General features: G+C 39.2%; 1 protein-coding gene across 3 annotated transcripts; it reads left to right on the top strand.

Moving 5' to 3' along the window:
- Nucleotides 1-32991: 32991 nt before the first annotated feature.
- On the top strand, nucleotides 32992-134771 carry Homer1 (homer scaffold protein 1). Of its 3 annotated transcripts, XR_007973707.1 has the most exons (11): nucleotides 32994-34193; nucleotides 73588-73744; nucleotides 78615-78746; nucleotides 81293-81385; nucleotides 88179-88318; nucleotides 117691-117726; nucleotides 118136-118292; nucleotides 122262-122372; nucleotides 123147-123227; nucleotides 131694-134360; nucleotides 134410-134771. XR_007973707.1 is itself a non-coding variant. In XM_052159727.1 (10 exons), exons 1-10 carry the CDS (start codon nucleotides 34189-34191, stop codon nucleotides 131880-131882), a joined length of 1101 nt encoding a protein of 366 aa, XP_052015687.1. In that variant the 5' UTR covers nucleotides 32994-34188; the 3' UTR covers nucleotides 131883-134771. The 3 variants fall into 3 exon arrangements, 2 of the variants coding, with proteins under 2 accessions (XP_052015688.1, XP_052015687.1); XM_052159727.1 differs by having other exon boundaries at nucleotides 131694-134771; XM_052159728.1 differs by lacking the exon at nucleotides 117691-117726 and having other exon boundaries at nucleotides 32992-34193; nucleotides 131694-134771.
- Nucleotides 134772-144179: the final 9408 nt, after the last annotated feature.

Raw genomic sequence — 144179 nt, 5'->3', positions numbered from 1 at the left:
GACACATTTGGAACCTCTAGTTCTCTTGTCATCTAGCAATGCGGTTACATTGCTAGATGACAAGATGACAAGATGACATCCTGTCTGCCCAGTACTACTTGGTACAGGTCAAAGTGTACTTGGCTGTCAAACCAAAGTGTCTGTTCTGTAACTTGTGCACTAGCTAGATCCTTCCCACTTAATCTGCTTTTCTAATATTTTCGCTTTCCCCTCATGTCCTCCTCACTCACACGTCTGACTGTTAACCAGTTTTGAAGAAACTCATCGCCCTCATCGCACAAAGCCTTCCTGGATATGACATTTCTACTGTATGCGTATCTGCAGAGAGAAAACCACACTCTAGTCACATTCCAATGTCTTTCCTTTTCAAAGTTGAATCATCAAATGAGTATGCTTGAGAATCAAGCTCTTACTGCTCTAACTGTATTGGGTTGAAGTAATCTCAGTAGGCATACGTATAGAATATATATGTCTTGCCCATGCTCTCATTCCTGAAGCTTTGCCTCTGAACCACATGAGAAAGGTAGAGATGTGTGAGGTTGGGTCTTACTTACCACACGCTCTGAGTCTGTAGGACACCACTGCCGGTAAAAGCCGTCAGCACTTGATTGGCTTCTTTTAACTCTAGCAGTGCATGGGAATGGTAGATCGTTCCTGACTTACCGATACCTTCTTGTTTGTTGGTGGACAGATTCCCTTTTAACACACAAGAATGACTTCTTGGCCGTTTGTACATCAGGTACTGCTAGACACAATGCACAGGGTCAGAGTATCACTGGTGGGAACTTCATCAGTAATTTCTAGTTCAGAATGATCTACCTAGCAAAAGCTAATAAGCAAAAACCTTCCTGATTCAAGAAGCGCTTTGTAAAATGACAAGAAGCTGCCACACCTTGGGAGCAAACATCTCCTGTGACAGCTTTATCTCACAGCCCACAGTCTCTTCTTCGTCTCCTCACCTTGTAGGTCTGAGCAACTGCTGGAGCCCTGGACTTCCATTCCCAGCTGCTGCTGACCATTGCTGGGACTGTAAGTCATCAACAAATTCCCTTACTACCCATAAGTTCTGTGACTCTAGAGAATCCTAATACAGAAGTTGGTACCGGGAGTGATTCTAGAGGAGCAAAAGTATAAGGATGAATCTTTTAAAAATCTGGAGTTGGTTTGATAATTCATCAGCAACCTTCAACTACTGAAACCTCTCCAGATTCTCTTTCTCCTGGGAGCTCGGAGAATACTGAAGACCTGTGGCTGAAACTATATTTCAAACTTAAAGAAGCCAATGTCTTTGATTATCTTGATGAATTAGGTGATTCGGTGTACAAAACTTTCTACAAGTTGGGGATTTTGCTGACTGGTTGCTCCTGGCATCTTGAGGGGGAAAAACGATGAAGGAAAAGAAGGAGTTGTCTGATAAAATCGAACGGCTCCAGATGCAAGTAAACAATCTAAAAGTTGCTAAGTGTGTCCTTGAGAATCTTCTGTCCAGCAGCCATAGAGCTCAAGTTGCAGAAAATCAAACTGAAGCCCTCAATTTAAGGTTGGCTGAATTACAGTGAAAATTTAAGTCTCAGCCTCAGAGGGTGTCAGCAGTTAAAGTAAGGGCAAAGTAATTGGCAAAGAATGAGATCCTAGAACTTGGGATGGGGATGTGTGGGAGGACCCTGTTGAAGCTGAGAATTTTGAATCTTCAGATTCTCAAGGTTTACCCCAACTGAGGAAGTAGTACCCTCAGTCCCATCCCTCAGAATTATGCCTTTTTCACTCGAGGAAGTTAATCCCTCAGTGTCTGATAAACCAGCAGTGACTTTCTCTGAAGAAAATGCTAGACAAGACAATACTGATGTTTCTCAGGGCCCACCAATAGTTTCTTCTAGACCTATAACCAGACTCAAGGCAAAGCAGGCCCCTAGAGGTAGGAAGTGTAGTCCATGAGGAAAATGCACTATACTACTAAGGAGCTTAATGAGTTTGCTAATTCATTCAAGCAGAAGTCCGGGGAATATGTGTGGGAATGGATTTTAGGGTGTGGGATAATGGTGGAAGGAACATAAAACCAGATCAGGCTGAGTTTATTGACATGGGCCCTCTGAGTGGTGATTCTAGATTTAATATGGAAGCTCACACAGTTAAAAAAGGTGTCAGAAGTTTGTTTGAATGGTTGGCTGGAGTGTTTATCAAAAGGTGGCTGAACAGGAGTTGGAGATGCCTGATATCCCTTGACTTAAGGTTGACAAAGGGATTTTAAGGCTCAGGGAAATTGCAATGCTAGAGTAGATACCTTGTGTAAAACCTAATCCCCCACAATGGGAAGGCCCAAAAGATAAGCCCTTCACCAATCCTATAAGATGTAAACTAGTGAGAGGTGCACCAGCACATTTGAAGAGTTTTGTTCTTGCCCTTTTCTTTGTGCCAGACCTTGGGGTTGGAGATGCTGCTGTTCAATTAGATGAATTAAATTCAATGGGTTTAATTGGGCCCTGAGGTATCAAGGGCCAGGTGGCAGCACTGAATCTCCGAAGATAAGGTGATAATAGTAATCATGGTGTTTCCAGGAATGAAATAGACACGAAGTCTACTGTATATATGTTTGATCTGTATAAGCTGAAAAATTCTCAAACAAATGAAAGAAAGGCTACATTGGATCGTTCTCGGCCAGTGAATCAGTTTCCAGACTTGAGCCAGTTTGCAAACCCAGACACCCTTGAATGAAGGGGTGGCCGGGTTCCCCTGAGGAAGGATCTTGATAAGACACCTAAAAGTTTTGCTGTTAGCTTTTCTCCAAGTCTTCCCTAGAGGGACCTAAGGCTTTTTACAAGGGTAACTGTACACTAGGGGAAGGAAATAATCAGACTTTCCAGGGTCTGTTGGATACTGGTTCTGAATTGACACTGACTCCAGGAGATTGCAAGAAACATTTCAGCCATCCAGTTAAAGTAGGGGTTTATGAAGGACAGGTGATTAATGGAGTTTGACTGATGTCCGACTCACAGTAGGTCCAGTAGGTCCCCGAACACACCCTGTGGCCATTTCTCCAGCTCCAGACTGTATAATTGGGACAGATACACTCAGAAATTGGCAGAATTCTCAAATTGATTCCCTGACCTGTGGAGTGAGGGCTATTATGGTTGGAAAGGCTAAATGGAAGCCTTTAGAGTTGCCTCTGCCAAAGAAAATAGTGAATCAAAAACAGTATCGTATTCCTGAAGGAACTGCAGAAATTACTGCCACTATCAAGGACTTGAAAGATGCAGGGGTGGTGGTTCCCACCACATCTCCCTTTAACTCTCCTATCTGTGCTGACCATAAACTCAAGGGCAAGAACATGAGAGTGACTGGCACTTCTCATGTCTCTTAGAATGATTCTGAGTAAAGCGCAAGATGCTAAACACATTTCCACTGGTTGGTGTCACAATCATCTTTCGGATGGGGTTTCTGAGCTCCAATTCAATAGAAACAGCAAATCAATGGAATGTACAGGAAGAAATAAAATCTATTCTATGTCATTTGAAAGAGACTTTAATGAAATGACCACATAAATATGCCTAGACAAGGTTAAGAACCCAGAAAAAGTATAAGTTATCCAAGGACAAGCTGTAAAAGGAGAACCCCAATTTCACCTGGGATTGAAGAAAAAGAAAGGAAATATTACCAAAAGGGTACAGTGGTACATAACTGTAATAGGGGTACAGAGGCACACACCTGTAGTTAAGAGGGGTACAGCAGTACACACCTATAATTGATAGGGGTACAGCAGCACATACCTGTAACCAATAGGGGTACAGCAGCACATACCTGTAACTAACAGGGGTACAGCAGTACATACCTGTAACTAATAGGGGTACAGCAGTACATACCTGTAACTAATAGGGGTACAGCAGTACATACCTGTAACTAATAGGGGTACAGCAGTACATACCTGTAACTAATAGGGGTACAGCAGTACATACCTGTAACTAATAGGGGTACAGCAATACATACCTGTAACTGATAGAGGTATAGCAGTACATACTTGTAACTAATAGGGGTACAGCAGTACATACCTGTAACTAATAGGAGTATAACAGCACATACCTGTAACTAATAGGAGTACAACAGCACATACCTGTAACTAATAGGGGTTCAGTGGTATCTACCTATAATTATAGGGGTTCAGTGGTTCACACCTGTAATTCTAGCCCTCTGGAGGCAGTGGTGGGAGGAAAGACACAGATTCATGGCCAGACTTCCATGTGACTTCCAGGCCAGAAAATGTATTAAAATAGAGAACAACAAAAACTGCAAAGCCGGGGGCAGGGGTGGGGGTTACAGAAGGAACTGGAGAACAAAAGTGAGTCAGACGAGCCTTGTCAGGACTTGTCTAATTCAGCATGAGATGTAGCTGCAGCGTGACATGGCTACTGAAAGAAATGGGGTGCCAAAGCCGTAGCTCAGAGGAGATTCCCATCTGCGCCTTCAGATCGCCTGCGTGCGCCTGCCCAGAAACAGCCTGGAGACTGAGCCAACACACTCACATTCTGGCTGTGGGTTAGTGGGAGCAGGGAAGAAAAGATGGAGGAGAATAGCGGTAGGGAGGACAGGGAGGACAGGGAGGACAGGGAGGACGGGGCAGGGCTGGAGAGGTAGCTTCCATATGAATGGAGACAAGAAAAAGACCGACTCATTATGGGGCGCAGATGCCAGGAGACAAATCACAGCCAAATTTAGAGCTTGACAAGGTGCTGATTTTCTTCACTAACTCTCTGAATATAGAGCATGAATGTTCTGTTTTGGTCAGTGATCTTGTTTTTCAGCATTAAGCCTGAAAATGAATATGTATACCCATCACTCAAGACAATGAATAAAATCTGTTCTTGGGCATAGTTTTCATCGCGCCCGGATGTAGGGGCTGCACACTTACTGAGCATCTGCATTTTAGGGATTTTTGGTTTTTGCTTTTTATTTTGGGCTGTAATATTTATTTATTAATTTTGTGGGGAACAATTGTTACTAACAACGTCAAACCATTTCCTCATAGTTAAATGTTATTTTAAATATAAATAGCATATGTTATTTTAACATTTTTCACTATAGCTTCATACCATTGGTGACCATGTAAAGGGCAGTGAATATTTATATAAATAGAAAGAATCACAGAACTAAAGGACATGAAGGCCCTGTAATCTACTGTGTTTTCAAACAAATAAACGGGCCCTCACAGGCCGTTTCTCTTTCTCACAGAGCTAGCTATGGCAGAAATAGATCAGAATAGTCAGCATTCAATCAGTTTCCCAGACTTCTAGAAATGCCTGATTTAGTTATTAAGTTAAACAGGGGGTGATTATACTGTAGGTGAGAACGCAGAAATGTTCAGCTACTTTCTATGACAGCTTGGTAGTTTCTCGAAATGCTAAGCATATATCTTTCACTTCACGCGTAGTATTATGCAAGGGACAACTACATGCATATCCCAACAAAGACGCAAACATGAACGCTCACAGCAGCATTGTTAATAATCATTCCAAACTGAAAGTCGCTAACTGCTGGCCAACACATGAACAGTTAGAGAAGGGGCAGCAAATCATATAACAGAAACCCCTGATGACAGATCTGCTGTGGTGCACATGGATCCTAACAGCTGTGCTGAGTGGGATAAGCTATAAGAAGGACATTTGCTCAAAACTCTAGAGGATACAAGTTACTCCAAAGAGACAGAAGGTGGATGGTGTTTACCTAGAGCTGAGGTAGCTGAGAGGAATAGGAGGGAGGAGGGATTCTCAGGGGCAGCTTTGAAATGAGTGAAATTTAATACGCAGTTATGATATACCACTTATCCTGTTGGGAAAATACATGTAAAATGCTTAGCATAATGCTGCCTATGTAGTAGCTGCCCAATAACTACAAGGTATTGTGAGTCTGCTTTTAGAATTGCTTGGTAAGTCAGTCACAGGATATGTCTAATGAGAAGTCAAGAGGCACAATGCAGGGAACATCAAACTGAGAAGAGCAACTTTATAAAGCAGAAAGTTAGATGGGGGGTGGGGTTGTGGCACACACCTTCAGTCCCAGCACTTGGGAGGCAGAGGCAGGTGGATCTTTGAGTTCAGGGCCAGCTTGGTCTTTATAGTGAATTCAGGATAGCAAGGGCTACACAGAGAAACCCTGGAGAGAGAGAGAGAGAGAGAGAGAGAGAGAGAGAGAGAGAGAGAGAGAGAGAGAGAGAGAGAGAGAGAGAAACACACACACACACACACAGAGAGAGAGAGAGAGAGAGAGAGAGAGAGAGAGAGAGAGAGAAAGCACAAAAGAGGCTAAGTAGAAAGCTACTTCGCAGTGATGGGAGATAGCATGATAAAAGAACTGCTTTTCTCTCATTTTTAGTAAAGAAACATAATTTTTACTTTGAAATTACATACTTCATAAAAATTAAGAGATTTTCGGAAGTTTTATAGATAAATTTCCATTGGATTCACAGATGTTGATATTATTATACCCAATAAAAAATTGAAAATGTCTGAAAATCACAAAGCACTTTATAGCAAAGGGGATGCATTTCCCATGACTAAATAGTAAGAGGTGCTTACAACCTATGTAATACGCCAGAAAGAGAGGAGTCACATAACTTGACTTCTCTAAGTTTAAATATATATCTCAAAGAAACACCAGCAGATGCTAGTGAACTTGTACAACCTGTTAGGGCAACCTCGCCAGAAGCCTGAAACATTATCTATCTGAATTCTAAGAAAACTGCAGGAAGGGCTATGGAGACTCACAGACAGCATTGCAGTGCACAGGACAGACTTACTGAACATTGAAGGACAGGGTCAATGAAAAATATGCAAACAACCTACTGGGGGAAAGGCACCTTAACATGTAAGAGAAGTTTATACAGAAATATCATGAGCACTTAGGAAAGTAACCAAGGAACTCCACCAGACCAGTAGCACGAGTTTCTTCTGGTCTGTCTGGGCTGGTGCCCTAAGTAGACCTTGGGCACAAACTCTGCAGTCAGTCAGATAACACCCAGAGGAAGCTCCACTCCCAGGTGCTTTTACATGCCCAGGATCCCAGAGCTTGGTCACACCAGGACCTCAGTGTCCCAGAGGCAGCTTGACTCCCAGCATCCCAGGATACACACAGGATCTCAGGATTACAGGATCCCAGAATCACAGGATCACAGAGACAGCTTGACTCTGAGGAGTTCTGACACAACTAGGATCACAGGAAGGACAGGCTCCAGTCAGATAGAGTGAGGGCAGGTAGCATTAGAGATAACCAGATGGCGGGAAGCAAGCAAAAGAACATAAGCAACAGAAACCAAGGTAACTTGGCATCATCAGAACCCAATTCTTCCACCATAACAAGTCCTGGATACACCATCACACCGGAAAAGCAAGATTCTGATCTAAAAATCACATCTCGTGATGATGATGATGATGGAGGAATTCAAGAAGGACATGTATTTCTTTCTCCCTTAAAGAAATACAGGAGAACACAGGTAAACAGGTAGAAGCCTTTAAAGAGGAAACACAAAAATCCCTTAAAGAATGACAGGAAAACACAACCAAACAGGTGAAGGAAATGAACAAAACCATTCAGGATCTAAAAATGGAAATTGAAACAATAAAGAAATCACAAAGGGTGACAACCCTGGAGCTAGAAAACCTGGGAAAGAGATCAGGAATCACAGATGCAAGCATCAACAGCAGAATACAAGAGATAGAAGAGAGAATCTAGGGTGCAGAAGATACCACAGTAAACACTGACACAATAGTCAAAGAAAATGCAAAAAGCAAAAATCTCCTAACCCAAAACATCCAGGAAATCCAGGACACAATGAGAAGACCAAGCCTAAGGATAATAGGTATAGAAGAGAATGAAGATTCCCAACTTAAAGGGCCAGTAAATATCTTCAACAAAATTATAGAAGAAAACTTCCCTAACCCATGAACATACAAGAAGTCCAGAGAACTCCAAATAGGTTGGACTAGAAAAGAAAGTCCTCTTGTTATGTAATAACCAAAACACCAAGTACACTAAACAAAGAAAGAATATTACAAGCAATAAGGGAAAAAGTCAAGTAACATATAAAGGCAGTCATATCAGAATTACAACAGACTTATCACTAGAAACTATGAAAACTAGAAGATTCTGGGCAGATGTCATATAGACCCTAAGAGAACATAAATGCCAACCCAGCACAACTCTCAATTACCATAGATAGAGAAAACAAGATATTCCATGAAAAACCCAAATTTATACAATATCTTTTCACAAATCCAGCCCTACAAAGGATAATAGATTGAAAATGCCAACTGAAGGAGGGAAACTACACCCTAGAAAAAGCAAGAAAGTAATCTTTCAACAAACCCACACAAACATAATTCTACCTCTAACAACAAAAATAACAGGAAGTAACAATCACTTGTCCTTAATGTCCCTTAACATGAAAATTAATATTACCAACATATCCTAATCAATTGAAATTTAAAAATATGAGGAAATTTGTTGGCTGTCACCCAGTGGTCTCTCTGATCTAATAATTGGAGAGATATGTCCAATATTGCACAATCCATATACACTTTGTACTTGTTTGTATGTGACAGTGCCTTGTTGTGTACCACATAATGGTCTTGAAATCATGCTTCTCCTATCTCAGCCTCTCTATTAGCAGGATTGTTTATTTGATGTTCTTACACTATACTATGGTCTTCAGAACAGCTCATATATTTAAAAATTATTTATACAGCCAAACAAAACTTAGACAATTAATTTGGGAGGTGGATCGTAAGAGAACAACAAAGAATGAGACTGAATGTTTTGCTTGATATTTATAATTATTGTATTAATTTTGAAGAAGATGACCTTATAAGTTACTCTTTTTCTGTAATGAATCCTTTTTCAAAATCATCACAGCCAATGAACCAGAAGCTTATCCTCACCTAATGTCTGTGCCACCCTCCAAGCAGAACCATTGTTCACTGAAACAGTTGACGAATCACTTCATGGATAGTCCATCTTAATACACACACCATTTCTTCAATGAATGTAACCTGTTCCTGAAATCTGTATCCAAATAATTGTGCCTAAAATCCATTCCTTGGTGCAGCAGAACTGTCAACTCTTAGCTTAGCTACTATGGAGGTAAAATCATTTGGGGATGTGAGGGACATTGAAATACAACCTTATCACAATGAACTCCAATGTCTAAAAATTGTTCTTATATTGGGTTTGTACCACAGTAAGAGCCAAAATTTTTAGCTCTACTAAAAACAAAACAACCAAAAAGACTTTATCTTTTTATGTTAATTTAATAACATGTCCATCATTTTTATGATTGGTATAAAAATATATATTGTCTTGAATATAATAAAAAAGAAAAAGAAAAAAGAAAACTAGGAAAAATTATTTACACTATCATCAATTTTCAGTATAAATTTTATAATGATGTTATCTTTTTTAAAAAATATTTTATTTTCTTTTATTTTTTCTTTTCTTTTCTTTTCTTTTTTATTTTTTATTTTTTTATTTTATTTATTTTATTTTATTTATTTTATATTTTATTTTATTTTATTTTATATTTTATTTTTGGTTTTTCAAAACAGGGTTTCTCTGTATAGCCCTGGCTTTCCTGGAACTCACTCTGGCCTCAAACTCAGAAATCCACCTGCCTCTGCCTCCCAAGTGCTGGGGTTAAAGGCAAGGACCACCACTGCCCAGCATAATGTTATCTTAAGAAAAAGAAAAGAAAAATAACAGCTATGTGTTAAAGGAAAAACCAGTAGATGGATATAAGTTCTTCCTAACTCTAACACTTAGAAAGTAGCAACAGGAGAATCAAGATCATCTTAGTAAATTCAAAATCTGACTGGGCCACAAGGAAACCTTGTATCAAAAACAAACAAAACAAAACAAAACAAATCCTCACATGTAAAGGTATTTCCTACTGTTAAATATGACATTTTAAAGACTGTGTCATCATTGGAGTGACAATATTTAAAAACTATGGCTAGAAAATGGGAAATAAGAAGGAAGGAAGGTGTGGTGGTTTGAATATGCTTGGCCCAGGGAGTGGCACTATTAGGAGCTGTGGCCTTGTTGGAGTAGGTGTGGCCTTGTTAGAGGAGGTGTGTCATTGTGGGTGTGGGCTTTAAGGCCTTCATCCTAGCTCCCTGGAAGCCAGTCTTCTGTTCAACTTCAGGACAAGGTGTAGGACTCTGAGCTCTTTCTACACCATGCCTGCCTGGACTCTGTCATGCCTTCATAATAATGGACTGAACCCCTCAACCTGTAAGCCAGCCCCAATTAAATGTTGTCCTTATAAGAGTTGCCTTGGTCATGGAGTCTGGTCACAGCAGTAGAGCCCTGAGACAGAAGGGTATAAAGTATACAGATCCAAAAGCTTGAAGAACTGTAAAAAATAGGGTTCAGAGGTTCCCCTATGCTGGGAGATGTGAATTTAAAATGTGTGAATGCTATCTAGGAGGTAGAACACCCAGTACAGTGCTTAATACTGCCTGTCAACATCTGGGTATACCTGGCGGGGCTGACCTAGCTTGGGTCAGCCCCTGGGCATGCTTGTGAAGGATTTTCTGGTCTAGGTCGAGGGAGGAGGGAAGACCTGCCTTAGCTGTGGGTGCTGCCATTGCCCTGGCTGGGCTCCTGGACTGAATGAAGAGGCTAAATGAGCGGAACACCAGCACTTAGCTTCGTTCCTCCCTCTCTGCGGGTGCAGGGCGGCTCTCTACCATGACTTCCCTGCCAGGGGACTCTGAGCAAAACAAATCCTTCCCTAACTTGATTCTTGTCAGGTATTGTGCCTTAGCAACAAGAAGAGAAACTAATTCGCCAAGTTTATAGATTGAGTTCTTCCAAGTAGAAGATGCCAACGGTAGTAATGAGGGGGTGGGCTGGGAGAAATTATTTGGGTAAATAGCTCAGGGGTGTTGACTGACCCTTTCTCCAGTGAGGGGACCTCAGAGAGAGGCTGCTGGCTAAGGGGACATCTCAGAGGGGTGGAGGCTCCATGGGGCTGGAGCCCCAATGTTTGTTCATTTTAAACTAGGTATGCAGACGGCTGAGGATAGAAGTGGCCCACTTTCCCTCTGGATCTGCACTGGAGGATGCTCTGCTATTCTAAAGAAGTCTTCTGTAGGTGTTGGGTAGGCAGAACTATGAATATAGTCTTTCTCCTTGAGGGTAGCTGTTTTGTGAGGTTTGGTTTAAAAATCTTAGGGACCTAAGAAACTTTGTTTTGATGTGTGTTTTGAGAAAGGGTCTCACTGTGTAGCTCACATCAACCTCAAATTTGATATATAGCCCAGGCTAACTTCAAACTCACCATGCACCAGCCTTAGCTTTTTGAGTGCTGGGATTACAGACTACCTCCTGATATGTTCTTAAGTAGTCTCTTAACTCCTGGGCAATCTTTGAAGTGAATTTTAAGATCTACAAAGGCCTTTGAAGGATGACACAGTTTGTGTAGGGAGAAGTGAACTTCTAGCAAGCTAGGCATTTACTTCAGCCTCTATGTGCTAAATAAATACAAGGCCAATGAAATTGTGCACTTTAGTCTACAGATGTGAGAGGTGTAAAATGTACTGGCTCGGAGAATTCAGAGATCACTGAGCAAGAAGCACAAAAGACTTTCCGTTTGGGTGTTAAAGAATCGCTACTTTCCGTTTGGGTTTTATGGAGTCTCTGCTTGGCCCTGCTTCTGCGCTGCGGTCACAGATCTGGGATGGTATGCCTCTGCATAAAAAGCTTACAGGGTCTGGAGGCTTCCAAGGAGAAGAATGCCTTTTGTAAGCATTTTAAGTCAGTCTCCCTGATTCTTACATGGTCTATTTCTTGTCTCTCTAACAGCCCCTCTTGGTTTTTAGGTAGTGGAGCTGTCCAGGTTACCTCATATGCTAGACAAGCACTAGACCTCTGGGCAACCCACCTGACCTGACAGCTGTTCTAAAGCAGCTGATTATGAGGAAAAACTAAAGAGAGTGAATGAAGGCAGTTTCCACATCAGTGAAAACAAAACAGAACATACTAGAAGATAACAGCACAAACACCCAGGGTTTGCACATCACTTAATTATTACAATGAGCCCCTCAGGTAGACTCTATAAGACTGAGGGTCACAGATATCAAATGATTTACTCAGTGTTGTCTGGCTCCACTGGATATAAATTCAAAAACTGTCAGTCTCTGTCCTTCATGTTCTTAACATCCCTGTTTGATGTAATAATTCTTAAAGTTCATGCTGGTATTCAATTGTGATTTTATTAACATAACAAAAGGTGATTTCATTAAAACAGCTTTTCATCTTCATCATTAATCTTCATCCTTACTTCAGAAATACTATCATCTTATTCTTCATGCAGCATTTCTTGTTAATATAACATCCACTATTAAAGATTACAAAAACTATTTTCAACACGGACACATTGCTGAAATGAAGTCATGAGTGCTTTTGTGCTGGTTCTGGTGATTTCAAATTAATTTGCCTGTGGTGCTCACTCTATTGCATTTTTGAATAGGTTATAAATCTTGTTAAAGGCAATAAAAATATAAATTCAGAATGTTTCAAAATCAATCTCTTATGCTGCTGAGCCTCAAATCCTTCCTGTTTCTATTCTCTTCTTGCCCAGTACAGAAAGGATTTTGATAAAAAGTACTTTTATCTTTAAAGAAAATAAATTTACTAATTAGAAAGTGATACATGATCACATGAAAGAAATTAAAATATATTTAAAAATATTAAAGAACCCAAAATTTCATTATCCCCAAGATAAAATATGATTAATATTTTAATTTTCTTACTTCTTCATTTTTATAAAATAAAAATGTTAACTACTTTATTTTAATTGTGGTATAGGAGTTTCAAGAAATGTTAAATTATACATACATATTCGTCTAGGATACTCATGTTAAAATTTCCAATGTTTTTTTTAAAGATTTATTTATTTATTATATGTAAGTACACTGTGGCTGTCTTCAGACACACCAGAAGAGGGCATCAGATCTCATTACAGATGGTTGTGAGCCACCATGTGGTTGCTGGGATCTGAACTCAGAACCTTTAGGAAAAACAGTTAGTGTTCTTGACGGCTGAGCCATCTCATCAGCCCCAGTGTTTTTAATACAGTTCTCCACATAGTAATTATGAAAGGAAAACTTCATTAATTTGCCTAATTAAGAGTTGAAAAAGGGAAGAGAGCTTATGAGACTGATGGGGAGGAGGGAACTTGGAAAGGAGAAAGCATTTGGAATGTAAACAAAGAATATAGAAAATTTTTAAAAAATTTAAAAATTTAAAAAAAGTTGAAACAATACACTGAAAGTTGTATATAGACGTTTGAATGTTTGTATATTTAACTTAATTTTTATTTACAATGTAGTCACAATACAATGATCAAATTATGTATGAAAAATTTTAAGAATATGTGACAATCTTTGAGTGCTTCCACATGCCAGGCACTGTTCTAAAAATTTTGCTGGTACTAACTCACTAACTCCTTCCAATAACTATATAAGGCAGGGACTATTATTTATCATGCCTTTTACAAATAATAAAATAGATCTCAAGAGGCTAATTTACTTGAAGACTTGGATTATTAAGCAAAGAATAATGGTGAACTAAGCAGGTTTCTTTTGTTCATTGGGTTATTTTAATGGGTGTGGTGGTTTGAATAAGAATGGCCCCAATAGGCTCATATATTTGAATGCTAAGTCATCAGGAAGTGGCACTGTTTGAGAGATTAGATGTATTAAGGAGTTTGGCCTTGTTGGAGAAAGTGTGTCACAGGGGTAGGTTTGAGGTTTCAAAAGCCCACACAAGGCCTCTCCCTCTTCTCTCTCCCTCTCTCTCCCACTCCCTTTCCCCCCGTCCCCCTCCCCCTCCCGCTCTATCTGTACCTGCACATCATGATGTAGTACTCAGTTACTGCTCCAGGATCATGTATGCAACCATGCACCTTGCTAATGATGATAATGGACTAAACCTCTGAAAAAGCAAGCAAGCCCCAGTTAAATGCTTTCTTTTATAAGAGTTGCCTTGGTCATGGTGTCTCTTCACATTAGAACAGTGGAACATGAAACCATGGAGACATGTGAAGAAATACTTTAAGAGCCTTTCTCACTTTCCTCCTGGTATTTTCAGAAAGTGTATAGGATATTTCTTGTCCCCTGATTCTGAGGAGTATCTAGGAAGGTTTTCCCTTCATTCTGCAGAGCAATTATTTGAACAATCCAGAATTAGGTCAAATTTCACACACTAAGGCAGAGTCCTCTACAAGATTTTCCTCATGTTAAGTACTGGCTCCAAGACCAGAAATTCCTAGACAAAACTCATTTCTGACTAACTGGCTGCTAATTTAAGGATTCCCATCATTACCTCATACTTTATAATTCATTGGAATGATTGATAGAATTCAGGAAAACCTATACTTCAGATTATAGCCTTTTTATTACATTCATTCATTCATTTAATGTCCCAATATCAGCCTGCATCCTCTCAGTACCCCCTTACACAGATTCTCCCCAATTCCACTCTCTCCTTACCCTTTGCAAACCCTCTTGGTGTTACCACACACACTAATCTTGCCCCACTCCACTCCTGCACATTAAGTCACTGCAGGACTAGGCATATCCTCTCCTAGGCCAGACAGGGCAGACCATTTTGGGAAACAGGACCCACAGGCAGACAGGCAGGCAACAGACTGAGGGACAGCCTTTGCTCTAGTTGTTAAGGACCCACATGAAGACCAAGCTGCTTATCTACATATGTGCAGGGAGCCTTGGTCCAGCTCATGCTCACTTTCTGGTTGGTGATTCAGGCACTGGGAATCCCCAGGGGTCCAGGTTAGTTGACTCTGTTGGTCTTTCTGTGGAGTCCCTGTCCTCTTCATGGCCCTCAATCCTTCTCTCAATTCTTCTATAAGACTCTCTAAGCTCCATTTAATGTTTGGCTGTAAGTCTCCACATCTCTTTCCATTGGCTGCTGGGTGGGGCCTCCTAGAGGACAGTTACATGAGGTTCCTGTCTGCAAATATAACATAGCATCATTAATACTGTCAGGGATTGATCTTGCCCATCAGATGGATCTCAATTTGGGGCAGACATTGGTGGGCTATACCCCTGTCTCTGCTCTATCTTTGTCCCTGTACTTATTGCAGACAGGACACATTTTGAATCAGAGGTTTTGTGGGTAGGTTACTGTCCTTGTCCCTCCACTGGGAGTCCTGCCCAACTAGAGGAAGAGGCCACGTCAGGATCCATATCCTCCACTGCTTGGAGTCTTTGCTAGAGTTGCCCCCATGGACCCTTTGGGGCCTTCTCCCCTTCCAGTCTCTGGCATGTCCTAGAGATTGTTCTTTTGGGTCTGGGTTACTTTACTCAGAATGAAATTTCTCATTCTATGCACTTGTTTGCAAATTCATGATGTCCTTGATTTTAATAGCTGAGTAGTATCCCATAGTGTAAATGAACCACATTTTCTTTATCCATTCTTCAGTTGAGGGACATCTGGGTTGTTTGCAGTTTCTGGTTATTATGAATAAGCCTGCTATGAACATAGGTGAGCAAGTCCTTGTGGTATGGTGGGCATCTTTGGGTATATGCCCAGGAGTGGTATAGCTGGGTCTTGAAGGAGAACTGTTCCCAGTTTTCTGAGAAACCTCCAGATTGATTTGCAGAATGAAGATATAAGTTTGCACTCCTACCAGCAGTGGAGGAGTATTTCCCTTGCTCCATAACCTTGCCACCATGTGCTGTCCTTTGAGTTTTTGATTTTGGTCATTCTGATGGGTGTAAAGTGGCATCTCAGGGTCATTTTGATTCTAATTTCCTGATAACTAAGGACATTGAACATTTCTTTAAGTGCTTCTCGGTCATTCGAGATTGCTCTGTTGAGAATTTTCTGTTAAGTTCTGTATCCAATTTTTAAATTAGGTTGTTTGGTTTCTTGGTGTCTAATTTCCTGAGTTCTTTATATGTTTTGGATATTAGCCCCCTGTCAGATGTGGGGTTAGGGAAGATCTTTTCCAATTGTAAGCTGCCCTTTTGTCCTATTAAGATGTCATTTGACTTATGGAAGCTTTCAGTTTCATGAGGTCCCATTTATTACTTGTTGACCTTAGTGCCTGAGACATTGGTGTTCTGTTTAGGAAACTGTATCCTATACTGACAAGTTTGAGGCTATGCCCCACTTTCTGTTCTAAAAGGTTCAGTCTATCTGGTTTTATGTTGAGGTTTTGGGTCCATTTGGACTTGAGTTTCATGCAGGGTGATAAGTATGGCACTATTTGCATTTTTCTGCATACAGACATCCAGTTAGACCAGCACCATTTGTTTAAGATGCTTTCTTTTTTTCTATTGTATGTTTTTGGCTTCTTTATCTGAAATCAAGTATCCATAGGTATGTGGGTTTATTTCTGTATCTTCTATTTGATTCCATAGATCAGCCTGTCTGCTTCTGTACCAATACCATGTAGTTTTTAATTACTATTGCTTTGTAGTGCAGCTTGAAGTCAGGAACGGTGATACCTCTAGTTCTTATGTTGTTCAGGGTTGTTTTGGCTATCCTGGGTTTTTTTGTTTTTCCATATGAAGCTGAGAATTGTTCTTTAAAGATCTGTAAAGAATTGTGTTGGCATTTTGATGGGGATTGCATTGAATCTGTAGATTGCTTTTGATAAGATGGCCATTTTCTTCACTAAGTTAATTCTACTGATCCCTGAGCATGGGAGATCTTTCCATCTTCTCATAGTTTTCTTAGTTTCTTTCTTCAGAGACTTGAAGTTCTTGCCATACAGGTCTTTCACTTGCTTGGTTAGAATCACACCAAGATATTTTATATTATTTGTGGCCATTTTGAAGAGTATTGTCTTCCTAACTTCTTTCTCAGGCCATTTATCACTTGTATAGAGGATCACTATGATTTCTCTAACTTTGTATCTAGCCACTTTGCTGAAGGTGTTTATCATCTGTAGGAGTTCTCTGGTATAATTTTTGGGGTCATTTATGTATACTATTCTATCATCTGTAAACAGAAATACTTTGACTTCTTCTTGTCCAATTTGTATTCCCTTGATCTCCTCTGGCTGTCTTACTGATTTTGCTAGAACTTCAAGTACTATATTGAGATAGAGTGGACAGTCCTGTCTTGTCCCCAGTTTTAGTGGAATTCCTCTCCATTAAGTTTGATGTTGGCTCTTTGGCTTGCTATATATTGCTGTGATTATGTTTAGGTATGTGCATTGTATACCTGATCTTTCTAATACTTTTGACATGAAGGGGTGTTGGGTTTTGTCAAGGGATCTTTCAGCATCTAATGAGATGGTTATATGTTTTTTCCCTTTCAGTTTGTTTACATGGTGGATTATATTGATGGATTTTCATATATTGAACCAACCCTACATCCTTGGTATGAAGCCTACTGGATCATGGTAGATGATGTCTTTGATGTATTCTTAGATTTGTTTTGCTAGTATTTTATTGAGTATTTGCTAGTATTTTATTTATTTTTGCATCAATATTCATAAGGGACATTTCTCTGATATTCTTTCTTAGTTGAGTCTTTGTAGGGTTTAGATCAGGATGACTGTGGATTCATAGAATGAGTTTGGCAACATTCTGTCTCTTTCTACTTTGTGGAATAGTTTGAGGAGTATTTGCATTAGCTTTTCTTTAAGAGTCTGGTAGAATTCTGCTCTAAATCCATGTTGTCTGTTTTTTTGGTTTTTTTTTTTTTTGGTTAGGTGATTTTTAATGACTGTTTCTCTTTTCTTAGGGATTGTAAAACTATTCAGATAGTTTACCTAATCTTGATTTAGCTTTGGTATTCAGTATCTGTCTAGAAAATCAGCCATTTTATTTAAATTTTCCAATTTTGTGGAGTAAAAGCTTTTGAAGACAAGATGATATTTTCAATTTCCTGTGCCTATTGTTATGTCCCCTTTTTCATTTCTGATTTTGTTAACTTGGATACTTTCTTTCTGTCTTTTAGTTAATTTTGTTAAGGGTATGTCTATCTTGTTGATTTTCTCAAAGAACCAGCCCTTGGTTTTGTTGATTCTTTGTTCGGTTCGCTTTTTTTCTAATTGACTGATTTCAGCCCCTGGCTTATTTTCTGCCATCTATACATTCTGTGCGTGTTTGCTTTTTTTCTAGAGCATCCAGTTATACTTTTAATTTATTGGCATGAGAACTATTTATTAGTGCAGTTAGTACTATCAACTTTCCTCTTAGCACTACTTTCATAATGTTTTTTAAGTTTGGGTATGTTGGGCCCTCATTTTCATTGAATTCTAGAAAGTCTTTAGCTTCTTTATTTCTTCCCTGACCCACTGATCACTGTGTAGAGAGCTGTTCAGTTTCCATGAGGATGTAGGCTTTCTGTTTTTACTGTTGTTGAAATCCAGCTTTATTCCACAGTGATCTGGTAAGGTGCAGGGGTTATTTCAGCCTTGTAACTTATTAAATAGTCAGTGTTAGAGAAGGTTCCATGAGGTGCTGAGAAGGTATTTTCTTTTGTGTTTGGGTGAAATGTTTTATATGTATGTTAGGTCCATTTATATCATAGCCTCTGTTAGTTTTCTTTTGTCTCTTAGTTTCTGTCTCAATGACCTGTCCATTGATGAGAGTGGGTGTTGAAGTCTCCCACTATTAATGTATGAGGTTTGATGTGTAATTTAAGCTTTAGTAATGCTTCTTTTATGTATATGGGTGCTCTTACATTTGGGGCACAGATGTTCAGAATTGAGATGTCCTTTTGGTGGGTTTTTCCTTTGGTGAGTATGAAGTGTCCTTCCCTGTGTTTTTTGATTACATTTGGTTGAAAGTCATTTTATTAGATATTAGAATGGCTACTCCACTACTCCAGCTTGTTTCTTAGGTCAGTTTGGAAAACCCTTTTCCAGCTTTTTCTTCGGAAATAATGGCTATCTTTGACACTGAGATGTTTTTCTTGTATACCGAAGAATGATTGATTATGTTTACATATCCATTCTGTTAGCTTGTGTCTTGGACTGGGGAATTGAATCCATTGATGTTGAGAGATATAATACCAATGATTGTTATTTCCTGTTATTTTGATATTGTTGTTGTTGTTGGTAGTGTGTGTATGTTTCTCTTCTATTGGTTTTAATGGTATGAAATTATTTATTTCTTGTGGTTCCTTGAGTGTAATTAGCCTTATTGGGTTGGAAGTTTCCTTCTAGTATCTTGTGTTGGACTGGGTTAGTAGAAAGGTATTGTTTGAATTTGGTTTTGTCATACAATATCTTGGGTTCTCCATCTATGGTGATTGAAAGTTTTGCTGGGTATGGTAGTCTGGGCTGGCATCTCTGGTCTCATAGGGTCTGCAAAACATCTGCTCAGGCCCTTCTAGCGTTTAGACTCTCAGTTGAGAAATTGGGTGTAAATCTGATAGGTCTGCCTTTATATGTTACTTGGCCTTTTTCCCTTGTGGCTTTTAATATTCTTTGTTCTGTAGATTTTGTTTTGATTATTATGTGCTGAGAGGATTTTTCTTTTATGGTCCAATCTATTTGGTGTTCTGTAAGCTTCTACATTTATAGGTATCTCTTTCTTTAGGCTAGGGAAATTTTCTTCTATGATTTTGTTGAAGGTATTTTCTGGGCCTTTGAGCTGGGAATCTTCTCCTTATTCTATTCCTATTATTCTTAGATTTCGTGTTTTCATAGTCTCCTAGATTTCCTGGATGTTTTGTGTCATGAACTTTTAGGATTTAACATTTTTTAAACTACGTATCGATTTCTTCTATTGTATCTTCTTTGCTTGAAGTTCTCTCTTCCATCTCCTGTATTCTGTTGGTGATGCTTACGCCTGCAGTTCTTTATTGCTTCCACTTTCCTTTTCAGGTCTTGGACAGTTTTATTCAAATCCTTTGCTTGTTTGTATTTTCTTGCATTTATTTATTTTTATTTGCCTACTCTTTTAATGCATCTACCTGTATGAATGTATTTTCCTGAATTTCTTTAAGGGGTTTATTCATTTCCTTTTTAAAGGCCTCTATCATCTTTATAAGATTGGGTTTAAGACCATCTTCTTGTGTTTCATTTTCATTGGGATATCCAGGGTTTGCTGTAGCAGCATAGCTGGGCTCTGGTGACTGCCTTGGGTCTTGTTGATTGTGTTCTTATGCTGCCCTTTAGGCATTTGGCTTTTCTTGGTGTTGGCTGGATGATCCTGATGGCAGCAAGACTTCTCAGGAAGGTGAGGGGAGCTGTGGACCAGTCAATGAAGATCAGGGTATCTGACTGTGCTAGCTGTGCCTCGGGTGGGCTCTACTGGCAAGGGATTTGTGGGGCAATTCTCTAAGATGGTAGTTCTTCGGGTCTCTGCAGGTCTCCATGGGGAAGCAGGACAGTCTTAGGTTTCTGTAAAGCTTCTCAGGACCAAAGAGTAAGGCCAGACATGGGCAATGGAGTTTAGGGGCCCACAGGCAACTCACCTCTCTAAACTGTCTCCTTGGACAACCTGACTGGGATGGGATTGGTGGAACAGGGTTCCAAACTGGTTAGTCTTGGAGCCCCCAAGGCTTCCACAGGGAAGCAGGATGGCTCTTGGGGGTCCCACGAGTCTCTTCTGGACTGAAGAGCGATCCCAGAGCTAGACAGTGGATTTCAGGGGACTGTGCACAATTCAACTCTGCAGACTGTCTGTATCTTAGGAGGATCCTCAGGTTACAGTTTTATTATAAAAGATACAAATCAGTGGCCAGTGAGATGCTCATCTGGTAAAAAGCACCATGTAAAGGTGGAAGACAAAATTACCTCTGACCCCCATACATGTACTGAGGCACACATGTGCCCTACCTCAACACTTGTGCAATAACAGTGAAGCTGTAAATCTGGGTAAGAGGAGCGAGCAATAACCACACCACAGCCTGAAAGTTGAGCTGTTCTGAAACCTCTAATGAGCAGTATAGTTCATTACTTTTGAATTCAACCTCACTCAAAATTCCAAGACACAAGCAGAAGGTAGCCAACTTCTTTCCCAGCATATATACAGATAGCTGCTAGCTCAATTCCAAGCAAAGTCCTTGTTCCCCTTAGAAATCTGAGGAGCACAACCTTTACTGTCCACATTTCTATCAACATTCTGGTCTTCATATCAGAATTGCCCATTTGGTTCTTATAGCACAGAGACTTATAGCATAGAGACTGCAGCTTCAAACCCTTTCCCATTCTTCCTACAAACTAGTTCTGGAGGCATATTAACCATGTGGTAGAGTTTACCATAGCAATGACCCTACTTATCCATATCAAATTCCTATTTGATACTTTTCTCACTGGTGGGATCAAATATCTGGAAAGAAGCAACCTAAAGTAAGGACTTACTCTGCTCACAGTTTGAAGAGATATATGTTAGGGAAGGGATGACAACTTTGTGGTAAAGGGAGCTTAAGACAGCTGTTTCTTCACAAATGGGTAGATTAGGGGGTCAAGGAGAGGACAGCACATAGAGTTAGGCTATACAGTTGCTTCAAGACACATTTCCTCCAGCCAGGCTTCACTTTCTAAAGGGTCAACAAACATCCCAAACCAGCAAGAAAATAAGTGTTCAAATAGATGAACCTATGGGGGATAATTCACACCCAAATCATAGTGATCATCAAAACAATGAAAGCACTTCTACATCTTGGGAATTGTAGAGATTCTGTTTCCCTTCCAGGAGACAGGAACAAAGGAGAGCTAAGTTCTCTATTCAGTGATATTTTCTCCCACTGTTAGCTACAATTGCAGTCTATTAAGCTTCTCAGTTGCACATGGAATTGGCTCCTTAGCAACAGGGCATCCTACCACTCACATTACACCATCATTGAGTCCCTTTTGTTTCTGCATGGTCCAATCGGACAAGGGATATGACACCTTTTGCTGTACTTTCTTTTGTTAACTCTATAAATAATAAATTGGCTAAAGTCTTAGAAAGGCTTATTGTTTCTCAATCAGCCAAATGCATTAGCCTTCCTTGGATTGTCATGTTCAGAAATAAGAAAAATTTCAAAGGGACAAGTTAGGGAAATTAAATTATCCAATTTGTGTTAGACATTTGACATTTAGGGGCATGGAGATGGAAGCTGGCCGGGTGGCACATGCTTATAATCCCAGCTCTTAGGAGGATGAAACAGAAAAATCACAAGTTTGAGGCCAACTTGAGCTCAGTAGTAAGTTTTAGGCTAACCTAAGTTATTCTGTCTCAATAAAAATAAATAAATAAACAAATCCCAGGAGGCAATAAAAAAAAAGCATACAAATGTAGCTCTTCAGCAGGCTAAGTAGGAAACATAAACCCAGAAGGAAGAGGCAGAGGCAAGCTGTATATTGGCTATGGCAATGACCCTACCAGAGAGGATGAAAATAGCATACAAAAAGCTAATGGTAAAGGACTGTTGTGATGTTGGCTCAACTTGTTATAAAAATCTCTTAATAAAAATTATTATTGGGAAGGGGCGGGCACTGTGGCATGTGCCTTTAATCCCTGCACTTGGGAGGCAGAGGCAGGTGGATCTCTGCAAGTTTCAAGCCAGCCTGATCTACAAAATGAGTCCAGGACAGTCAGGGCTATGTTATACAGAGAAACCCTGTCTCAAAATAAAACAACAGCAAAAAATTTTAGGGTGTTCTATTCCTCTCTGATGAAAGTATCTTTCCCACATCATCCCAACTAGTCCTACAACTAGTTGCTGCTTCAGTAAATCTAGAAAGGAGGAGACAGCCTATTATTCTGAGGGCAACCGATTCTACCGATAGAGATCTCATCACTTTTGCATCCTTTCTCACCCTGAGTGGAAACATGCCTTCTAATGACCTTTGCTATTGCTGTCACCATTCCATGGAGTACGTGTTCACACGGCAACTCGCTGTGAGTTGTGACAGATCTTTAGTGACATCAGCCAACTGAATGCAAGCTTTCTTCAGTGCTCAAGTGGCCTTGGCTTGGTGCTCACTGCAACTTTGCTACCTCATCAGCATCTCACACACACACACACAAAAGACATAATTTACAGCTCCAATTTCATAAGTGAAGACTACAATGGGATTAGTGTTTCTTATAAAATTGGTTATAACATTTTCTTCCTTTTATAAATGTATTTTGTATACTTACAATGTTTTCTTCAAACAGTGATATGAGAAAGGAAATTGAAAACGCATATTAATGTCTCATTCTATTGTACTATAATTGAATTTTGAGCATTTATTTGAGCCAGGATCTGAGTCTCAGTATTCAGTATACCTTCAAACTTATAATCCTCCCTCCCAAATTAGGCATCACTATATGCATTGTGTGTGTGTGTGTGTGTGTGTGTGTGCGCGTGTGCGCACCTGTGTATATGTATATAAGTGGATGTGCAAGCCAGAAGTTGAATTTTTCTTCCAGCAATTTTCCACCTTATTATTTTGTTTGTCTCATTTCTTTAAACAGGGCATCACTACATAGCCCTGGCTGGCCTGGATTTCTCTATGTAGACCACACTGGCCTGGAGTTCACAGAAATCCACCTGCCTCTGCCATATAAGTGCTGGTATTAAAGGTGTGCACCACCATGCCCAGCTTTTCATCTAATTTTTTAAGACAGGGTTTTCCTCTGTTCCTAGAGACTGGAGATGCAGGTAGACAGGCAGGTAGACAAAAAGATCCTTTTGTTTCCCCCTGCATCCGCAGCACTGGATCATAGGCACAAACTGACTTGCCCAGTATTTAACGCGTATGCTAGGGATTAAATTTGGGTTCTACACTAAGAACTTTACCCTCTGGGCCATCTTTTGTGGCCCATATCATCAGTATTTTTAATAACATTTAAAACAAATTGGTTTGGTTTTATATTATTAAAATAATAATATAAATTGTATAATATAAAATAATAATATAAATAATAATAAATTGTAAAAAGAATTAAAATAACAAAAGTCTATTAAGGGAAAAATAGAAAAACAAAACAAAGCCTTCATTTCTAACTCCCAAATATACAGTCACATGTCCTAAAGGTAAATTCGATTTACTGTCCATCCACAATTCCTTTTTATATGAGGCATCTGTCCATGTCAGCACACAGGACCTCCTAAACATTTTTTAGACAGCTGCACTGTATTTTATTGCAATGATTATGGTGTCACTTATTTAGATCTACATATCTATCCATATATCTATATATATATATACATATATACATATACATATATATATACATATATATATATATCTATATAGATGGATAAACAGTTGACTCCTTTTTAAATTTAAAACAATATAAAACAATCTTTGTTCATGTCGCTTTGAACACTGAAGAAAATATGTTTGTAAAATAAATTTCTTGAAGTAGACCTGCTGTGTCAAACTTTACCTATCTTTAAAGGCATATCAATTTATATTCCTACTGGTTGGATGAGCTTGTCTTCCCAGGTGCTGAATTAAAAAACAACTGATATCTTAGGACTGGCAAATGGAATGTAACTTGGACTGTCTTCTATCTATCCCTACAGGTTCACTCTTCCTTACCCTAAGATGAGAGCCACAGGTTCTCCCTGAGGTTTCCTGTCTGCCAGCTTTAAGAGAGAACACTAGCAGAGGAGGACTGGGTGAGGATCTCTGTATGGTGGCTGGATCCCTTTAGCAAAGGACACAGCTGCGCAGGCAGCCTTCTCTGTGTCTAGGTTTCAGCCATTGCTCTTTTCCTGACCTTTCAGGCATAGAAAGGGTGGACTATCTTGCTGGGTGAGGGCCTGCCCTCTCTCCCTTTACCAATCTATCCCACCTTTGTGAAGGGTAATATCCTTCCTTATTAAATGCCCCTCAAAGTACCCAATTTAAAATTTCTGGTTCCTGAGCCCTCAGCCTCCCTAATTTTTCTCAGCTATGTATGACCACTATTCTAAACCCATGGTTGGGTTACTCAGATTATGTTGTTTCTCTAAATGGACAAGGAACCTGATACAATTAGTTTCTGCTAAGTAGCAGAGAATGAGTTCCTATAGCAACTTGCTAAATATGAGCACACACTTTGTGCTAGACATTGTCTTTTGGTGGGCTCTGAAGATGAGCAAGGTTCCAGAGAGCTAGGTGTGTGTGTTGCGTGTGTTGTATGTGCTGCCCGTGTTTCTGGATGTCCATGCCCATATATGCGAATGTGGGGGGCAGAGATTGACATAAAGTATCTTCTTTTATCATTCCCCATGTTTAAAAATTATTAAGTTTATGCATATGAGTATTTTTTAATGGATGTATATTCATGTACACGTTTACAGAGGTCAAAAGAGGGTTGGATCCTTTGGGACTAGTTAGTTATAAATGATTGAAAGCTGCCATGTGGGCACTGGAAATTGAACCCGAGTCCTCTGGAAGAGCAGTCAGTGTTCTTAACCACCAAGCCATCTCCCTAGCACCAACCTTATTTGTGTTTGAGGCCGGGCCACTCAGTTAACCTGTTGGATAGACTAGCTGGCCAATGAGTCTCCGACACCCTCATCTCCACTTCCCAGTGCTAGGATTATTGGGGCACACTGCCACGCCGGACATACATGCATGCTGGCTGTCTAAGCTCAGGCCCTCGTGCTTTGCAGTATGCTCTGACTGACTGAGCCATCTCCCAGGCCTGTTTTCATCTGCTTAGGAGCGTCTCTTCATTTGCCCATTCACTGATTGGACCACTTGTTTCTTTGTCTACTTTTCAATAGGTCTTTGCAGATTCTAGCTGTTAAGTTCCGATGAGACAGACAGCGGGCAAAGATCTTCTCTCTAGGCTGCCTCTTCACCCTGTTTTCCTGCTGTGCAGGGTTTCAAGCTCATGCAATTCCATTTATCAATTATTGCTATTATTTCCTGAGCTGTCAGAGGCTCTGTGGCAAGCCCCCGGCTGTGCCTGTATCTGACGTGCCTTCCTCTGGCAGCTGCAGTTTCAGGCCTTACATTATGGTCCTTAACACTTTCTGAATTTATTTTTATACAAGGTGAGACATAGGAATATAGCTTCATTGTTTTACAAGTGGATATCCAGTTTTCCCAGAATTGTTTGTTAAGGTGGCTGTCTTTTGTCCAATTAATGTATGTTTTTGGCAATTCTGTCCACAATGAGTTGGCTGTAACTGTGTAGATTTACTCTGGGGCCCCCTATTTTATTCCACTGGTCTACGTGTTGTTTTTGATCCAACACTGTGCTCCTTTTATGAGTATGGCTCTGTAGTAGAACATAAAATTCAGCATTCTGATACCTACTATGTTGATATTTTTCCTGCTTAGGTTATTTGGTGTCTTTTGAGCTTCCTTATGAAATGTGGGACTGCCTTTTTAGTTCCATGAAGAATATCTTTGGATTTTTTTCACTGTGAGACTGGAGAGATGACTCAGTGGGTAAGAGTGCTTGCTGTGAACGCAGGGAGTCCAGGACAGACTTCCAGGAGCCACGTAAAAGCCGAGGATGCTGGTCCTGCCTGTGCCCAGTGCTGGGAGGCAGAGAGAGGCGATGAGACAAAAGGTGAGCTTCAGGTTCCGCGAGATAGACAGCCCCAAATACACACTCAAGTTCTGAGATAGCTTCCCTGCACACACAACACATGCACACCCAGGTTCAGTGAGACAGCCTCCACTCACACACACAAATGCACACTCCCAGCATACACTTGTGTGCATATGCCACACATCTAATACACAAACACATAAAACCGATGACAGGGTTTTGGTACCATTAGTTTGGTTTAGTCTTAAGTATTTTTATAAACATGTGGCTTGCTTATCCAAAAGGCACTGATCCCTCTGCTGTGCTGCAAGATACCTAAGTTTGCTCAGCTACAACACACTGATCCAGGGGTGGACTACTGCTTATCTAACCAAGCCATGAAAATCCTATCCCAGTGTAGAGGGATGGATATATAATCTAGTCTTGACTATGAAGACATGAAAGAGAGCTGGGGGAGACGGCACAGAAGACTGTTTTCCCTGATGAGGAGGAGAAAAGGAGCAAATGCATATCGCCTCCTCCTCTTTTTCTTTCTTTAGATGTTCTTTGTCTGAATAGGAAGTCTGGAAATATAATGATCTGACAAATATGAGATAGCAAACCAGATTTAGAAGACAAGGTGTAGTGATAGAAAGGACACTGGTGACACCTTGGATCTTTAGAATCACCTGCAGGATGACCCACCCCTAAACCTCCTGCTACACAAACAACTAAAAGCAAACTCATGTTTCTAGTTTCTCACCATGATTTGGACTTTCTATTTCTTGCCGTTGACTAACCTGCACACTGGGAAACAGTATTTAAGTTAACAGAGGAAAAGTGGGACCATAACCATGTGGTTCTCTTAGGGTAAGACATGGAGTCTGGGTTTTCTTCAAAGTGATGTCAACAGATACTTGATCAATATAGGAAAATACATTTTTATCAAGTGTAAAATATGATAAAATAATTCATTATTAAAATAATACGTTATAAGGGTCAAGTTAGGTGTAAGCTCGGTGGGGTTAAAGGACACACAGATAACAGTAAATCCTTATTGGTAGGAATGTCTAAGGCATATATAAAGAGACTCACATTTAAACCAGAGGACTTACTAATATATCTACCCTCACCAGGCACCATCTAATCTGTGGACAGTCTTGAGTAGAACAAAAAGACAACAGACGATGTTTTTCTACACTGGAGTCTGGATAATCATCCCCTGCCCTGAGATATCAGAATCACAGGTTCTCAGGGTTCGAAATCTGGCCCAAGAATAGCACTGTGGCTACTCTGGTTCTTGGGTCTTTTAAGCTAAAGATGAATCATTATGCCAACTCTGTGGTTCTCCAATGTGCAGAGTGGGACTTTTTAGTTTCCATAGACTGTGAGCACCAAATCTTACAATAAATCTGTCATCTGTCTCTCATCTGTCTATCTGTGTGTATATATCATATTGGTTCTGCTTCTGTAGAGAATACTAATTCCATGTAATCTTTAGAGCAATGATGATCTGAACCAGATTAAAATACATCAGAGCCTTATAAATAACTTGTGAAACGTTATGGCTTAAATCTTCAAGTGTGGAGAATTTTTCTGACCGGTTATACTGGAGAAATAATTAACAGAGGTTTTAGGTATGTTTCTGTCAGCTCCAGGCATGTCCGAGACTTTACCAATTATAAGTAGCTTCAGCCTCATTTCTCTGGAAAGAAGGCAATTTCCTTTTACAAGCATGCCTGTTCTGAATGCCTCGGGTGCTGTTTTTATACTTACTGGCACCAAGAGTCACAAAATGAGGTAGCTCGTTTAAAATATTTTCCTCATGGTTGTTCTGTTTCCCCATTCAGGAAAAAGATTATTGGTTACCATGGCAATCAGCTTCCGCAGCATTCCATTCTAAGTAAGGACACAGGTGCAGCTTCCCTCCACATTCTTTACTGGAGTTCCCTGAAGACTGCATGCTTTCCCAGCCTGGTCTCTATATGACCACTGCTGGAAATGTCCAACAAAACAAAGTTAAGCCAGATAATTTTTAAAAGGTACTATATCCCCCGAATGTTAAAAATACAAATAGACTGCACATTGATTTCCTGATTGTGGGACTATTATTATCAATTCCTCTATTCTATTCAGGCTCTCAACAGGACATGACTGGAAACCTTCCAGAGTTTTCTTTTACAAGCCTAGGACTGTATTTACTTTTCTGACAATACTTGGAAAATCAGCAATGAGATTTCAATAAAAAGCAAAGCAGGAGAGTCTCTTGTTTTATAGCCATTTTCCTGTGGCTAATTCTTCAATCTCTCTCCCTCCACAACCATCCTGTTTAAGAGGAAAAACAAGTATCAAGCATGGATGCTCTCAGATGAGTAACTCTGTCTGGAAGCCTTAGCCTCAGAGAAGCCAAACACCTATATTCCCACTCTTGTGTTTTTCCTTTTTAATTGACATTCATTTGAAAAGACCTTTCGGCCACCTCATTTCTACTGAGATGAAGACTGGTAATAATAATGAGATACTTTATACAAGCCAACTCGAGTTCATGACGGCCTACATGTGCTGAATCTTAGAGCACGTCAAATGAGACTTTAGCATCCACTAGAAATTGTTTTCTACTGTTTCATTCTTTTCTTATTACTTTTAGTCTTTGCTGGTTATTTAGTTTCTAATATGCTTTTGTTATAAGCTAGTGGGATTTCTATTGCCGGGGAGCTATCTATCTAGTATTTCTGCTTATTACTTTATTTGAAGTGATTAAAAATACGATACTCCAAAAGGAGTTGCTATTATCTAATGTAAGTCAATGAAAATAAAACCTGGCTTTAACTCTCTTTTCTGCATCTTTTCCCTACTCATGAATGACTTTCCATTGAAAACGACCCATTCCATGACACATCTATGAACACCCATTGCAGACTACCATCTCCTGCGAAGGGCACTGGAATAAACTCAAAACGGAGACAGATGTCTTCGCCCACAGATTCTAAAATCAGAGGGTATTCATAAACCGTCCCACAAATTCGAGAGCCTACTGGGAAAGAGGAACTGTTAAAAAACTGAAATGCTACTGAAGTTCTTTCTTCCTCTTCCGGTGAGAGATATTCATTCCCTTCTAGGAAGTTCAGTACTTTAAAACAACATACGGAAATCAGAGTTGGAATTCACAGTATGACAGCTCATTTTAGCAGAAAAGATATTTATTGATAGATAAAAAGCCAGTGTACTAGAATTGTCTTAAAGTAGGGTAGGAAGGGCATTTATTTTCCCTAAGACATGTCTCATGTTTTAAGGTTTTACTTACACTTTTGGCAATATACATACTACTTCCTGATATGTGAATCCCACACAAATGGGAAAGAATAAAACTTGGCCCATTATTGCTAGAATAAGATGCTGAAATGATCACTTAGGTTTTGAGCAATTCTATCACAGTGAGCAGTCAGATCTATGTACAAAAAGTGGCTCTCTCTCAGCTGGCAAGAGGCATCTGAGAAGAAACCACACCCTGTGAAAAGCAGAAACTGAGCCAAGGGCTCGAACTCTAGGACCTGAAGCAGCTCACAGACTGCCTCGGCAGCTGGGTAAAAGTCAGTCTGATAAAGAACACAAATGGGAGGAGGCTATAACCATAGGCTGGAATGAAGTGTTTGAAAAGGAGAACTTAAAGAGTTAATTAAGGGGCTGGAGAGATGGCTTAGTGGTTAAGAGCATTGACTGCTCTTCTGAAGGTCTTGAGTTCAAATCTCAGCAACCACATGGTGGCTCACAACCATCCGTAATGAGATCTGACACCCTCTTTTGGTATGTCTAAATATAGCTACAATGTAATTAGATATAATAATAAATAAATCTTTGGGCCAGAGCAAGCAGAGGTCCTGAATTCAATTCCCAGCAACCACATGATGGCTCACAACCATCTGTACAGCTACAGTGTACTCATATACATAAAAAAGTTAATTAACACAGTATGAAAGACCAGAAATAGAAAATTAGTATAGCTGGGAAGTATTTTTTAAAAGTTCTTTTTTCATTTTAGAGAATAATAACACTTTGTGTTTTACTTTGCAAGGATCCTAAGATGACATTATTCGAAAAATAAGTGTCATTGCTTTTGTATTTTATATTTGAGTAAAAATTTGTCTGAAGTGTAACTTAGTATCAGTTTCTATCAGTATAGTGATATATTAGACAATTCAGAAAGCAGATATTTGGTTTTCATTAACCTTTCATTATAACATTAAAACAAACAAAACAAACCCCTAGTTACCATTTAAATGTGAAGTCCAGAGTTGAGATCCCCAGCCCCCACAGAAGCCCCGAGTGGGGTGCCAGGCCACCTGGAGCTCCAGCACAGGAAGGCAAAGACTGGCTCAGAGTAAGCAGGTGAGCTGGATTCGCCTTCCTGATAAGCTGACGCTGGTTGAGAGAGAGAGAGAGAGAGAGAGAGAGAGAGAGAGAGAGAGAGAGAGAGACCCTCCCTCGATCAATGAGGTGGACAGCAATCCAGGAAGACTCCTCACATTAAACCTCTGATCTCCATTCTGTCATTTACACATGCGCTGGCACATGCACACGCGCACACACACATGCATACACACATGTGAGAAAAAAGGAAAAAACACTCAGTCTTTTTAATATTAAAATTTAAAGCAAGATCATAACTTTATAATGTTCAGATAAATGACCAGGCAAATTGGTCCTAACACTTTGCCCAAACTCAAGCAAGAAAATGTCAATGAAAAGAAGCGAAATTGTTGTTCCTTAAAAATCTTGTGTTAACATTAAAAACATGTATTAAAAATGACATATAGCAGGCAAGCAAGGGACATTCTTGTAATTGCATTGCTTAGGAGGGATTAGGGAAGAGAACCCAGGAGTTAATCTCTCAGTTAAGATCCTAATCAAACAAGGCAAACAAAACAAAACAAACAAACAAACAAAACCAAGAACAACAACAACAAAAAAACCCCACCACACCTGGCATAATCTACAGAATTTTAGCTTTTATTTTGAACTGCATTGGTATTGATGTACTATTCTTCTAAGGACAACTTCATGATTTCATAATAGTATTATGTCCTGGATTTTCCGGGTCACTTCAGGTTTTGAATGTCCTGTTCCATGTCAAATGACTTTAGTTTGTAAAATGTGGTCACTGAATCTATAGAGTAACTGAAGTACTAATGGCCTTTAGCAGTGTGCAGCAATTCCATTTGTGAACCATGAATGTCAAGTTAAATCACATAAAAACAAAGTTCATTTGAGAGTCTAATAAAAGGCCCTTAACAACACAAGATCATTTTAAAACTTTATGATTTTAAAACACAATTTCACATATGCAGCTATAAATTCATAGATGGCTAAACATCCTTGCCACATTAAAAAATATGAAAATATACTCGAGGTATTGTGCTGACAAGATTCAAAATAAAACATAATCCAAATGTATGTTTGTGTTAATAGAGTAGGACTTTGTTTCCGGTTAATTCATATCCTTGGTAAGTCAGACCTGAGGAGATTCGTTGCCATTTGCGATGCTATAGAAGGATGGATAATTATCTGAGGAAACTAAGTTTTACTTTCATGAATTTGACTCATAATGCCTTGCAGAACAGCAACACTTAGAACATTTGGAAAAATTTCCCTCTGCGTTAACTACTATCCTTTGTAAGAAGGTTTGTTCTAGCTCTCTGTCTTTTTTTTTTTTTTAAGTTAAAATTCGTGCCTTTAGGAGGGGAGAAAGATTGAAAGTTGATTATGTTCAGAATGGTCTTTACGATTCCTAAAATGATCGGTGGTTTCCCCCAAGTCTACCAGTAGTGATCCCTCTCCCTCCCACGTTTCCCGCCGGTTGGGATGTGAACAGCCTGGGGATGCTGATGGAAACCCAGTGGGAGAGGGAGACAGGACTTTACCAGCGACACTTCGGCCCTGTTGCTATGAGTGATTCATTCGCATTTGGCACATTTGTGCCAAGGAAGCCGCCTCCTGCCGCTTCCTTCTCTGAACTCTTCTCCGACTGACTCCGGCGCCTTGGCCTTTAAGGAGAAGCGACAGGAACGGGAGCAGGTGGGCCCGGAGCAGCTCGCCCAGTCCGCCTCCCCCAGCTCCTTCCCTAATTTAGCAGTACTTCCGGCCGCGTGACATCATCCCCCGCACAAGGTGACGTGAGCGGAGGGTGACGTATGTGCGGAGAGGAGCGCGCTGACGTTGCTATTTAAAGGTCCTCCTGCGGGGAGGATGGAGACACAGCACGAGCACCTGGCGTGTGGAGCGGACGAGGCCGTAGCGTCCCAGAGCCAGCGCCGGAGCCGAGCGCGTAGCCCGCTCGCTGCCGGCCGCTAGGGGAGGGGAAGGAAAAAGGGACGGACCGACGGACCGGTCGGCTAATCCCCTCCGGGGTTGTTCCTCACCGCCGGGGTCCGAGCTCCGGCCCCGCCTCCGCCGTGCCCCACCTCCTCCGCGGGCCTGCGGCGGCGGCGTCGCTCCGCCCCTCGAGCCGGGAGGGCTGCGCTCTCCGCCCCGCCCCGCCCCGCCCCGCCCCCTCTCCCGCTCCGCTGCCGTGCTCGCCTCCCGCCGGCGGCGCGGACCGGGAAGCGGCGCCCTCGGCTGCGCTCGGTTCGTAGCCCGCTCTGTGGAGTCGGAGGCAGCGACGGGCGCCAGGCCGCCCGGACCGGCGGAGGCGGCCGCTGAGGGCAGTGTAAGGAGGCAGCGGCAGCCCCGGGAATGTGAGGAAGCGCGGAGCGGGAGAGACGAGCCGGGGCGGGGGCACGAGCCGCGGCTGCCGTGCCTCGGACGAGCCGCGAGCCTCTCGCCTCAGCGCGCGGCCGCCAGAAGCCTGGGGGCTGGGTGCCGGGGACGGCGCGGGGCTGGGTTCTCTGATTCATTCATTCTCCGCCGTCGGGAGCCCGAGGCCGCGGGTGCTGCGAGGAGAGGCGGGAAGAGGGGGCGGCCGCGAGCGGGGCTCCATTGTGCTCGGCGGGGGCCGGGAAGCCGAGAGAGGTGGGCTCGGGCCCCCTGCGCTGCTCCCCGGCGGCTGCGCCCCCAGCTAGCCGCCCGCCTGGAAATGGCTCCGCTGATGCTCCTCGTGAGAACCGATCGATCCTTCCCAGCCTTCTCTGCCTGCTCTCCACCTCCTCTCTGCTCCGAGTCTTAGGAGGACGAACACTCAAAGGACAGATTCCAATGTGGTGTGCCGTGCACATCGCGAACGGCTGGGGTTTGCACTTCGAGATTTCTTCTATATAATTTTTTTTTTTAATGTAAGCGAGGCAGGAGCATTGCTGCCTGTAGGATTTTTATTCAAGTGCACGTCGCGTTGGGTTGCACGCTCCACCCCCAGGGACCTGGTGTGGTGAAATTTGAACCCACCGCCTTAGCCCAAAGGCTGAGTATCCTGGCTGCCTGAGTGTCGTGGAAGACGTGAGCGAAATGACCAGCGAACTCATTTTTTATCAGACTCGCTGAAGCTGGCTTTTGCGTTTTTCTACGCGTACACTAATTTTGTGGGATAGTTACGTGCTATATTCTCCGCGCAACCTTTTCAAATTCCAAATGTTTGAACATTTTGGTGTCAGCGCGAGTGAAATCATTTTACCGACAAGAACTAACTGAATTGTCTGCCTCGTTGAGTTGCCTCCGGAAAAGACCTCGGGGGTGGAAAAGCAACTGCAAAATAACAGACGGAGAAAATTCTTTGAAAGTTATTTCTGTAGCATAAGAGCAGAAACTTCAGAGCAAGTTTTCATTGGGCAAAATGGGGTAAGGATTTTGTGCTTATCACAGCTTTAAATCTGCTTATGTGTGTGTGCAGTTGATCGGTGGTGGGGACCATATTTTTAAATTCGAACCCTTGCAAAACGGGTACTACTTTAAAATAGAGATTATATATTTGTATTATTGTAGAATGGCACCAGAGGTCCTAATTAGAATGTGTAATGTTTGTAACTCAGTTACAGTTTTATTAATGATAGATGGACAGACAAGACAGTGCACTAGTCTACCTTCTACCTCTTAATTGATCAAACTGCTGTGTAAGTTAGTGAAATTTTGTCATCTATGCTTTGTTTGTTGGTGTTGTTCAAAGAACTGCATTCTTCCAGTACTTTGTAGAAGTAATCAGCTGTACAAAGGGAGAATTGTAATGAGTACTTAGACTCCAGTCCTTGAAACTGATCCTTTGTAAGTTGGTGCCCTGGGAGTGCCCTCTGTTTTATCCTTGAACATCTGAAACCAAATATTCAGCTTGGTTTACTGGGCATTAAACGAAAATCTCAGTCTGTTTCGGTCTCCACGGTGTGGGTGCTGGAGAGACAGAGCTGCTGGTTGAAGGAAGGTGTTCACTTTCTGTTAGCCTCAGACCTTTAGCTTGTGCCAGCAGTGTCAGATTTTCATCTTCAGCATAGCCAAAAGCCAGCCTAGAGTACATTTCCCAAACTTTTCACTCTAAACACTGAAGCTTAATAAAATGCTAGGAGTTAAGCTGGAAGCCTGTGTTGTGGAGTAGTGATCTTCATTTCTTTAGTGAATTGTCAGTCCTGTCTCTGCATTCCTTCTGTGGTCCAACTAACACCGATAAATAAGTCGTTGAGGAACAAGGTTTGGAATGATGGATTTGAAATTAATTGTGATAGCTTAAGAAAACACACTTTATAAAGTTCTTGAATAGTTGCTTTTTATCCTGGCAATTAAAATTTGAAGTTTATTAGCTTACACAACTTTGAAAATGTAGACACGTATCATAGCAGTCCTTCCTCAGAAATTAATTATGAGTTGATAATTATTTCTAATACTTAAATAACAAGTGCTAAGAATGTAATTAAAATACCTTATTCTATTTCTGGTTCTGCTATTAGTAGCATAGTGACCTTCAGCAAATTATTTAACCTTTATGGGCAGTATCCTTGCCGGTAAAATAAGGAGCATAAGAGTTTTTCAACCTGTAAAAATGATTTTTTTGCTTTCTTCCCTCATTTAATGGCCAACAGTTGACTTTTTTCTTCTGATCTGTTTAAGCACGTAAGTTAGGAAATGAAGGTGTTAGAAAATGTTCTGGTCAGTTGCATCATTTTTTAAATGAGAAAATACTAAAAAAAAAAAATGAATATTGGAAACATTTGAAGTATGACTTCCCTTGATATGCAGCTCCACAGTTTAAAATGTGCTTTTGAAGCCACGTTGGAGTGTCACCTACACACAAAATCGAGTGGCAGTTTTTCACCAAGAATGCTGCATTCTTCAGACTGGAGTAGCATCATCAGAGAAGAGAGTCAGTTTTCTGCATCTTACATTACATGAATACTCATTGTTTTACCAAGTGAAGAGTGAGATTAATTTAATACTAAACGAGACTACTATTTGAAATATGAAATTAAGCTACCTACATGAAATACATTTAGATTCTCAGTATAATGTGTTTATAAATGAGTCACTTGCATTTTTGTTAAAATATATATTTTAGGGCTGGAAAGATGGCTCAGGGATTAAGAGCACTTATTCAGGAGGATTTTGGGTTGATCCCAGCACCCACGTGGTAATCCCAGTTCCCAGGGATCTGATACCCTCTGCTGACTGCCGCAGGCACCAAGCTTGCAAGTGGTGCACATACATACATACACACATGCAGGCAAAACACTAATACACATAGATTAAGATTCAAAGAATGAACAAAATAAAAATTAAAAATGACATGTAAAATAAGGCTGTAATAGACTTCTGCCTGGTGAGTGATATAATTTGAATTTGCCCCTCCAAACCTCAGGTGCCAAAACTCCATGGCCAATTGATGATAGCTGAGTATTAAGAGGTCTAGAAAGAAGGAATGAAGACACAACTGGGCAGTGAAGAGCACTCGCTCTTAGTTTACTCACATCTGTACTTGGGAAGGTGACACTTTCTTACTGAGGGTGACTTGGTTTATCTGCATTGGTGAAAGAGGAAGGGTAGGTGGGAAATGGAAGGAAATGTCATACAGCAAAGGCATTTACAGACATTTCCACCCTTTGTACGTGAATAAGCACAGCCATCTGGGCCTCTGTGAAACCTAAGTTAATATTATGTGACCTTTAAAGTTTTCCCAGGCAGTCCTTAAATTACCTTTCTTGGATGAATGTCCAAAATTTCACGTGGATAAGGAAGTTTATATATTACAGATGGGCTATAATAGGATTTATATTTACCTTAATTATAGGTATAATTAGGGAGTAAAGAAATTAGTTTTTAAACCAAAATAAATGATTAGGTAGAAAAAAATGAGTCCTGTAATTCTAGTTTATAAACTCTGTGGAAAAGGAAAAGAACAGCTGAAACCAGCAGTTGGCAGAGTCTGTCAAAGCTGCATGCATCGTTTTGTAATTGGAGTGAGGTCAACTGAAGTATGGGTGTGTAAAAAGTGTACCATACAAATAAAGATAGTTGAATATGTAAAATGCACCCCACAAGAAGCCTCCGTGTCTTCCTGAGGCGAGCCTGTTAGGCACATCCCCAGTAATATATCATAATGTAGCAGTGAGTCTGGAGCTCTGTCAGACACTTGGGAGGCAGCAGAGACCGAATCACTTCAGCCAGTTGGTTTGTGCTACTCTTTGTTTTCACTTAGCTTAGTAATGCCTGTCTCTATTAGGAGACAGTTATGTATAAAATGCAAGCTTTCCCTACAAAAGGATGTTGAGATTTTTGTTTGGTTTTCTGGTATCTACCTGTCTTTGCTAACTTTGAGTCCTTCCTCTTGCCTTGAAGCATGGAAATAGGTGCTACTACATTATTTCCTGGAGTCTCATTTTGCTTAAGGCAGGGATGGTGGCAAAAATGTGGAAATGTTGATCCACCGTCATAATAGGAGTGCACTTTGTAAAGGCAGCCTAACAACTTAAGTGCAAGTCCTTCTTAATTTTACCAAACTTTCAGCACTGGATATGTATCGTAGACTCAGCTGAGTGTTATTCAACACTCAGTAAAATGAGCTTCTTCCCTGAAGGGATCATGGTTAAAGTAAGGTGTAAAATGTTGGAAGCAGTAAAAGTGGGCATTTGTGAGGCCCACAGTTTATTTATATGAGGGAACATTTACTGCTATATAAAGGATAAAAAGACTTTGGAGCAGGTGATATTAAATACTAAAAGGTGAGTACAGGTAGGCCTTGTGGGCAAATTGGAGGGCATTTAGGTAGAACAGTGATTGACAGTACCACTGCATAAAAGCCTTGCTTGTGTGGATTCCTTTGAAATAGAGGAGTGAGTCCCCAGATCTTTGTCCAGGGCCAGGCTAGAGCTTTGTAGGGCAATGAAAGGCTGGGTTACATTCTAGACTGGTGTTTAAACTTAAGAGACATGCCAGCCTTGTATGGCATACCCTATATACCTAGTCCTTGGAAAAGTGAGGCAGGAGGATCTGGAGTTTGAGACCAGCCTAGGCTATAGAAAAAGCCTGATTGTGTGTGTGTGTGTGTGTGTGAGTGTGTGTGTGTCTGTGTCTAAGTGTGTGTGTGTCTATGTGTGTTTTGTTTGTTTTTAAAGTCAGACAATTAATAAAAATATGATCCATTGGCAGCATACATTTTTATGCTGTGACCTAGTATCTATATTTAAATATAAAATGACATAAAATAATATTCTTACTTTATGTGATGCAGTTTCTACTTAATTATATTTTGTTTCATTTTCAAGAAGAAATGGTAGTGAAGTCCCATTAATTGAATTTAACAAACTTGTGGTATCAACTGGCAATTTAGAAAAACATTGTTCTTGGTGGTATGGGAGGAACCAATCAATATGGGACCATAAGCAGGCAAAGCACTAAGAAGAAGGCTCAGAGAAGCAGTGAGGAAAGTCTAAGCTACTTCAGATTTGTATCCTGTAGAAACAAGCTCAAACAGTGACTCTGGCTGGGCAATAGAAATGGAAGTGACAGGCCCTGGGATGTCCCAGTGTGCAGAGGGAGGGACAGAGAAATGTGTAGCTGGATGTTAGAACTAGGAGCTTCCAAGGACAGTTAGAAATGTGGAATTGCATGGTATGCTCAAATAAGAGAACTTATCACTTAGGGGAATTGTGAAACACTGAGTCTAGGGGCAGCCGGGAAACTGTCCTTACACTAAGTTGCCCACAGTCAAGATAAAAGACATTTACGTTTCAAAAGATCAAATCTCTGTTCTTTGGTTGAGCTTTCTTTCTGTCTTGGATGTTGTTAACTGAAAAGAAGAACAGGAAAATGTATCTCAAATATTTAGCATTATCTGGTATCTTCCATTCCTGTTTTAAGGCTTAAATAACTGTTTTAAGTAGCTCTAGTATGTTTAGTTAGAACACATCTAGTTAAATGTAATGTGCAGGCTTGTGTCTGTGTTGCATGTGTTACTAAGTGGAGACAATGCAGTTTGCAAGATACATTGCCTTTGTAAAAGAAGTAAGGTTTTCCTGGAGATCAGAAACTTTTATTTCTTTTAACTGAGTAATTTTGAAGTATTATAAGAATTCGAGTTAATTACAGAAAAAATTGTGTGTAACAAGGAACTTTTAGGTAGCTTGAAGTCCATGTATGAGAACTAGAAAAAAATTTCAGATCTTTTTTTTTTTACTTAAGACACAGGGTCTTGCTCAGTACCTCAGATTGGCCGCCAGTTTTGATCTGCCTGCTTCAGCTTCCAGACTAGTGGCATTCCAGATGTGTAACACCACTCTTCATACAACTCTAACCCTTTCTCAGTAGGAGTATAGGTAAAATTTCAGCGACAAAACCCCAGTCACAGTACATAAATAAAATTGTGTATCTAAACTCTTTCTTTTAGGCTTAAAAAAAAATAAAAATCACAGTCCCTCTTTTCTTTGTCCAGACCCCTTCCGCCTTGCCTTCCTCTTGCCCAGTCCCTTCCACTTCCCCACCCCCACCCACCCTGCTTTTGAAAGGCTTAGCTTGACCAGGAACTTGGGATCATAGCTTCCTCAGTCCCTGAGTGTTGGGGGTGAGCTACCTCACTTAGCTTCAATTTATGTTCTTAATTGGTAACACATCATACATATTGATAGTCTTCCCTTACAACTGTAAATATAGCACATTGGTCATTTTGTGTGTCTAAGGAAGGAGAAGGAAAAAATCCAAAACTAATCCTTGTTCTTTGTTTTTTAAAAGACATTTATGAATAATTGACATGCATATCTTTTTAATATTTTGAATTTTTTCTCTACTTTTATTTTTGTCTTGTTTTTATAGTTTAAAAAAAGCTATAATGGATCTTAAATCCATAATGGCTTTTGTATAGCTAAAGTACTTTTTAACTGAATTTCATTTATACTTAATTATCTTTTCTACTTTTAAGGTAGGCTGACCAAATATTTTTCTCATTTTTTAATTAGAAAATAAAATTGCTCAGAGAAAAATGTCTAGTCAATGTTTTACCCTCATAATGGCTTGCCCTTGCAGTTTTTCCAGCTTTTGAAAAATCATCTTAATCTCTTTAAAACCTAATATTATCAAAACGTTAACTCTAGGGGTATCTTGCTTTTGTTTCTTTTTAAGTGAGCGTGTATGTGTCTGGAGGGGTGGGGGTGTTTGCATGTGCAGGATGGGGCCTGTCATGTGTGAGGATGCTTATGGAGGCCTGAGGTTGGCAGTAGCTCTCCATCTTAGCTTGCAGCAGGGTCTCTGGCTGAAGCTGGACTCACTGTTATTGGCTAGTCTAGCCAGCATGTTTTAGGGAGGCCCTGTCTCCATGTCCCTTTCCAAGTTCTGGAATTACTCAACCCACCTGGTTTTTACATGGGTTCTGGGGATCCACACATCATACCAGGCTTCACATTTGCTGGGTAAGCCTTTAACCCGTGGAACCATCTTTCTAGCTATGGATATTTTCTTTCAATGTTGTATAAAACATGAAGAGCTCTTCCTTATGATCTTTGAAATGAAAAGGTTGCTACCAAGTTCTAAGGCAGAAGGGTTGTAAGAATTGACTGCTTGTTGTAAAACTACCAAATAAGAATTAGGATGGAAGTGAAACAAAAACTGTATTCCATCATGGATAGCATGAATTTTCATTACTGTAAAAAGTTCTTTAAGTTCATTGTCACTATGTTTTATATCTAATGTATCTGGATCTATGTGTTCCTGTGCTGCAGTGTCCAAAAGACCATAAATGAGAATGTCCTTGACTTCGTAAAATATCAAAGAAAGACTTGTTTCTAATTCCACACTGTTTTTAGTTGTTGAGTCTTAATAAAATATGCCCAAAGGTCCTGGGACCACAGCTCAGTGATGGGGCAACCTGCCCAGCAAGCTGAGGCTCTGAATTCAGTGCTTGCACTACTGCCTGGAGGAGGCAGGGCAGTGGGAGGGCTACCTCTAATGTGTTTTCATGGGTAAAATCACATTGTGTTTCCTGACAGATGAGTTTGCAACACAGGAGCCACACTTCCAAAATTAGCTAAAAAGATTTGGGTGAATTAGGTCCCATTCTTTGTATACAGAAAAAAATCCTTATTTCTAGTAATTTGGATATGTCATTTATTTTTTATTTTGTTTATTACAGGTAGACTGTTAGATTATTATTTTTTGTACCTCAGGATCACTTGAGAGCTTATTACAGATTTTTTTTTCTTAAATATTTGTGAGACGTGTCAGGGTTATTCTGTAAAGTATTTTTGTGATTTGGAATTTTCATTCCTGGCTGCTTTCAGTTTCTCCTGACTTATAATGATCCCTAGTAAATTATCTTGAATGGAATAAACAATCAAGTATCTCGGCATCTCAACTTAGAAAAATGTTATCACTATGTCCTCCCATATTCCTAAACTTACATCAAACCTGCTATTCCTTTAGCTTTTTGTGTGCTGCCTTTTGGCATTTTCTTTCGTAAAGCAGTGCTCTTTCCTATCTTGCTTGGTTGTTTTGAATGTTTGTCTTTTGTCTTCTAACATTAAAATGTGGTTGGTTGGCTTAATTCCCCTGCCAGCTTGCAAGAGTAGACCCCACCTACTCTTTTAGTTTTGCTAGGGATCACGAAGTATTACTAGGGTTCAACTGAGGGAGAAGGGCTGGGCGTGGTGGTACAGGCCTTAAGTCTGAGCATTCAGGAGGCAGAAGTAGGCAGGTCTCAAGGCCAGCTTGATCTATAGTGTAAGTTCCAGGGCTACAAAGAGAAACCTTGACGCAGAACCAAAACAGAACCAGAGTGAGAAGACTCTTCAAGCTACCCTTAAACCCAACCTTTCTAAGGTTTTTTGATTAAAAAAAGCACAAGTAGTTCTAGATCTGGCCAGATGTTCTTTTACTTTTTCTGCTAATAATCAAGAGTTTTAATCATTTTGTTAAGTCTTTGATAAGTTCATGCATGTATGCAATGTGTTGTGAACATAGTCACCCATTGCCCTCTCCTGTGTTTCCTTTTCTTATAGAGACCCTCCTCCTTCTCAACTAGCCCACTTTCTTGTGTTATTTTGAGTGTGGGTCTGTGCATGTAGTCATAGCTGCTGTGTGTTTGTTCTTGACGAAATTGCCCATGCCATATCTAGAAACCATCATTTTATAGGACTCCTCTACAGTGGTTCCAACCTTCCTAATACTGCAACCCTTTAATACAGTTCCTCATTTTGTGGTGACCCCCCCCCCCACCACTATAAAATTATTTTTGTTGCTACTTCATAACTGTGATTTTGCTACTGTTATGAATCTTAATGTAAATATTTTTAGAGATAGAGATTCACCAAAGGGGTCATGACCCACAGGTTCTGCTTCCTCTTCTTATGTCCCCTGGGTCTCGGAGGGGATGATACAGATGTGCAATTTAGGGCTGAACATTCTTTATTTTCAGCATTTTACTAGTCAACCATCTCTGTTGAATATCAGTCACTGGAATAGGATGTTTCTCTGGCCAAAGTAGATAGCAGTATTAATCTAAGAATATAGTTATAAACATTAAGAAAGCAGTTTGATTACATATCTATTTAGCTTAAGTAAAGTACAGAATTTTAATTGTGTTTTTTTCATTATTGCATTCATTTGGTATTTTATTGGTGTTAAATATGTTTGTGTTCCTATTTCAATGTTAATATGGGATAAAGTATAAGACAGTAATGATAATGTTACTGTTTACATTTATTTTGTGACAAATTAGTATATTCTGAGTATCAGTGTTTAATCCATAGGTAAATTTATAGTTTTTTTTAAAGTAGCAGGAAGTTAGTCTATAGAATATTTTCAAAGATGGTAATATTTGCTATTATGCTAAAGTGCATAATGGGGCTGGAGAAATGGCTCAGTGGTTAAGAGCACTGGCTGTTCTTCCAAGAGGGCATGGGGTCTATTCAAAACACATACATGGCAGCTCACAGCCATCTGTAACTGCAGTTCAGGGGAGCTGATGTTTTCTTCCAGCCTCTGGGCACCAGACGGGCATGTAGTGCACAAAGATGAATGTAGGCAAACACATACAGCAATAAAATAAATACAAAATGTACGAGTGTGTATTTTTCAGGACTGCATACATAAAGTATGTTTGTATATCCAAAAATATCGGTAAGGAGGGCTCTAAAGCGCTGCCATGTTCCTAGGAGACTGCTTGGGAACTTTTCTGAGTCTTTCTGAAGTGTGTAGTTTCTGTAAAATGAATATATTGAAGTCAGTAACTGCTCATACATATAGTTATCTAGGCATTTTTAAAAAATCAATTTTAGCTTCTATATCTTAACATTTTAGTTCATTATTTTCAAGATTGACTAAAGATATAGTTATTCTACTCTTCCAGCAAAAACTGTTTTAAATATAAGGATTACTCTGACAGTTACCAGAATATTAATGCTAACTGCATCTTTATGGAGAAAGGGCTCCAAAGGAACGTGTGACTAGTGGAACGCTGCACAGCTACGACGCAGTGATAGAGCATGTGTTGGATCTTGCAGCTGCTGGGAGCTCTTGTCATTAGTTCAGGGAACCTAAGTGGATGCTTAGTGATTGCTTCGGAAAGCTGTGTTTAATCCCTCGTAGTTCTTCTAAAACATTCAATTTTAGTGTAAGCTTGGTATCTTGGTGAGTTCCTTAAATGCATGTCTTTTGTCTTTAAGATGATGAAACCCTGCATTTTACCTTAATGTATTTAAATCTGCTTAATGCATTAGATTTGGAATATATTGAAGTACTTTAAGTGATTTGACATTATTGCACATGTTTGGTATATAGTTTTTCCACCAGTAATTTTAAATTGAAATTTTTATAAGCCAATGTTTCCTTGGGTACTTGAGCCTCTGGAATACATATGTGGGTAGAATCCTTTTCTCTGGAGATCCTCAGGCTGGTGGGTGGAGGAGGGACACTTAAGATATCATTTTGGAACATTTTTCCCGCTTAGAAGTAGAAGGCCAAGGTATAACATTGCAGTTTCTGAATCATATGGTCTCTGTCACTTGCTTTTCTAATCTGTAAGCAAAAGCTGGACCATACTGTACCAGATTCTAATTTGTCATCATTGTTTAAAAAATTATTTTATTTCATGTGTATGAATGTTTGGCTGCATGTATACATATATACCACACACTTTTCTGGTGCCCGTGGAGGCCAGAAGAGAGCTCTCCTGTAACTGGACTGAGCTGCAATGTGGACTCTGAACTGAATTCCCAAGTCCTTCTTTTGGAATTCCCTTCTCCTGAACTCTAGTGTAGCCATTAGCTAGTCAGAACAACACATGATAGTGCAAAGTAAAAGGGAGGAGGGGTTAGTGAGCGCTGTGAGAAAGTCCAGAGACCATCTACATCCTAAACACATTGTTCTAGACACCTTCGAGGCAGAGCAACACATTGATCTAGTATTGGTTCTGCAAACTATTATTATCATTATCATTTTTATAGCAGTTGTGGTTTGTTAGTTATGTCAGATACAGTTTTGAAATGCATTACCTTGGCTACAGCTGGAAGAAAACTTGATTATAGTATGATAGTGGCAGAAACTAATTCTAGATTAGTAGTTCTCAATCGTGAGACTCTATCAGCACCACCTAGAGGGCTTGTTAAAAAGAAAGCAGATTGCTGGGTTTCCTTTACCTTCAGAAGTTTTTTTTCAGTGGGTCTAAGAGTAGGCCAACAAATTGCTCTAATGAATTTGCAGGTGGTGGTATTGGTGGTGGTGGTGGTGGTGGTGGTGCTGCTGCTGCTGCTGCTGCTGCTGCTATTGCAGCTGCAGTGACCTTACTGAGGGATGCTGAATTCCTTGAAGTGAAGCTCACACAAGTGAGAAATTCTGTCCAGAAAGCGTATCTGATTCTTAAGGTGCCCCTGTCTCCCATTCCCTCCTTTCCTCCTTCCTAAGTAAACTTTATTTGTTTGTTTGTTGTTTGTTTGTTTTTGGATTTGGTTTTTTTTTTTTTCTTTCGAGACAGGGTTTCTCTGTATAGCCCTGGCTATCTCACTCTGTAGACCAGGCTGGCCTCGAACTCAGAAATCCGCCTGCCTCTGCCTCCCAGAGTATTGGGATTACAGGTGTGCGCCACTACCGCCTGCTTCCTAAGTAAACTATAAAATGGTTGAGAACTACTGCTGGGGGATTTGCAGGAAGTGCCTATCAAGGGAATGGTAGCCTTGGAGGCCATCTTTTTTTTTTTTTTTTTTCTTTGTAATTTAGAAGATCCAGGACAGTCTGAAGCCAATACCTTTGAACCTGAATGCTTTAACCATACTTAACAGGTATGACCATTTTCTATTCAGGGTTTCTCCTGCTTTCTGACATTTTAAAAATGCATTGTTTATAAAAATATAGTATATGACTTTGACTTCTAAAGTTTTCTCTTTTAGGAAAATATATGATTTTATTCTAAATTACTGATTTTTATATAGTTTCAGGTTGCTTTGTGTGTCATAAATAGGCTTTTATTGTTATGTGACAAACTAGTAAGAAACAATTTACTGGTTTGAAATAATTTACTAGCTTGAAACAATTTACTGGTTTAAGACTGTTTGTTTGTTTGTTTGTTTTTAAAGGTTTATTCATTTATGCAAGTACACTGTAGCTGTCTTCAGACACCAGAAGAGGCATCAGATCCCAAAACAGATGGTTATGAGCCACCGTGTGGGTTCCAGGAAGACAATTTATTATCTAGAAGTTTCTATGAGTCAAAGGTCTAGGCATTGACAGCTGAATCTTCCTCTTAAGGCAGTCCAGGTGGATGCTACGATTGGGATTATTGGCACCGACTCTCTTATTCCTGTTGTTGTTACTAGAATTAATTTCTTTGCTTGTTGTGTGCCTTCCAGACCAAGGAGCCTCCTCTTGGCTAGCCACTTACAGAAGTCACTTGCATAGATCTAGACCACTTAGGATAATAATCTCCCTTTTGAGTACTTCACAGTCAGCAGATTTGTGATCTATCGTTTGTATGCACCCCTACTCTGTAGTCAACAGTTAGTTCAGCCTGTCTCTGGAGCAGTATTCTCTACCTTCTAATGTTGTGACCCTTTAATACAGTTGTTCATGTTATGATGAACCACAACTATAAAATTGCTGTTTTGCTACTGTTATAAATCATAATGCAAATCTCTGTGTTTATCTATGGTCTTAGATGACCCCTGTGAAAGCATAGGTTGACAACCACTGCTGGGGGATTATGCAGGAAGTGCCCATCGAGGGAATGGCAGCCTTGGAGGCCATCCTAAGATGGCATAGCAGACCAACTGCACATAGTTCTTTTGTTTTTTCAAAGTCTTTTTAATCTTTAAGAATTGCTGTCTATGTTTCTGCTCCTACATGGACTGGTTACTCTATGCATTCCACAACTTCCCTTCTAATTTTCATTCATTTTCTGGATACTGTCTTTTGTTTTTTTGTTTTTTGTTTGTTTGTTTGTTTTCGAGACAGGGTTTCTCTGTGTAGCCCTGGGTGTCCTGGAACCCACTCTGTAGACCAGGCTGGCCTCAAACTCAGAAATCCACCTGCCTCTGCCTCCCAAGTGCCGGGATTAAAGGCATACGCCACCACCACCCGGCTATCTTTTGTGTTTTAACAACTCATTTGGCTATAATTGTGTACTATAATATAATTCTGGGCTAGGTAGAAGATAACTTTTTTCAGGTGTTATATCCATAAAATTGTTCTCTCCCAATTATAAATACACTCAAATTGTTGAGTGTATTTATATAGAAAAACACTGTGTAAAGACTCCCACTGTGTTCTGGTTTTTAGTGCGTTGAAGCGGATTGGTTCTGCCATTTGTTCTTGATGTGTGCTGTTGGTGCGCTGGGCCTCCTTAATGATAAGCATGGGGTGTTTTTCTTGAATGTTCTAGTTGTCCGTTTACTTGCCGTGCTGTGGATTGAACCCATGACCTCCCACATGCTAGGCATGTGTCCTGCCCGAGCTAGATTCCCAGCTCTGCTTTGGTTTTTACTTTCGAATCATTTGTTCTTTAGTTTTTGGAAACATACCTCCCTAAATATGGAGATTTCCTTGTATTTTAAAGGAATAATTTCCCTCCCCTCCCTACTTCCTGAGTCAGGATCTTATTCTGTAGCTCATGCTTTAAACTATCCTGCCTTGTAAGCACTGGGATTGTAGGCGTGTACTATCTTGTCTGGCCAGAAATATTTTCTTACCCTTTTCCTCTTCACTCTTTATGAACTGCCCATTCGTTGGATAACAGATCTCCTTTCACTTATGCATGCGATTTAATTTCTTTAAAGAAGGTTTTGCACATATGCACACACATATCCATACCTCTTAGAATTCTGAGATAAAGTAAGTGTATTTCCCATTATACACGGGGGTGGGAGGGTCTGGTTCTTTTTGTAGCCTCTTTTCTTAATACTCCTGTTTCAAGCACTGTTCCCTTTTGTGGAGAAGGTATTGATGTTAGAGCAGAGGGAGGGTCAGGATTCCTGTGCTCTCTGTTATCTCCGCAAACCCTTAGTTCAGTCCCACATGTCAGTGCTCTGGAATCACCTTGCCTCTGTCTTCAGGCCAGCGAGCTGTTCACTTAATTTTTCCTATGTGAGTGCTTTCACATTTCTTGTACTGCCAGTTCGGCTACTATATACTTCATTTTCCTACTTGAAAAATTCATTTTCTGTTCTTTAATATTGTGGATTTATACCTTCTTTTCCCTTCACTTTGACTTAAATGGGACTTTAGAAAAAGAAGAGAAATGTGTGTCATTTGACATGTTTAATCAGAATCACTGATTCTTTAGGTCTTGTATTTATATAAGTCATCTTTCAGAATATGTTGACACTTGATTAATTGGTTGGAGTTTGGTAGATGACAAAAAATACTTTATAAAAATATGTCTGTAACTAACACCTATAGACTCAAGAATAATGTAATTGGGGAGCTGGAGTGATGACTCAGTGGCTGAGAATAGTTGTTGATCTTTCAGAGGACCTGGGTTTGATTCCCAGCAGCCACATGGTGGCTCCCAGCCTGTACAACTCTCACTTTCAGGGGATCTGATGCCCTCTTCTGGCCTCCTTGGGCACCAGACGCAGACATGGTTCATGGGCATACTTGAAACCAAAACACTAATACACATAAACTAAAATAAAAAATATTAGAGAGAGAGAGAGAGAGAGAGAGAGAGAAGCAGAACAAAATGAAAAGGAGACTTCTGTATAGCTTGTTCTCCGTGCTGTGTTAGACAAGCCAACATGTGAGTTGTCCTCCACCACTGGGCCTCTTGAGCACTTGTAAACAAAACGAAGCATCAAGCACTTCATTTGTGTCACGAGTCATGCTAGGTACTGCCAATAGACATGTAAACAAGAAATTATACTAAATACTGTAATAGAATTTGAGCACCTCTAGAATGAAGTTCCTTGGAGAGTCAGGTGTTTTATTAAGACAACTAAGTTTGAGATGAGGCTTGAAAAACAGAAAAATTGGAGGAAGATGTGAAGAAGGTGGTTGGGATATTTCTGGTGAGGAGATAGTGTGGGTCACAGAGTAAAAATATACTTGTTAAAAAGGTAAGGTACATTAGAGAGATGTGAGTAGAAAGCTTCTGGGGCCAGTTTGTAACTATCATGTTAAAAGTATTGTATGTTTTCCCCAGGGTGGTGGTTTTCATGTATTTTTATGTGCCTGTACCCATAAAGGATTTGAAGCATCTTTCTACATACAGATATATTTATAAATCATATGTCCTATATGCATGTATATTTTATGTAAGTACATTTTGTATAATAGGCACATAACTTATATAATAGGCATACTTGTATATAATAAAACATAAAATTAGACATAAATAAAGAGGAAACTAATGCTATTGCTTTAAGAAATGGTGACCAATAGAATAACTTCCAGCCAGTAGTTATGACCATACTTGCATTTTATTAACCATTCAGTTGAAAGTGTGGGGAAGTGTTGTGTAACTGTAATAGAAAGAAACTTGAATTTAATTCTGAAGTAGGTTAGTTGTAGCAGTTTAGTCAGGAATAATTGTTTGAGTTAGAACACTGCCCTAGGGCATGGATTCAAGAGATTTAATAGTGACATCTCTTAGAGTTGACAGTAAACTAGATAAATTTGGAGAGTAGGGGAGTAAAGAAGTTGGCTTGCTTAACCATGAATTGAGGTAGAGAACCAGTTGGAAGGGGGCAAGTTTACATTTGAAAGAGGTGGTGATTGGAAGTTGAGGTGTTTATGGTCATCACCATTGAGAGTATTTTATAATTTGGCTAAGGATAGCATTTGGGAACCATTAGAATATGTAAGTATTGCTTGATGCTCTGAGTGTGGATGAGCTCATTCAGGATATTTATAGAAAAGAACAGGCGAGTCTTCTCTGGGAATCATCATTTTAGAAGCAGGCAGAGGAGCTGGGAGAACTGTCAGGTGAGAACATGTCATAAGAATTAAGAAATGAGCTTGAAGAAGGAAGAACCTGGGACCAGATGGGTAGAATGAGCTGAGGTAAGGGCTGCCCAGTAAGTTTGCTCTGAGAGTTCTTTAAAGATTCTGCCTCGAAAACTCTGTGCTGCCATGGAAACCAAATTGCTCCCGAGTGCAGGATGAAGGAGCAAATTAGAAACGTGGACTTCTATGTTAATGAAAAGTATCTTGGGGATAGGAAGATGGCCACAATAAGAGCATTCACACAAAAGTCTGAGTTCAAAGTTTCGGAACCATGTAAAAAGCCCAGAATGGTTGTGTGCCTGGAGCTTCCATACTCTTCAGGTGAAGATAGGAGAGTCCCTACGCTTGCTGGAGACCGGCTGGATCCTGCTTCAGTGAGAAATGCATCTCAAGGGAATAAAGCAGAGCATGAAAGAGAGCAGAGCACACACTGCACACATCACACATCTTCCCTTTCTCTCCTACACACACACACACACACACAGAGACAGACAGACAGACAGACAGACAGACAGACAGACAGACAGAGAGTGCTGAAAATCAGTGTAGCTTCAAAATTCTCTAAGGTTCAGAGAGTTGAGTTTTGTTTCAAAAACAGTTTTGTTCTGTTTGAGAAAAGAATCAGCAACTGGAAATATTTTTAAAATAATGGAAAATTGTTGAAGCATAGGACAGGATGGGATATGAAACATAGGTAAATAGTTAACAGTTAATAAGAGAAATGTCTTTCTCATAAACTGAGGGAAAGGGTGAAAGGAAGGCTACGACTATATTAAATTCGTACCTAAAGGGCAGGAGACCTGTAGGGAGTTCTTTAGTTGGTAGGCTCCACTTTCTCAATTTGTTTTCTGGTTCTTCTAATATATATGAATGTGTCAAGCACTGTTCTAAATGTAGGACTCGATCTATAAACAAAGCCTTCCTTTAAGAAGGTTATATTCTAATCACCAGAATCTAGTGACTGATAAATGACAAAACCATCTGCTGAGTATAGAGTACATACTCAGTCCTGGAAAGAGAAGGATTCCTGGGAGAGACTGCTAGTCATGGGCTCTGATAGCTTTAGGGCCCTTTAGGGCCCAACCGAGGTAAGGAGGTTTGGGTGATCTTTGACTGTTGTACTCAAGTAGGTAGAAGAATTTTCATGGCTTCTGTTCTATTGAAACATGAAAGGACTATGTCTAATTTTTAGTGTTCTGTTCAAACTCACAGACATTTGCCTCCCTTTCTACCCCAATTGCTGGGTTAAAGGTATAGGCTACCACACCTGATCTCAAAAGTATTTTAATGTTTTCCCTTTAGTTGCTTGTTTTCTTCTTAGAGAACATTCTGTAATCTTGGAAGATCAATTTCATAATAGTTTGTTGAAAACCATCAATTCCTTCCTCTTTCCCCCTTTCTCCACTCCCCAGCTCCCTAAGTACGGTGGGCTAAACCTAGGCTTTACACAAACTGCAATACCTCTCTACCACTGAACTGTACCATAAACTCAGCCACCAATTAAAACATCCTGAAACCAAGTCCTATAGAACGTTTTAAAGCTTTTTTGAGAGCCGAGACTATTTAATATGTTTAATAGTCCTCTCTCATAGTTTAGCACATTTACTCATGGTGAGTCAAAGTGTATAAAACCATGACTAAGGCTTTTTCTTTTCTATTTAGAAAGGTCTAAGAAGTTAATCAGTGTATAAATGATGTTCTGGCTCCTGCTAAGAACTCCGTATATTATTATTTTAGAAACTGATTTTCAAGTTATCCTAGCCTTTTTCAATAAATATTTACCCTCTGGACAAGGTAAACTTCTTTTTTCTTTCTAAGTCACTCAAAGAACTTGGACCCTGTACTAACTGATCTTGCCATGACAGCTTGGGCAGTGTTTTAGTTTTGTGATGGTCTGTCTGGTATGCTAAAGCGGTACATGGTGACTCATTGGATAAATCAGTAGTAAATGAGACATAGAGACTTTATGAGGTTGAAGAGTTTATTCTTTGCTCTATAAAACAGAATTTCATGTAAAGCTCTTAACCTAAAATCTGTTTTTAGATCTTGAGATAGGACTGTAACTGCAGTGCAGTGTGTATGATGCAGTGCAGATCTTCTAGCTTCAGCACACACTTGAAGTTTCCAGAGGCGCACAGTAGACTGTGCTCTTGATTAAGTTTTGTAAGTATTGTATGCCTCAGTTTTCATACAGTTTTCTGTAAAACAGGGATATTTATGAAGATAAATGGATAAAATAATTAGAGGGTTGTTAAGGCTGCTTTAATATTTAATAGTGACAAATGATGGTTGTTATTACTCTGATTTTTTTTTTTTAATTTTCACTATAGTTTTCCTTATTTTGCACTTAAAGAGGACAAAGGGAAAGAGGATTTAACTGCTTAAAGAGGAAGCAGTTCCAGATCTGCTTCTTTAATAGTGAAAAGTATGGGGGTCGATGAGATGACTCAGCAGGTGAAAGTTTGTGTTGTGAGCCTGGCAACCTGGGCTTGAGACCCTGAACCCATGTGAAGGTAGGAGGAGGGAACCAAGCCCACAGAGTTGTCCTTGTCCTTTGACCTCCATATTTCTGCAATGGCCCATGTATATAGACACATGCACACACAATAAATAATTTTTAAAAATATGTATATGGGTGTTTTGTCTGCATATGTTTGTGTTCCATGTGTTTACTTGGAACCCATAGATGAGGACATTGGCTCCCTGGGACTGAGTTGTAGATGGATGGCTGTGAACTGCGGTGTGGGTTCTGGGAATGGAATCCAGGTCCTCTGGAGGAGAAGCCAGTGTTGTTAACTGCTGAACCACCTTTTCAGCCCCCCCCCTTTTTTTTTAAAGAAAGAAAAGGTGTTTTCTTCCCCCTAAGTATTGGCAGGTTGAAAACCAAAAATAAAATTAGTGGAATTTTTTAAAATTATTTTTTATTATTGTTTATCTTTCCATGGTTTCTGGGGATTGAACTCAGTTTGTCAACCTGTGTAGAAACTGTTTTTTACCCACTAAGCCATTTGCTTCCGAAATTTATAGAACTCATACACGTTCTTCTAGCCAGATATCCATGTAAAAATTGGGTGATCTCTGCCTGCCTCTAAACTTGATGACATAAGTATAGCCCCCAGAACCCACATGGTACAAGAAGAGATTCTTACAAGTTACTCTGACCCCCGCACATGCACCCTTGGCACACATTTGTGCTCTTCCAGAATTAAAGAAATAAAAATGTAAACAATAGAATATAATTTTCCCACATAGGTGAGAGGCTCAGAGGGAATTGAGTTTGGTGCTTTGCTGGCGCTCTTTCCCTCTGTTCTCAGGCACAGCATCCTTACAGAGCAGCGCTTGTGTGAAGGAGAGGGATAAGGGCCTGAAGCCCGAGCTGAAGTACTGCCTGCTTGCCCTTGTCTTCCTTCCTCTTGAAAATGAAATGTCTGCCACTTAATACTAATGCCATGTTTAAAGGGATTGTTTTATAAGTGCGCATTGTATTTTTTTCTGCACCCTCATTGCATACTTGTGCCTCATTTATGAATTGGTCACTTTGTGTTCATATTATAATTATCTTCTGTATTTGAAAAAATATTTCAGTTGGGTATGGTAGTATTCTCCAGCCTAGCGCCGAACAGGCAGAGACAGGGAGATTACAAGTTTGAGGCCAACCTATGATACTGAGACCCTATCTAAAACAAAGCAAAAGGCAAAGAGCAAGGGAAATTTTTCTTTGAGGTAAAATTTAACATGGCCAGGGTATTCTCTTTATGTCTTCCTCTCAGCTCCCCTACAGAACACATGGCAAATATTTGGTACTAGAATTATTTAGCTTATGAATTTGGAATTTGGAAAGGACTTTTGGATGAAAGTTTGCCTCTACCTGTTTAGTTCTGGCTAGTCTGTGGATTACTGGTGGGCATGGTAAAAATCTCGGACAGTCAGCTGGGATTGGGGCCTTGATTTTTTCATGCTTGGCTTGCTATACAGTGAATTGGTGGGTCCCAAAAAACCACCACCACCAATAACAACAAAAACCAGGCTGGAGCTAAGTAGCCAATTGTAACTCAAACTCAGAATAACCCATGTAATTTTTGCTTTCTTATTTTATCATTCATTAAAGACTCATCCAGTTTGCCACTTTTTGATAGTGAAATGGCATGTTTTCAGATCAGAGAACAAAGATAACATTTTAGCCGCCTTTAGACATTGCATATGCTGTTATTTGAACCAGAATTGTGAATATTTACCAGGTTCTGCCAACCAGGCTTCCCGTCTTCCATTCTTACTGTGCTGTCTGCCACGGGGACTAGATCCTACCAGACACCCAGTACCTAATACCGTACCTGTTGAATATTAAAATGCACTGGGTATGGTTGGAGCATGCCTTTTCCCAGCATCCTGGAGGCAGGGGCTGGTGGGGGGGTATCTGAGTTTGAGGCTACCAAGTTCCAGGACAGCCAGGGCTATGCAGAGAAACCACGTCCAAGGAAGGAAGGAAGGAAGGAAGGAGAAAAAGAAAAGATTAAAGTGTATTGTGTATTACTTTTTACTTAGAATCCTGCACAATATAAACACTAGAAGTCATTCTCAGCTTCATCACCTGCTTCTCAGCTTAGAGTGCTTGCCTCGCACACATGGCTTTGATCTATAACACTGTTTTTAGGGAAAAAGAACTGGTGGTATAAATTAGTTGATAGTGCCTGAAGCACAAACATAAGGACCTAACTTTTATCTACTGTCACACATGAAGCCATGTGGTGCTGGGAGGACAGGAGAAGCAGGGCAGTTCTTGGAGCTCCCTGACCAGCCGGTACAGCCAGGTGTCTCCTCTCAGTCCTGTCCCAAGAAAATCAGTCAGGTTAGCAAGCAATCTGGTGCCCATGACCACCTGTGCACACGCCCTCATGAAAATGTACAAACTCACAAAACTGATTTTGTTGTTGTTGCTGAGATTGGCTCTCTTTAGATAGTTGAATCTGGCCCCACTCTGTGGCTCGGGCTCATGATCCTCCTGCCTCAATCTCCTATATGCTGAGATTAAGTGCTGGGGTTATTGGTGTTATCAGCGTGCCTGAGGTAGCCGATTTTCTACTTGGCCCTTTCTGTACTTTACAAACCTCAAACTCACAGTCTGGGTTTTGTTTTTGTTGTTGTTGTTGTTGTTGTTGTTTTTATTTCTACGGCATTCTGTGCATGGCAGGACAGTTTGAGCTGGTCCTTTAAATATTTATGTTGAGAAGCATGATAGCAAAGAAATATTCAGTACTCTTAGGTAATAAGCAAATAGATGTCCTTTAGTCAAGACGAGTCAGCAGAATGCTCATTTAGAAATACTATCCTTTTACTTTTGGCACAGAACTAACAAGGTTGGTTAGCAGATTTTGTCAGAGATGGGGTAGGGAATAGATAACAGCAAATCTGTTGATAGCCTCACAAAAATTACTTTTTAAAACTTTGAGCAATGATAATGACATTGTAGCCTGGGAACCATCATAATGTGAGACAGAAATTGCCACAGGTTTTAAGAAAAAATTTAAAAATTTTAATAAATAATCACTTATAATCTGGGTGAGCACAGAAACAGGACACTGGTGCCTCTGGAACTTCAGGTGGATGTGGACCACCCAACTTGAGTGCTGGGATCCATACTTGGTCCTCTGGAAGAGCAGGAAGTGTTTTTAATTGTTGAACACTCTCTCCAGCCCATGGTTAAAATTTTAGCTTTCAAATGTCCATGCTTGTGGAGGGAGAGGCTAACATTAAGTTGACGTCTATTGTTTGTTCTTCCTGTTTTTTGAGACAGGATCCCTTGTTGAACTTGAAGCTTACCAATTGGCTGGACTGGCTGGGCCAGCAAGTCCATGGACTCTGTCTGTACATTCTCATACTTACCACTGTTCACAGGTATATGCTGCTGTATATACTTCGTTATGTGGGAATTTGACCTCAGGTCCTCATAGCTGTTTGCTCAGATAGTTTGAATGAGTATGGCCCTCATCTGCTCAAATACTTGACTACTTTATCCCCAGTTGGTGGAGCTGTCTGGGAAGGATGAGAAGCTGTGGCCTGGGTGGAGGAGGTATGTCACTGGAGATGGGCTTTGAGGGTTCAGAAGCCCACAGGTATTTCAGTCTGTCTCTGCCTCATGCATGTGGGTCAGGATGTAAGTTCTCAGTACGACTCCAGTGTCAGTCTGCCTGCCTGCCGCCCTGCTCCCCACCATGATGGTCACGGATTCTCCTGTGGAATTATGAACATCAAATTAAATGCTATTCTTTTATAACTTGCTTTAGCCATGGTGCCTCCTCACACAGCAACAGAAAAGTAACTAAGACATATGGTGTGCTCTTTATGACCAAGCCATTTTCTCACTCTCTTCATTTTTATTTTTAATAAGGAAAATTTTGAATGTATTACTTAACTGGCACATGAAAATACATTATTAAATTGAAACTTAAAGCATAATATTAAAATATAAAATGATGTTTTAATACATATGTGTTTATATGATTAGGTTAAATGTATTGATTTTCTTAATTATCACTTTATGGCAAAAATTAAGAAATTCCTTTAGTATTTTGAGGTATATAATAAAACAATTGTTTTCTGAAGTCACTCTGCTGTACAGTAGTATATCAGAACATCTTATCCCTATCTATCTACAACTTAGCACTCATTGATCAATGTTGATTAACGTTTCTGTGTTTGTTTTTACGGAGCCTTGTTATATAGTACAGATTGCTCTTAGACTTGTAACCTTCCTGTCTCAGCCTTTTAAGTGCTGTGTATGTACCACTAAGCCTGTCATCACTACTGTTAACAGTGCACATTTTTAACTCCCCTTCCCCCCACCCTACTGAGTGACCCCACACTACCTCACATGCAGTAAGAACCTTAGTACTTTCATCCTGTTGTATTTCAAGGAGTCTTTGCCTCATAGATGTCAAAATCTGCTGTTATTCAAGTCTCTTATATAAAATGGCACAGTATTTGCAAGTAATTTACATATATTATCTCATAGTTTAATTAGTTGTGACTTTCTGTTGTACTGAAATTACACTAAGAGCTTGCTCATATTTGATTTTGTACCACTGGGCTATATCCTCAGCTTTCTATTTTTAATTATTATTTATGATAATAAAATATAAGTGCTATGGAAATTTTTTTACTAGTATTATTTAAAGAGTAATGAGAAATGGAGAAAGCATTGGCATATAAGGTTTTAATAGCGTGTCTTATCTGCGATTGGTTAAAATCATGATAGGTGTGGTATGGTATGCTATGCTATGGCATGGCATGGTATGGGTTTGCATACTATGGGTATGGAGAGCCAACTTCATAGTGTCAGTCTTCTTTGTGTTTTACCTCTATTAATGTTATGAGCCCTGTATTACATTGTTATTTTTACATTGACAGTGGGATTTTCTTAAATAAAAATTTCCATATATCTTAACTACTTTTCTCTTGCTGTGAAGCAACAAAATGATCAAAGCAACTTATAAAAGAGTTTATTTGGGGCTTGCTTACAGGTTCAGGGAGTTAGTCTATGACTGTCATGATACACTGACAGGCCATACCTTTTAATCCTTCCTAAACAGTTTACCAACTAGGAAACACACATGCTCGGACTTACATGCTCATGGGAGCATTTCATGGCCCCATAGGCTTGTAGTCATAATACAAAATGCAATAATCAAATTTCAAAAGCCCACATAATCTTTCCCAGTCTCTTTAAAGACTATTTAAAAGTCCAGAGTCTCAGCTGGACGTGGTGCATACAGAAGAAGGCAGATCTCTGAGTTCGAGGTCAGCCTGGTCTACAGAGTGAGTTCCTGGATAGCCGGGGCTACACAGAGAAACTGTCTCAAATGCAAAGAATGAAATAAAAAGCGCAGTCTCTTCTAAGACTCAAGACGACCTCCTAACTCTAACCTGTAAAACCCAAAAGAAAACTATACTTCCGGTGTGAGCTGTGCCTTGCTGTTGCTCTACAGGAGCAGATAACCCCTTGGTTAGCAGGGTTAGCTGGGTGGGGTCTTGCTTTGGGGCACCACTCCCTTCTCTTCAGAGACTTGGCTGCAACTTACATTCTTTGGTGTTTTTTCTCTTCAAACAACAGGAACAAAATAACACACTTTGTTTCTATTCCTGTACCTTCCAATTGAATAGATTTTTTTAAATTTATTTTACAGTACTCCTTTTTTAATCTTAACCATCCTGATCACTCTTCAGCTGTGATCTTGAAGTCAGTGTAGACACGAGAGCAGCTGCCTCGATACTCAAAGTGAAGTTTCTGTGTAGCTTTTCCCTGTGCTTAGCTCTCTCCCCGAGTTCGTGGTCCTGTCACATTTCACATCGAGTTGCTCTGCCATTCCAACTTTCATTCTGTCCTAAACACAGTGCTCTGTTACATTTGTGTGTTGTGTCTGCAAACCCTCTCCAGTGAGTGGGAACATTACCTTTTCTCACGTACCATCTTTGTATTGTCAGTGTCTGAAAACACTTCGTGTGTTTTATCCAATATTGTAGATTTAGGTGGGAGAATAGATTCCACCGAGGTCTGGGAGTAGACCTTTAGATACGTGAAGGTTGTTTTGTTTTGTTTTGATAAGTCATAATTGTCATATGTGACTAAAGTGGCATGGACAGTGATGTTTGTCTGTGGTCTGAAGGTGCTGCCCAGTGAGTACTCCTTACATGAAGATGGGAGAATAGCAATGAGAGAGTGTGGGTCTGGCTTTAGATGAACAGTTGTCTCAAGTATTCACAAGTGTAGCAAAAAGAACTGATGATGTTTGTATTTGAACTCCTTTACATCATTGTTTCACGATAGTTGTTACTAACACTTGTGACTCTTGATTATTCAGTAGTCTCTCTTCATACTGTAGTGCAGTTTGAAGAAATTGCCTTGCCTACTTATTTAGCTTGACGCTATGCCTGACAATGCCAGGAAGTAGTAGATGTTAATAAATGTGTGTGGAGGATGTTTCTGTGCTTCATATATAGAGTATCACCTAGCAAAGATCAGTCACACGGCAAAGGTTGAAACTCAGTTGTGAAAGGGCTTCATGAGAGAAGTTTGCTTTATCTTCATAATTGTCTCTGCTGGAATGTTGTTGGTATAGTACAACAATATGACTTTAGTTAGTGTGCATGCTAAATGCTTTTTTAAAAAGCGACTTAAGAATTTGATAAAATCTGTATATGTGTACTGACAGTACCTTTTGTATTTTGAAGACAGTTCTTACTACGGTATTTAATTGGATTAGTATGGTTTGGAAGAACTAAAAAACTCACTTTGGTGATACCATTGATCATAGAACTTCAGTCTTTTTGCAGTGGAGACTTTCTTTTGAATCTTTGAAAGAAAGAATGATTTTACTTTTATAGTAGAATAAAAAGATACATAAATATAATAGTGTTAGTCTATTGAAGTTTTATATATATCATCTTTGAAACTCAAAATAGAATACTTAGTCCAAATCCTGTATCTACTTCAGCCTTTTAGTTGGGTTTCATAGCATCTGACAAACATGACAAGAGGAATTCGTATATTTTCATTAAAAAATAAGCTTCACAGTGCTTTCTACTTTTCCCACCACTAGTTTTCCTATTTTGACTTTTATTTCTTCCTGGCAAAAACACCAAGAATTTACTCTCTCAGCATTTATTGAGTATCATCACCTCCTCTATGGGCAAAGCATGGTTTGATGACAGCAGTAAACTCAGGTTTCTGCAATAATTCTTCCATCCAGTGATTCAGTGTAGGGCCCTAGACCAGGCTGTATGTGGATGTGGGTGATATGTGCTCAGCTAGTTGCATACCCTATTCATCCATTGCTACCTCCTCTTCAAAAGGAGGATGGTAATAACTATTCACAAAGGTTAAAAACTTGAGTGCTAATAGTGGTTAGAACCAAACTCCAGAAATTGATGATGAGAATTTACCACGTCTTGTAAACGTAGGCTTTTTTGTCTTAAGGTTTCAGAGTAGCATATTTAAATATCTTAGTTTGTAGTATCTGATGTGTGACTTCCCTCTGGCACAAATGAAGCTCCTGAACAGTTTCTTATAAGGATCTTGATTTATATGATGTTAAGATCTCACTTAATTCCAACTGCAAAAGGTTAAAAACTACCAAGATTTTCCTGTAACTATTAACCATTTGATTCAATATCAATTCAATACGCCATTTATTTTTTATTATATTAGGTCTTTGACCTTTATTACACAGAATTCATTTCTACAAAAATGTTTATTTTGTTTTTAAAGCCAATACTATATAACGAGAGTTGAAAGAGTGTTGAGTTTGGATATAGTTCAAAGTCACCTTTAGTAACCCTGAAACATGGCAGATTCCTAGTAGCTGCATCATGATAGACAGTTTACAAGCCCAGTCTTATACAAGTTCCCAGGAATAGCTGCTGTGATATCATGAATTCAATGACTGTGTCATAGCCAAAACACACTTTATAGCATCACTTTCCAACCAGTAGGCTCTTCACATACTCTTCTGCAATGTCCCGAGTCTTGGAGGGATCAGCACTCAACAGTCACTCATTCTTGGCACTTTGACCAGTCACTCTGTCTACACTTTCTTCAAAAACTACACCCCCCTCTCCCCGCCACCCTGGGAAGGAGGCTGTGTGCTACAGTATTTACTTTCGAGGTAAGATGTCCCCACTGATGCAATAGTAGCATGTCTGGGGGGAGGGGCAGTTACCAACTATTTTCTTTTGGGATTGAGGCCTAAAAGGAATTAATGCCTGGCACTGCAAATTTGGCCAAAAATCCATGGCTAGGAGACCATAGGGCCAATGAAACCTACTACTGCTGTTCTACTAAACAGATGTGTTATCAAACTGTCTTCTAAATTTCCATGTTTACACTCACAAATTAGTGCTGTTCTTAGCTTTGGTCAGACAAGTTTCTTTTTGCGTTAAAGACTTTTCTTCTCCAGCAGACGTCATAGGCCATTTCTAAGCCTGATTTCTCTGCCTCCTGCAGCTGAAGGGTATGTGTCTTCAGCCATAGGCTCATACCGTTCAGTTCTGGTGGGCACTCAGGAGCAATGTCATACAGTACAGTAGCTTGCATTGTTTTGGGAGCCTCTGGGTATTTGGCCAACTACTTATCGGGAGGTATTCCCTACTTTGTAATTTTTGTTCATTAATATATGGTTTCTGGTAGCAGCATTATCCATCTGTGCAGGATATTTAACCCCAGAATCTTAATTTTTTTATTTTATTTTTTTATTTTATTTCATTTTATCTTATTTTGCCAGTAGCTTAAAATATTAGGTTTCTTTGTGGCTTTCGAAAATGTATTTTTAGTTAGGTTAACCACCCCTCCACACAGATGCACGTTTTACTCCCTTCTTTCCCTGAGCTCATACCGACTTAAACCTTTCTAACTTAGTATTCCCCAGGTTGCTTTCGTACCACTGTTGTACTATTTTACTGTTTGATGCCACACATACATAGAAGCCATATTCCCCTTTTGGAACTTGTTTTTCTTTTTCTTTTATTAAGTCTTGTATGTAACCTCGGGCTGGCCTTGAAAATGTAGGAGGCTGCCTCAACCTTTTGAGTGCTGGGTTTATAGCCCTGTGCTTCCATGCCTACCTGAGAACTAAAAATAATAATTTAATAAATGCATCTATTTCTATTTTATAGGAGTAAGGAACTTAGGTTCTTGAAATTTTTGATAGTTTGCATGCCATTAAATTAATTTTCATAATTTTGCACCTGACAATCCAACTATGGATTAAAAACATTTGAAAAAAGGAAGTTTATACTGAACATGTTTGGGCTTTCTTCATGTCATTTCCTAAATAAATTAGAATGATAATTATGTAACATTTCTATTATGCTGCATTTACATTTTGCATTATAAGCAATCTAGAAATAGAATGTGAGGTTTATGTTGGGGGTCAGGTGCAAATATTATATCTCTGTATATACAGGACTTTGGAGTGTTCACCTATGAGGGTCCTGCTGTCAATCTCCTATAGATACCGAGGGACAAATTTCATAGCAGAAAAGAGTGAATGCATGATACTGGAAATAGAATGGTGTTGTTTTAAAAGAAGTGTTCTAGTATGGGTTATAAATCATGTCAACTTTGCATTCTTCACCATATTCTATATTTTTCATGGTGAAAAGGTCTTTAAAATTGCCACAATGTGTAATTGCTGGAGTTTGCTGTGAGGCTTGTTGTTCACAGTACTTTTGTTGTTTAATCATTCCTTCCTCATTTAATAATTTACTTTTATCAAGGGTTCCAAAAGAACATAGAACTGCAGCTTAAAAGTTCTTTCTTGGGCTGGAGAGATGGCTCAGCGGTTAAGAGCACTGATTGTTCTTCCGGAGATCCTGAGTTCGAATCCCAGCAACCACATGGTGTCTCACAACCATCTGTAATGAGATCTGATGCCCTCTTCTGGTGTGTCAGAAGACAGCTACAGTGTACTTACATATAATAAATTAATAAATCTTTTTTTAAAAAAGTTCTTTCTTGAATAATTTTTTGACAAGGTTAAAATTTAACTACAGATATTACCACTTTAGTCTCTAGAGTATGGCTTTTATAGATCTTAAAATAACTTTTTTAAATGGTTAGATGAGATAACTATATTTGGGTTTGGATAATATTTATTTAAATGTTCTATTAGTCTGCCAGATGGGAAGGCTTTAGTAGAATTGATATTTCTGCATATAAATTGGTAAAGTAAGTAAATCTCCATCTTTGCTGTGTTAGCTTGAGAACCTGCTCGGAAGTCCTATGGGTTCAGATGGTTAGTTCGCTTACTTTCCTCTTAAGTACTGGCTCTCTTACTAGCTGTGGGTCTCTCAGGGTGAGCTTGCAGTTGAGAGTTAAAGCCACATAAGCAGCTGTAGAATTCTTATTAAATAGGATAATGCTAGTTTTGTTATATACCAGGAATATAATTCTGAGCTGACTTGATGGAAAAGGTTTGCATCAGTGAAGATTTGTGCTGGTTTCCTTTGGAAAGAAGGAATCGTTTTATAGGTAGGAGTGTCTCGAGGTCTTTGTTTTTTGATGAATCTAATATCCAGAGAGATACAAGTGTTTTTAACTGGGACTAATTTTTAAAATTAAGACATTTCAACGTCTTTCAAGTCAAAATTCTCTTGGCTCAGATTTACTTATGGGTGTGTGTATGAATCCCTAGTTGTGTTTTTAAGTTCAAATGAATAAATTGGGTTGAAATTATTTACAATTATTTACTGAGGCCTTTTTTTTTTTGATATAAAGAAATGGAGATGAGCTGAATCATTTCTAATTCCACCACTGAGAAGTCTTAAGCATTTTGCTGTGTAATATTTTATTCATGTATTAAGTTTTTTCCATATGCTTTATATATTGCTTTTTGCTGGAGGTAAGGTAATTAAAACAAGCAAAATACTTTTCTTTGAGAGAGACAAAGTTACAATTTTTTACTATAGATACTAGGTACATCTTCACTGAGGGTAACATCTTAGCAGGGGGAGACAAAGGAAGATGCTGGGAGGATCTGAGGGAAAGGGATACTAAATAAAGTCCTTAGGTGGGTGGTGGTGGTGGTGGTGGTGGTAGTGTGTGTCTGTGTGTTTGAAGGAAAGGGTTGGTTTGTCTGGAACATCAAGAGGCCTATTGTTATTTGAAGCAAAAGACTAGAAGCAAATGAGGTTAAAGGGTGCGGTAGTTTGAATGAGAATGTCTCCCACCCTTATGGGCTCTCATGTCTGAGTGCTTTATTACCAGTTGGAATTGTTTGGGAAGGACTAAGGAGGTGTGATCTTGTTGGGGAAGATGTGCCACTCGTGGTGGGCTTTGAGGTTTCAAAGGCTGATTCCAGGTCCAGTCTTGGTTCTTTCTCCCTGCTGCTTATGAGGTAAGCAGCTAAGGCTACTGCTCCAACGTCACGTCTGCCTGCTTGGCTCCTGGCATGCGTCCCGCCATGGCGGTTATGGACTCTCCCTCTGAAACTGTAAGCCAGCCTCAATTAAATGATCCCTTTTATAAGTTGCCTTGATCATGATGTCTCTTCACAGCAATAGAACAATGACTAAGACAAAGTGGGAGCTGGGGCACATGGAATGCGGGTTCTTCCTCCTGGCAACATAAGAGAATTACCTTGGAAACTTAAAAACCATTTACTGTTTCTGTGCTGCTGTGCAGCCAGAGTTAAGAGATAGTAGGAAAAAGTCACTAGGCAACACTAAGGGAGGAGATGTTGAAGCCAATGAAGAATTTGGAGGAATTTTTTTCCGTCTTGGTTTTCTCATTTTAAAAAGAGACGATATTAGGGACTGTCCGGCCATAGAAAGGTAACTGCTGCCCTCCCTTCACTAGCTATCTGCACGCTATCATACTCACTTCCTTTCTTGTGTTCCCTTCCCTGCTCCTCGCCTTTTCACTAGAATAGTTTAATGTTGCCTTTTTGTTTTAACAAAACAAGAATCGTTATGGTTTTTGAGTTGAGATAAATAAGAGACAGGCAAGGCATTAAAAAAATGCACTTTTTGTTATTGTTGCTGTTTGTTTAGGTCATGCAGACACACACTGTGTATCCACTCACTTATGAGTTACTTTCATTTATTGTATTGAACATTTATGTCATTGACTATTCTGAAACTTCATTTTTTTGTGGTTAAATACTTTTCCATTAGAATGTCCTTGAATTTAATCTTAAACTATAGAACATTTTAACTCATACCCTTTTGTATTAAGCTGTGGTGATAGGCCCTGTCTTAGTTAGGGTTTCTGTTACTGTGATAAGACACCAAGATCAAAAGCAATTGGGGAAGAGCTTATTTAAGTCAGGACAGGAACCTGGAGACAGGAAATGAAGCAGGGTCAGTAGAATAATCTCTGCTTAAAGGCCTGATCTTAATCGCTTCTTCAGCAATTCAGTTTGATTGCTTATAGCACTCAGGGCCCCCAGCATGGGTTCAGGGGTGGGGGACACCACTGCTGTGACTGGGCCTTCCTACATTAGTCATCAGCCAAGAGACTACCACAGGCTTACAGGGTTGTCTGCTGGAGACATTTTCTCAATTGATGTTGCCTTTTCTCAAATGAATCTGGCTTGACTCGAGTCGACAGAACACTAGCCTCTACAGATCCCAATAAATAGGTCTCTGCATATCTCTGTATTTAGTCACATAAGGTAAATTACTTGGATAGAATTGCTTTGTCAGAGGGTGTATATAGAAATCTAAAGGCTTTGAAATACATTCCCAAGTATTTTCCAGAAAGACTCTTACACCCACTGACTGCTTCTAAAAGTGTCAGTTCCGACTCTCACTGACATTGAATTTTGTCACGTTTTTTTAAATACTGTTTCAACAAGTAAAGAAGTAGCTCATGGTTTCAGTCTACAGCTCCTTGATTTCTAATGAGATAGACTTAAATTCTCTATTACATTAAAAGTAATTATTGTATCAATTGCTAGCTATGTGACTTTAAGTCACTTAGGACTTTTACTTTTATATTATACACCTGGTTTATAGGCTACTCATCAATATTAAAGCACTTTAAAAATTCAGAGTTTTAAACTTTTGACCATGATACATAGTATTTTGTAGTTAAAAGTTTCATGGAACAACACGTGCCTCCTTAGCAAGTTTGAGTTGTTTTGAGATTTTATATTCATACTTATTTTATTTATTTTGGATTTTTTTTTTAAAGACAAGTTTTCTCTGTGTAGCCCTGGCTGTCCTGGGTCACTCTGTAGACCAGGCTGGCCTCAAACTCAGAAATCCTCCTGCCTCTGCCTCCCAGAGTGCTGGGATTACAGGCGTGCACCACCACCGCCTGGCTCATACTTATTTTTATAAGTGCTTTACTGTTGCATGTAATTATTAAAAGTCAGTCTATGCTATCGCTGGCTACTCTCCGGCCATGGTGGTCTCCCTGCCCCCATGGCTACCCACATACAGAGGTAACTTCACTATTATATATTTCCATTTTATGCACATTTCTACTCCGCTGTTAAGTTTTCACTGGTAGTACTTCATCTGAGTATATATTTCATGAAAATTTTTTTGAAAAAAATTTCCATACCAAAGCTATTCCATATATTTTCCCAGTAACTGAATTATCAGATTTTAAATTTATTCATTCATCTTAGTAGTGCTATTCTTCAAGTGCTTAGTAGTCATGTAGCTAATATCTACCATGTTAGTGATTATAGTGTACTGTTATAAAAACAATACATCAAAACAACTTGCCTGCATATGAATAACTAATCAGAGTTTGAGGTATTTATAAAACTAGAGAAATGGTGAAGGATTTTATTGTTTGAGCAATTTAAAACATTTTTATTTGTGTGTGTATACCTAATACCTAAGATCAATTTTGCCACAACACCTTTGTATCTTTAACATCAATCCTGATTTTTTAGAGTATTATTTGTTTAGATATTTCAGGGATTTGTTTGGTTTATCACCTGTATAAAGAGTGGTTTAATGCAGTTGAAAATTACCTTGTTTTTTGAAGGTGCTCTTAGATCTTAAGTGTTCTTTTAATGTTTAAATCATTTTTAAAGTTTAGAGAACTAAATGTCTGCTGAGAAATCGTCCTCAGATTTTTCTAGTACATACTGTATTTTTCCAAATTTATCTTTATTTAGACAAACTTATCAGGATGGAAAAGAACATTTTAAAATTTAATAAAACTGTTAATACCAATTTTATACATAATTCTAAATGTTATAACTCCTGATTCATTTTAAACTCATGGTATTTTAATTGTTTTTCTAAGTAGAGAAGATTTTAAGTGAGTGGAGAAGCAGAAGTGTATATATCTTCCCCTTGGATAGCAAGGCCATGTTGTAGTTTTGTATTTGCAGATTTTATAATGTACCGCCTGCTGTGTGTTTGGCTCGTCACTAGGTGGAGTTCTTACAGTGTAACCATGTGTTGGGTAGGCATTGGTAGAAATGTATTCCTTAAAGTAGACTTTTCTTAAAAAATAAAAAGAAGAATTAACTATATAACATAGTAATAAGAGTTCTTATTTGGTACTTTTCTATTGGTTTGTACAAGAAACTCCAGACATTTTAGTCCCGGTTTTTGTTAGGTGCCTTTGGGAAGGAATGGGAAAGGAATTGAGACTTAATACTACAGAGCAGCAATTTATGTCATGAACTTGGACAAGATCAATCTTTTTGGAAATGCCAGTGTGTGTGCTCCAGCTTGTTTGTGGCATGCTGTCCTGCCTCAGTGGCATGTAGGAGATGCCATGGGTGTGCGTGTGCGTGCGCGTCAGATAGTTCTCTGCACTCGTGGCTTGTCCTGTGCTGGCTCTTACCTTTAATCTCACCAAGTGTATAATTCTTCTCTTGCCACTTCAGATAAAGTCCAAACCAGAGTTTTTTTTTTTTTTGTTTTTTTTTGTTTGTTTCTTTTTGTTTGTTTTCTTGCTATTTTACTCTAATCAAGGGTGGTATTTTGTGAGGAGTTGGATGTACCTTCGGTATTTCTGTTAAGCGGTCAGGCTGGTTTCTATTTCTGATCCTTTACTCTTCCTTTTTTCTTTTCTGTGACTAATAGAAACAGTATTGTGCTAGCTACTCCCAAGTCCATCACACTCTAAGGTACTAAAAATCATCATTCAATGGCTCTTTGGTACTCTTTGAAAATGTTCCCTAAAACATGCTTTTCTCAAGTTACATAAATGTAACTTTTCAACAGTGACATTTTAAAAGCTACTATAATACTTCTGCAAGGGTAAAAAATTTCAGTAGTAGTTAGAAGAATTATGATTTAAAGTAGTCCAGCCTCTGCCCCATGCCCTCCTTCATCCGTCTGTACTGCCAGAGGCAGCTGCTTTAATGAAGTGCAATACTTATTTCTTTCCATGCTTGTCCTCACATAGCTTTAAATGCTGTTGTGTCCTGGTTGATAGTTTTGGATGCTAAATATCTCATAGATCATCTGAGTAGACTGTGGCGGCATTCCCTGTTTTTCCTTTACCTTCTTTAGTTGTGTCTCCCTTACGATGGTAGGATGGCTTCTTTGAGGTAGGTTTTATGAGTAAACAGTATTGAAGACAACATTTTTTTGTATGTGTTATTTCTTGGTGAATGTCCCTGGAAGCCTCTAACAAACTTCTGAGTTATTTCATTGACCAAGATTGCTTCAGAGATCCATTTGTAGACCAATCATGTTCTGGCAAGCAGGAAATTGTACAGGAAGGTGGGGTATCTGAGGCTAGCTAAGGAGGAGCTAGGAAGGATAATGAGTGGACAGTCAGCCAGCAGTGTCTTAACACTCAGATGATTCCCAATGGGAAGTATTACCAACTGAACTTCCACTAACCAGGTCACTGTGTTTTGAAAATAAAGTAGAAAGGGAGTTAGTCCAAGTCAAGCTCTTCTCTATGTCTTTGCTAAAGTGTCCATTACTGCTTAGATATCTGAAAAAAGCAGACTAGGAAAACATCATTTCTCTTCACTTGGATTGTATTTATAGGGTCTGTACTTTTTTACTTCCTTGGAACAAAGCTTTATTGAGTGGTTAAAATATTTGCAAGAATATAGACTTGAACTTAATAGTCATCTTAAACAGCATTGATTCTTTTTAAAGTCAAGGCTATTCAAACAGTAAATGTGAACTTTACTGCTCCTAAATCTAAAATGTCAGTATCCCCTGGAAAGTATCACTTGTTTTGTTCAGTTTTTAAGTGCTCAATTCTTTCTTATTACACAGATGTTTAAGAGCTAGATATGATTCTTTGTCACCTCTAGTTAATTTGAATAAGACTCCTCTTTACAACAAGGTTTTATTTTTTTCTTAACTTTCTCACCTCAGTGATCATCCACTTCCAGGTTCCCGTGTCTGTATTTAAAGTGTTAGAAGCTAACAGAATTTTAGCTCAGTATATAGAAGTTTTTTATTTTCATACCAGTTTCCTAAAGTAAATTAATGAACCAACAGAAAAACATCCCAGTACGCTGTTCTTATACTAGTACAGTGCTTTTAACCATGTGCTGTTCTGGTTATAGATGTTAAAGAAATTACCAAGTACACTAGTCATGTCTTTAGGATTGATATTTTGTATATGCATGTATGTGAATCTCAATCTCAATATCTGTCTCTCTGTCTCTGTCTCTGTCTCTGTCTCTGTCTCTCTCTCTCTCTCTCTCTCTCTCTCTCTCTGTATGTGTGTGTGTGTGTGTGTGTGTGAGTATGGCTGGCTGGCTGGTTGGCTGGCTGGCTGGCTTTGCTCTTCTAAACTTGTTTAAAACATTTCTTATTGAATATGCTTGCTGTTTAATTTGAGATTGATGTTAAGTTCCTTAGAGTGGTTACTTTGAGTGTACTTAACATGTATCTACTAAATAATAATACTGTAGTCATTATTAAACAAACTCTCAATTTAGTATTGTCTTTCTATATCCATATTTTCCAGTGACCATTACTACATAAGTATAATTAGTAACATCAGTACTAATGTTGAATATCAAGATCAATTTTCAGTGAGGTAATAAATACCTCAGAATTTGTGGTTTAATTTTATAGTATGGATAGAAATACAAGCCCAGCATCAAGAAGAGATTGGAGATAAAATAATTATCTATATACTTATATAAATTTCTTTATTGTAGAACTTGTTAGGATCTTTGCTATTCAAACATACATTTTCATACTTTAGAATTGGGAGTGAAGTAAATGTATTTGAAAGTGGAATTCCTGCTTTTCAGATAGTTCCATAGAACATAGAAAAGCACTATTTGATTCGCTTAGTTTTTTGTGAATTACTGTGAAGCAAGCAAAATGATGAACTTTTACTAATAATTGCTGTCTAGTTTATTAGAAAATGTGGTGTCCATCACTTGGAGGCTTGACAGCTTGGAACGCACTTCAAGTCTTCCTAAAGATGAGACATAATAGTTTGGCTCTACTCTTTCTACTGCTCCTTCCACAGCTTTTCTCTAAAGAAACATACCAACATGCACAGTGTTTTAAACTGCCTGGTTATAATATGATTTCCCCAAACTCCGCCTTCCACATGGTTTCCTCATGAGTTCTAAACGGATGTTGAATTTCTGACCAGACAGGTCAGAAAGGACCAACTCTTAGTCCTTTGAATTTGATCAGAGTGTGCTCTTCTCATCTTTCCTTCCAATCTCAGTCGTGTTTTTCATTTGCTACTCTGGCTAACAGCACTGTTGGAATCCAGGAAACTTGGGTTCTTCCTCATTAGGATTCACATCATACCGTTGACATTTTGGGCTAGATTAATCCTTGCTATTCTGTATGCTGTAGGTGTTTAATAACATCCTGTCTGTTACATAGCAACAGCACACTCTCCCCTCCCACTGCTCCCACAGTTTTAAGACCTGAACCTAGAGTGTTAGGTGTTTTGTACCTGATAGGTAAGCGTAATGCTGCCAACTTTACCTTTTTAAATTGCACAATTATTTCCTGTCCGATTTCAATTGCTTCCAATGGAGACCTCAAGAAGGCTTTTCTGTTTTTTCATTCCTATATCTTACTCACTAAAATTCTTATTTTATTTAAATTTAAAAAAAATGTGTATGCTTGTTTTACCCACATGTGTGTGTATGTACCACGTGTTTGTGTGTGCCCTATAGTACCAGAGGAGGGTGAACCTTGAATTGCAGGTGGTTATAAGATCTGCTATGTGAGTGCTGGGAATTGACCCCTGTCTTCTGGAAGAACAGTCAGTGTTTTTAACTACTAAGTCATCTTTCTAGCCCTTTTACTAAAAGTCTTGATGAATACACAGTATACTGGGACCCCCTTCCCGTTGTGCCCTGGTTTGTTTTAAACTTTCCCTAAGCATTTGTTTCTCCACAGGAGGCCTCACTTTATTAGTGTGTTTTGTTTTTAAAGTGTCTGTGTCCTGTCACCAAGCCAAGTGTTCAAGAGCAGAGACTCTGAGCCACCCCAGCCTCCCTCCCAGTTGTCGGCCTGCAGGAGGTGATTTGGAATCTCACTCTCAAACTCTATCAGATGTTGTAGTGGTCTCATTAGTTCTAGGAATCCTCTTCTTTGTATTAGTGACCATCGTTTCCCTAGCCTTTGTCATCCAGACTTTGATAGGTTGGTTCTTGACCACTGACATCTTAAATTCAACTTTAATTAAGGAGTCATTTATTCAGAACATTAAACAAGGCAGTATATATACTTAGTTGATATTCAAATGTCATTTGCTTATGAGATAGCCAGTTAGCAGATGTTACTGAAGAATTTAATGTAAATTGAGGAAGCTAATGTGTGGAGAGTCTTTACTCAATTTAAGTAATTGTATTTGAACTATATTGTCTGAACTATAAATTTTATCTGTGTCAGTTGTAAGCAACCAAAGATTCAGTCATATTGGCACATCTCCCTTTATATGCCTTCAGAACATTGTGTGTGATTCATTTTCCCTGTGAGTTGGACCTAGCTATAATCTGATCAGCTATACTTTAACCTGTAACTTTAAAAGAAAAAGAGCCAGGCAGTGGTGGTGCACGACTTTAATCCCAACATTTGAGAGGCAGAGTCAGGTGGATTTCTGAGTTCGAGGTCAGCCTGATCTACAGAGTGAGTTCCAGGACAGCCAGGGCTACACAGAGAAACCCTATCTCGAAGAAGGGAAGAAGAAGGAGAAGGAGAAGGAAGAAGGAAGAAGGAGGAAGAAGAAGATAGGGGCTGCAGTGGTTTTGACAAATAAGTCATGTTTTAAGGCCAGCTTCTGTGCAAGTGAAGGTAGAGAAATGATTAAGGTAGAGAAAGGAATGAGTAAGACCTTACCATGCAGAATTCTTGATGCACTTCCCTGCCAGACTAACATGTCTCTGTGAAGGGATTCCATCTAAGAGTAGTTATGCTTCCTTTTTAGGATCTAGCACAAATGTATGAAAAAAGAAAAAGAAAAAGAAAAAAAGCTTTAATAAAGCAAGAGCCAAGCTTTATTTCCAGATATAAAACAAACAAACAAAGAGCTGGGAAAGAGGCAGATCACCTGCAGGGGTGGCGCCTTTCATGCCAGTGCCCTGCATGCCAACGTGGAGAGCAGGCAATATGGTGTCCTACCGTGAGGCTCGTTCTGAAGAGCCATTTTACCACAAGCCCCATCTGCTGTCACTGTTCTATTTGCTGCTTTGTTTTGCTTTTTCCTATACTCTGTTTCCCTGAAATGTACTGTTTAAAACAGACTTTAACTTATTTAGAATAAAATTTGATTTATTTAGATTTAAACAAGAAATATTCCCAGTTAAAAGCTTAGCATTGTGAGCCAGGAGCAGTGGCTTGCCCACTGTAATCTCAACACTCAGAAAGCTAGCACAGGAGGGTCTTGAGTTCAAAACTAGCCTGGGCTACAATAACAAGACTTCTCCCCTGCCCTCTCTCTCCCAAAAAATGCTGAGTTAAAAGTTTTTAGGACCCTGGGCTGCTTCAGAAAAGAAAGGTATGCAGTGAGGTGAAAAAGATGAGATTGGTCTGAACTAAGGGAAATGAGATAGCAAACCTAACCTGGTAAGTGTTTGCAAAGCTTGTTTACTCAGAACTTGGGAGTTTGGACTACAGTGCTCCTGTTACCTGCAGGTTGTTTGTGCCTGCCTTTCCACCTTGTCATGTTATTTTGAGTTTTGGTTAGTTTTTGTTTTTCTATTTGTAACTCTGTTGTACAGTTTTACTTCCTGTGTAATTTAAGAAAGTGTCACCTATGGTTTTGAGTAGGCCCCACATACTTTTCAGGAAAGGAGAATATATTGAAGGGAACCTTTCATTTATTACAGAAGGATGTAGGGGTAAGTGTGTAAAAGGTTGCAGCAGGTCAAATAGAAGGACTTCTTTATTTTTTATAGTTTATTCTATGGTATATCATACTAGTCATAACACCCAGGATCTTAAAGGTTCTAGGAATACTTAATTAGCAAATAGTGAACTTTTGCTCCTAGGGAATTTTTATCATATTGCTATAAGCCTCTGATCACATTTTTATAAACCACTCAGTACATAACATTGTTTCAGGTATAGTTCTCCCATTTCATGTTATCTATCTATCTATCTATCTATCTATCTATCTATCTATCTATCTAATGTATTTATAGACATGGTCTCATTATGTTTGCAGCTCCGTTTGGACTTGAACTTAAAGATCCCATGTCTCTGCATCCTAAATGCTAGGAGCACAACACTCAGTTGATGTGTGCTTTCATTTATTATTATTGCTGCTTCAACATTGAACATGTGACCAATTATAGTATGACGTATGCCTGAGTCAAGCTTATCTAACACATTTTTTTTCATAAGACACATTAGCTTTCCATTCATGAGTATATAACACTTAGTAACACTTCAGCATTATGCTGAGGGGCCAATTTAATCAGTGAAAACATCTATAATGGCACAGAAGTGCAGAAACCGTGGTACTAAACAGACCACTAAAAAGACAGCTGCTTCTATAGTCTGAGTGCTGAAACAAGGTGACAGTATTGTCTTGTTCCGACTTGGTGGAAGAGTGTATGCTAGGTGAGTCACATTTCCCACTGTTCTTTGTATATGGCAAAAACTTAAAAAAAAAAAAAAAAGCCAGAGTACTTCCTTGGCTATTAGTTTGGTTATTTACTGCGTTGATAAAACATAACCAAAAGCAGCTTGGGGGAGGAAGTGGCTTATTTGGCTTAGAGCGTACAGTTCACTATTGAGGAAAGCCTGGGCAGGAGCTGAAGCAGAACTGAGAGGTGTGCATTGCTTACTGGCTTGCCTAACTTACTGTCTGATACAACCCAGAACCACCTGCTTGGAGGTGGCATGGCCACATTGGCTGGACATCCCCTACCCCCATGAATCTCTAATCAAAAAATATTCCTCAGAGACTGCATCCAAAGGCCAATTTGATGTATGCAATTCCTGAATTGAGGTTTCCTCTTCAGGTATCAAGTTGGCAAAAACCTGCAGTGTTACTGATGACTTTAGTGGGTAGCTGAATTCATGTGTGCAGAATCTCTGAATATCAAGAATTGGTTGTAATTGTTTTAATGAAGTTTATATTGGACTACTTACACTTCATACTGGAAAGAAAGATTTTTTTATTTGTGGACATATATAAGTTTCTCATTAGTGCAGTCACTTGTACAGTTTTTATGGCATCGATGGCTCAGTGGTTAAGAACATTGACTGCTCTCCCGAAGATCCTGAGTTCAAATCCCAGCAACCTCATGGTGCCTCACAACCATCCATAATGAGATCTGACCCCTCTTCTGGTGTGTCTGAAGACAGCTACGGTGTACTTACATATAATAAATAAATAAATAGATTTGGTTTTTGAAAAAAAAAAAAAACAACTGTTTTTATTTACTCTTTTCCTCTCTTCCCGCAGGGAGCAACCTATCTTCAGCACTCGAGCTCATGTCTTCCAGATTGACCCAAACACAAAGAAGAACTGGGTACCCACCAGCAAGCATGCAGTTACTGTGTCTTATTTTTATGACAGCACAAGAAATGTGTATAGGATAATCAGTTTAGATGGCTCAAAGGTAAGCTACATTTACTTCAAATTATCTTACTCTTTTGCTGTATATAACATAGAACTTCAGTTTCAATCATTTTTATTTTCATTAAAATATTTTTTTCTAGACTTTTTGAAGCTTAACTTTAGGAAACAAAGTGATTTTTCTTTGAGTAATAGTATTTTTCCCTCAAGTTATTTGTGGAAACTAACTCCCTTATTATATTGAGTTATATGAAGAGACATATTCTTCAGCTTTGTGATGGGTTAGTTTATTTAATGAACATTCCTTGTATCTCTGTTTTGTATTAATGTTAAATGATAAGAAGGTTTTTGTTAGTCACCGTTTCACTATAGAACAATACCAGCTATCAGAAAGGTGTTTATTTAGCTTTATAGTTTGAAGGTTAACAATCCAAAGGGTATAGCCCTCACTCCCTGGTGTTTCTCTTGGTTGCAGCACTGTATGATTTGGTAATGATGGCCAATGTATCGGTTAGCAAGTAATTACATTTTGAGCTGGTGGAGTTGAAGGGGGTCAGGCCTGCCTTCATTATGACAGTCCATTCAGTAGAATTGAAGGGGTTCTTAAGAACGACCCTCCTAGAGCACATTCCCAGTGGCCAGATTACCTACCTCTAGGTCGTACACATATTTGAATGTTCTATAATACTTCCTTCAAAGCACAAAATCAGGGGTCATGGGGCTGACCCAACCACCCACACAGACTCTCTTGGTCCAGGATCTGATACCCCTTTCTGACCTCTGCAGGCATCAAACATACACATGGCAAAATACTCATAAACCTTAAGTAAATCAATCCGAAACAGCAGCAAAGATCCTTTATGAGAACACAGTTAAAGAATAACTAACCATAGCAACTTTTTATACTAGTAGGCAGTTCAGAATCCTTAAATCATGAAGCCCACCGACTTGAAAACTAACGTATCCCAAGTGTAAGAATGAAATCTTAAAAGCTTTGCTTTGGGGAGAGACATCAAGTACAATTGGCTCTACCCTCAACTCCTCAAATACATTATCGCTTTCAAGGTAATGCTTTCGAGGACATCCTTACTCTCACATCTGTTTGAGTAGTTGTAAGGATTAAGTTAGTATCGGCAGAACATACTTCATGCTCGGTGGACAGTATGCTGTTCAGAAAGGAGAAAATCTGTCTTATTACCAGTGAATTTTATGTAATAACTTACATCCCAAACATCAGATCCTGAGTTTTCCTTTCTTCAATCTTCCTTGGAGCTGTGAGGCCTTTCTTAGCTCTGTTGGTTCAGTGCAGAAGTTAGGAGCAGAGTAGAACCAAACCACCTCGTTGGGATTTGTACTGCTTCCAGTTTGCTAGACCTGCAACCTTGCACAAGATATTTAACTTCTGTGCATCTGTTTTTCACATGTAAAAAGGATTGTTATCCAGATAATTAGCTTTTATTTTCACTTTTATGTGAATGACTGAAAAGACTTAAGACGATGATAGTTAATTTCTGTGAAGTGTTATCTAATGAAGAATAATTGTGCATAAATGTTTGGTTTAGTGAAATACATTGGATATTAACTATTATCTCAGGCTTTAGACTGCTAATTTATTTTCCCTCCTTGAACTTTAATTTTCTGTAATCTACCATATCCAAAGTACAAATAAAATGTGTTCTTATTCGATGGGTTAAAAGGTGGAGATGCAGGTCAACTGAAGCAGTCCATGTTAGGAGAATTTGCATTGAATTAATCACATTTCAGTTTTTTCAAGTCTTTTCTACTGTCTCACATCCATTTCTTTGTTTTTTCATTGTGTTAGGAAGCCCAGAGAACCCTAAGAAGAAAGTGTTCAATTATTCTTGTGTATGTGTGCACACATATGCATGCATGCGTGCACGCTTGAACTATACACGTGAGAATGTGAGGCTGTTGTTTTTTCTGGCTTCTTTTTTTTCTTTTTTCTTTTCTTTTTTTTTTTTTTTTTTTTGTGACAGGTTCTCACTATTTAGCTCTGTCTGTCACTAAAATTTTTGTTTTAGAAAAGTTCTTAGTTATGTCCTAATCAAAAAAAATCTAAGAAATAAAAATTTCTAGCATAAGATTACTTAACATTAGCTGGGCAGTAGTGGTGCACCTCTTTAATCCCAGCACTTGGGAGGCAGAGGCAGGCAGATATCTGAGTTCCAGGCCAGCCAGGGCTACACAGAGAAACCCTGTCTCAGAAAAAAAAAAATTACCTAACATTATTTTTGGTGTTTCTATGATTAATAATACATAAACGAGGAAAGGTTCAGAGTTTAGATTAGCATGCATCTCTTTAAAAAGGCACAAAAAGTTATTTTGAAATGGTTGAAATGAATACCAATGTCCACCAACACATTGGTTATTCCTTCTTGTTGCTTATTAAATGTATTATTAAGTGATTATCATCACGCCTTTTAGAATTAGTGGGTTCTGATGCCAAAATTTCCTTTTTTCCTTGCTTAACACTTGGGCCCCTCCTCACATGTTTCTTGGAGAACGCTGAAGGGCCACCAAATGCGTCCTGGTCTTTATTTGCTTGTTCTGTCACATCCTTTTAGGACTTCACAAGTATTATGCTTTGACTTTCCCCTGTTAGCTATTGCTTTACACTGTCCAACCTGCTCTGTGACCACAATGCCTCCTTACTGTTGTGTCTCAGGTTTCCAGAATTGTGCTTGGTAGCCAGTAGGTACTCAGAGAAATTCTGATCCTTTGTTGTCAGTTTATAATCCTTTTTTCTTTAGTCTTTTTAAAAGGTTTTATGATTATTTTATATATATTTTGATGAGTATTTGCCTGCATGTATGCATGTGTACCATGTGCCTGCTTAGTGCCTGGCAAAGACAAAGGAGAGCATCAGGTCTGTAACTGGAGTTACAGATAGTTGTAAGCTACCAATGTGAGTGTGAGGAATCAAACTCAGGTCCTCTGCAAGAGCAACAGATGCTTTAAACCACACACCCACTTCTCCAGCCCCTTGCCTTATTTGGTGACCGTTCACAAGTAAAAATCTTTGTTAGCTATGTTTTACATACTCAAAATGGTATGCTGGTACAAGCTGTTTTGAACCAGATGGTGAGGAAGGTATATAAATATATAAGTTTTGTACAAAGATAAAAGCTCTCGTTATAGCAATAGATAACACATCCATTCCTTGTGATAAAGAAGAGAACCAGTTTCTGTTGTACCATCTTCTTCTCTTTAGTAGGACATATGTCCATGTATGCTTGTTAAAAGTTCATCAATACCTGATAGCTTGTAAATATTTTATATTTGTGGTATTTTTCACTTGATAAACATTTTTTCATAAAATGCTGAATTTTTATTCCACATTTACTAATGTGGTAGATGACAAGTTCTGAATTTGACATGCATGTTTTTGTTATTGGTGGAATTAAATTTCTTAATTTTAGGGGGCTTTAGTCTACCAACTAAAAATGATACTTTTTCCAGCACTGGCAGAGAACATGAGTTAATAATATGTTATGATACCTGAAATATGTTAAGATTCCAGAATTGATCTTTAGTAATTAACATGAAATGCTACTTTTTCTAAGAAATATTATGAAATAGAAATGATATTGCTACCAATCTGTTATTTTATGAGAACAGAAATAAAAATATTTCTTAGGAGTTTGTTTTTTCCTATAGTAGAAAAAAACCTAAGTTTTTTTGTGATTGTAAGTCTGAAGTTTGTAAGACAAGATGAAGTCTGTAAGTTTAAACTGTAACCTTGCCAATGTAACCTGTACCCCTAAAAAGTGTAAAAACTGCTAGTAATAGCCATTTAGGGTTGCCATCTGGTTACTCCTCTTGAGGTACTAATTGAAAGTTGACCCCAATGGGCCGAAAAATAAACCTTGTTTTTGCATCAAAAAAAAAATCAAAATCACTTGTATTCATTCATATATTATGCTATTTTATTTTTGATTTAGTTTTATTTTAGTATGTAGGTGTTTTGCACCTAAACATTCATGCCTGTTGCCTGGAGAGTCCAATAGAAGGTGCTAGATCCCCTGGAACTGTAGTTACAAACCCTTGTGAACTGCTGTGTAGGTGCTGCACATTGAACCCAAGACCAGTTCTCTTAACCACTGAGCTATTTCTCCAGCCCTCATACATTTATTTTTGAATGATTCTGTTAAGACTAAAGCCTATTTGTTTCTAGAGAACAGCATCCAAAATTAATAAATAGTGATCCCAAACATTCAAAAGGAAGAAGGAAGGAAGAAGTTGGCCACATCCAAAACTGTTTGAAGGCTAACTCACCTAGTATATGCAAGGTCCTGGGTCCCAAAAAGGGGCAATAGCTCTCAAACCAAGATAAAAGAAACTGCTAACATTTGGCTGTTATCAGCTTGTTAAAAATGATGGTTTTACAAGCTGCATCTCTGGGGCCTTGGTTTCTAGCTTAGTCAGTAAACTGCTTGCATGTGCAGATATGAGAGTCTGAATTCTGTTTCCACCACTCACTTAACACTGGGGAGGTGGGGACAGGCAGACCCCACAGCCTTGTTATCCAACCAACTTAACCTTGCACCACGTCCCAAGTCCGAGTGAGAGACCCTCTCTCAAAAACCAACCTCCACAGGCTGGACATCCTGCTCATCTGAGGTGTCTCCCCTCCGTAGGCCACATGCATGTGTGATTATCTGAGGTGTCTAACTTCTACAAGCACATGCACACAGGAACACACACACACATTTCCCCACACACCCACATACACCTTTGACAGTTTTTAGATCATTAAACATTTATCTGTAATTCTACTAGTCATATATTTCTACATTGCCACCACTCAAATCATCTTTATCTGTTTAGCTTGTAAGTTATAAGTGTTCCTATTTTTATGTAGCCGAAATGAACTTGTTTGTTTTATTTTTCAGGCAATAATAAATAGCACCATCACTCCTAACATGACATTTACTAAAACGTCTCAGAAGTTTGGCCAGTGGGCTGACAGCCGGGCAAACACCGTTTATGGGCTGGGCTTCTCCTCTGAGCATCATCTTTCAAAAGTAAGTTATGTCAGAAAGTCCTCAGGGAAATCTTCATCTCTAATTTGTGTCCGAAATATAAATAGGAAGTGGAGAGTAAAAAATAGAGTAGAAATTTGTATAATATTCTGAGTATAGTGACTTTAAAATAAACATATTAATATATTAAATGTTATATAAATAAATGTAAACAATGCTAAACTATCTATTGTTCATAATTCTTCATGAAAACTTATTGTGCACATTAAAACAGTCATTACTGGTGGAAAAGGGCTTCTTGAATTATTTGTGTGGAGGAAGTAAAAGATAAGATCTCTGTTCAGAAGGGGCTTTACTCAAAAAATGGTACCCTTCAGTTGGAGATAGCCTGCAAGATAAGTAACCATCAAACTTCCAAATTTTTATTAAAATTTCAAGTTGACATATACAGATTTCAGGTGAATTTTGTTGTTGTCTTTTGTTTCTTAGTGTGACAGTGACTCACCTGGGAAATGTCTGCAGTTCTGCAGGTATCTAGAGGAATTTCTCGAATAATGCTGATCAAATGAATTATGATGGCCAAAAAGACATAAAATGCAGAGCATCACCAGGCTAAATACTGGAATAAAACAGTTGTCCTGCCTGTAAATGAAGCCATCTCATATGAGCTTAAATCAGGAACACCTTGAGTTCTTGTGGATATACATAGAAAGAATAGAAAGAAAGGAAAAAGTGCACAGGAAAGAGCACCAATCACAAGGTGCTAGGTAATTAAGATGAATATGCTTTGTTCACTAGACTTTACAAACAAGGTGTAAAGGATTATGCTAAAACTTGTGTTAGCTATTTTGTTAAAGGGCCTGCCCTCACTTCAGATGCTTGCATGAGGTTTGCTATAAGCAGGATCTGATCCTGAAGTATTCTAGAACCAAGGTAACAGACTCTTATAGGTACACACAGTGCACATTTACATTAAACGGTAAGCTTAGTTATTCTAGAAATTTGTTCAGATCCTTTAAAATAAGTCATTTTAAATGTCTTAGACTTCTGTGAATATTGGCTTGATTTATAGTTTAGTAGTTGAAATAATCTGTTTTCATCTGTTTTAGTTGTAAACATACATTTACATGAATGTTTTCAATATAAATTAAAGTTTAAAACTCAAAATTTGAAGCTATTTTAACTATTGTCTTTGTAATTGTTAAACCATTCTCTATATTTATAGTGTGAGTATTGCATGATTTGACTGTGCTTAGCAAGTCTTGCTTTCTGAATATGTTTGTGGGATGTTGTATAGGGGGCTTGATCAAATTTCCTCATTATAGCAATGCAGATGAATATTACCATTACAGTAATGATCTCCTTGAAAAGTTATATGTTTATTCTATACATTAGATACTACTCACTTTATAGAACCTCCTGTGGGTTGTCTGCTAACAGAGAGAAAGTATAAGTAGTTTCTACTACATGAATTTCATGATTTATACAACAAGGAGCTAAAATGTAAGTTGGTTTCTGAAACAATCTTTTATGAAACACTTCATAGTTAGGCTTAAGTCATTTTTGACAATAAGTTAGATCTTTCATTATATGTTTCCAAGTTATTGGGTAGCTAGCAAATGTAATTAAGGTTAGTGAGTTAAGACCTGTCCATCATACAGTCTCATCTTGCCTCCTGTTACTTGTTTTAAGTGTGTGTGTGTGTGTGTGTGTGAATGGCTTTTTCCCCCTTCAAGGTAGAATACACTTTTAGCCGATTATTCCTAGTTGTGACCCCTAGCCTTTTTTAGTTTCGATTGAATGTTTACTATTGTGATGTAGTTCACATGAGTATTGCTAACTCCAATAGGTACTTCGAGTTACCTGGAGAATTTGGGTTTTGGTTTATTTTGTAGCCCACCTCACTATCTCTGAATATGATAGAAGAGCTTCCGTATCTCAAACGTGAATAGGCACTGTATGTTGCAGTGGTGTTCCTGTGGATTTCTAAGAATTAGCATTTCATGTATAATTTTTTTTTCATCTAAAAAGGTTTTATTATACCTTTTCTTTTTTAAACTTTGTTATTGCTTTCTGTTACTGAATTGGCTGTTTAGAAATCTGATGATTTTTTTTAGTTGTTGGTGATAATACTAAATATAATGATACATAATATAACTGTGACTTATACAATATGAGCATTTACATTTTATTAATAGTTAAAAACTTTTTCTTATTTATTTTCATATATAAGTAGATAATTGAGTATGTTTTCTTAGTAATTAAGAAAAAGCATAGCATATGTCTGTCTAGTGATTCTACCACCCATGTGAGTCTTAAATTGTGTCTTAAGAACAAAAGAAGAAGAAGATAGGCCAGCTTGCCAAATTCTAACTTCTTTATGTGGTGATGTTTTAAACAGGATTTATCACAGTATTTATAGACAGTTTTTTGGAGTTTTAGTTTCTTTCCCCATCTTTTCATACTACAAGCTTTATTTGTTGGGAGGCTATGTTGTTTATGCAAGAGTCAGTTAAAAAAAAATGAAGGAAATATGGGTCTGTGGCATGCTGCTTCCTGGTTAATGTATATAGTCTATGTGTGTTCAGTTTGCAGAAAAGTTTCAGGAATTTAAAGAAGCTGCTCGGCTTGCAAAGGAGAAGTCACAGGAGAAGATGGAACTGACCAGTACCCCTTCACAGGTGGGTGTCCCAGCCTGCGTTTATATGTGAGCCCAGCTCATTTCAGGCTGTCCCCTTATGCCAGAGTGAAATTTGGAAGGGTTATGGCAAAATAAATTCCCAAAGTAGGTATGGAAGTACACTGCTTAATCAATCTCTACTGACAGAGATTATGTCAGTGTTTACAAGAATAGTTTTAAAAATTAGTATTAACCCAGACAAGCTTATATATCCAACAATAGAAGAGCAAAAGTACAAGATAATCAGCCTGTGGTTTTGTCCATGTTCTTTTATGCAGGCAATAGTAGAATAAATTTGGCCACCTAGAGGCTCAAAAGAGCTCCTCAGGCCAGGAGAAGCTCAGACAAACAAACAAACCAAAAATATGCTCGTGTCTTAAAAGCTAGAAGCTGGGAAAGCCTGTAGTTAAGAGGCAGAAAGAGTGAAGGGGGTCATGGGAAAAGTGGAAGAACAGCAGTAGTTTAGGTTGGGCTGGTTTGAACAGCTTCATTGGCTCTCCATTTCTGTTGGGGTGATGAAGACAAAGGAATATGTTTCTGCAGTACAAGGCCAGATAAAGAAACATTTGATATTGACATGGCTAACTTGACATCACAGGTGTGCTCCTTATAAGGCCCTTAGTTTCTCTTAAGAATTGGTAGTTCTAAGGGAAATAGAATATCTAGTCAAAGCATTACACAACGTTGGATAATTGATGAGTAGAGATACTTATGTGAAGACTTGACAGCCTGAGTTTTCTCCCCAGAACTCACAAGGTGGCAGCAGAGACCAACATCCTGGTCCTCTGTACCCCACATGTCTTCTTTAGCTTGTGCATCCTCTGCATAGCAGTAGTAACAGTTAAAAATCAAAGCATTACAAATATAAAACACTTTAAAATACAAGGCATATTGTTTGTTCTTCCTGATCTTAAGATCTCTTTATCTCTACCTACTTGACAAACCTCTCTAAGAGTGAAGGTTCATTTTTATTTTCATTAGAGTTCTGCTAAGTGCTTTCCTCAAAGACTAAACCTTCACTGCCAATTGAAGCCAAGGTCCATTCTTGTAGTAGTCTGGGGTAATTTTGGGTGATCTTTGTTAGTTAAACTGTGTTGAATCTATTTGTCAAATGATTTTCTACTCCAATGATTCCTTTAAGCATAAATCCATTTCAAGTTATGTGCCAATATATGTTCAGAGTTCCAATTCCTTACATGAATGATTTGTTGTTACCAAAAATGCAACAAACAGCACATTCAGTAAGCGAATACACAAAAAAATCAATAAATTGTAGTGGATAATAGATTACCATTGTATTTATTTACTGTTTCTCCAGTTATAACTTAATACTGTATCTAATTAATAGTACAATTTAGTAAGCTAATTTCTTCTCTAATAGAAGGGAAGTCTTCATCAAACCAATATAGAAAAAGTAATCATACTTGAAAAAATTTTGTGATGTAAAAATAGTAAAAGAATATCTTAATTTGATCGGCATTTGGGATACATTCCTAATTTCTCTTTTCAAATATTTGAGGTCTTCTAACTTACTCTATAGCTTTAGAGATCACTTGTATACCGGACTCTAGGTTGGATGTCCTGCACTACAAATCAAAAGAGAATGAGATGGCTCTGTGTAAAACCACAGGCTGTGCAAACGTGGTAGCCTAAAACTGATTTCTGGAACCTCAGGGTGGAAGGAGAGACCCAACTCTTGACTTTTTTTTTTTAGATTTGTTTATTTATTTTGTGTATATGAGTACACTGTAGCTGTACAGATGGTTGTAAGCCATCATGCAGTTGATGGGAATTGAACTCAGAACTTCTGCTCACTCCAGCCCCAAGATTTATTATTCTATGTAAGTACACTGTAGCTGTCTTCAGACACACCAGAAGAGGGTGTCAGATCTCATTATGGATAGTTATGAGCCACCATGTGGTTACTGGGATTTGAACTCAGGACCTTCAGAAGAGCAGTCAGTGCTCTTAACCACTGAGCCATTTCTCCAGCCCCAACTCTTGACTCTTTAATACCTCATTCTGTAATACTCTGTGACCCTTCTCTTCCTTACTCCCACCCTCTCTCCGTCTCTGTCTCTGCCTCTCTCTCCTCTCCCTCCCTCTGAACCCCTCTTCTTCTTCTACCTCACATACACAACAAACAATAAATTAGATTAAGGCATGGAACAAAATCGTACACATTTTCAAGTCAGACAGAATTAATTGTTTTCTGTGACTGGGGAAGATGCTTAACCCAAGAGTGCTTGTGCACCTGTAGCATGGGTATTACATCAAGAGAGGTGAGTGTGCTAAGGCCATGGCAACTCATGATGATGTGTGTGCTCTAGAGCCCGGCTTGAATCTTGGCACTAACCTCTGTGAGCTTTATGAATTAGACAGATAAGTGATGGTGGTAGTGTATGTGCACATGAAAAATGGGAATAAGACCAACTTCCTCTCTGTTACTGTGAGAATTCAGTGAGGATTAGAAAATCCTTAGACATAGTAAATTTTTAATAAATATAGGCACCTGTTGATGCTGGTGTGGTCATAATGGTGGGGGCAATAATTATAATGTCTTTAAATTATCTGGCACATAATAGCTGTAAGGAAAACAGAGATGCCATATGTCTTAGGGTTTTTAATGCTTTGGTAAGGCCATGACCAAAAGCAACGTGGGGAGAAGAGGGTGTATTTGCTTTTTCATAACTCAGGTAATAGACCATTGTGGGTAGCCAAGGCAGGAACCGGGAGGCAGGAGCTGAAGTGAAAGCAATGAAGGAACTCTGCTTATTGGCTTGCTCCTTACGTCCTGTTCAACTCCCTTTCTCACAGAACCCAGGACCTCCTTAGAGGTATCACTGCCCACAGTGCTTGGGACTCCCACATCAATTATTAGTGAAGAAAATGCCTCACATGCTTTCCTGTGGCCACACTGATGGAGGCGATCCCTTAATTGACATCCCCTCTTCTCAGATGACTAGCATGTGTTAAGTGGATGTACTGGCTGGTTTTGTGTCAACTTGACACAGGCTGGAGTTATCACAGAGAAAGGAGCTTCAGTTGGGGAAGTGCCTCCGTGAGATCCAGCTGTGGGGCATTTTCTCAATTAGTGATCAAGTGGGGAGGGCCCCTTGTGGGTGGTACCATCCCTGGGCTGGTGCTCTTGGGTTCTATAAGAGAGCAGGCTGAGCAAGCCAGGGGAAGCAAGCCAGTAATAAACATCCCTCCATGGCCTCTGCATCAGCTCCTGTTTCCTGGCCTGCTTGAGTTCCAGTCCTGACTTCCTTTAGTGATGAACTGCAACGTGGAAGTATGAGCTCAATAAACCCTTTTCTCCCCAACTTGCTTCTTGGTCATGATGTTTGTGCAGGAATAGAAACCCTGACTAAGACAGTGGACAAAAGCACCAATACAACATGCATCAGGTTCCCTTAAAGACTTGTTAAAGCATGCTGCAGGTTTTAATTCGCTAGGCTTAACATGGAGCCCAGGTATCCATTCCTTTTCCAGAGATACTGATGCAACTGGCCTTATGTAAGAAACGATACAGACAAACAAGTCATGCCACCTCCTTGTTAGACAACAGGTTGCCACTTCATATTGCTCAACTCTTAAGCGAAGACTGTATATACCCTGGCTTAATGTGGTGAGAATGAAAGCTAGCATGAGCCTGGCAAAGTAATAATTAATAAAATCAAATCTGTATAGGTTGTAATAAGTCTAGATGAAGTCTCAGACAGTCGAAAGGGAGAGCAGGAAACGGGATACAGGCTGTGTTTTGTCTGTTAGAATCAAAACTAATAGTTGATATACTAATCAAGAAAGAGTTAAGGCTTGAAGAACAAGTCTGTGATCCCAAGTACTCTGGAGGTTGAGGCAGTGGGATTGTAAAGTATGCCTGGGCTACAGACTGACTTCAGAGCCAGCCTGGACAACTGAAATAAACAAGATCCTGTCTTAAAATAACAGGAAGTAAAAAATACCAGGGTTGAGCTGAATGTAACTTAGTGATACAGTGCTTGCTTTATATTCAGGAGACCCTAGATTCAATCCCCATTGTTGGGGGAGAATGTTAAGAAAAATAATTTAATGCAGTGGGTCACAATTACTTTGGCAAATGTCTATCTCCAAAAACATTTCCATTATGATTCATAACATTAGCAAAATTACAGTTATAAAGTAGCAACAAAAATAATTTTATGGTTGCAGGTCATCAAAACATGAACTGTATTAAAAGGTTGTAGCATTAGGAATGTTGAGAACTATATTTTAAAGGATTCTTACTTAAATTATTTTTGCTAAAATTCAATAATTTTAATTCTCCAATATTTTTATCTAAAACCTTTGAATATGTTGTTGATTTGAGCCCTACTTTCGTCTTCCCAGCTATGCCAGTAGTCACTCTGGGAGGACCCTGCAGGGAACGCAGTCTGGGTGAGGGAGCAATGAAGTTTAGTGCAGCTCGATTTAGATAAGGCTTCTTGGAGTCTGATGTCAGCTTGTTTTTGCTTTATTTAAGCACAGCACAATTTTGGGAAAACTTCTTGATAACAGTTAACTCAGCCCCCATGAGTACTACAAAGCTTAAGATATGTTCACAATGAAGCTCTTTTGTCTGAACGATGGGTCTTATTGACTTCCAAGCACTGCTCAGGGTAAGGGTCGAGGGAGGATGGCCGGGGTAAACACAGTCAGGATGCCACTTAGGCTGTTGTACAGTACAAATGATACCTCTCACAAGGATGGGTTTTATGGCTCAGAAGTAGTGCTCAAGGTCTGGGGGAGGGTCCAGGATAAATAAGCAGAATACTATAGGCAGTGAGGCAGAGCCTGGCTCAGCAGGTAGCAGATACTGTTGTAAGCTACAATTCCCCAGCCTTGGGAGAGCAGCCAAGTGACTTCTCCCTTGGAGAGATGAGCTGTGTTAACTTTTCCTGCTTCTCCAGGGCCTATCCGTGTACACAGGGACCTTTTTGTCCTTTACAAGTTTTCTATAGTTTTGAGGTTGGTTTTTTGTTTTGTTTTGTTTTGTTCTTGTTTTTAAGGGTCTGTTTACTTTGGCTTGAAGTTCAAAGGAATATAATTCATTATGGCAGAGAAGGTGAGGCAGCACTCACATTGCATCTGAAGTGAATAGGCAGCGAGAGATAATTGAGGTTAAACTTTGGTACTTGCAAAGATATCCGAATATCCTATCTTTATATTGTTTGTCTGATATATGGTAGTATATGTGATATTATGTAAAAATACATAGTGTACTATATATACTTAATTTACCTGTTTTATTTTACTTTATAACCATTTACTTTTCAGACATTTTAAAGCATTTTATTCGGTTTTAATTAAAATAACTACCCTAGTTTTGTGTTCAAATTTCAGTAATTTGCATACTGTTTAATACAGTTATTATATAAGTACATTTGGCATAAACAATCTTGAACACAAATACAGCTGACTCTTGTTAAGCATTTAATGCAGTTAACTGAGTAAAACAGTGAAAAATATACAAGGAGGGTGAAGGTTAACTTCTGTCAGTACATCTCACATCAAGAACTTAGGGCTAGAGAGATGACTCAGCATTTCAGAGCACTTCATTGTTCTTACAAGACTCCCATAGCAGGGAACTTGCAGTACCTTGTAACTTCAGCTCTAGGGGACCCTAGACTCTCTCTCTCTCTCTCTCTCTCACACACACACACACACACACACACTCACCCCACACACATACACATACCACACACACATACATATACCACACATACACACACACACACCCCACAAACATATACACCCCCCACACATACACACATATTAGGAAATAAATCTTTTTAAAAAAAAAGTATGTGTTAGTTCATACTTGGGTATGTTCCTGTTTACTGTTTTATTAATCCTTACTATTGACATATTTAAAAGTTTAAATTAATTTATTAATTTTAATTAGTTAAAATTAAATTAGAACTCTATCAAAAACTTCAATGATAAGTCTGTTAATTTCAGAATTAAAGTAAAGGCATCTCTTATCAGACAGGAATAGAGGAAACCTACGCTACATGCTGTGCATGTACTATGCCCTGTGTAAGAACTGTCACGGGTGACAGGAAATGGGATTTCAAAGATGATGGCTTTGAATAGTGGCAAAATATAGGAAATAATTTATAAGAGAATATTACAGGGTTGCCTGAAATCTCAACTCCATCTTTTTATATATCAAACTTATAAAAGTGTCTCCCTCAGATTTTCCTGTCAAATTTGTATACAGAAAAGAGCGATATTGACAGCTTTATTGTAGTATGAAAGAATGAAGTGGAATAAGTCCCTTGTGAATGTTAAGTAATAAAGCACCTGCTTTACTTTAGCCAAAAAGGATGAAACTAAAGACATTTCATTTCCACTTTGTTAGCATAGTGCAGAGCCTAGCGTGGAGGGGTGGGGTCGTGCCTCTGCCCTGCCTGACCTTGAGCACCCAGCCCTCCCGCCTCGACCTCCTGAGTGCTGGCACTCCTGCACTCACCGCCTTTATTTTGTTTACTTTTTTTAACCCAAATAGTTTCACGTTTTAAAAATTATATTTCTAAATTATTATCATTATTAATTTTCTTATGAGTTGATTTCCTGCCAAAAATAATCATCTTTTTTTAATTTAATTAAAATTTCAGCTGCTATTTGATTCATCAAAAAGAATTCATTTAGATGAAATTGTGTGCTTGAATAAGTGTAACACTTTAAAAACACTCTCTTACTCTTTTGTTTTCCTCTCTCTCTCTCTCTCTCTCTCTCTCTCTCTCTCTCTCTCTCTCTCTCTCTCAAAGGAATCAGCAGGAGGAGATCTTCAGTCTCCTTTAACACCAGAAAGTATCAATGGGACGGACGATGAGAGAACACCTGATGTGACGCAGAACTCCGAGCCAAGGGCCGAGCCAACCCAGAATGCGTTGCCGTTTTCACATAGGTACACATTCAGTTCAGCAATCATGATTAAATAAGGTGCATACATGTGGATGTTTACTTGGTTTCAGAAACTCTTGAAGTTACAGCCTTTGAGTGAAAAGTCTCAGGTCAGACTTCTTTAGTTTATGTATTGTTTTTGATTGCTCAAATTGACTGAATGAATATATTTTCCATTATCTCTGTGGACAAAAGAGCATTGAGCTAATTATAGGAGAAACTTTTTCAATGGACAAAACATAATTTCTTTCTATCTATATTTTAAAGATCCCTTTTGTTAACCAGTTTTCTGTTTTTTATATACGTTATATAAGATTTCTAACTTGTAATTAGAAACAATAGAATATCTACTCTAAAGAAAAGCTTTACATGGGCTTACAGGAGTTGTCCAGAGACAGGGACACAGGCGTGAGCCTGGTAACATTAATGGCAGATTTGTTTTTGTATGCCAACAGGAGGAAAGCTTGAGGATTCTGTATTCTAAAAGATACATCATGTTTTAAAAGCATTTTAAATTAGTAACATTAGTTATTGGCCATACTGTGGTGTTACTAGACTATAAAGATGAATATGAAATGGAATTATTGAAAATATTTTTTAAAAAGCATATCGACCTTAAAGATACTGCTTCTGTGACTTGTTATGGAGGATTTGACAATATTGTAATAGAAAATTTAGATTCATTTAAGTTTATAATTATGGTAAGGGCATTTTATAATTATATAGTTTTTATTATTCTAAGAATTTCCAGCTATAGTATTTTATGAAAGTATTCCTCAGAATTTGATGTTTTATGCTTCTGTATTCATTTACTTCCGTGACTGAAATCAAGATTTCCATGTGGGCTAGATTATTACCAGCTACTGCAGAAATCCCTGATTGTCCAGGTAAAGGATCTCAGAGATGTTAGTCAAGATTTCCCACACTGTGGCACTTTCAGATAGGCTTTTTCTTGGGAAGAGAAGACCGTGAAGCCCACTGTGGTGCTTCAGTGTTAGCATTCATATGTGCATGCTGAATTATAACGTAAAGCATCACAGTATGGAAGCACATGCCTTCGGCTTATTATGAGAAAACTAAATCTTTAAATTTATAATCCTGGGTCCAGTTGCTCATTACTAATTACTTTAATTTGACAGCTCAGTTCTTCCAACCTTTCCCTAGTATGTATATGTTATATATACAGTGTGTGTGTGTATGTGTGTGTGTGTGTGTGTGTGTGTGTATGTATGTATATAATTTTTTTCAATTAGTTAATAGTACATTTAAGCCAAATATCCAACATAAGCATACTATGTAAGTACCTATCTGGAAAGACCTATATAGAACTGAGATTAGCATTTCCTGAGTTAGGAACAGAAAAAAAAATTATAATTAATATCACTTAAGTCTAAAGTACACATATATTTGAATTGGATATACTATTTTTTTCCTCTTGGAAAAGGAAGACAAAATTCTTGTGTTTAGAGATTACCTAGATTGTCGTTTTGCCTTTCCTTCCTGAGTACTTATTTTAACAAAAAAGAAGACTAGTTTAAGAAAAGGGTTTGGCTAGGATGTTCCTGCCTTGTTCACTCTAATTTTACTGCTAAATGGAGAGCAAAATCACTAGAGTATCTGTTTTAAAAGAAAACTAGGACAGTTACGATGGCGATATACAGGGTACATAGTGAAAACAACAAAGGCCAAACAAGTGAACAGTGTAAAGGTACTAATCCAGTCAGTTGTGCTACCCGAGACGGCGGCTGCTTGTGCTCTTCTTAAGAGTCACAGTTTACTCTACATTGAGAATAACTAATTAGTAAAGAGGCTGTGACTTTTAGGCCTGACAATTTTAGTAATGTGGTTAAAGTCTATTCTGTACTTATAAGCTTTATTTTAGAATTATGTTGATTTAGGAATATAAGAAAGTCTTTTGTTTTTAATTATAATTTTATTATAAGATTTCAGATATGCACAGACAGACTACAATAATAGACTCCTATGGAAATACCGCTTTGGCCTTAGCAGTCAGGGAAAAGCATGGCCGGTCTCACTCTTGTCACTGCACTCACTTGTTCTCTACTAATATGTCATTACCGCAGTGTTGAGATTCAACTGCAGGTCTTTATCATGATAGGTAGGCCTGCACCAAGTGAGCCACACTCCCAGACTTACCATTTCAGTATTTTAATTGTAATTTTATATTATATGTATATGGGTGTTTTGAATACAGGCATGTCTATACCTGGTGCCCACAGAAGCCAGAAGGGGGTCTCAGAGTCCCTAAAACTGGACTTATAGATGATCATGAGCTACCATGTGGGTGCTGGGAACTGAAGCTGAGTCCCCTATAGGAGCAGTGTGCTCCTAACCACCAAGCCAACCCTCCACCCTACACTGTTTTATTTTTAAAGCAAATCCTAGATACATATTTTCATCCACAATAATTTCTTAAAATTATCTTGAACTCTTAAGGAAAGGTATGTACTAAGCTATTACAGTTTTTATTTTACCTAATTCAGTGGCATAATGCCTTTCCTTAAATCATTTACTACTTCGTTTGGTTTCTCAAAACCATACTGCTAAATTAAAATGTAAACATAAGGGCTCATATATACTTTTAGTTAAGTGCTATAATACTGTTTTATGTCCTTGTCATAAACTATGCAATAATAGTCTAATCAGACACGTTTCAAGGAATGATCAGTCGTTGGTGTACCTCTTTAAATGCTTTCAGAAGCTTAGGATGTGCTAAGCAGGAAGACTGTGAGTATAAATGTTTACGAATTTCTTTGAGAGGATGTTATTAAATCTTTTCTAAATTGCTTTTTTCTTTAAAATTATTTTTTAACTTAAATGATAATTACCTTTTGAGGTTGAACAGAAACTCATTGACAAACTAAAGTGACTTTTTAGGGTGTTCTTTGAGACCATAGTTTTATATCTGGGGACTAAAATCTCATTAGATCCTAATAGACTAACTTGTATGTTTGTGTAGGAAAAAGTTTTCCTCTCTCATTCAAGGTAATTGTTTGCTTCCTGGTGTCATTTGTGTAGAATTCTAGAAAGTGGTTAGATTTTTTAGAATAAGATTTAAGATAACCTAAATTCTCTTAGAAGTAGTTAGTTTTATATTATTGTAATGCTGTTGGAATGCGATCCTGAAATATATTACTGGAAATTGAAATTTTTATTTTGTTAATTACAATTTGACTCTCAGAGATGCAGTGTAATATTGATCCATAGCTGCTATCATCTTTCTGAGAGTTCAGAACATATTGCAGCAGTTTGTGAAGCTATTTTTTACTGACATTTTGGAAAGTTTGGCTACTGTAATGGAAGGTAGGCTCTCAAGCACTGACTACATTTGGATTCTTCTGTTTGGATAATTCATCCTCACGGTGCTGCTGGACTTTATTCATTTGGAGGTACTGCGTGTATCTTCCACTCTGTTTGAGATTTTCTCTGTGACTTGTGTGTTTGCAACAATTCATTAAAAGATGTATGCAGAAATATTTTCTAGTTTATCGATTTTTGCTGTATGACAGTATAATAATAAACACATGAGTTGATTCACTCCATTTAATTTATTAGTCTAAGCTTCAGAAAGGCACTAACTTGAAATTATATCTAGAGGAATTTTGTACAATTTTAAAAATTAAATTTCCTTGGATACTTTAGGCAGTATTTTAGCCAATTTTTTAAATTTTTAAATATTTATATTTAAGTAAACTAAAGTATACCAAAATGTACTTTCTATAAATTAAATACAATTTATACTTATTTGCAGATACTACAACTTTTAAAAAAGTGAATGGTGTTAAGAGGTCTCAGTACTACCTGGTGTGCTTTTCACGCCTTCAATCCTGGTGCAGCAGAGGCAGAGGAGAGTAGATCTCTGGGAGCTCTAAGCCAGCCAGGGCTGCAGAGCGGAACCTTGTCTCAAAGAGGACTGACTTGCCACATGTGTGCACGTTTAGGCACACTGTCTCACTCCTTTTTAAGTAGTAAACAGAACTAGAAGGCTATAGTTATGAGCCAAGGTAAAAATAATTGCTGTGTATAATTTTTATTTGGAATAAATATATATAGCTGGGATTTAATTTCATTAGAAGAGTTTCTTATCACTGATAAAATTATAGGTAAAAAAACTATAAATATTGCAGCTCCCTTAACTGTTATAGTTGTGATTTTTTATTGTCAAACCTCAAAAATTACTTTTCAGAATTAATATGAAAGCTAAGATAGCTTGAGATCATAATTCAGCCATTTAGAAATGCAGAATTTACTTTATATAATTGTAAAAGGGTGGCATTTTATAAGTGCTGTCTTATTACTTTGCCTTTTAGATATTGATCTGCATTCTCTATAAACTGAGAAGCAATTTATATTTTTAAAATAATGTGCAACAAAGAATACAGTTTATCGACCAAGATTATTAAATAGTTTTCTGACTAGATATACCTAATTTTCTGCCTTAAATTCTTTTTTTTCTTTTCTTTTTCCTTTTTTTTTTATTTGATGTATTCTTTATTTACATTTCAAATGATTTCCCCTTTTCTGGGTCCCCACTCCCCGCAAGTCCCATAAGCCTTCTTCCCTCCCCCTGTTCCCCCATCCACCCCTTCCCACTTCCCTGTTCTGGTATTCCCCTATACTGTTGCACTGAGTCTTTCCAGAACCAGGGGCCACTCCTCCATTCTTTTTGGACATCATTTAATATGTGGATTATGTCTTGGGTATTCAAAGTTTCTGGGCTAATATCCACTTCTCAATGAGTGCATACCATGATTGATCTTTTGAGACTAGGTTACCTCACTTAGTATGATGTTCTCCAGCTCCATCCATTTGTAACACATCAAAACGATCATCCACCAGGATCAAGTAGGCTTCATCCCAGAGATGCAGGGATGGTTCAATATAAGGAAATCTATAAGTGCTGTCCACTACATAAACAAACTCAAAGAAAAAAACCACATGATCATTTCATTAGATGCTGAAAAAGCATTTGACAAAATTCAGCATCCTTTCATGCTAAAAGTCTTGGAAAGGACAGGAATTCAAGGTCCATATCTAAACATAGTAAAAGCAATATACAGCAAACCGGTAGCCAACATCAAACTAAATGGAGAGAAACTTGCAGCAATCCCACTAAAATCAGGGACTAGACAAGGCTACTCCCTCTCTCCATATCTGTCTTAAATTTTTAAAAAACCGCTTTCATTTTTTTCTGGTCATCCAAGATTTTGTGGAAATGTTAAAATTTGCTAAAGCCTTTTGTGAGCCATATTATCACTCAGTATAAGTTATTTATAAGACAATTATCTGTGAGAGTCCGACATCTCTATGCCAGCTGCAGCGTGGGTTACTCTTTCCCCAGTTCATCCACAGTGGCCGTCAGCGCCCTCTCACAGCTGCCTGTCTTTCTGGCATTAGATATGTGGGAGCAGGCAGTGGGTGAGGTGGACCTAGAGTATGATCCCTTTCCTTGGAGGATTTTTAACAATTCTACTTTCACTTTCCGTCCGTAGCAAACCACTGTGTGGATTCCAGTGGGAAGAGGTGTGTGATCTGGACAGTCTGCTCCTGCACACGAGGAAAATGCTTTTTGTTTCTATTTGATTTCAGACCTAAGAGTATTAAGGGCTAAGGCCAAAATACAACAAACCTAGACAGAGGCAGGCAAGCCACATAAAGAGATGGAAATGTGTGCTGTGGGTGCTGCAAAGAAGGATGGGGTCTGTGGTAAACTGCAGTGTTCAAGAGGGGAAGTCAGAGGGATGCCAAAAGTCTCGGTGACTGACCTGGCTTCTCACCTAGAGCTTTGAACCCATCTCTGTGAAGGTCACCCCAGTGTTTGTTTCTTACGTGAGGCTCACACACTTAACATCACAGTGAACGACAGTGTTAAAGTGTGTTGGAAGTGTGCCCCCAGTGACACCTTCCGTATGGAGTGTGGGAGGTGCAGCCCACACCACGAGCGCACTAGTGAAGAGCACGCCAGCTGTGCTCATTACATCTGTTTCCCATTTTCTTCATTCACAGTTTAGCTTGTTGGCCGATATGTTAATTTTCATGACGTTTGCTGTGTTGAAGCTTAAAATATTAGGACTTTGGAGTTGAAGGAACTTTGGCCATTATTTGGTTTAGAAGCCAACTTTAAGAAAGTGGAAATAGAATCAGAGAATGTTCTACCCTTATGCCTAGTGGCTGGAGTGCATCCGAGAGATACCAGAAGTCTAGACCATGAGACTAACCTGACTGAGGGAGATCCTCTGTATAAACTTTTAAAAAGCTTTTTTCTGTCACTTTTCAAACACAGGACCTCCTAACTTTACTATGGTTTAACATGTTTGCCTCTGAATGTTTAACTTCTTACTTGGGAGTTCTCAATTTGACTTGAATTTCTATATATCTCCCACACCTTTTTTATGATTTCCATCCCCTTGCTTAAGTTTGTATTTTGTTGTGACTTTGATTTCCCTGATGGCATCTTTTGATGCCTGTGGTACACTTGCAGAAATGGCTACTCAGATCCTTTACCTGCCTTCAATTGAAATTCGTCCGGTTTTGATTTGTGGGCCCCTTTATATATTCTAGAGATTAAACCTATATCAAATGAATGAGTTTCAAATGGTTTTGCTAATTCAGTAGGTTGTCTCCTTGTTGGATGCTGTGCTTTTCAATACAAACATTTTAACATTTCTTTATTTCTGGTTTATTTATATGCTTTTCTTTAGTTGCTATGTTTTTAATGCCATATATTAAGAAGTCACTGACTAGTCTGGGGTCATAAGATTTACTATACTTCTATTTTTTTCTGAGTTTCAGCTCTTCAGTTTCTCTCTCTGATCCATTTTTTGCATGTGATATGAGGTAGAGGCTTGCCTTCATTCTTTTCTCTGGGATTATCTAGTTTTCCCATTCCTTTTATTTGTTTGTTTGTTTGTTTGTTTGTTTTTTTAAGATTTATTTATTTTATGTATATGAGTACATTGTTGCTGTCTTCAGACACACCAGAAGAGGGCATCAGATTTCATTACAGATGGTTGTGAGCCACCATGTGGTTGCTGAGAATTGAACTCGGGACCTCTGGAAGAGCAGCCAGTGCCCTTAACCGCTGAGCCATCTTGCCAACTCCCCCATCCCCCCTTTTTAAGGCCATTCTTTCTCCACTGAAAATTTATTGGCATTCTAAACAAAAACTGTAAAACTGGAGCTTTATTTCTGAACTCTCAGTTCTGGCCCAGTGATAAGTTCTATCCTTACACCAATACTGTATTGCCTTCATTATTTTAACTTTGGATTAATCACTAAAATTGGGAAGTATGATTTGTATACCTTTTTCCTTTTTTTTTTTTTTTTAAGATTGAGTCTTGAGTCCCTACAATTTCTAAGCAAAGTTTTTTCTATAGAAATTCCTTCTGAATTCATATAGAGAAGCTGTTGGCATTCTGATCAACAATTAAAATTAATCTCAATTTTAATCGTTTTAAAGCAGATTTCTCAGGATTTTCTAAAGATAAAATTACATTTTCTGCCAACTGACACAGTTTTACTCTCTCACTGTTTCATCTAGATGTCTTGTATTTCATCTCCCTAATCGCCCTAGCGAGTATAGTACTGATCATCACATGAGGAGAGCAGAGGCCCTTACTTCATTTCTGATCTTGGCGTGAAGTCAGATAGAAGCTGTGCAGTGTTTGTGGATGGGTAGCAGGGTAAACACATTCCCCTGTATTCCTAGATTTTTAACACCTCTTCCATTATATTAATTCCTGTTAATGATTTCTTTTATGCTCCAACAGTGTGACAGTTTTAATATTTATATATTGGCAAGGACAGCAATGTCCATGGGTTATTTCAAGAGAAAAAACAAACTTGATAGGAAAAAATTCTTAGAAAAATATTAATATTTTTAAAGAACACAACACTGGGCCTCCGTTTTGCTGCATTCAAATGTGAAGATTTCCTGTCTTTTTATCTCTCTCCATCATGTAGGAAGTAATTCTTACATAGAAGATATGAATAGAGCTTGCTTGCTACCAGGTTTTTAAGATATATTATTATTTTGAAGATTAAAGTTATTCATTTCAGATAATTGATTTCTAGTATAATTGTTGTATAGGTGACTTTTTTCTTACTGCACTATTGAAATGTCAACTATTTATTTTAAATGATCATCTATATATGATCTGTTTTGTTCTGTTTTGTTTTTTTGGACAGTTTTCCACTTGGTTTGCTTTGGAGGGGTTATGTTTTTGGACACAGGCATTTTTAATGTTTGATAAACTTCTGCATAAGTCTTCAAATAATGCAGGAATGCTATGATAATCTCTTAGGACATTTTTCAAGCTTTGCACACATAGTGGAATAGAAAGTCCTAAAGAAATTAGTGTTAAAAAATTTTACCCCAATGTACCTGAGACACCAAAGGAGGGCTTGTTTTAATTTTCAACAATAAAAGTAGTCTATGACACTCTTGAACTGCAACCTTAGAGTTAGTTCTGTAAAATGCTTTGAAACCAGGGCATGACTTTGGCCTCTATAATGCAAGGTTAATACATTTGTAGAAAACATATTTGATCCTGTTGCTTAATATATTTTTATAGCTAAGTTTTTCGAAGGTAATGCTTATTTGTAAGCTAAGTTACTATAAGAGACTACCTAAGGACTCTCATGTTCTATGAAATACAGTTCTCCCCCATCCAGTGCAGAGAATGAGTATAATTTGTTAAATTATAAACAGGTTGTGTGTGTTGTCTAACTCCGAGCACACTACTGTTGTTTACCTCTTGCTTTGCTTTGCTTTGCTTTGCTTTGCTCGTTGTGTTTGAGATGGGCTTTGCCTATGTAGCTCGGCCTGGCCTTGAGCTTCGTTCTTGTCTTAGCCTTCCAAGTGCTCCAAGTGTTTGCCACCACACCTAGCTGGTAGTCCTCCCTCTTTCAATACACATTAACTGTTCTGTCACTATTGCACGTGGCCACAAAGTCTTAGGCTCCATGACAGAGAGAAGGAAAGATTCTCAGTGGGATTTTAGGAGCTTTACATGTGCAGGACATGCTAGTAATCAAGTCCTGGACTCACACTGGTCAGAGGAGCACATTTGAGATTTGCTGCAGAAAGATATATCGGGCAGTAGGGAATAAATACAAACATCACACTTCTAAATAGATTCCTACCCTTTTCCCCAACTGCTACTTCTTAAAAAACTCTACTTGAACCTTTTTTTTCTTTTTATGGAAAAGTTGGAGTCTTTGCTCCCTTACATCCTGACACTCACTGGATAGTGGGTTCTGTCAAGTTTTGGGGTTTTTTTGTTGTTGTTTTTGTTTTTTAAATCAGTTCTTCAAGATGGATTTTTTTTTCCCTTACTCTGAAGACAGCCAATTTTCTTTGGTCGAGAACTTCTCTGGCCTTGGTTATTTTTGAAATTAGCAAAGTCACCATTTCCCTTGGAAGAAGAGGATCTACAGTTCCTTCTAATTGCAAAGATACAAATGACTCCCGACTGAGAGAAACCCCTGGAAGAAACATGACAATTTAAAAAGACCAACTCATATCACACAATTTTAATATTGAAGAATGATAAGAAGATAGCTCTTTTTAAAGAAGACATCTGCTTGACTTTTATGTGAGAACAGCTAAGCTAGAGCCATCTAGAGAAAGAATAGATGGACTTGGGAAGGTTCCTGTTTTAGAACTTTGGAAAAATGTCATGGTCCTTGCTTCACTAATATCCAGAAGACTGAAAAGCCCTTGATGAAGTGGGAGGAGGAGGACATATTGAAAATCAAACTCCATGATGAAGAAAGTAAAAAACAAGCAGCTGGTTTTCTTGGACTTCTGAATAGAACTGGTTCATGGATTTTATTTCTTTTGAAACGTAACAAAATAGCAACTTTTCTCTATGTAATCTTAGCACATGTAACATTGTTCAAGTCCATGTATTATCAAGAATCCACCTCCCTACCTCACAGGGTTGTTGTGAGGCACATTTTAGTGGTTCCCACAAATGTCTATAAATAATAATTCATGCTTGGCTCTTTGTTTATAGTATCTGTGCATTTTCAAAATTATGTCTTTGAATGAGTATTAGGTAATTTTTTTTTAAATGGAAGATCATGGCATTGTATTTGCTTCACTAGTGAGTATCCTTGTATGAAGAATACTTGGGCTGCATGAGATGTTAAATTGATTCTTTTACAATTGAGCCTTTATATAATAATAATAAAAGCTATAGTAAAGATGTCTGGGTTTCCCATTTATTTAGATGGTATTGCTACACAAATAAAGATTTGATGAGTCTTTCATAATATATAGAAAGAAAATTCATATTTACTAAATCAGGGGAAATCAAGTGAATTGAAGAACTCAAGTTTATACTCGATAACTAACTAAATAAAATTCTTTCCTGTATGATTGCATCACTGAAATATTTATTTTTGATTTAACCTATGTGCTGTTTTAAAGGAAAACAAACACAGCTCTAGGACAGTGGTTCTCAACCTCTGGGTCACGACCCCTTTGGGGGGGGTCAAATGACCCTTGGGGGTCATCTCTAACACCATCAGAAAGCACAGATATTTACATTAAGATTCATTTAAAAAGGATTCATAGCAGTAGCAAAATTACATTTACAAAATAGCAATGAAAATAATTTTATGGTTGGGGTCATCACGACATGAGTAACTGAGTTAAAGGGTCACAGCATTAGGACGGTTACAAACCACTGTTGTAGGCGAAGAGTGTTGACAGCAGTGGCCTCGTTTGGTTGGTTCTGCAGTACTGGGGAGGAGGAGCCCGGTGGTCACCTGTGCTGGGCAGACACTCTTAATACATAGACCATAATACCCTTTCATAAGTTTACAGACTTCACTAGAAACCTACTACCTACTGTCCTGTAGTGACACCAGAGGTCACTCAAAGGAGAAATGTGTAAGAATGGGAACTGTACAAGGGACCTGTCTTTTGCTGACTCAGTGTAGTGAAAGAAATGACTTACATCAGTTCCCATCCCTCCTGTTCCATTCTTTCCCCCAACCCGTGTGTGTGTGTGTGTGTGTGTGTGTGTGTGTTGTGTGTCTTTGTTTGCTTTTGTTTTTGCACTGCTGACAATCAAACCTAGGATATTTACAAGTTAAACAAGCTTGTGACCAGTGAGCTTTATCCACAGCCTGATTGCTCATTTAAGAGTTTTATGATCTGCAGTTATTTAAACATTTTACGTGTATCTATTGATATAAGGGGGAAAGTGACCCATAGTGTAGTTTTTCATATCCATTTTTTAAAAAGATGTATTTATTTATTATAGATGAGTACATTATAGCTATCCTCAGACACCCCAGAAGGGGGCATTAGATCTTATTACGGATGGTTGTGGGCTACCATGTGGTTGCTGGGATTTGAACTCAGGACCTTTGGAAGTGCTCTTAACCACTGAGCCATCTCTCCAACCCCCTCCATATCCATTTTTAATATACACATTTGAATGCTTAAACAAGCATATTTTGGGAATTTTGATCTCTTAGTAAAAATATGTGTAAACAGTGAGCTGTGTAGTAAATTTAAAAACAATCATGAAATTACTGATAAAACTTTATAAGAATTGATAAAAATAAAACTTACAGAGTTAATCTTTCCCCCCCCCCCCTTGGTCATTTATTTGTTTATTTATTTATTTATTTACATTGCAAATGATTTCCCCTTTTCTGGGTCCCCACTCCCTGCAAGTCCCTTACAGAGTTAATCTTGAACCTCACTTTTTATATATGAAAAATGTAATTTTAATTTTCAGAAGCCATTGCTTAAAATACTTATTACATAATATATCAAATAAGGTATATGTTTGCTTTTCTAGCTGATATAAAAACAAATATTAAAATTAATAAACATACTTTGGAAATAATGTAGACATACAATAGTACCATAGTAGTGTTAATTTGTCTGATCTTTAAAACAGTGCTTTCTTCCACCAATTTTGTTACAGGAATAATTTATAGGATGTGTCTTGAGCCTAATTTAACCCAGGAAGGGATCAATTTCTTGGGAAAATATTAATTCAGATTGAATATCCTTGATTTTGGCATATGAAATAGAATATGATTTTTTTAATATGAAATGCTTCAAAGTCTGAAACCTTTTTTCAAGTGCCAGTAGGATGCCACAAATGGAAAATTATGTATCTGATCATGTGTGGTAGCTCATACATTTGAGTAAACCAAGAATACTGTATATAATTATCTTCAGATCAGATCATGTTTGTAAGATATATATATATATATAACATAAAGCATGTATATAAGGCATTTTAGATACGGGTCACTTTAATCTGTAATGCAATGGTTCTGCCATCATTTTGGTCTCTAAAAATACAGAATGTTCTTAACCACGTCAAAAATGTAGGAATTATGGACTTGGGTTCTCCATAATTCACTTAAGCAAATGATTTTTTCTCTGAGCAACAGTTTTCATATGTTTGGTAGAAGAGAAAGGGTAGCATATGATTTCTAAGCAAGCTTGACTTGGTTATCTTAATATGAGCCTGCCTTTAGTCACAAAATGAGTAATATATCCTCTCACTGTCTTCTGTGGCTGTGCCTGAGAGTCAGTACTGGCTTTATAATTGTTAAGACACAGTAATGTTATCGTGCTATATAAAGAAACACATTACATACAGCAAATTAGCAAGCTCTGCCTTTAAGTATTACGTTAGGAAAAAGTAGTATTTTATACTTTGGCACAATGTGCATACATAATTGAAATTATTTAAATCTTCCCAGATGGCACTACAGTTTCAAAATGTATGATATATCAGATACTATTCAACAGTAGACTCTTGTAAAGTTAAAGCACTAGCCTAAGATATGGGATAAATTCATAAGCTCATGGAATGGATTATTATAATGAGATAAGTTTCAGAAACTTTGCTATTTGGTAACTAGACTTAAAGATGGAAACAGGTTGATTAAAAAGCTTTTATAGGTTGAATTAAATTTATACTTGAACATTTGGACTTCAGCAGCATTACTAATAATTAGTCTGGGAATATAGTTCAGTGAAGTCCTAAATAGGGGTTAAATTCTGCGCACACGCACGCGCGTACACACAGACACACACACACACACATGCATGTAGGCACAAATAAACAAATGGCAACTGAAAATAAATTTGCTCTATAAAGTACATTTTTAGCATCAATGTACCAACCCATGGGAAATGATGGCATCAGATGAGCAAGTGTCCTGGGGGCAAGCAGGATGTAAATATTTAGTGACTGATACACTACTATGTCTGGAAATTTAGTATAGACATCTAGCACCCTAAATAGTGCTAATTGATATTGTGCATGTGAGTCATACCTCACATGGTTTGTATTTATCCTGTAGTTTTATAAATTTTTATTTTGCCTCATCTCATAAGAAATAAAATAGACACAATTACCCATTTTTTCCACAGAAAAAAAAACTCTGAAAAATAGGAATTTTAGGGTTTAAAAATACTCATTTTTTCTTCTTAGACATTTTCATACATACATACAATGTATCTTTGTGATGTCCGCCCCCTCACATCCTCATGACCGTCTTCCCAGTACACACCCCTTCTGCCTTTTTTATCTCTATTTTTTACAACCCACTGTGTCCAGCTCTTGCAGCCCCTTCCCGTGAGCATGGAGCCCCTGCTGGCCGCCATACCTTGCTTAGGGAAGTTTTATAAATCTGTAGGAACCAGAATGAGAACTTCACTAATCTTCTGTCTCTGCTTATTCTTTTCTTTGGTCTGTTGGAAAGAAATTGTAAGTCTCTTAAGGAAAGCAAACTTCCAAAATAGTGATTAACAGAATTTAGCCATTATTTCGCACAAAAATAAATTAGAATTGCCTAAAAAGTAACAGTTGAAATGTAGTGAGTCTGTACATGTGTAACCATTTGAGGACATAATAGGTACTTAGATTGAGCCCACAAGGTCATGTTCATTAATTTTGTTTTATTCTAGGCAGTTAATGTATTTGATCATGCTTACCTCCATCTTCTTCTCTTACATCCCCAGTCTCTCTGGAGGCCTTCTTCTCAGACTTTCCCTCCTGCATTCAGGCTCCCCCCAACCTCCCTCCCCTGTCCCCCAACAACCTGCAGGGCTTAGTCAGTGTTGCTTGCATATGCATGGCTGTAGTGTTATTTACTGGGTTGTGGGAAACATACCTGTGGCTATACCCCTGAAGAAAAGTGCCTCCTCCTTCCCTCAGCCATTCCCTCGGCTAAGGGCGCAGCCTTCTAAGTCTCTTCCCCATCATCCTGGAATGTCCACAGACTTCATTTTGTACAGGTAGCCACAAGTGCTGTGAGTAAGGCAGTGGCTATTCACAAGACATCTTACAATCCTCTCCCCATCTTCTGTCTCTTAAATTGCTTTTTATTCCCCTACCTGACCCTTGGGGTAGGGGTGGGCTGGGGGGCGTTGAAAAGAGGTCCTATTTAGAGCAGATGACCAGATACAAGCTCCTGCCTTAAACACTGCCCGCTGCAAAACAAAACAAAACTTCTCTGTCCAAGGTTGATCTATAGGTATAAACAAATATTTTGGAAGACAGTTTGACATTGTGTTCATTTTATAATTGTAATTGATATGAATCTTCAAGTCTAATGTATATGCTTATGCGTTTGTAGTCTCAGTAGTCTTGATTATCTGTTTATATTTTCATAGTATCATTAGGGGAACCTCCTTGAATAATTTACCTGAGTGTAGGCCACAGTAAAAGGTCCTTATGTGAGACTATTTTCTGTATATTTACCAAGTGGATAGCTGTCAGTCATAGCACTGCTTAGAGCTAAGCAGTCCTTTTCTGAAGTTGTCATAGGATCAACACACATTGATACATATGCCATGCAATTTCTCAGATTCTTAGGTAAGCAATATTACAAACCAAAAGCATTTAAAGAGGCTTTGTAAGAAGTCGAATCTTCTAACATAGTAGCTTCAAAAGAATTTTGCAAAATAAGCATATCCAGAGGTTAGGGTACCTGGAAGGCACAGTTGTCTCTGTAGTGTTTAATATATGTGTGTATATGCATATATAACCAACCACATGCACTGGAAATCACTTAACAGATGAAGAGTATAAAGTCAACATCCACACCGCTTACATGATCCACTCCTCATGAAGCACCTAAGAAGAAAGCTCTTGCACCATTATAGATGCTCGATACATGACTTCTAACAGATAAAGATTAAGATGGGCTGACGAGTAGATGCTGCCAGAAAGGCCTGTTATGTTGGCCTTGAACAGTGTGTAATATTTGTAGATTTTTAAGATGGTGTTGCTCTCATCTTGAGATCATAGAAATAACATCTGGGAAAATTAAAGAAAAACTTGGAACAAGCTTTAAGAATAAAGAATAGGAAGAATGATGTGTTTTTTAGTTTTCTATCCTCTTAGTCTTTGGAGGACCATTGCCAGCTTATTTATATTTGAGTCCCACAGTCTGATGTGGTGTTTGACATGCTGTGGAGGCATAATACACATTAGTGAGTCGGGTGACTGGTTATTTTTTCGTTATTAGATCTTTTTTTTTCTTCTGCTCCTTGAGGATGATGAAAACACCTGAAAATATTAGAAAATACTATTGACTTACTTTAATACATTGATTGCTTGAATTAAGTTTGTGAAATATATAGACTGGTAGGCTAGTTATTTAGCAGTTATCAAAATGTAACATCACATATCTCAATAAAATAAAACTGTAAGTCTTTCTGTGACCATGGTGCTCAGATGCATATTACATAGTTATAGTTATCTGAATCGTGAATAAATTAGTTTTAACTCTTGCAACATAAGTAGGAATTGTAATTTGTAATAAGTAGTATTGTTGCCACTTTAAAAAAAGGAGAGCTTGCAGAGCAGAGTGTAAGACATTTATCCAGAGTCATCCTGGAAATTGCTAAAAACTTCAGTTTTAATCTATCTTTTTAACTGAATTATAGATGTTGAGAAAATGTTCTTGGAAGGATAAATGCATTAATTTTCCTTTTGTTTTCAGGTACAGAATAATATAACTTATTGAAGTATTAATTTTTTATTTTCCTTCCATACTTGACTTTTTTTTTTTAAATTTCCAAGTCTAAGCCTAAGTCAGTGTACAATGTTACCTTGCAAATTGCCGTTATCAGAGTGTGGAGCAGGGAGGGAGACAGGAAGGGAGGTTGCTTGGCTGGTGTAATAAGCACTGTTGTCATGGCTATGTTAAAATACCTGAAAGAAATGAGAAAAGCAGAAGCCTTGGTTTTCCCTCACCATTTGAAAGGGTACATCTGTCATGGCAGGGAAGGCATAGCTGCAGACGAGGGCAGGGAGACCTAATGCTGGTTACATCACAGCAGCCAGGAGTCAGAAGCCCAGGCTCGAAGCCTGGCTCCAGTCCTCAGTGCGCCCTTCCCAGCAATCTGATTTCTCCACTTTTTCCCACCTCTTAAAGGTTCGTCAAAGCAAAAACACCAGGTGGAGACCAAGTATTTAAATACACGAGCCCATGGGTAGCAGTGTGAGTTTAAACCATAATACTCCATAACTGGCTCCAGGCGACCTCCCAATACACGATGCATTCAGTTCAACTTCTGTACTTTCACAGTTCCAACACTGAAAAGTTCCAGTCTCTGCTGAAACTCTGGGCAGACTCCTAGTCCCTGTAGAATAAAGAAGCACATTGCCTGCTAGGAATATTCAGTGGCCTAGAGTAAACACTGCTATCTAAAAAGGAAGAATGGAGCATTCCCAGGAAGACAGAAACCAGCCGGGCACACCGACCCCTGCAGCTCCTCATCCAGCGTGCTGCTCCTGGTCGTGGCATCTCGGCTCTCAGCAGGCTTTGCAGCATGCTCTTTCCTTCTAAGCTGCAAATCATAAATACAGACACTAACTGAACTAAACTTCTGTAGATATCTTAACATCTTCTTCATATAAAACTCAGAAGACAAAATGCATAAAAGCTCAATTTTTGTCAACTTTGTCAGACAATTCTAACTTGTTAAAATTTTGTGAAGAATCACTTCTGATTCTATAAAGCCCAATGCCATTTAACACCGCTAAGGTTTTGAGTGTGCATACTGTACGTAGTACTATTAGTCCAATCTTTTTAAATTTCTCTGCTTGCACTTCTTTATTCACTTTTATAAAAATGTATCTGAAGGTGTAATTTTGCTCTCAGAAGATAAATGCTTCCATGGTGCGGGGTGGAGCGGGGTGGCAGAGCACCAAGCCAGCACACACGATGCCCTGGGTTTAGTCCCCAGCAAATCTAAGATCAACAGCTTTAAGTACATGCTTGTTTTGAAGAAACAATATGGCAGCTAGACTTTCATGTCTGTATTTATATAGTTTCACCTAAAGTTTTCTACAAATCAGTAACAATTATAGAGATACAGTCATCTGGTTGAAAAATAAGTCATTAGTTATAAGTACAAATACTAAGGCATTTATTCCAACAGGCCGTTTATGTGGGTGGATGTGTGCTGGGAGCTTCTCATAGGTTTGCACTATGTGTTTTCTGGGGTGCTTCATGAAAGATGTTAACTAAACCCTGAATGCGTGTTTGAGAGTAAGTTTCTGGTCTCAGCTCAGCCCTCACTTGTCCATGGAAAGCAGCCTAGAGAATATTCACAGAAGTAAAATAGTACTCTGGGCAGACTGCATTCACATGTATTATACAACTGCTTACTTCCATGTAAATACTAGCATATGCAGTCCATTTCCACAAGCCTCCAGACTATTTCATCCTAAAGGCTGAAGTGATAGCCCAGGTTAAAAGCACTGACTGCTCTTCCAAAGGACCCAGGTTCAGTTCTCAGCACCCACATGACAGCTCTTAAGTAGGCCAGTTTCCAGAAGATCCAGCGCCACCTTCTGGCCATCTGACAACAGGTACCCAGACCTACAGGCAGGCAAAAGACCTATAACACAATTTCAAAAGAAAAAAGGATTTCAGCCTAGCTTTAGTATTTTTATTTGTGACTGTCATTCTGATCTCACTAAATTTTACTAACCCACATTCTAAACTCATCAGAATGTAGTTTTTCAATGATTTCTACATGACATTCATCCTCAGCACCCTGTCATGTGACTGCATACAGTCAATTATAGGTTATCTTTTGGGCAGTAACGCAAAGGAACCATGTGAAAAAGATAAGTCATAGCTCAGTGAGAGAAACTGTAAAGTAGGCACCCAATCCAAGTCCCTGGTCCTTCAATGTACCTGGAAGTTAGTTCTCATAGCCTTTGCGTGTGGATAGTCTATGTTTGTTCACAATCAAATTCATGCTAATGAAATTTAGTTGTAATGTGATACAGTATTCTTTCAGAAGGTAAGCGTGATGATGTACGCCTTTAATCCCAGCACTTAGAATGCAGAGTATGTGGATCTCTGAGTTTGAGGCCAGTCTATTCTAATATGAGTGCCAGGTCAGCCAGGACCACACAGTAAGACTCTGTCTCAAAAAACAGACAAAAGAAATTCTTTAAAGAGCCACAGATTGCTAAGGGGGTTGTTTGAACCAAGGAAGGCAGTCTTTGTGGTGTGTATGCTCAAGTTTGTCACTGTTGCTGGAAGAACAACAAAGAGCATTTTCATTGGCCCATTTCAGTTGTATCATTAGCCTACAGCTGAGATACTGACTCTTGCTCAGCTAACCAGTGTGACTCCATCACCTTGGCAAGCAAGTGGGCTTTCTGGGTTACAGGGGCCTCTGCCACCATCCAGGCTGATCAGGAAGGAAGGCTTGAGAAGGTAGACCCGAAACCTCTCCTTGAATGAAATAAGCTCCCACATTTCCTCTTGAGGCCATTTGCATAGTGCCTTTGATCAATGCCCTTACCTTTGCATATTATTTGCATAGCTTAAATATGTACTAACAGAGTTGGAGATAATGAATGTGCCTTAAATGATAACAGAAACAAATAAATGTGTGCTCATACCATCACTGAAGCAGTAAGTAGTTTTGTCTTTTGATTAAAGCCTCTTCAAAAATAAAATTAAGCTGTAAAATTTTCTGAATCTGAGTACCAAATAATGACCATTAAAAATACTGATTACTAGTAGTGTCTAAAAGATGAAAAGTTTTCATGGGAAAATATTAAAACATCCATTTTCTTCCACCCAGCTATGGCTCTGGCAAAATCTCTGTTCAATTCTGCCTTTTCAATTCTGCCAGTTCCTACAGTGATTTCTGCTTCTCGTTTTTGTCCAACAATCCTTAATGGTGCCACCTTAACTGGTGGCAGTTTTTACAGTAAATTTTCCTTAAGTGACCATCTTTGGAAGGAAATGTATTTTCAAGTCCTTTGAAAGCTAAATCAACATATAGTTAGAATATTTATCTTGAATAGGTTATGATTATAATGTTATAATCTAGCAAACAAGAGGACAGGTTTGAATTCAGTTGACCTCACTTTTTGAAAAGACAGATATATATATTCATAAGACTGAAAGAAGCATAAATTTTAATTTAGTAAGTAAGGCTCCTGTCATGAAGACCTCAGTAGGGAATGCTGGGGAAAGGTTTCTAACAAAAGCTTAGTAAATGGTTAGTTGTTTTATTGTTTGTCTGCTTTTAAAAGGGAAATCAACATAAATGCAGGTGTGTGTTAATATAATAGACTTGTAACTTGTACTATCAACTTGGGCCAGCTCTCTTTTAGTTTTCATTGGCTATACTTCCCAGTGAGCAGCTGTCCTCTTTTAGATCGGCCCTAGTTCTGTAAATTTACTGGAAACTATTTGGATGTTTAGGTATTTAAAATACTTATTTAAAAATTAAGTCTTTTATAAGTAAACATACCTGAGTAGGACTTTAGTGTCCAAATCTGGTTTCTTACAAAAAAATAGGCCGCTGTAAATTTTTAGTAGGAATCTCTGTGGGCTTTAACACCTGATGTTAGGAGTCAGCAAGACTGGAAAGTAGCCATAAAACTGCCATCTTGTGTTCCTTCAGCTGTATGTTTTTCCTCACCATAAGTACATTAGCACAGAACCACAGAAGGCCAGGCAAGAAGTATACAGATGTGGCATACATCTGTAGTACACCTTTAAGATATACTCATCTATGTGAAAACATTTACACTACACAGAGTACAGTTATCGGATCCAGGACATTTCTAAGAGCCATTGTGACTCCATCTTCTTGCGTCTAATGGGAAGCTGCAACAGTAGTGCTGAATGTTGAATGAGCTAACCACAGTAAAATCCAGTGCACTGTCAGACAGCAGCCTCCGTAGGCATTCTCACAGGAACTTGTGTTTACTCACTTAACTTGCTGGATTTGTTGAGCTCTACACCAAAGGTTTAGCCTAGTCATCAATATCACATCTACAACACCAAGGAAGTAAGCTTAAATAATTCAGTGAGTACCTGATACTGATTTGACTTGAGTTACATCTGTTTCAGTTATTTACATCACTGACCAAAAAGAGCCCTTTTAAAATATTTAACACTAAATCTCTACCTTTTTCTTAGCTCACTGAGCTGCTTTTAAGACTCTTTATTGCTTATTTATATGGGGAAGGCCCTAATATTTGAACACCCATTACATATTTCATGCAGGCTGTGAAGATAGTTATTAGTCCTCATGTTACAGATGAGACTTGGTGAGGCTAAGTGGATAAGCACAGACCCCGTGACTAGCTCACGGTGGAGCCCCAAGCCTGTTGACACTTGTTTCAACAGTCAGGTCTTGCTTATGTGCATGTCCTGCACAGTTCGGAAGTATTAATAGACTGGTGGAAAGGCCTTCTTGTACATTTGGAAGTAACTTCATTTATTTTATAACTTTCTTAAAGGCAGTGATATTTTACTTTCCTTATAGGAACTAGGCAAATTTTATACTTTAGCTGATTTCTAAGATGTCTATAATTTTCTAACATACACTGCATTTCACCAAGGAAAATTGCTATATAACTATGGAGTTCTTTTAGACAAAGACCTTAATAGAGGCTACTTTTGTAAAATTGTGCCCGTAGTATGGGGGAGTTCATGCACATGTGTGCATATAGAGACCAAGCATTTACATTATTTGTCTTATTTTGTTTTCCAGCGGAAACAAGCAGCTGGGCTATCTAGATAGGAGCGCCCCCCCCCCCCCCCATCTGCCTCCCTAGTTTAGGGACTGCAGACATGCACAGCTGTCCCCAGCTATTTACAGTGCTGCTAGGAATCCAAATTCTTTTTTTTAAGGTTTATTTATTTATTTATTTTATACATATGAGTACAGCGCCATTACTCTCTTCAGACACACCAGAAGAGGGCACCAGACCCCGTTAGAGATGATTGTTAGTTACCATGTGGTTGCTGGGATTTGAACTCAGAACCTTTGGAAGAGGAGTCAGTGCTCTTAACTGCTGAGTCATCTCTCCAGCCCAGGAATCCAAATTCAAGTCCTCATGCCCAACACTGAGCAATATCCCAGCCCATACAGGCAGATTACGTTTCTACACACCTGAGGTATGCCAGCTGGTTTACAGAGTTCTTATGACTTCATCGTGTCCGGAGTCCCACTCTTCTGATTCATTTCTTGATGATACAATTTTACTTGTTTGTTTGGAGGCAGCTTATTCTGTAACTTAACCTGGCCTAGAACTCACCCTGGGCCAGTTTCAGAATTGTGGAAATCTTTCTAATTCAGCCTTCTGCATCCTGGGATTGGGGCAGAAGAACACGGGTTTAAGGCTAGCTGGGACTATGTAGCAAGACCTTGACACCCCCACCCTGGGGTTGAAGGAAGCACCCTAATTAGTAACAATAGACTTTGAGTATTGAGGAAGTTATGGTTTATCCATAGTCAGAAATCCCAACACTACATCTGGCCATTTGCCTATCAAACTCATGTATTTCCTTCTGACCGATATATTATTTATAAAGAAGATTGTTGGGGCTGGTGAGATGGCTCAGCGGTTAAGAGCACTGACTGCTCTTCTGAAGGTCCTGAGTTCAAATCCCAGCAACCACATGTAGGCTCACAACTATCTGTAATAAGATCTGATGCCCTCTTCTGGAGTGTCTGAAGACAGCTACAGTGTGTACTCACATATAATAAATAAATAAATCTTAAAAAAAAAAAAGAAGATTGTTCTTATTCACTAAAGAGGAAATTCTCTTCTTTAGAGAAACAAGTTGTTTTAAGAAACAAAACTTTGCTGGGTGCGGTGGCTCGTGCCTTGAATCCTAGCACTCTGGAGGCAGAGGCAGCAGATCTCTGTGTTAGAGTCTAGCTGGCTGGTCTACAGAGTGAGTTTTAGGACAGCCAGGGTTGTGTAGAAAGACCTTGTCTAAGAGAAGAAACTAAACCTCAGATCCTAAACTGTTACATATATCTTTTTGTTGTTCTCTTTAAGTTGCCTGTTTGGATCAGGGTCACTTCGGTTCTCCCGTTTGGGATGGGAGTAACAGGCAGACTTCAGATCAGCCAGTGCTGCGCGGTTGCGTCCTCTTAGGGGCTGGCTTCATTCTTGATGCAGGGAAGCTATTTTAAAAAGGAGGAGAAGGAGCCTCTTCATACCCTATTTTTAAGGATTTTGAAAAAGATTATCTAAATATTTTTTTCTTAGTGCTACATTATATACATGGGTAGAGAGTTCAGGCTATAAGTGATCATTTAGAAACTCCAGTGACAAATCCAGAGCCCTGAAGGCCTGGGAGGAAGACAGCTGTCCTAGACTGTACAGATGGCATTGGCTTATTCAGAGGTTCAGTAAATACATTATCCATACATCAGGCTCTCATTTTTTGAAGTACTTTTCTTTTTTATTTTATATTAACTTAATACTTTCATGAAGCTTAATTCTTTCCTTCTAAAACTTTTGACTTTAAATAAAGGGAAACTGAATTTGAAATCCAGAATAAAGAAACTCTGGTGGTAGTTTTGTTGAAGTGTTCTGACCTCCTTGTGAATCTGAAGCCAAGAGAAAACTCTCTGGTCCTTTCTGGAGGGAAACGGAAACTTCACTGAACAACCAAAAGCATCCACAAGAAGAAAGAATTATTTTACTTTATCCCAGCATTCAAACATGAGATCTCAGTGCTTCAGTGTCACTGAATCATTAGACCAATTAGCCTTCTTCCTGAGTAATTAAGGTTTAACTTTCAAGACTGCCTCTAATAAAAGATAACGTCATCCCCAAGAACACCTGTAATGTTTTTACATTGGTGAAAATCAAACTCAGGGCCCTGGGTATGCAAGGCAAAGAACAACCTCCCCAACATTTTAAAAAATAATTCTAAAATATAAAATACCAACTTAAAATTACAGCACTAATCCAGAGGTATCAATTACTACTAAATATCAATCCAGTAGGGAGGAAACCAGTATCTTAGAGTTGAAGATAAAGGAACATCCTTTTTCCTAAAATTGGGAAGGATATTAAAACATATATTTGCATGTAAGAATTAAACATGTCTGAAGTAACACTGTGTATAGCCACAGGGGAGGAAATAAAGAAGCACACACACTAAGTGGTATTTCTCTATGCTTTAGAATTGTATGCCTCAAGGAACAGCTCAAAGGAGAGGAACTAGAAGTGCCTCAGATTTACCCTGTGATGACGTTTCAGTAGTAGGCAAATGACTTTTAGATCATGCGTTCATTTACCTTGCAATCAGTGTCCGAGAGTGTGGGATTTCACCTGGGGCTGAAGAGGTGATTCTGCAGGGAAGAGCCCTGGTGGCTTGATTCCTAGCACCCATAGGGCAGCTCACTGTAGCAGTTCCCGGGGATCCAGTGCCTCTTCTGGCTTCCTTGGGTACTATGTATAACTGATGCACATACATACACATATTGTGCACATTAAGACAATAAAAATTAAGGAGAAAATGTAGAAGCATAAAAATTTAATATTGAACTACTCCCCTATGCTGCTTCTTCCAGGCTACACAAGTCTTAGATCTAGTGTACATTGGCCATGTGTACTGCACTGTATGTAAAAGAATCTGTTAGGAGAATTTTCTTCAATATTTATTTTCTTATTTTAGTGTAATCAACTATGGTTTGGGAGCTCTGAAGAGTAAGAAAAATAATGTGAAAATCTCTTAGCTTGACTATGTCAGATCTTAATAATACATCAGGGACTCACGGAAATAAAGAAGTATATTAACAGACTGGGCACCTTCCTTTTGTATCCTGTGTCTTTGACCTTGCTTGGGTTTCTTACGACCCCAGCACACTTGCTCCTTATGCCTTGACTGTGGTACTGTTCTTTGTATGTCTCTGCTGTATTACTCCTTCCCCACCTATTTATCACCATTCCCAGCGGTCCCCGCACCTCCTTTTCTTATCCCGCAGTGCAGCTGGTCTGCTTCCTGCCCACCCAGTCTCTTCCCATGCCAAGAAAACAGACATCATAGAACTGTTCTGAGACAGTTTTACCAAGCAGTCACAGAAAGAGCATATAAAAGCTAATAGAAAGAGGCTTCTTATTGCATTTTTGGTAGTAAGATAACATTATTAAAGAATCTACATACAGTAGCATTCCCTAACTTATCTAACATAAATTTGCATACAGTTTAACAGTTTGTATATTTGTAAACCTACAGACACAAGGTTTAAAGGTTCTCTGTTCTGTAAGGTTCTCTGTGCTCGTTATAGTCAGCCCCTTTTCTGTAATTTCATTTTGCAAATCTGATGTACAATGCTCATCAAAACGTAACTTCATACCCCTCTTCCCTTCCTTGACAGCATTTTGCGTTCTCTGTCATGACTGTGTACCTCAAATATGAGAGAAGATGCACAGCGTTTGTCTTTTGGGGGCTGGCCTTTTATATGTAACATGACACATACATCCTCAAGGTTCATCTGTGTTACAGTCCATTTCAGAATTTCCTTCCATACATGTACCTGTATACTTCATTTTGTTGGTCCAGCCACCCACTGCAGGACATTGGGTTGACCTCTACCTTTTGACTGTAATGAGTCTTCATATCTTAAAATTTTTATTTCATCAACCCTGTTTACTAGCCCAGTAGCATAGTTTGCTGGGTAGTTGATATTAACATACATGTTTTGTGCTCTCCTTTTTCTCCTTGTGTTTTACTTTGATTTCTAATAATTTTGTGCAGTTATGTCAATTTCCCTGAACCTGTCAAAAACATTTTTATCTCTATTATTTTTAACACTGTTACTTGATTCTTGCTTGCACTTTCCATTTCTCTGCCAAAATTCCTACTCTTACAGAGCTTAGTGTCTCCTCTTCCAGTAAGACTTCAGGCGGCCGTTTGCCTTCCTCGCTTAGTGCGCCTTGCACTCTGAGTGAGAGCCTGTGGATGCCTCCCCGTTGACATTGCTCTTTGGTACACACTGCCATCTATTGAATGTTAAACGTTGCATAAAAAGTAACAGTGGCTTAGAGTATTGTCCCTTTTATCCATGGGGTATTGGTTCTGAGACCCATTGTCAGTACCGAAATCTGTGGGTCCTCAGGTCTCTTAGGTCAAGCCAAATGGTATTTGTGTATTTATCCTAACTTCTGTACACTTCATTGTAGATGAAGTAGACCCGTGCAGTATATATGCTATATAAATAGTTAGCACTTTATTATTTAGGAAATAATAACAAATCTGTTTATGTTCAGTACAGACAGTAATTTTTTCCTAATCTTTCCAGCCAGTGGTTGAATGAGTCCACAGATATGGGGCCCATAGATATGGAAGGCCATCTACTGCATTTCATCTTCTACTTGGGTGTGACTCTTATGTTAGTTTAGGACTTAATGTCATTCTACTCAGGGTTTAAACTAGATTTTGGTTTTGTTTATACTTTCACCCACCTCTAGTGTTTAGTGTCCATTTTTCCCACAGTTCCTCCTTTTTGGTTGGCCTTATACTTTATCCCTTCCACATTGGGAAGTAGTAGTCAGCTTGACGGTAAGGACACAACTACTTTCTAGGAGCAGGTGAATTCAGTCGTGGTTTTAGAGGGTCTTCTATGGGAGTTTCTTACCCCTCTTAGAGACTGGAGACTCTAATCCTGGACTATTTTCTGATCTTCTAAGGTATAGAGATTTATCTCTTGTTTCTCAACTATAATAGGTCATCCCGTATGTCCAAAGAAGTAGAGATTATCTTTCCCAGGAGACCAAGCCTCAACATACATACATATATACATGCATGCATACATACATACAGACTTTATATATAGCCTTGGCACAGTGAGGGTGTCTCCATTTATCCAGACCTCCTTTGTCCCCTCTCTCCAGTCTTTTACCTGTGCTGCTGCTTCTGATAGAAGATGAGCTTGCAGAAAAGTGTAACCCCTCTGCCCAAGTGTGTGCCTCCCCAGTCTTAGAAATGAATGCTCTTGTTTTTTATTTTTGTGATAGGGTTTATCTGTATAGCCCTTGCTGTCCTTGAACCTGCTCTGTAGACCAGACTGAACTTAAACTTGATCCACCGAGTGGATCAAGATGTGTGCCGCTGCCACCCAGCTAGAAATGCTTTTTAATAGCTTTCTTGCTCATAAACATAATATTCCATACATATAATCATACAATTACTTTGTTGATGTAGAGAATAAATATATTTACCTGGATTTAACCATAGCATACTAGACATTGGGGTTATACCTTAAACTTGAGCCTCCTTGAATCTAAATAAATAGCAAACTTGAAGATACTAGATGCCCTGGCCAATTTTTTGTCAGCTTGACACAAGCTAGAGTCATCTGAAAGGAGGAACCTCAATTAAGAAAATGCCTCCCTAAGATCCAGCTGTCAGGCACCTTTTTCTTTAACTTACTCTCTACATCCCCTCACTGCCCCCTCCCAGTCACCCCCTCCCACACTCCTTCCCCATCTGCCCACTCTTCTATCCCCCATCCCCGCCTCCTCTGCATGAGTGAGGCCTGCCTTGGGTATCTCCCACCCTGGCACATCAAGTCTCTGCAGGGCTAGGTGTATCCTTTCCCACAGAGTCCAGACCAGGCAGCCCAGCTAGAAGAACATGCCCCAAAGACAGGCAATGACTTTAGGGACAGCCTCTGCTCCAGACCCACATAAAGGTCAATCTGCACATCTGCTACATATGTGTGGGGAGGGCTAGGTCCAGCCCTTGTATGTTCTTTGGTAGTTTAGTCTCTGGGAGTCCCCAAGGGTCCAAGTTAGTTGCCTCGGTTGGTCTTGTTGTGGAGTTCCTTCCCCTTCAGGCCCTCCTTCCCTTCCCTCTTCTTCTGTAAGAGTCCCCCCAAGCTCCACCGATGCACTGTTTGGCTATGTGAGTTACCTGCTGAGTGGAGCCTTTCAGAGGACAGCCATGCTAGCTCCTGTCTGCAAGCATGACAGGGTATCACTAATAGTTACCAGGGATTGGTGCTTGCCGTGAAGATGCGTTTCAAGTTGCTCAGGTTATTGCCTGGATATTCCCTCAGTCTCTGCTCCACAGGGCTGCCTGCATTTCTTGTAGATGGTATAAAATTTTGGGTTGAAAGTTTTATGGGTGGGTTGGTGTCCCTGTCTTTCCACTGAGATTCCTGCCTGAAAACAGGAGGTGGCCTCTGCAGGTTCCATGTCCCCAGTGCTGTGAGTCACAGATAAGGTCACCCCCATTGTTTCTTGGCACCTCCCTTATCCCGGGTCCCTGTCATGTCCTGGAGATGCTCCCCACCTCCCCAACCCCATCAGCTGCAGATTTCCATTCATCCTCATGGCCATCTGGCCATCTATGCCGGACATCTACCTAATTAGTGATCTATGGGGAGGGCCCAGCCCATGGTGGGTAGCATCACCCCCTAGGCTGCTGGTCTGGAGTTCTGTAAGAAAGCAGGCTGAGCAAGCCATGGGGAGCAAGCCAATTAACAGCTCCACATGGCTTCTGCATCAGCTCCTGCCTCCAGGTTGCAGCCCTGCTTGAGTTCTTGTCCTACCTTTCCTCAGTGATGTGAAAGTGTAAGCCAAATTAACATCCCCCTAGCCCTACCTCCCACCCTCCAACCCCCTACCCCTCCCCACCCCCCACCCCCACCAACTTGCTTCTGGTCATGATGTTTCATTGAAGCACTAGAAGCCCTAACTAAAACACTGGGAAAGCCTAGGGTAAATTGGAAAAGGTTGTTGGGCTACTGTAAATATATACTTAGATGGTCATGTCTTCTCTCCTAAATACAGTGACCATATGAGTTAGGCTTACCCTAAGGATCTCATTTAAACCCTATTTCTCTAAAAACCCTATCTCTAAATACAGATACTGTGATGATCTAAGACTTAGGACTCTGATATATAAATTTAGATTGTGGGGCTATCATTGGATGCGTGCTAGAAGACGTGAGACCCTGCAGAGTGACACGGTCCAGCAGAGCCCCTGCTACAGTGCAGTGCTCTGTGTCCTTGCTGACCCTAGGCACGTGCAGCTTGTAGGTATTGACTGATGACGTGAAGTGTGCCTAATGAGACTGAGAAGTAAACTTTAACTTTATTAATGTTAACAATTTAAGTAGCCACATGCAGCTAGTGGCTAACATTTGAGTAATGCTTGGCTAATATTTTTAGTTAACATATAAAGACTGGAGAATCAATATAGTTAAGAGATGCGTCGAGTATCACAGGCATAATAATTGAAATTAATAGATGTAACAAATTCTTTTTTGGTTTTTCGAGACAGGGTTTCTCTGTGTAGCTCTGGCTGTCCTGGAACTCACTCTATAAACCAGGCTGACCTTGAACTCAGAAAGCCGCCTGCCTCTACCTCCCAAGTGCTGGGATTAAAGGCGTGCACCACCACCCGCTGACATAACAAATTCTTAATGGATTTTTCTACCAATAGAATATAAAATAAAACTGAGAAAAATAGCATATTAAAGTGCCCCCATTCTTTCTCTGTAAATATGGTGTCGTCTGTCTTTAGAATGGCATTTTCCTGACAAGTAGATTTTAGAAATGTCCTTAAAGTTGTTTTCATTTTTAAATAGGTTTGATATTTGCTTATAGCAAATTTTTAAATAAGATTTCAGTTTTCAGATTGAAGAACCCATTTAAATGAAACACTTCTGGAGGAAAACTGGTAGGTGGTTTTAATAAAAACTAATCCATTTAGAGCTGGTGAATAGTTAATTTTTTTTCTCAGAAAATCTAAAATGTCATTCTACAAAGGAAGAACTTGAAAAGAGTTTCTTTTTTGAGAAAAATAGTTTGCAAAATTGATAGTTTCACTTATTGCTTCACTGTGTTGTTTAACTGGTAAACTAACTTTACATTTATTGTAAAGTTATAAAAACTGCAGTGTCCCATATAGCCTTTACCACGTGTTTCTTAACGCCTTGTATGATTGTGATATAACTGTCAAACCTTGGGCATCAGTACTATTGCAATACTACCAACAAAGTCTCTGCATTCCACTAATGACCCTTTCTTTTCTGTGTTGTTTCTTTGGCAGTGCCGGGGATCGAACCCAGGGCCTCTCTCATGCTAGGCAAGTACCTTACTGCTAAACTTCACCTGCAACCTCAGTGTTTCTTTGCTGTTTTGAAAATCTATCCAAGGATTCTTGACAGTGTATTTTCTAAAGTATTTTGATCAATTATTTTGAAGACCGTCCTTAAATTTGGGATTATATTGTTTGTTTTTGTTTTAGATTATTTGGTTAACATTTTGAGTTTGCTTTTAAAAAAAAAAGACTGTCATTGAAAATGATCTGCTGTCCCTCTCTTTCTTATGAAGGGAATATGATATGAATATATCTTTAAACTGGCATTAAGCTTTAGAAATTTTGATGATAGAAATTGCCTCACTATAAAATAGTTCATAAAAGCTAAATATTGTTGTACATTCAGAAACAGTTCTCAGGGAAGTGATCAAGCATTCTCCTTGTTGCATTTTAGTTCAGCAATCAGCAAACACTGGGAGGCTGAGCTGGCTACCCTCAAAGGGAACAATGCCAAACTCACTGCAGCCCTGCTGGAGTCCACCGCCAACGTGAAGCAGTGGAAGCAACAGCTTGCCGCATACCAGGAGGAAGCAGAGCGCCTGCACAAGCGGGTAAGGGCCGGGGAGCAGGTTCTGTGGCGAAGGGAGATGTGCATGTAAATGCAGCCCATGAACAGCACACATCTTCTGGGGATATTCTTTGGTTATCCGAAAATATATATGAGCTAAGTTTTAGCTTTTGCTGGGTCAAACAGTATTCTTCACAGTTTAATGAAAGTGAGGACTATTCTGGTTCTGAAAGCAAATGAACTGATTGTTGTTCCAGCTATGCCACATTAGCTGTGTGCCCTTTGGGAACATCTCTTTCAGCTCAGTACTTTAATCTATATCATAGGAATAATATATGTCCTCTACAGTTTCTTCAAAGTTAATTGAAATACTTAACTGATAGTTGTACTAAGTTAAAAATCCCAATGCAGTCATTGGTGGCTCATGCCTTAATGCAAGTACTCAGGAGGCAGGGGTGGGCGGATCTCTTTGTTGCAGGATAGCCAGGTCCACACAAAGAAACCCTATCTCAAAAAATGAGAAACAAATAATATAGCAAAATATATTTCCTGTCGTGCACAAAGGTGCTTAAAGGTATTCCTAAGTACTTGGGCATATATGGTAGGAAGATTTCTTTTTTCTTTTTCTTTTTTTAAGATTTATTTATTATGTTAGTACACTGTAGCTGTCTTCAGACACTCCAGAAGAGCGAGTCAGATCTCATTACGGATGGTTGTGAGCCACCATGTGGTTGCTGGGATTTGAACTCAGGACCTTTGGAAGATCAGTCAGTGCTCTTAACTGCTGAGCTGTCTTTCCAGCCTGGTAGGAAGATGCCTTAAGTTCGGAAGTTCAAAGCCAGTCTGTGCAACATCCTCTGCAATTCCTATGTATTGAGTGTTTTAGTGGCATATGATCATATAGACTTATTGCATTGCAGTCAGTCAGTAAACATTTTTTATTATCTTACTTTTGTTTTTAGTGAAGGAGCAATTTGAAAACTATGGATAGAATTTTTATAAGAATTAATATTAGAGATTTGAATAGAAAACCAAAAATCCCAGTTCTGCTAATATCAGCAAGAAAGCAATTTCTTAAAATTTCTCTGTGTTGGAAACATAGAGATGCATTTACCTCATAAGAAGCAGATGTCCCCAGAGCCCCCTTTCACAAGGAAACCAAGTTAGTGAGCTCGGTAGGCAATAGGGAATGGGCTGAGTAGCAGAGCAGCGTTGAGCAGAACAGAGCCAAGATGGCAGACATATGGGAAGGAGAGGACCAGAGGCCAGAGGGCAGACTTAGAACAGGATGGACATTACCATCTCCTGTGCGTACAATTAACTTTCAGTTTACCACATGAAAAACTGTGGAGCTCTGTTTGTAAAACATGAATTTACTTAGTGATAATAAGATAATTTTTATAGTTTTTATCTCACTGGAAACCTAACTTAATGGCAAATCACTGGTGGTTAATATTCATTGAGGTCTCATGTTCCCTTACTGTGTGATCCTTTCTTAAAAGAAGTGGTTAGTAGTCCGTTGAATTCAACATTAAAGAATTTATAAAAAGAAGTGTACATCTCCAGTTTAACAGCCTGCAGTCTTTGTTTGACTCTATCCTCTGTGTGTGTGTGTGTGTGTGTGTGTGTGTGTGTGTGTGTGTGTAGTGAGGTTTTATAAAGTCTTCTAGTTCCTTTGGAGAGTGCTGGGTTTTTCATTATTATCATCCTCAGTCAACAGATCCCTTGAATTTGTGGAACTGTGAATTTATTACTAATAGATTTTGCTTATTTTAATTTTTTTCAAACCTAAAGAACAAAAATCCTTTAGCCTAGTTCCACTCAGTCTTTAGCTTTATGATATAGCTCTCTTGAGGTTTCCCTGAAGAGCTTGAACTGTTTTTAAGGTCTTGTTCACTTGACAAGATCTCAAACTGCCTTCCCCATGGCCAGTACCTCCAGGGCTCTGTCCTTCTAGTGCCCCCACCCCAGCCCCTGCTTCCCGACTCTGTGTACTCAGCTGTGGAGTCCACTAAAGATTTGTGGGAGCTCTATTTGTCATTTAATTCCCCCAGTTTTTAGCTCTTCCAAAATGTTTGAACTTGGGAAGATGAAGCTGAAAGTTTCAGCTGGGGAACATCAAGCAGTACAGCCATCCTGGCAGGTGCCTTTAGACAGACAGGATAGGTCATTGACACTTAATGTGACTGCTTTAATATAGTTGGTTGTTTCTGTGTTTTGCTGTTGTTGTGTTTGTTGATTTTGTTCATAGGTTTATTTTTCTTAAATCTGTGGCAAAGGTTGTTACTAGCACTGAAATTCCCTTTAAGAAATTTTAAATCAAAGACAACTGCTGTATATTGAATAATAACAAAGAATTTTTTAAGTGTGTGAGCATGCATGAGTGCATGTGTATAGAATGTCTGCATGGGGTTGTGGGTGAGTTTGTGTTCATGGCTCCCATGCTGAGATTTTGGGGACTGAACTCAGATTATCAGCTTTGTGGGGCAGCTACTTTTACCTGCTGAGGTATCTTGCCAACCCATTCCCATTATTTCTTTATTTTTAAATTAGATGCTCTATTTTGTGACAAGGGAGAAAAGAACTCTGAGGGTTCCAGCAGAGGGACTTGCTTTCAGAAGATAGGTGCTGAGTTGAAAGGTGACTGCCCAAGATCACAATGGTCTCCAGGGGGTATTCTAGTCAAGTCAAGAAGATAGACATGAACCTGACTTATTCTTAGGGCAAAGAGAGTTGCCTACTGTCAGAAGTGTACATCTTGGCCAAAATAGATGTTTAGATAGGTTGTAGCCAATCCTTGAAAGGCCCAAGGGTTTAATTTACCATTGTGGTCTGGTAACACAGCCCAGTGGTGCACTGCTTGCTTCACATGATCAAGGCCCTGGGTTCAGTCCTTATTAGTGAAAAGAAAAATAAAAAATACTTAGTATTGTAAAAAGCAAAAGATAATGAATTTCATATACTGAAAGATTAATTTGTTAGCAGTTCCAGACTCTCTAAGAAGAGAAACCACAGTTAAAATTGAATCTCCTGCAGGAGCATTGCATTTGTTCAGACATAAAGGTCTATATAAGGAAGTATATTGATACCTAAGTAGAAAGGAAGGTCGGTTGTGAAAGATGCACTTCCAAATTGTACAGGGAGATTTGCTGTTTGGGAAGTTCAAGGCAAATTTGCCTTATTCTAGTCAAGCCAACTTATCTTGATGGTGTCTAGAGCCTGTGAAGGACTGTGTGTAATGTTTGCATCATTTCCTCCTGTGTTAACTAGGAGTGGAGAGCTTTTAAGGGCACTGACCTTTCCTATTATATTAAAAGGTGTGTCAAGTGTTCATTAAAAAATTAGGCTCTTGGTAAATTCTCTGTCACTGAAAAATTGTTCTCTTTCCCATAAGAGGCACAGTTGGCATGAAGTCATCCTAATATCCTAATTTTTAAGGTATTTTTAAGCATATCTTTCCTTTTTAGATTCTCTTGTATTTTGGAAATTTATTTGAAAAATCCTTCTAAATGCTAGTTTTAAAGACTACAAATAGGAAGAACAGATGGTCATATCTATACTTGTATAAATGTTTTAGGTCTGGTTTTTTGAGACAGCATTTAGCCCGGTGTAGCCCTTGCTGTCCTGGACCTCACTCTGTAGATGAGGCTGTCCTCAAACTCACAGAGATCCACCTGCCTCTGCCTACTGAGTTCTGGGATTAAAGGTATGCACAACTAAGACCTGGCGATCTAGACTTGTATAAATTTTAAGGAAGACTTTTTTAAGGACTTTTTATAGTGATTCATCACTTGTTTTCCCTAACCTGTCTCTGAGCAGCACAATCCATCAAATAATCTTTTGGTTTTTTCCATTGCCTTAAATATTTGTCCTAAAAAAAAATTTATGCTGAGAATCTAATAGCCTTTCATATACTAATTGAGAATTCTTTAACGTGTCAGGGGTACTGTGACCTCAGTGGGAAGCCTCTGAAATTGCCACTTAATGTAACCTGTGTTGTCTTCACTTGCAGGTCACGGAGCTGGAGTGCGTTAGTAGTCAAGCAAACGCTGTGCACAGCCACAAGGCAGAGCTGAACCAGACAGTGCAGGAACTGGAAGAGACCCTGAAAGTGAAGGAAGAGGTAGGCCCCACCATTCAGTCCTCCACAGCCCGTGCAGCAGTGTATGCAGCATCGCACACGCTGCCAGATCTAAAGCACCATCCACAGTAAAGTGAGATCGTGGGCTTCTTTTTTTTAAATTAGCTTTTATTGAATGTTATAAATCTTGTTTATGTTTTTCCTGCTCTTGTTTCTATTGTTTTTATTAATTGTATTGAACCATGATGTTGCCTTTTTTAAAGAATTGTATTATATAATCAACAGGAAATCATTAGAGGTTAAATGAATTTTTGAACATTCTTACTTTCTTTGGTTTCTATAGTCAAAAAGAGCTATTTTATATACCAAGAGAAATTATTTTATCTAAACTTAAAGCTGTTTATTGGTTTGCTAAAGCCATCAGATTACGCTGGTTGATAAATGTCATTCTGAGATGGGCATATGATATTCTGCCTGTAGTCCCAGAACTAGGGGGCTGAGGCAGGAGGATCTTGAGTTTGAAGCCAACATACATAGTGAGTTGCTACATAGGGATTTCAAGGCATAGACTACAGTGTGATCCTGCCCTTCTCCCCAGAAAGAAAAACAGTACCCCATTCTGTTCCAAAGTCATTAAAGGGTGGCGTGTGTGTGTGTGTGTGTGTGTGTGTGTGTGTGTGTGTGTGTGTGTGTTTCTTTCTTTGTTTTTAATTATTGTTTCCTAAGAACTAGGATATAATTTCAGTGAAAAATTAGTTCTTCCTTCTCTTTATTGTAAGTTAATTATTGTTAAAGATATTGCTTTATCTTTTCCAGGAAATAGAAAGATTAAAACAAGAAATCGATAATGCCAGAGAACTCCAAGAACAGAGGGACTCTTTGACTCAGAAACTACAGGTAAGCTAAGCCAAGACATTTATTGATTTTATACAGAGAAGTATTAATCATTCTTTCACAATATAATGACTTTTTTGAGCCTTTGTTTTTATACATTTTCTTTTTTTTTCTTCTAGTACCTCTGATTCATGCCTAATGTCCACTCTTCTAGACATTCTTTGATTACTTCATTTAGATAGTTTGTAATCATTAGTTAACATTTTTTATTTTTCTTTGGAAAAATTTAGATACTTTGGAAACGTCTGCTTTTATTATGAAAAGGTTCCCTAATTTAAGGGAAAGTATCGCAAATGGCTTTAATTTAGTGTAGGGGGTGCTGGTTTTGTGTGCTCAGCTACTCTCTGAAATCTAGCATTCCTTCTACCTTAGTGGAACAAAAATCAGTGCCCCTTTCCTCTCTTTGGTCTTGATCAATTTTGTCCACTTTTTTATGCATAGGTAACATACTGCCTAATTCTAATTGAAATATGTAAAAGATAATTCAGGGGCTTTTCTCCTGCTCGTTTTTCTTTTTTTTTTTTTTTTATTCGATATATTTTTGATTTACATTTCAAATGATTTCCCCTTTTCTGGTCCCCCATTCCCCGAAAGTCACATAAGCCCCCTTTCCCTCCTCCTGTCCTCCCACCCACCCCTTCCCACTTCCCTGTTCTGGTTTTGCCCTATACTGCTTCACTGAGTCTTTCCAGAACCAGGGGCCACTCCTCCGTTCTTCTTGTACCTCATTTGATGTGTGGATTATGTTTTGGGTATTCCAGTTTTCCAGGCTAATATCCACTTATTAGTGAGTGCATACCATGATTGATCTTTTGAGTCTGGGTTACCTCATTTAGTATGATGTTCTCCAGCTCCATCCATTTGCCTAAGAATTTCATGAATTTATTGTTTCTAATTGCTGAATAGTACTCCATTGTGTAGATATACCACATTTTTTGCATCCATTCTTCTGTTGAGGGATACCTGGGTTCTTTCCAGCTTCTGGCTATTATAAATAGGGCTGCTATGAACATAGTGGAACATGTATCCTTATTACATGATGGCGAATCCTCTGGGTATATGCCCAGGAGTGGTATATCTCCTGCTCCTTTTATCTCCACAAAAAAGTGACACAGAGACCTGGTATGTTATTAAACACCCCAGGCACTAAGCTGGGCAGGTTCGACCTATTCTAGCGCCACTGTGCTGGCCTGGCCTACTTCCCAGCCACGAGCCTTAGCCATCTCTGTCTTGTCCTGCTGCTCCTGCTCCATCAGCGTCCCCTTGGAGACTCCCCTGGCAGCTTGCTCAGGACGACTGCCTCATGGCAAGTCTCTCCTTTTCACCTAAACCCTCTCTTTCCTTCTCTGGGCACAGAAGTCCTGCCTTAGATCTCCTACCCAGCTAATAGGCTGATTGGGTCTTTATTGACCAATCAGAAGATGATAGCAAACAATATTTTACAAAATGCTGAGTCAGAAGATGCTTTGTAATAATGACAATAACAGAATCTAGACTACACCCAGATCTCCTGGTGTAGTACTTAACATTTGATTACACAGTGCAGAAAACCATCCCCAATAGACATACATGTATCCTATGTTGGTGGGAGTCAGATTTACAAAGATTTTTCAAAATTTATTACTGAGCTACCTTTGCCAGCTTAAGCTAGTTGTCTCAAAGGGAGTTAGAAGCACTTTAGAATAGAAGCAAGAGGATTCATCAAGTGAGGCAAATGAAAAGGGACCTAGGAGCTAGCCCAGGATTAGGAGGAAGAGCAGTTTATGAGAAGAATTAGCAGTGTTTACTTGCAGAGTGCTGATACTGTGCTATCAGCAACAGTGCAGACGGACCCAAGGCTTGAAGAAAAGTAACTTGTCCAACCCATAGTTTGAAAAATCATAATTTAAGTTTTAATTTCCAAATTTTAATATTTGGATATTTCTAAATATCAATGTATTATATGCTTATAAAAATGTTTATTTTTATTTTTTTTAAAAATCCCAATCTTATCCTACAAGCAAAGCATATGACATTACTTTATCTAGTGTTTACTTAAAGTTTTTCTCATCATTCCTATTGGTGGAAATTTATGTTGTTCGTGTTGTATATAATAATGTCCAAATGAATCCTTTTATGTCAGTGCTTACTCTGTGATGATTTTTTTTAGATGGATTCAAAAGCATTGCTTGGTACTCGTGTTTTAAGTGTTTTATGCTAAGAAATGGGAAGCAGGGCATCCTCTGAGCATCAGTCTTCCCTCGTACGGAAATAAAGGAGTAGCTCACTTTTATTCCTTTGTATTTATTTTATGGGGCGTGGATAAACCTGGGCTTTCGGCGTGCAGGCTGGGTAGCACGCTGGCGCTGAGCCTCGTTCTCGGCCCACGTCACTCCCCCACTTCTTTAAGTTACAATTTTTTCCTTATGAGCAAAACTGAACAGTTTTCCATGTTTATGGCCATTCATCGTTTTTATAGCTCTTTAAACCTTTTAAACTTTGTGTGTTTATGTATAGCGTGTATGTGAAGCTCAGAGGACAACTTTGTAGAGTTTGTTTCCCTTTCATCTTTCCATGGGTTCTGGGGACTGAAGGTTGTCAAGTTTGTGCAGCTTGAGCTGTCTCACCTCCCCTATCTGTCTGTCTGTCTGTCTGTCTGTCTGTCTGTCATCTTCATACATCCTGGGGGTGTCAGTTGACCTTTCACCTTAAGAGCACATGGGCTGTCTTCGAACAGTGACATCACATGCCTTCACTCCCAGCATTTGGGAGGAAAGGCAGGCAGACGCAGACAGATCTCTGAGTAGAAGGCCAGCCTGGTCTACAGGGTGAGTTCCAGGACAAAACAAAACAATGCACATCTGCCAGGTCTTCGTGTGCCTGGCTTTTCCCTGTGATTGGTCTTAGCTCAGATGTTAACTCCTCGGTCAGCCGCACTGTTGTGCGTCCTGCTCCACCCCCATGTTCGTCCCACCCTGTCCTTCCCACCATGGGGAACGCTGTTCTCACTGCAGTGTGATAGAGAAAAGCTGCGAGAATGAGTCAGGTATATCCCTTTCCCCAACGGTAATATTCTTGTCCTACTTGTTCTACCACTTTGGAGTGCCCCTCCCTCCCTCCTCCCCGCCCTCTCTCCTTCCCTCCCTTCGTCCCTCGTTCTCTACCCCTGCCTCTCCTTCTCCCCCTCTCTCTTCCCCTCTCACATCCATCCTGTCTCTGTGTGTGTCTGTGTGACACTTCTCTGCTGAACTGCTTGTCAATAAAGAACACATGTGCTTTTCCCTGTAAATACTCCATTGTTTCTTTTCTAAAACTGAACATCTCTTACATAACCACCAAAATTATTTATCCATAGACCTTAGTCAAATGCTCATGATTATCTTAATCTTCTTTATAATAAACTTTCCACCCAGGACCCATCCATTCCAGGATCAGGTGTTGAGTCTGGTGGTTCTGTCTGTTTTTCTTGGTGAGCCAGCTGTGGCCAAGGAGAAAGCCTTCAGTCTAGAGCCTGTCCTCTTCAGAGCCGTGCTGTTCTCTGAAGACCTTCACATTACTGGGCATCCCAGGCTCAGCACAGCTCTCACCCATGCTCCTAACATTGGCCACTGTCTCTCCCCATTTTCCTCTGTATGTGTCTGTGGTCTGGGTACATGCATGTTTTTCTGTGTATAGATGTGCATGCACATGTGGAGGCTAGTGGTTGGTGTCAGGAATCTGTCCTGCATTGCTTTCCAACTTAGTCATTGAGGCAGGGGCTCTGGGTAAGCCCACGGCACACCCATCTGGCTAGACTCGCTAACCAGCTTGCTCTGGTAATCCTCTGTCTCAGACCTTTGAAGGATGGAGTTAAAACTATCTGCCTTGTCTACCCTGCATTTATTTACCCTAGGCTCTGGGGCTTCAAACTCCAGCCTCTCACCTATGCATGTTTTAACCATTGAACCTGCCGTGAGCACTGGGGATGGAACTGTGCTCTAGATGCCAGTCCTCCTTCCTAGATCTCGTCATACTTAGCTCTCATTACATGGGCCGTGAAGTTGTGGCACCCGAGTTCTGACAGGCAAATCCAAATCAGCGCTCACCACAGTCACGACTCTCTTACAGCCTTACTTTTTTATATGTCACTTAAAATTACTTATTCATCTCTAAAATTTTAACTTGTGTGTTGGTGTTTTGCCTCCATGTGTGTCTGTGCACCACATGTGTGTCCCTGGAACCCTAGAGGTCATAGAAGGACTAGAGGTAGAGATGGTTGTCAGTTGCCATGTGTGTACTGGAGTCACACTCATGGTCCCTGGAGGAGCAGCCAGGGCTGTAACTGCTCCTCCCACTCCAGCCCTTGGGTCACTTCTGAGAAGTCTCACTCCAGTTCTTGTTCCCTTGCCTTGATATGTTTGGGGCTTGGTTTGCTTGAATGCTGGAAGGACTTCTTTTTCTTTTTGTGTTTTAAAAAGTTAAGATTTAACAAGATATTTCTCAAAGTGATTATTGAAAGTCTTTTTTTTTCAAGTATTCATTGGCCATTTTAATTTCCTTATCCAGCTGGGTGTGATGTTCACCCTTAATCCTGAGCGCAGCATATTTCTGTGAGTTCATGCTTAGCCTGGTCTATGTCACAAAGTACAGGCCATCCAGGGCTACATAATGAGACCCTTTGTCAAATAATAATAATGTCAACCTTCATCTCCAGGTTCCTTTAAAGTCTGAGCTGAGTGGCAGAGAGCCTCCCTGCGGTTTCTCTAGACATCCCCAGTGCCAAAAAAAAGTTAGTAAAATGTGTCGCACATGGAATTTAAATATTTCTCTTTACTTATCGTTTTTCTTTTGCAACGTATCTAATTATACTTATTTTCTGGTTTTCTATACTTTATTTTGTTTTTATTCCCTTGACATTTTTATATATAATTAAGGAATAATTGAATTTATAAGTGTTAGTAAAAGCACTTTTTGATTTGATTTTAGTTGGGACCTTATAATTCAACTGCTTCCCAATTTTCTTTTGTTTTTTACCAATTTAATTAACTCTCCCATTTTTCAGTGCATTTCCATAGCATCCTTTTTTGTTTGGTTGGTTTTTGATTTTCGGTTTTTGGTTTTTCGAGACAGGGTTTCTCTGTATAGCCCTGGCTGTCCTGGAACTCACTCTGTAGACCAGACTGGCCTCGAACTCAGAAATCCGCCTGCCTCTGCCTCCCAAGTGCTGGGATTACAGGTGTGCGCCACCACCGCCCGGCTTCCATAGCATCCTTATTTTTATTGTTGTTTAATTTTTTTTAGATTTATTTGTTTTTATTTTATGTTTATGGATGTTTTGCCTTCATGTTCTGCCTTTGTATTACGTTTGTAGTACCCTCGAAGGCCAGAAGAAGCCATTGAATACTCTCCTTGCTGTTCATTCTCTTCTGAAGAGGTGTTGCTTTGCGAGGCTGCCTCTGCAGTTTCACATGGCGTGATCCTCAAATGCAGACCTGTTCTGTCCTGCCCGCTCTTGTTTATGGTTAGGTAGGCCAGAGGTCATCCTCCTTCCCAGCTCCACACTCCTCTGTGACCCTGGAAGCAGACCTGCAGACACTGCTGCGTTCTCAGTGCCAGTCATTTGATGCTGGTGGGATTCTCTGTCTGTTGTGAAGTTGACGTCCTGACATTGGCACAACTTTATTCTCAGTGTGTGTCCTGTGGTATGTGGAGGATGGCCGGCCGAAGTCAGTGTGCAAACTCTGACTGCATTGTCCACTCAGAAACAGCTTCTGCTTCTTTATAGCTAACATCTTCTTTCTAGACAGCATACACCATTAAGTAAAGACCGTGGTGCTCATGCTGGATATCTTATTCTTAGTGTCTACTAATAGATGCCCATAATTGTTAAATAACTTCAAAATACATACATTTCTTTTATGCATTTTTTCTGTGTAGAAATGAGTTATTGATGCTTCTCTTGTTGATTAAAATATCCCATTACATGTAAATGTTAATAGCCTAATATAACATATATCTTAAGTGCATACTTGTTATCTTAAGTATAAACTGTGAAGCAGATGTCATAAGACAGTTTTTGTATGGCTTTTATTTAGATTGAATGGTGTGGGGTTTAAAAGTAATGAAAATTAAATATACCTGGTCCCATTGTTCATGGATTTTAATATGTAATTTTTAAAAAAATCTCTCTATTTTGAGTCTCTTAAAATAATTTGAGATTCTGTTCTGTAAAGTATTTTTTTCCATGTGCACCATGAACTTAGTGGCCCTTGCATGCCTTAAAGATGAGGAAATAACCAGCAAAAGCGGTGGTAGAGGGCAAGCCTAGGAGAGCAGCACAGGCCGGGAGCCTGGCGAGTGCTGGCCATCACCCAGTCACACTAGTGGCCCTGCTCTCCCCATCTAAAAATAGGTCACCGCCCTCCGCATAGTGCGAGGGCTGCTGCCTTACCTAAGGAGTACAACTCTACCCAGCTGACCTTGGCGCAGGACCTTCATCTCAAGAGCACAGTGCTGCTCTCTTACAACGTAAGAGAGTGCCGTGCGCTTCCAGTTAACGTGTTCAGATGTTACATCGAATGGAGCCAAGAACAAGAGGCCTTTCATTTCTAAGGGATGCCATGGAGGGCAAACTAGGCTGGCTCTGAGCCGGGCGTGATGGGCAATGACGTTCAGTCTATTTCTGTAGCTGGAAACATTCAATCCTTAAGCTTGTTGAAATGGCAAAAGAACACTCTGCAGTCATGAGTGCAATTTTTATGTTTGATCACAGGACCTGTTCCTCTCTAATAGTTTACAGCCTCTATGGATTTAGCTTCTAAATTTATTAATATCAACTTCAAATTTTTTATTAGTTGTCTTCACTTTGCAGATTATTCAAAGACTGATTAAAAACATATGTGACTAACGTCGAAGTGGCTGACATCAAATAGCAAACACTTTGACATTGCATTGGGCCTTTATACTCTTCACTTATAAACTAGAGCTGTTCTATTTCCCTCTTGATTTTTCTACACATTGCAGCTCATCTGAGCATGTTATAATGATGCTTGCACTTTATTCATAATTAGTGCTGTCAATTACATGATTATATTCATAATTATCAATTGTTACTATCTTTAGTGTTTTTTTATCAGTTTACCCAAATCTTTTTCTCAAGACTTCAGTGTTTTAATTACATTTATATATTTATTACATGTGTGTGCCACAGTAGATAAGTAAATTTCCACTGTTTGTGTAACTGTGTATGGTATATGTTTGCGTGAATGAATGAGTCAGGGTCTCACTGTGTAGCTGTGGGTGCCCTGAAACTCACTTTGTAGACCAGGCTGCCCTGACAGAGATCCGTGTCTCTGCTTCCCTAGGACTGGAACTCTGAGTGTGCGATGCTATACCCAGCTTAGGTTGTGAGCTGGAAACAAGAATCTACCTGCTGAGCTCTCTTGCTGGCTCTAAACTTTTTTTATTTTTGAGAACATTGTGAGAAAATTAATATGGAGAAAAAAAGTATACTTCAAACACCAGAATTCTTTCTTTTACAGAATTCTTTCTTCATTTTTATGTGTATTAATGTTTTGTCTGCATGCATATTTATGCACCACATGCATGCAATGCCTGTAGAGGTCAGAAGATGGCACTGGGTTCCCTGGAACTGGAGTTACAGATGGATGTGAGCTTCAATGTGGATGCTGGGATTGAATCCAGGTCCTTTAGAACAGCTAGTGCTCCTAACTGCTGAGCCAACTCTAAATTTGATTTTTAAAGCTAAAGTTAAATCATTACTTATGTAAATTTTTTTGGACTTGCTTTATTTTGGAATATTTGCCATACTTAAAAACATTGTTAAAAGTTATAATAATTCCTAAATAATTCTTAGTGTGCTAGAATTTAGACAATATCAAAACTTTAAACATTTTGTGTAGTCACAGAATGTTGCTTTCTTTTTATCATTTCTCTCTTTCCTGGATTGTCAGCATAGAATTGTCAACTTCATACTTCTGTTATATGCAGTTACTATATCTATTCATTTTAGTTTTTAGAGTTGAACAATTATATATTCTTAAACATATTCCTTTGATCCTGAATGTGAGATCAGGACCAGATGAGATAAAATTGCAATCTCATTTCAGGGAGTTGCTTCCTTTCTAACTCTTTCTTTAGAGTTAGTGGTTAGAAGTTACTTTCTCCTTGTCTCTGCCTACCCTCATCTGATTTCTCAGTTACATAGGCGTAGCAATAAAATGGAGATGTGCATAGTCCTCAGGTTGGGTGTTGTGCGTAGATCGTTGCAGGGAACATAGGAGCAGCAGTTGGCTGTTGATGGGAGGTCAGATGTATCATAGTCAAGCCGTGGCTTTCTGAGATGGCTGAATACAAATCTTAAATTGTATGAACGTCAGAGGCACAGCCTGATTGTCAAACTTATAGGAAAATAATAGAAACGGTAGGAATGTGTTGTCATCCAAAGAATGAACTGACATGTATGTGTCTGTTACACTTTTCTTTCTGAAGGAAGTTGAAATTCGAAATAAAGACCTGGAGGGGCAGCTGTCTGACCTAGAACAGCGCCTGGAGAAGAGCCAGAACGAGCAAGAGGCTTTCCGCAGTAACCTGAAGACACTCCTAGAAATTCTGGATGGAAAGATATTTGAACTAACAGAATTACGAGATAATTTGGCCAAGCTTCTAGAATGCAGCTAAAGAAAGTAAAATTTCAGTGCCAATATGTGAAGAGATACTGTCTGTCTTCTTAGGACTGTCTGGGCTCTGTACCAAGATTGCACAAAAATTTTTTGAATATCATTCCTCCAGGAGGAGGGTGTTTTGAAAATTGGAATTGTATATTTCAGTATAAATTTTAGAATTTAGCTTATAGCTAGTTGGGGAAAAAAGACATGAAAAACTTGAACTACAAATTACCTCCATGTATATTGGCCATAGTTAACCAGAAAGTTATAAGTAGACACCCTAATGCAGTCTTTTCCCCTGATATTAGTCGATGGGAGCATTAGCAATGCTGGGTCCCCTCTCCTCTTTTCGTTCAACACAGTGAAGATTACCTGCTTTTTAAATTCATTTATGATATCTACAGCTGTGTTTTGTGCAAAACTTAGTAATGGAAGCCCTGTCTTCGTTGTTATCTGAATAATTTCTCAGGATATTTTTTCGCTGCTGAGAAAGGGCCATTACCAATTAATCCTTGCCAGGAGTTGGGAGCTATGTCTCTAATGGAAACTCACTATCAGTGGGTGTCTGGAGTGCTTCCCTTTTTGTACTTAGAGTGTTTTCACTCTAGTGACTACTCTGGTACACTCTGCTATCTCCAATCTTGTCTGTTGTATAGTTTACTTTTCCATATTGATTCCATGTATTTATGAGAAGATACTGTCTCCCATTTTATTATACATTTTAAAGCCAACTAAACAAAGGCAGCTGAGTCCCTCAGATATTTTTCTTTTTAAATTTATAGTAAATTTGACACAGAACTGAAATACAGCAGTCCGTCCTTGACGGTTTAGTCTAGCAATGTTAAGTATATTTACAGAAAATATGCAGTTACATTTATTTATATATTTGGCAAGAAATCTTTTCTGAGTGATCAATGCATTTCAATTTATGAAAACAATGTTTAGGGGGCACTGTTTATTATAGATAATTTTAAGGTGTATAGCTGTTTTCGAGGAGGTCCACTTGTGCCTAGCAGCCAAGCAGAGGACTGTATCTAAATTGTGACCATAGCAGACGGGTCTCCACAGAAACCGTGTCTTTATTCAAACTTCACAAGGCAATATTTTGAACTGTTAACTAGGCATTTCAAAACAGGAAATACCTTCAACAGACTCTTCTCCAAGAGCAGGTTTTTACTGTTGTTTTGATGTAATTTTAAGACATTTAGCAAACATACATTTCTTTATATGATACATTTCTTTCACAAAACAATTTAAAAGTAAGCCAAGTGCTGTCTGCTCTGCCCGAGTAGGAATTGCATCAGAATACGTATATCTTGCTGTACAATGCCTGTGATACTGAAGAGGGTTCTTTTTAGTGTATGCTTGAGTACCTAACTGGAGTCAATGAATGCACTGATTCTTTTTGTTTGTACCCCAAATGATTGAATTGTTAAGTACAAATTAAGCAGATTAATTCATTTTTTCACTCAAACAGATTCTTAGTACTAGTTTTGTTTTATATTTATGTGTATGTACGTAAATACATACATATTAATTTATATTAGAGTGAAAAATAAATTGTTTCTAAAGTTAGTTTCTACAGTAAGGTGTCTCTGACACATTTGTATCAAGACACTGAACCACCATGTATTCAATGTGCTATTCCATCATGCCCATCACCTCCATCAACTTTAGGGTATTTTCCTTACCTGTTTATTATAGAAAGAATCATTTAGGTACACATGCTCAGAGCTGAGATACTTCTCTGATAAATCAGGTAATAAAATTTATTTGACGGATAGAATTTTGAAAACATATGATTTTATCTATGAGTTTCTGAATATCACAGAATACCAGGTTTTCATTTAAATAGAGGACTAACACTAGGGATCAGGGAATTTAGTTATGAAGAGTTTAAAAAAAAATCTAAAAAAAAATTTAAAAAAAAACAGTGTAAGCTGTTGATATGGTAAGCGAATTATTTTAATGATGTAATAAAATATTTTTAAATTTTGGCATAGTGATCATTTAATGGGAAAATAACTCACCAAAATGTCTCCACTTGAATTGTACTGATAATGTGAGGCATATGTGTAATTCACTATATACATATACCTATATGTATATACAGAAATTATTTTTAATATTTTCCTACTGCTGTGAAATTTAAAATTGGAAAATTTTGTGAGTGTTTTTCCATGTCCAATAGAGCCTAATTGTTTCTTTTTTTAGTAACTTAACAATCTCTTGAGGGCTGCACCTATAAATTCCCAGCTTGTCAGTAGATATGGACAGTGTTTGGGATAAGGTGGACACAAGTGCACATATAAATAAAACCTTCTTGACTATTTTAAACCTTTACTCATACAAGGAGAGCCTCTAGAACTCATCGCCTCTGAGCTATAAGTACATCACTCACGAGGAGAGCCTTTGAGCTATAGGTACATCACTATAGGTACCTCTTAGCTATAGGTACATCACTCACACAAGGAGAGCCTCTGAGCTATAGGTACATCACTCACGAGGAGAGCCTCTGAGCTATAGGTACATCACTATAGGTACCTCAGCTATAGGTACATCACTCACACAAGGAGAGCCTCTAGAACTCATCGCCTCTGAGCTATAGGTTGTGTGCCTACTGTAGCTTTTCCACCGCTGTATTATATAGACATTTGCATATTAAATTTTGATTTTTCCCAGAGATAAATATTATATAGTGTATCTATATTTAGATCAAACTGTGGTAACATATTGATGAGAACATAGTGTTGGGGACTATAGCCTGAACATGTGGACTTGCAGTGACCCAGGAGGAGAGCAGGGGTTATCCCATCTGTGTGTAAGTTATTATAACTATGAAATCTTGTACAAAAGCAAAAACTGGAAAAAAAACAAAATACAGTTTTTATTTTGAAATACATTTGTTCTCTGGAGAATGTACTTCATCGGTTTTTTTCTCAGTCTTTTAAGGATCTTTAAGCATTTAAGTGATGGCAGCGTTGACGTCAACCCTACAGGTGCTACTGGATTTTGCATTAGTATGTGATGTTTTAAAATCCTAACTTTGACATAAAAGGTTTTATAAGTATTTCCCTGCCTGGAAAATTAGTTTTTATTCTTCTTTCTTCATCCCCTTCTCTCACTCTGCCTCTCCAGACTAAAAACAAACATTCATGAAATTGCATTGCTCCATGTCCCTAAAGGAGCTTTGCAGCGCCATCAGAACTGCAGTGCTCTTTCGTCTTCGGACGTTGGGAGCAGTTAGGGGAGGAGCTTGCCACTTGTCTTCTCAGGTGACTCTGAAATGGTAAGCTACCACATGACCTGTAAGAAGCCATTGCTTTCCTCACTTAAGATTACGTTAGCCTTCAGCAGGTAAGCCTCCGCCTTCTGTGCCATTGTAGCCTCCGGAGTGCAGTTTCGGCTGCCATCTCTGGATGCTGACCGCCCTGGGACTGGACCAGGAGGCAGCACTTGTGGTATTGTTCTGAGCCTTGCACATGATGGATACCAAATAATTTTAACATTTGAAATTTTGTACTTAAAGACAAACTAGACTTCATTGAACTTTTGTCTCCTGTATGCATTGACATAAACTTTTAGCGTTGAAGTAAATTAACATTATTTATTTTTCTTTCCTGGTGCTTGGGGCCAAACCCAGGCAGGACGTAGCACAGGCTATACTGTGCACTAAGCTACTTCCCAGCCCTGTATAAACTCATAAAGAAGAACACTTTCAGGTAAGAAATAGTTTGAGACATTTTTTAAATCTTTAATAGGATACCACACTATATGACTAGTAAATAAAATAAGTATTTGCTAAGAATAATTTTTAAAAATTTTAGAGTGACTCATTCTATTGTCCTAAAAACAACAACAACAAAATGTTTTAAACTGGCCATCAGCACTCGTACTTTTAATCCCAGCATTGAGAAGGCTGAGGCAGAAAGACTGAGAGTTGGAAACTGTCCTGGGCTGTATAGAGTAAGACTTTGTCTTAAAAATAAAGAAAAATAAATGTAAGTCTAATAAGCAGGGAGAATCCACGTCGCTGATGAGGTAGCTTTGCTGCGGACGATGTGTTAGACTGCTAGGCCAAGTTTTAAAAAGAAGATACGCATGTGTCCTGTGCCCAATGCTTGTCTGTTGCTCACAGAGGTGCAGAAGGTGTTGGATTCCATGGAACTGGAGTGATAGATGGCTGTGAGCTGCTGTGTGGACTCTGGGAACTGAATGCAGGGCCCCTGCAAGAGCAACAACTGCTTTCAACCACAGAGCCACCTATGCAGCCCTGAGTCTTTGAGAATTTCATACATGGTTTTTATCATATTCTCTTCTGTTCCTTACCGCCTCCCAGATCTGCCCCCTCCCTATCTGCCCAACTTCATATTCTGTCTCTTGAATGAAGATAAAGAGATGTAGGAGACACCACTTAAGGCATGCCATCTGACCTGTGCTGCCGACTGCTCCTGCATGAGGCCTGCCTGGGCTGGCCCTGACACAGCCAGTGTGCCCACAGTGAGGCGCTTTCCCTTCCAGCTCTTTCCCTGTGAGCTGGAAAGAGCTCGTTGCTCAGTGGAAACGCTTAGTGCACACATCTCATCCTCAGTGCTGGGACTGTGGCTCTTGTGGGTTTGTGCAGGTCTTAGAGTGCTGCCGTTGTCTCTGAGAGTCCATGTGGGCATCAGGCCTGTCGTGTCTGGGAAATGTCTTTTCCATAAAATCATCCTGTCTCTTAGAATCTTCTGCTGCCACCACCCCTCCCACCAGAGTGTAGTGGGGAGAAGTGTGATAAAGACATCTCATTCAGGGCTGAGCTAGTATCAGGGAAGCCAAGAACCTGTGACTAGATAGGGGGTGTCCTAGGGGAAAACCTGCTACTATTATACTGTACATGAACTTAGCAGTGACTCTTAACGATATGCTACTGTACCAATATATCAGTGCATTGCTCCCCCTTGTCAGAGAAACTTCTTCCTGCAGTAGATGGTAATTAACACAGACGCACAGCTGGACAGCGCGCAGGGTCAGAGACTCGGAAGAGGACACATGCAAAGGCACGTATTAAATCCTTAGTAAAAGCAAATAAAAATGTACAATTACAGAAAATTTTTTCTTTAAATCATTTTTATCAAAGATATTTGAGACAAGAAGAAACCTGCATCTGGACTAGCATAAAAGGCTACAAAAACCCAGAAAACTTCCTGTGGATTTCCTCACCTTCAGAGGGAGAATTTAAAATCACTTTGTGCCCTTTAGAGCCTAGCATGGAGGTTGTGCCCCTGCTCCCAGCTCTCAGATAGAGACCTCTGCTGGAGAAGAGGGAGAAGCCAGGTGCTGAGAACCAGTCAGAGCAAGACAGACCCTGTCTCTTTTCAAAAGTAAATAAATGAAAGAGAGGGGGAGATGGAGAATTATCCTTATTGAACGTGAATGCAGCAAATGGGGCCCTCAGGACCAGTTTTTATCTGAGGCTTATGGAGACGGCCGCACATAAGGCCCTCCTTCCCCGCTGTCCTCCCTGTTTTGATGATGTTATTTATTTACTTGTTTGTTTGTTTTTTTTGTTTTTTTTTGTTTTTGTTTTTGTTTTTTGTTTTGTTTTGTTTTGTTTTTTTGAGGCAGGGTCTCTCTGTGTAGCCCTGACTAGCCTGGCATTCACTGCATGACCAGGCAGGCTGCCCTGGATCTCAGGAGCTCTGCCTGCCTCCGGCTCCAGTGCATTGGGATCAAAGTCATGGGCCACACCACTTAGCTGTTGCTGCTTCTAACCAAATAAATGAGGATTGCCCCGAGGAGTTTGAAAGACTCTGAGAAAATCGTGCCACGCATTAGGATTTATAACCAACTCTTAAGACATAAGCTTCCACATTCACCATTCCTCAGGATTCTGACCTACCTGGGCAGATATTTTCATGTCTGATACACCCAGGGATAGAAATTCTACCCTGCTTTCTCATAATAGCATCCAGTGCAGGATAAGTGCAAGCCATGGCTCTCTCTAGTTTAGAAAGTCTTTATGGTGTTTGCCTGTTGACATGTTCGGTCTTGTCTGTGGTGATACCGCCTTGCTAAGAACTCGTTCAGTAAATACCTTGTCCCCTGGCTTCTCATGGAGGGCCAGAGGTGAGGTGTGTGTGGCATGGGCTTCCTCTGTAGTTTGTAGTACATGGGTACAGGAGTATCTGTTGGACACCTACTTTGTGACAGTCGCTGTGCTTGACATAGGGAGAGGAGGGCAAAGGAGAAAGGTTCAAATTATGGCACCTGCCATGTTCACACAGTCGGTGTCTGGCACATCTGGCAGGGGGTACAGTTCTTGACCATATTTCTGTGCAGGGTTTGTTGGTTTTTTGTTTGTTTGTTTTGTTTCATTTTTTTTCTTATCTGCTTTGCCTCTCTAAAATATCCATTAGAACTTTTTTTTTCATTAGTTTGTTTGTTTTGTTGTTTTGAAAAAACAAAGTCCCATCTAGACCAGGGTAGTCTCAGACTTGATATCCAAGGATGATCTGTCTCCGCCTCCCGACTTCTCAGGTCCTAGGCATACGCCATCCTGCTGACTTTTGTGTGGTACTGGGTATTGAACCCAGGGCTTCTTCCATCCTGGGGCGACATTGTCATCTGAGTGACAGCGCTGGCGCTGTTCAGATTCATAGCTACTTATCTTATGTCTGCTCTTCAGCCTTCCTTAACGCTTGCATCCCGCTCTCGCTGCCATTGTAAGTTACACATCATACTTCTTCAGGTGGCTTAGTCATGGACCACGCTTCAGTTCTGATTTAAAGAAAACAAAGCTCACAGACTTCTAGTGATCTTAAAGAAACTAATTGTTGGGCTAGAGAGATGGCTCAGTGGTTAAGAGCACTGACTGCTAAGGTTCTGAGTTCAATTCCCAGCAACCACATGGTGGCTCTCAACCATCTGTCATGGGATCTGATGCCCTCTTCTGGTGTGTCTGAAGACAGCTACAGTGTACTCACATAAGTAAAATAAATAAATAATGTTTTTTTTTAAAGAAAGAAACTAATTGTTCATATGCAGAAGTTATGTCCCTTAAACTTAAATAACAGCTTAGTTTGGAACCACATACTGGTAGTCCCAGCACTTGAAAGACTGAAGCAGGAGGATTACAAATTTGAGGCCAACCCAGGATGCCTAGCAAAACCCATCATAAAGCAAAATAGTAGAAACTGGGTTTGGTGGAACACGCCTTTAATCACATCACTTAGGAGGCAGAGGCAGGCAAATGTCTGTGAGTTTAACACTAGCCTTATCAAAAAAAAATAGTATATAAAAATCAAAACCAATAGGGCCTAGAGAGCTGCTCAGCAGTTCAGAGCACTTGTTGCACAGGACCCAGTTCCAGTTCTCAGCACCCACGTATGTGGCAGCTCACAGCCATCCATACCTCCAGTTTCAGGGAATACAACATCTTCTTCCGACCATCACAGACACCAGACATACACACACTGCACAGACAATACATGTAAAACACTCATGCACATGAAGTAAATAGTTCTTAGGAAGCAGCAAACTGATAAGGCCTTGGGAAGACAACTTGCCTCTTAAATTCTCCATGAAACCAACTGAACCTGGAAACTCACCCTAGCGTTGTGGGCATCTCCCTTGGTGTGCTTGCTGCTCCTTGTGGATGACTTGTCAGTGCTGGCTCTGAACCATTAAGTCACGAGTGCAAGGTAAGGCTTGGAGGAGGAGGAAGGCACTTAGCATAGCCCCAGTGGGACCACAGTTAGCAAATGATCACTAAAGTACTGCATTGTGCTGGGTGTGGGAGCCGCAAAGGCCTTCTCGGTAGCTTTTTCCCTTCTATCAAATTTGATCTAAATAGACATAACTTAAACTTAACATTCACTATTTAAGCTATTTCTAAGATTACAAGTCAGTGGCTTTAAATACTTCCATGGTGTTATTATAACCACTGTCTACCTTTTTGCCATTCATGGTGACTGTCCTATTACCTCTGTTGCCTCTTCTAGGTCCTTGTATGCATGGACTCTATACAGTGTTTGTTTTTTTGTGTCTGGCTTGTTTTATGTAACATAATATTCTCAAGGTTCCTCCATGTTGTGGTATGTCTCAGAATTCCATTGCTTCTTGAGGCTGATAAGATTCTGCTATGTGAAGATTAGCCATACTGTTTATCCAATCCTTGTTGATGGATGTTGGGTTGTCTCTACCATTGTGAATGATGCTGCTATGAATATTTGTGTATAAAAATCTGAGTCTTTGTGTCACATTTTGGGGGTTTATACCTAAGATATAAATAGACATTTCATGTGGTGACTTTTTGAGCCACAAGCAGAAGATTAAGTTTGAATGAGATAAATGTAAAAAATAAAAATAAAAAAAAAATGGGCTTGAGCTTGCAGGGAAAGTAGTTTCCAAGTTGGCGTTTTGTAATAGGTTCGTATTTGACCCATGTGCCTTTTTTAAAAGTGTGTGTGCACGAGATATGGAGGTCAGAGAACAGCTTTTGTGAATTGGTTCTCTCCCTCCACGCTGAGCTGTGGAGATTCCAATGTCGCCTGTCAGGCTTGCATGACAAGCCCTTACCTCCTGAGCCATCTCACCAGCCAGGCCACATGCCTTTTACACATTCCTTCTGTAGACAGTGAGCACCAGCTCTGGCCCAGGCTCTGTTTTGGAATAGAAACTACAGAAAAAAGGCCATAGTTGAGTGCAAGACACTGCTATTTACACTGAAAGTGCTGTGGTAAAAGAGGACTCTGGTAGGAAACATCCCAGAGATGGGTGGGAAGCCTTCCAAAGGAGGTCAGCCCTCCTCAGTCCTTGCTAAAGGGACAAGAGCTAGTCAGTTATAGGCCTGAAAGAATGACTGAGAGTCAGTCATATGCAAAGGCTCAGACAGGAAGACACTGGGGCCATTTAGATAGAGTGGGCCAGTGCAGAGAGGCCTAGGACATGGGAAGGGGCGTGACAAAGAGGGGCAGAAGGCACAGTGGAACATTGTCGTTTAAACCCAAGGTTTGACTGAGGCATTGCTCATTTTGCAGTAATGGAGAGATGGTGAGGGGATTTTTGTTGCGAAGAAGTAATGCAATATAGTATTTATAAGACCAGTCATCCTGCTGAGGGGCTGTTGACAGCTGTGGCCCTGGGGATGGTATAAAATATGCAGTGACGGGTCTGAAGAGTGCTTAGGGGTGACATGAGCAGGATGTCCTAACCTGTGCAGCTGCTGTGGGGGAACGCGCTGACTACTGGGCATCTGAGCCACGGGGTGAGTTGGACAAGAAGGAAAATCTGGAAGGCAGAGAGCAGAGCCAGAGACGCGTGCGTGTCTGTTGCTCTGTTGTGCCAGGATGGGCATGACTGGAGTAAATGAGTTTCGGATTGCATGAATTTAGTGCGTATGAAAGGTACCCAAGTGGAACCGAGTCTAGGTACGAAACTTAGGGGAAAAAAAACAGGAGCTGAAATGAGCTACTTAGCAATCGACGCTGTGTGGCAACATTTGGGGGGAATCTAAAGTGAAGGTGATAATTTAGGCCAGATGCAGCTTGAAGAAGAGTGGACAGGAGGGGTGGCGGGCCGCATGCTGGGCCGCCCGGAGCCAGAGAGGAGTTCCAGAAAGCCATATTTCACATGAAAATAAAGCCACAACCCAACTCAGGTCTCAGGGCGATGCTTCCAAACGTGTTCCATTGAGATCTTTTATTTGTTTTAATTATATTTTAGGTTTAAAGGAATTAAAAACCAACAAACTGAAATATGCTGTCTTAGTATATTGAGATCCACTACATATAACATTGAAAACCGTTGAAATCTGGGTTAACTGATTTTTCCTGAAACTTAAGGCAAATTGGTAGGATTGCTGCTGATTTCTGTAGGAATCAGGGCTTTCTCAGTGTGGCACAGAAATGGCACCCGAGGTGATATGTGTCTTCTAGAGATCCATTTTAACATTTTTGACGACAGCCTTATTCTCTTTAATGGTGAGCTGATCAGATACTGCATACTGTTGTTTGTCACTGTATTGGGCTTCGTGTTGTTATGGGGTAGGGGGGCACTACTAAGGCTACAGCCAGAAGAAGGTAGCCACTGCCTTCCTGTGGCTCCCCTGCCTCGTGGGGGTCAAGTTCTTGGGACTTACTCTGTAGTCTTTCATGAAAGTTGTGTCTTTCAGTTTGCGAATTTGATAGTAAGCTCATGATTGGGACCAGGTAAACAGTGTACATCTGCATTGCTGCAGAAGGTCGTGTCTCTGTTATCCTAAGTGTTCCTCTTATGAATTCAGAAGCAGAACTACTTAAATTACTGTCTCAGAAATAATCTCAGATGGTAGCAACAAAAAATATTCTTTGTACTTGGTTTTGGTCTACTGTGGTATTTGATTTTTATTTCTAGTTTGAGTTACATTTATAATTAGTTTGAAATATTTGAGTAGACATTATTTGTCACTTGAGCAACAAATTGAGCATGTTTGACATTACAGGAAGGAATAAATGCCACCAGTATTCACAGTTTGCTGAAAATATCATATAAGTTTTTCAAGTCAACTTGGGAATTGTCAAATAAACAGTAACTTTAAAGTTGTTCGTGTTCATCTTTTTCTGTTTTGTTCTTTGTCTCCTGTCAGAACCTTTATTTTAGAGTATGCTCGTGCAGTGAGATCCCAGGGCTGCGTTTCTGAGTACACTGTGAGCATAAACATGGCCGCCTGGCTTACAGGGGTGTGGCCGGCTCAGTACAACAGCCTTCACAGCAGTTGTGTGACCAAAGTAGTTGTGTCACCCCCACTTTTGTCCTGGAGTGTCAGTTTCAGCAGAATTCAGGGACTGGCCTGGTAAGAGGCAACACGAAAGCCCAGGCCTTCTACTGCACGGTGCTCCCCAATGGTGGCTTGAACTGTGCATGCAAACACCTTCTCAAGGGAGAATAAAGACTTGTCGATGTATAACACTTATCAGCATGTCAAAAGGAAGAATCAAATGGCTCGTTTTCTATCTCACATTTTCTATCTCACGCGGTAGTATGCCTCTGACTTCCCTACCTTTCTCCTTTACAAAACAGATTGTCTTAATTGTTCAATGATTCACGTGCCTTCAGAAAAGCAACTTCTATTTATTATTGTTGGGGAGAGGAATGTGGGCTTAAGTTCACATGTGGAATCAGTTCTGCCTTTGTGGATTCTGGAGATCAGATTCAAATGAAACACTGTTAACCCACTGAACTATCTTGCTGAACTCATGTGTTTTCTTTCTTCTTTCAAATAATGATAAAGCACTGTTGACTCTCCTGTCTTTTGACTTCATTACTACGATGCAGTGAATGGTATTCTTTCAGTGTGCCACACCTCTATATACAGTGATATAAATGTGTGTGTGTGTGTGTGTGCGCACACACAAAGAGCTTTAGTTTGTGGGGTAAACTGTATCATAAGGCATGGGGTTTTCTCCTACTGTGTCCTTGTTTTAGGCTATTAGATGTGTCCAAATCGGTACATACAGATCTGTCTTATTCCTTTTTCTTCTCCACGGGAGTTCTCAATTTTGAACATAAGATTAAACATCTCCGTGTTGTTTTCCTTAGCCAGAGATTATTTGTGAAGTTTTAAGAGGATTCATGTTTATTTCCCAGTAACCAAATATCCACAGTGCCTGTGAAACTCCAGTCATTAGAGAGCATGAACTCTGTTAAGAGCATTACTGAAAGATGAAAAATAAATGTTTGACTTCAGCAGACTGATGAGACTGCTTCTAAATTACAGCACTGTCCAGCAGTGTGTGTGACACAGAGTAATCATTCAGTGACTGGAATCGCGGGACATACTGCCTGCCTTAGAAGAAGGGACAACACACTGTAACATCTCATCATCGCCTGGTGGCCGGGTCTGGACTGTGGTGTGTGCCGCCATCTCCTCTGCCTTTCCGTGCACTCTGGAGATCAGACTCGGCTGCAGGCTTATAGGGAAAGCACTGTTAACACACTGAACCAAATGTTGTGAATTCACAAATATTTTTTACTGCCTTTTTAAAAGCTATTTGCAGGCTGTGGTTCAAGCTGCCATGGGCGAGCATAGCTTAACAGAAAGCCTGTGGCTTTCTTTCCTCTTCACCAGCCATTCCCTGAATCCTGGAGATGATACCGGGGGTATCCATGAAAAGACAGAAGGTAGTTTAAAGCCCTGGATGCTTTTATAGTCTTGATTTATAATACTTATTTATAGTCTTTATATTTTTGTTGTGAGCCTAGCCTTTAACGGCTGAGCCTTCTCTCCAGCACTATTTTTAGTCTTTAAAGTGGCAAATAGGAAGATGGGACAGAATGGAAGGATAGGGAA

Source organism: Apodemus sylvaticus, chromosome 16 (genome assembly GCF_947179515.1).
Source record: "Apodemus sylvaticus chromosome 16, mApoSyl1.1, whole genome shotgun sequence".
In the NCBI taxonomy this organism is placed as follows: Eukaryota; Metazoa; Chordata; class Mammalia; order Rodentia; family Muridae; genus Apodemus; species Apodemus sylvaticus.
The sequence above is the reverse complement of the archived record's forward strand: the minus strand, read 5'-3'. Positions and strand labels throughout refer to the sequence as shown.

Bases quoted from the DNA above. Each gene is read 5' to 3' on its own strand.
- Homer1 (XM_052159727.1), top strand. The intron at 81,386-88,178 runs GTGGGTGTCCCA...TCTCTCTCAAAG, and splicing joins TGACCAGTACCCCTTCACAG to GAATCAGCAGGAGGAGATCT. The intron at 117,727-118,135 runs GCAAGTACCTTA...GTTGCATTTTAG, and splicing joins CAGGGCCTCTCTCATGCTAG to TTCAGCAATCAGCAAACACT.